We start from the raw sequence: 144179 nt of genomic DNA, 5'->3' as shown, positions 1-144179 counted from the left end.
CTAGCTAAACACATCATTCCTACATCACTTTTTCGATAGTTGACATCATCCCAATCATTCCTCTTGCTAATGTCATCATTCTGACTGTTGACATAATCATTCCATTTGTTGACATCATCTTTTCAATTGTTGACATCATCTTTTTGATAGCCAAATTTTTTCTCTGATGACAGCCTGGTGACAATCGTACGGGTGTTAATTTTAAGATAGTGTTTGTAATTTTCTAGAGAGCCTCTTTCTTGGTGCAGTAGTTAGAGCATATATATGCATTTTTGTGATTCAAAAGAAGCATTGAAAAGATGACTTAGAGACAGAGATAATGGTGTTGGTTTTATTTGATTGTAAGTTCATTTGAGCTTCCAATTTTGGTGTTGAAGTAGAGACTTCTTTTTTCCTCTTCTCTACATCCAAAATCTAGGTTCTTTTCTTAGTTTTTGTGTTTTTCAATAGTTGTTACTTTGGTTTTGGGGGATATATTTATTCATTGTGTGGGGTTGCATTTTCTTTTCTATAATTTACTTCAAAATAAGGTCCTTCTGCTTTCATCTTCTTCTCGTAATGTCAGATCCTTCTGTAATCTAGCTCATGCCACACAACTATCACACCTGGAAGACATAGATGACTAGGTTTCTCATGTCAAGAGGCTTATGGTCATGTCTAGATGCAAACCAACCTATTCTGATGTGCCCTTTTGAGGTTCTCCAACACAAAAACAAAATTGATGAAGCCATGGGACTAATTACACTAAACATCTTAGATAGTCTATAGTTTCACTTCGATGGTTTGATCACTTCAATAGCTATTTGGACCAAATTACACATGTTGTTTGGCATAGTGATTGACTTTTAGGCACTACAGCTTGATGCAGAGTTGACTTCTTTGACACCAGCCAAATTTCCCACTATTGAAGACTTCTTGATGAAGTTCAAATCTTTGCGTACAATCTTGCAAGGATGTGGTAAAAACAAAATAGATGATGAGTGTATTTCTTTGATACTCTCAAAGTTGTGAGGACAATATCAAATCTTTTCTTCCACTTTCTACTCCACTATCGATGCCTTGGGTAACAGACATCAAATGCCTTCTTTTGAGACATTTTTTGATTGGTTGACATGAGAATAGGCTAAGATCCAATAGGTGGGTGCCTCTGGCTCTTCCAAACAAGCATTGGTTGCTTAGACTTCTCAAGGGAAACCAAAACAAAAAGCCAAACTGAAGAAAGATACATCAAAAACTGATTCAAAACCTCCAACTAACCCTTCCAAGGGTAAATCTTTTTTGAAGTCTATTGAGTCTACCTCCAAGACTAAGAAGAAATCAATTGAGACCTGTAGTTTTTGTGGAAAGGATGGACATCTCATTTCTAGGTGTTGGAAATATTTGGAGGCTTTAGAGGAAGCCATGTAGGAGCTTCACATTTTAGCTCCTAAGTTTGCATCTCCCCTTGCAAGGAAAGGTCATGCTCTTATTGCATGAGCTATGCCTTCTGGGCCTACCTGGATTCTTGATTCTAGTACCTCTCACCATATGACAAACACTCAACAATTGGTCACCTCACTTGCCCCTTGTCCTACTTCAAAGATTGATGTTGGGAACTCGTCACATCTTTCCATCATGGGTTCTAGTTTTTTTGCATTAACTAGGGGCTCTCTTTAGGATGTTCTTCTTGTCCTTGATATATCGATGAATCTATTGTCTATTTATCAAATTTTCCACTCTTGCTCTAGTAAGACAATTGAGTTCTCACCACATGATGTGGTTATTGGGGACTTATAGGATTCTGAGATGATTGTGGCTACTAGGAGTGTTGACTCTGCATCTCACCTCTATAGATTTGATGGATATGAGTCTTATGATGACATAGGTTCATGTCTTGTTGCACATGTAGATTTAGTAAGTAGACTTTGGCATGAGCATTTGGGCCATGTCAATTACAGATATCTTCCACAAATGAGTACACAGGCACTTGTTCTTGGGCATACCTATATTTCCTGCACAAATGGTGATTTTTAGGGTTGTGCACTTGGCAAACAACATAGGGATCCTTTTCCACATGGATGAGCTACTCATGCTTTGGCACCACTAGAGTTGATTCATAGTCACCTCATATCATTTCCCACTCCTTTTTTTGGTCCAAGATATGTACTTACTTTCATTGATGACTTCTCCAGACATACATGGGTGTACTTTTTGAAGTACAAGTCTGATGTCTTTGATTCATTTTGAGTCTTTAAGACATTTTTTGAGAAGTAGTCTAGTCTTTCTATTCAATAGATATGCACAAATAATGGGGGGAGTATGTGAACCAAGCGTTTAGGAATTTTTTCTCTGAACATGGTATTCTCCATTAGTTTTCAGTACCCTACACCCCTCGATAGAATGGTGTGGCCAAGAGAAAGAATAGAACCCATTGGGAGATGGCTAATTATATGATTCAGTCCAAGTCCATGGATTCATGTTTTTGGGCAAAGACAGTCAATTGTGCCAACTATATTTAGAATTGGATGCCTCACAAGGCAATTTGACATATGACTCCTGAGGAGGCTTGGTCTCATGTCAAGCATGATGTATCTTCATTCTGAGTTTTTGGTAGTGAAGCATGGGTGTTTATACTAGATGCTCAGAGGAGAGCCATGGAGCGGAAGAGTCGAGACCTCATTTTTATTGGTTACTACAAGGATGTTAAGTTCTAAAAGTTTTTTGATCTTGATTCTAGAGAGGTCCTATTTTGACGAGATGTCCAATTTGATGAGCACCTTCCTGTAGTAGATACCCTACCTCCAGAGTCTACTTCACTTACCACCACTCACTCATCCTTTCCAATCTCTTTTCCAGATGATGAGAATGATGATCATGTTGATCCCCATTTACCTTCACCACAAGATCCTTCCCAAATGCCTAAATGGGCTCGAGCTATAGTTGAGGCTACATGATCTCTATTTGGTGACCCTACCACTTCCCGTCACACCTGTTCACATACTGCAGGTTCTAATCTTCTTAATCATGCTATTTGTGATGATCCTCAGACTTTTGTAGCAACAATAGGACATCCTAAGTGCGACAATGCAATGGAGGAGAATTATTCTTCTTTGATGAAGAATCATACTTGGGATCTTTGTTCTCTTCCTAAGGGAAGAAAGGTAGTGTGATGCAAATGGTTATATCATAGTAAGTTTGTTGTTGATGGTTCTATTGATAAGTACAAGGCACATCTTGTTGTGAAGCATTTTTCACAAGTTGAGGGTATTGATTACACTGAGACATTTTCCCTTGTTGCCAAGATGAACTCTATTCACCTTGTCTTATCCCTCATAGCTTCATAGGGATGGCCTATTTTTCAAATGGATGTGAAGAGTGCATTCTTTAATGGTGATCTTACTTAGGATATTTACATGGTGTAGCCTTTGGATATTTAAATGGGATTTTGTAGGATTCCACCCTAGTTTGCAGACTCTAATGCTCATTGTATGGTCTCAAACAGGCCCCTTGAGCTTGGTATGAGAAGATGGACTCTTTTCTAATTTCTACAGGCTTCACAGGCTGTTATTCCAATCCTATAGTCTACATTCAGCATCTTGAGGCTGAGGTTTTGATCCTTGTGCTATATGTTAATGATCTTCTTCTCACAGGTAGCTCGTCCTCTATGATTAAGGATGTTTAGAGAGCATTGATTGAATAGTTTGAGATGACTAATCTTGGACTACTGCACTATTTTCTTGGTCTCTAAATTGTTCAGTCCCTTACTAGAATCTTTCTTTACCAGCAAAAGTATGCTCTTGACATACGTTGATGCTTTGACATGCTTGATTGTAAGCCTACTCCTACACCTTTTCATTCAGGTGTTACTTTGTCTACCTCTTGCACTTTTCCTTCAGTGGATCTCACATTGTACTAGTAGTTGGTTGGTAGCTTGTTGTACCTAACACACACTCATCCTAATCTCTCCTTCGTAGTGGGTCTTGTCTCTCAATTTTCACATGAGCCTCATGAGAGTCATTGGAAAGTTGTCAAGCATATTTTGAGATACATTTAGGGCACACTAATGTATGGAATTCATTACACATTAGGGACACCTCACATTTTTGGCTACCCTAACTCAGATTGGGTTGGTGATATTGATGATCAAAAGTCTACTTCTAGCTTTGTTTTCTATCTTGGCTCTGGTCCTATCACATGGTCGTGCAAGATTCAGTAGGCTCATGCACTTTCATCAAAGAGGTTGAGTATCAAGCTGCAGTGCTTACTAGTCAGGAGATTTTATGGCTTCAACAGTTGATGACTAAGTTTGGTTTCCCTCCTAATTGTTCCACTATTCTATGGTGCAATAATTAGAGTGCTATTCATATTTCTTGCAACCCAATGGAGCATCAATGCACTAAACACATTGAGCTTCATATGCATTTCATTCATCATTTGATCTAGGATGGTTTTCTCTCTTTGGAGTACATTTCCAGTGACACATTGGTTGCTGACATCTTCACCAAGTCATTTGCATCACCATGCTATCTTCAGATGCGTTCTATGCTTGGGGTTCAAAAGTTGTCCTTGGGGGGTCTTCTTGAGGCCTTCCTTCCTTCATGGTTTTTCAGCATGTTTGTTCTATCTCTTTTTGGAGAGGGGTTTTTCCCACTAGGTTTTCTCCTTTGTCTCCAGTTTATAGAGATTTTGTTGTTTTGGGTACCTAATTAGGCCTTGTTACTGGGACCCATTTTCTTGCTTTCATAGCTTTACTAGGTTAGCTTCCTCCTAAGCTTCACTTAAGGGGGGTGTTAAAGTAAGTCATTTATTACTCTAGTTTCTTTAGCTCTCTCAGATGCATATAATTAATATTTTATGCAAACCTAGCTTCTTTTTCCCTTTAGGGATTTCTTCACCTTTAAGGTTGAACCTTTGTACTTTATGTTTTCATAACTTGGAATACATTTTTTCTCTCACTTCATTGAGAATTTTTAACCTCTGCTTTTTCTATTTTCTGATTTCTCTTCATTGTAGGATATTTGCATGTAGGTGTTCTTGGGGATCTCTGAAATTGGTTTTCTCAACTTCTACATGGTATCAGAGCACAGGTCACCAGTTCAAGTCCCTCGAGCCCTTTGACTCTTCATCTATGTAGCCTTGGATTATCAACATGGTATGTGGTGGGTGCAAATCCCACATGATAAATGGTTGTATTAGATTCCATCGTGTGGTAAGGTGTTGGCATAGCGACTATATCCTCGATGAGATCCCTCTCCACCATCAGTACGTGCTTTTGATGTGATGGAAAAATCTACAGGAAGAGTTGGCCAAGTGCTCCAAAAAATGGGAATGGAAGCATATGATGTCAAAGATGATAAATCAATTTCTCCTAAGTTATCTAAAAAGACAAAGAAAAACATGGGAGAGGCACTTAAAAACAACAAATATAATTTTTTAATGAAATGTTGTTGGATATTAATAAATACAACAATCTAGATGAAGTGTAATAAATGTAGTATTAAATATAATGGGTGAATGAAAATGATCTAAAACATTCATGTGAAAAAAAATCAACTTTAATATTATTTGATTTGATTTTCTCTTGCTTTGGCTTTCACTTTTGAATCAATTTAATCTTAATTTTGAGTTGTATCTAACAAATAAATTTTTATTATCTTTTTAGTAATTTTTATTCTTATCTAAGTCTATCCTTCTCCCTTAGACCCTCATTGGTCTCCTGTTGGACATTAATAAATTTATCTTATCTTATCTTATCTATCTATTAGTTTTTACAAAACTTATTTTCTTAGTAGTTATTTAATGTATACATCTATATCAAAAATATTTTTAAGCATTATAAAATTATGTGTGTGTACATATATGTACATGTATTTATGTGTGTGTGTGTGTATTCCCTTGATAGAAAAAATTGTAATATATATTTTACAATGAAAAATATAATTTTCATAAAATCGTGTGTGTACATACATACATACATACATACATATGTGAGTCTCTGTGTGTGTGTGTGTGTGTGTGTGTGTAAATGCATATATACATATATGTACATGATTTATATGTGTGTATATATATTCCCTTTATAGGAAAATTGTAGTATAAACTTTACAATGAAAAAAATATAATTTTCATAAAATCTTATATTGTGTGTGTGTGTATATACATATATATACATTGTAAAATGTATACTATATTTTTCTATAAAGACAACATATATATACATATATACACATATGTATATATATACATATATATATATATATATATGTCTATATATGTATATATAGATGTATATATATGTGTGTGTATATATAGATATATATACATATATATATATATATATGTATATATATGTATATATGTATGTATGTATGTGTGTATATATATACATATATATACACACATACATACATACATTATACATATACATATATATATATATATATATATATATATATATATATATATATATATATATACATATATATATACATATATATCTATATCTCTGTGTGTGTGTGTGTGTGTTCCTTTTATAGAAAAAATTGCAGTATACATTTAACAATGAAAAATATAGTTTTAATAAAATCTTATATTGTGAAAAATATTTTTTATATAGACTATATTTTATAAGAAATATATAAGTTTGAATTAAGTATTAAATTTTTTATTTCTTGTACTCTATCTTCCTATTAAAGTCTATGTTTTGCTTATAATTTAGTATTTACCACATGCCATGTGTTTTCTATTGTACATTAAGTTATATATGTTGATTTTACTCATAAAAAAAATTATGTTCTTTTTGGTTAAAATTATTATCAATTATAAATAGTTAATTTTTTAATTACAAGAATATCTTTTATCCTATTTGTTTCTTAAGATAATTATCATTTATATATTAAAAAAGTGTAGAAAAACCAATATCTTTTATGCAGAACATATAGTTCAAAATTGGATGTTTTACATCCTACATTGAAAAATCAATATAAGAAATTATAATTATAGTCAAGAAAGTGGTCGAGAAAAAATAATATAGGACACTCTCTCATCCCTTAAACAACAAAAGAAGGGGAAGAAGATGCAAAAAGAGAAGAATAAAAATATGGAGAAGAAGGCAAGGAAGAAAGAGAAGAAGGTGAAGGAGAAGAAGGAAAAGGTGAAGAATAATTAGACAAGGGATAACATAAGGAGAAGAAAAATTAGAAGGAGAAGAAGAGGAACAAAAAGGAGGAGGAGGAGGAGGGATGGAGAGGGAGAGGGAGAGGGAGAGAAAAGGAGGAGAGGAAGAAGGCTCAATGTTCAAGAAGCAAAAAAAAGGAGAAGGAGAAGGAGAAGACAATGGAGAAGAAGGAGAATGAGATGGAGATGTGGTAGAAGGAGAAAAGAGCAAATAGAAGGAGAAAAAGGAGGATAATACTCTTTATTTTCCCTCCTTTCAACCCCTTCATATGTTAAATAAGGTATATTTTAGAATAAGCACGTGTCGACTACCATTTATTTTAAGTGTTTACTAATTAGTGTAATGGTGATGTAGTACAAGGCAAGAGAATCTCCAAAGGAGATGTCTTAGCCCCCAGAAATAAACCACATAGCAAAAACACAAACAACAATGCAAGGTTTGAAGCCAATACACAATAGTTTATTCATAGATATAATTCATTGCATGCAATGTGTCTAGCTATAAGGCCTTCCCAGTTACAGCCAAATATAAAACAAGTAATAGTTCTACAAGATCCGTTAAGATCCAAATCAAACCCTAGCTTGTCTAGATCCACACTCTAGTAGAAACCCCTAAGGAAGATCTCAACTTGTGCTCACAAGCCCACCAAGCAATCTCCTTGTTTTCCAAGCCATAGCTACTAGCTATTTTCCAAATTTGCTCCTCTACCTCCACCTTCTTCTCTACCATGGATGAATAATGAAAAAAAATTCCCCACAACCCTTACTTATACCAATCTAACCCACAGGTCAGCCCAGAACATAAATTGAATACAAATAAATTAATTAAATGCCACAAGTCAGCCTACAACAGTAATTAAATGCCCAAAATTGATGTTTGAGTAAAATCATGATATCTCCTAGCTCTAATTGAATTAGAACTTGCACTTTCAATCATAGTTGGTATTATAGGCCCTCTTTAATCCCTAAAATTTTTATCCTCTAACTCATTTTTCCAAATTAGTTACACGGCCTGCAATAGGCACCAAATTCCTAAGCAAATTTGAGTTCCATAGACCATGTCGAGCTCCCCAGACCATGTCAAGCAACCAAAGTCCATGTCGAGTTCCCAGACCATGTCAAGCAACCAAAGACCATGCTAAGCAACCAAAGACCATGTCAAGTTCCCAGACCATGTTGAGCTCCCAATGTATGTCAAACACTAATATCTACCAAGTTCCACAACACTTAACCAAAATCCCTCCAAACCAGTAGAATTTCAAGAAAACCCAAGATGCTCCTACATTAGACACCCTAGGTTTGAAAAGATGTTCTAGTAACTAGAAGAACATCTTCTGGGATTGAACACATAAAATCCACACTGGTTCTTCACATACATGTCCTCCAAGTCTTCAACTTGTACATTCTTTCCCTTGTTTTTCTTCTTCTTCTTCACATCCACCACATGTGTTCCATAGGTATGCTTTCCATGATGATCTTTGACCTTCTCAAAATCTTCCAATTGAACTCAGCTACCAATACCCAAGTTCCTCGTATTGAACTCTTCATTTTGTAAAGGAATCAGGGAAAACTTCCTACCACCTTTCTCAATAGTAAACACATTTCTAACACAATCATGCATCACTTGCAATCATACTTCTTAGGTCTACCAATTAATAAATGACAACTATTCATATCTACAATATCACACAACACTTGATCCTTATACTGCCCAATCTAGATATCAACAAGGCATTGCTCCCTCACTTCCAAAGCATGCTCACCTTGCAACCAGCCAATCCTATAAGGATAAGGATGCCTCGCTCTCTCTCAAACCAAGTTTTTGAACCATCTCATTAGCAAAAAGGTTATCAGTACTACCACCATCCACAATCACTTTGCGGACTTTACCACTAGACTTACAATGAGTTTTGAACAAACTAGTCTTCTGACAAGAATCCAATGTCCTCCCACCAATCAGTACTCGCCAAGCTAGCAAGCTCTCTCCTTTCTCAAGCTGATTGTCTGGGATTGCATCCTCATTTACAACATTAGTTGTCCTTGAAATTAGACACTCAAAATATCTATGCCCTTCTTGGTCACACTTGAAACAATTACTTCAAAACCAACCTCCACCTATCATTCTTTTTTGTTCACCTTCTACATTTATTTTAACTTGTGTTGAGCTATCCTGCTTCTCCTTCCCTTGGGAACGACCTTGATTCTTCCTCGTTAGCTTCTCCTTTGTTCTCAAAGCATACTAAAAAGAATCCTCAACTGAAGAAATATTTAGCATACCAACCTCATCCTAAATATTGAATCTAAAACTATTAATATACCAAGTTACCTTTAACTTTGACAATTCTTTATGCCCATACCGAATAGTCAACTTGTAGAACTTGGTATAATCCTTCACAATCATATCCTTCTACTTCACATTTTGCAACCTCTTAAACTACTTAAGTTCATAATTAGCAAGAATGAACTTAGCCTTCAATTTAGTCACCATCAATTTCTATCTAATGATCTTCATTTCACCTTCCTCTTCTTTGTCCCTTTGCAGTTTCTTCCACCAAAGAGCAGCATGTCCCTTCAGCTTAGTTTGTGCCAACCTTACTCTGAGTGGATCTTTAATATCCTCAAGCTCAAAGTAGTCTTCTAATTCACTAGTCCAATCAATCAAGTGTATAGGGTTCAATGTACCTAAAAAATTAGAAACCTCCATCTTATGCTTTAGCTTCAACTGAGATCTAGGTTGAGCAAACTAACCAACCCTAATTCTAATAGGTCTCTCCACATAATCAATTCTATCCTCACTACTCAATCCAAAAACTTCAAAGTCTTCAAAAAATTCCTTATAACTACCTTTAGTACCCACATGCCTAGGTACACCACCTAAAGAACTTACAATTCTAGTAATCATGTCACTCTTCATCAATGCAATCTCAAATTTGAACTCTACTCTTATCTTCTCTGAGATCCTCTACTTCACAACATCACTAACATCCTCATTTTCCCTAGGGTCCAATCTTCTTGGATGTATCTTCCAAAATTTTAGCAAACCCTAAGCAATAGATCCTCAAATCCATAAGATCAATTAGCCACAATATCAACCTTCTCTATAAATCCTCATATAAATTGCCTCAGCTTCGGTGAATTGTCAACACATTTAGGAATAAACTTTTTCTCTGATACCATCTAATGTAGTGCAAGGTAGGAGAATCCCCAAAGGAGATTTACTAGCCCCCAGAAATAAACCACACAATGAAAACACAAACAACAATAAAATATTTGAAGCCAATTCACAATAGTTTATTCATAGATATAATTCATTGCATGCAATGTGTCAGGTTGTAAGGCCTTCCTAGTTACAGCAAAATGCAAAGCAAGTAATAGTTTTGCAAGATCCCTCAAGATCCAAATCAAACCCTAGCTTGTCCAGATCCAAGCTCTGGTAGAAACCCCCAAGGATGATCTCAACTTGTGCTCACAAGCCCACCAAGCAATCTCCTTGTTTTCCTAGCCATAGCTACTAGCTCTTCTCCAAATTCACTCCTCTACCACCTCCTTCTTCTCCACCATGGATGAATAATTACAAATAACTTCCCCACAACCCCTACTTATACCAATCTAAGCCACAAGTTGGCCTAGAACACAAATGAAATACAAATAAATAAATTAAATGTCACAAGTCGGCCTGCAATAGCAATTAAATGCCCAAAATTGATGTCTAAGTAAAATTGTGATATCTCCTAGCTCTGATTGAATTAGAACTTGTGCTTCAAACTATAGTTAATAATCTAGACCCTCTTTAGTCCTTGAAATTTTCATCCTCTATCTCATTCCAAAAAATTAGTTACATGGTCTGCAACAGGGCCCAAATTCCTAAGAAAGGTCAAGCTCCACAGACCATGACAAGCAACCAAAGACCTTGTTGAGCAACCAAAGACCATTCTAAGGTCCCAAACCATGCCAAGCAACCAAATTACATGTCTATTCCCTAGACCATGCCAAGCAACCAAAGACTGTGGTGAGTTCCCAGACCATGCCAAGCTCCTAGTGTATGTCAAACACCAATATCTGCTAAGCTCCACAACACTTGACCAAAATCCCTCCAAACATGCAAGATTGTGAGAAAACCCAAGATGCTCTTGCATCAAATGGAAAATGATTATTTGGTGAGTATCATTTTTTTATATGGTATTTTTGTTTTACATGTATTGGCTCTCAAAAAGTTAACTCACTAGTACATTAGAAGTCAAACTTTGACCTAAATTTTTGACAAACTCCTCAAGAGAGTTGTTCAATAATTTTTTTTGGTTTTTGTGCCCAAATTGGTGGAAATTTTGACCAACTTATAGGTTCCCAAGTTGGTCAAAATTTTGACCAGCTCAGGTTAATAATATCAAAAAATGAAAATCGTGATATTCATTGTTATGAACATGTTGTCTTGGCTTCTACAAACCCATGCTCTCAAGCCTTAGATCTAGCTCTTAACGGGGCTTCTTATTAGTGAGTGTATTGCATACTCTAGAAATTTTCAGAAGTGTTCTGCATTCTATGTCTTAGATTTGTAAGATAGGGTTTAAAGTCTAAATTTGCATTTCCTTTCCTATTTGCATCTTGTGCCTAACACACTAGATTCTAAATGTCTGAACCCCAATCAATGGAGAATATATTAAATTTGGTAGGTTACACATGGGTCTTTAACAGGTATAACATTCAATTATCCTTACTCTGGAGCCTAAGATCTAGCTCTTGAAAGAGCTTCTTATTATGATTATTAGCATTACCATTGCAGTAAAATTCATGCAGAAGAAAAATGAAGAGTGGAGATTGGGCAATTTAGGACTATAGTTGGGAATTTGAATTGCCACATGTGGAGGTTAGTTATTTGTTTCTGTATCTATTTTAACTTTTTTGTATGTTTTCATCAAATAGTCAAGATATGGTGCACATAGAGTATGTATTTGGTGCTAAAAAATTTGATCACATTCTTAAAATTATTAACAATATTCTAAGCTTTGGCATTTGGATTTTATTTTTTACCATAACCTTTTCAAGCCATAGGGAGCCTTAATATTCATCTTTGTGGGAAATAGTCCACTATTTAAAAGGCATTGAATGTTTCAATTTTTTAATGTGGTAAGATTTGTCAATAAAATGGTAGATTTGAGGTATTTCAATTTGAATATGTCACTGTGAAAGTTTAAACTACCCAAAAGACATGTTATGTGAGATATGTTCGATTCTATTTTCACAGGATCATAGTGGAGATCTTCAAATGTCAAATCCAATAAGTTCATATTCATTCTTATTCTGTGGAAATGGTAAACCTCTAACCTGCTTGAAATGTCTACAACTTTAGACTCTCTTTTTCCTTTCTTTTTTTCTTTGCTAAGACCAATGAACTTATGGCCTTCCCTCAATTTTTCATACAGAAGATATTTCTAGCGAAAGCTTGGAAAATTCCTCGAAGACTTGGATGGCTAGATGCATCAACGAAGGGAAAATGCCTAACATTGCAAATGATCCATAAGAAGATTTGTCTTTTGTGCAATACTTAGGAAAGAATTCCTATAAATGTTGTGAATGCTAATAATTGGTTTATATAATAGTAATGCTTCAAGAGGATTTGATGACTAGGTTAATTTATTAGGTAATATTCACATAATTTCTTTTTAATGTGTATCAAACCTCTATTTTAAATTTTGACCTATTTTTAAAGTAGGTTTCCCTAAATTTTTTATGAGTAGAAACTCTATTTTTCCCACATTTTCTTAGCACATTTCTTCAAAAACTTTAGCTCTACTACAATCAGTTGCAAAAGAAATTGGATTTCAATTAAACGTGCAAGAAAAATCTAACTATTTTGTTGCATTAGTTAAAATTTGCACTCTTACTAATTTAATCCAATTCTGCATAATTTTTAATGTTGATGCAGTAAGATGAAATCTTATTTAGGCTTCAAACTATATATAGAAAAAATTAAAAAAACTTGTAGTGCAATTTTTTGTTGCAAGATTTATTCTGCAATTTTTTGTTACCATGATAACCTTTTGGATACCACATCCAATACATACACCATGCATACAATGCATACCTTGAGAAATGAATTAATTAGAATGTTTTGATATGTATTTATTTTTCCATAATGTTTCACCTCAAAATATAGGACTCCTTTGCAATTTCATACCCACTAAAAAATCATAACCATAATGGCTGTCGAGAAACTACAAGTAAACCATGCCTCATTGAATTTTTTTATATATGCTCTAGTTAGAGTATTTATTCCATGATTTGGTCTTGGATTTTTCCTCTTAGTTTTTTCTATGTATGAGAACTTTTAGAATTGGTATTGTACATTTTGTATAGCGAGCATATGCGAACTGGATTTGTATTGAAGAATTTGAAACCAAGTTGATTTAATAAATTTACAATTGCTTCAAATATTGGGAGTGCAAAACGAGCTTCTTATATGTTTAAAGAATCAGATTGGATTTATAACATGGTTTTCCTATTGGTAGGGCACAAAAAATAGGGGCAACATAGAAGAAAGGAAAGTAGCTAACGAAGCCTATGTTGGGCTTTTCCAAGTCATAAGGAGTGTCATTGAAGAGAGAGTTGAAAGAGTTTTTTGTAACACATGATTCCCTTCTTCTTATTGGTACTCTCATTATTGCTCACCATTTTGTTTCCAACCAACATGTTGATGTGACTGGAATCACAAAAGGAAAAGATTTCCAGGTCTATATTTACCTTTAATTAAATGGTTCTTGTTGTTTGCAATAGAAGCACATTGAGATAATTTTTTTAAAGATATATCATCTATGCACACTCCATAATTGTACATCTATAACTGATAATTAGAATATAACTTGTTGGCTTGTTTCATCATGTGTAAGCACCTTCAATACATCTTTTTAACATGAACATCAGAAATTGTATGGCAAGATAAACAATTTTATAGTTGACCGCAAAGGTGTGTATGACCTCATCCATTTCTTCTAAATTTAAGTTCCCTTTTTTAAATTCCTTGAGAATATACATAGATTAGAGCTTTTAAAAATGTTTCCTTTTGGAAGGTAAATATATTTAGTGTTGATCCTGATGGTAGCTAGAATCTCTATTGTAGCACAATCGTGCCATGCTCCACTTGTCCTAGTTCAAAGATTATTGTGGCTTCAAATGTCTTTTTTTGTAGTAGATTAGGGAATCTAATTGTCTATTGTATAAAAGTCATTTCCCTTGTAGTCATTCTTTGAACTATTTTTGACAAGTGTTGTAACTCACATTTTTTTGACATAGATGTTTAGTCTTCTGAACTGAGTGAGATCTTGAAGCTCCATCTGCCCTTAAGTCCAAGTGATGGATAACTATGTTATAGTTTGATCTTTTTGAAAGTAAGTAATTTGTTGGATCTAGATTCTTCAAGCTTTGTTGGAGAAGTGATCATGGGTTTCTTTGTGGTTAAATTGCATCTGCTTTCACCTTTTAAGAAAATGTAAAATCATTGTTTTAATGAAGATTCATATTTTGAGTATTGAAGCCTCATTCAAGTAGTTTACAAATATCTTTATGAATTTGTTTCCTTGTCCAAGGATCTAGAAACTATTTCTCTTTTTTAAAATTAGAAAAGCTTTAAATTCATTTTTTTAATTAAATGAGAATCTTGTTTTCATTGATCCTTTGTTTCATACTTAAAGATAAATGTACTTAAAGGTAAATGATTGATTGATAATACTAGTGCAATTACAATTCTCCATGGCCAAAAAGGATGGTTGATCAGGAGATTAATGCCAACCTTATTTGGAATAGGGGATAATGAAAATGTGGGAATTTCCAACCCAGCATCTCATGGTTCATCAAAATTCCACCAAAAACCTTGGTGAACTAGTGGCAGACAAGATCTTGGAAAGGTATTGTTCACTCTTCTTAATGATACATTTCTCCTTTTGATGTTGCAAGTATCTATTCTCTATCTTTACTGTGGTATATGATATTATGTGATTTTACCATGCTAACTAATTGAAAGATTAAATAGTAGATAGAGTACTTATGCAATTAAATATTAAAATATCACTAGAGTTAAGACTTCAAGTAGGTAGATCACTATGCAATATTTTTGTAGTGTTTTTAATTCATACAACCATTTCTTAATGTGATTGTAAGTGATGTCAAACAAATTATAATTTCTCTCATGCAAATAAAAAAAATAAAAAATACACATCTAGTTTAGATTCCATTTTCATCTAGTTTTATGGTTTATTGAGTGGGCATATTACATTGCTTTATTCTAAATTTGATCTAATATACACATCCAACCCTAATTTGTTTGAGCCTTTGTCTTCCACATTTTCTATATAAAGATAGTATCTAATCATGCAATTTATTTTTGACCCATGCAGATGTTCTGATGCTAATTAGTGTATGCTTTTTTGGATCTCCATCTAAGGTAAAAAAAAATGTGTGGACCCTTTGGATCACTGATAACTCAACAATTAGTTTATTTCGAAGGGCTTGTAGTCAAGAATAGTAGAGTTTCAGCAAGAAGAGTTAAATGCACAAAACACAAAATAAATACCACTTCAACAACAAATTGAAACAAAATCTTACTCACTTCTATCAACTTCTACAACCAGCACAACTATGCTCTCTAAAATGGTGTAATCCTTCTCTGATACCAAATATGATGCAAGGATGAGGTGTTAACCTTGTTCTTATTACCAAACTCTTTCACTAAGGCTTCTTCCAAGCCTATCAAGCACCACATTTAGAGTCTTATCCAACTTTACTTTAAAGATTAGCTTTTTTATTGTAGTAAAAGTTAAGACTATAAATATTAATTGGAATCATGGCAAAACATATTAACATTGAATAGGATTCTAGACTATTTAGATTCCAAAGGAAATTGTGAGCCAGGGAATCAACATGATAATAAAATTAAATAAAGACACCAACCATTAAACCATAAGTTGTGGGTCTTTATAGTGAATGATTTGAGTTGCTATGTCATTAGGGTTCATGCTGAAAAAACCTTAAATTTATTTTGCAAAGAAGCTAGAGTATATGGGAGCAAGTAATTGCTACACAAACTCTTTTCTTCTTTGGGTGGATTTCATATGGAGATGGATTTTTAAGCTTAATGTTGTAGTTTTGAACATGTTTTATTAATAATTTTAAATTTTTTTGTTGGCTTGTTATCGCTTACATGTCCATTATACCTACAAGAACCAGTTCCCAATGTTTTAGCTCATCCTTCTTCCATTGATATTTTATAATGGTGTTAAGTATCACCTATGTTTTCAATTTTCTCTAGGACCATGCTTAGGTGTTTGGGGATAAATAGCTACAACTATGGAACTAACTGAATATCTGCTCATGCAAGTTTTGAAGTCCATTGATGTTACATTTTTATCTTATAATTCTCTTTTTCTTGTCTGGATTTGATTTTAAAAATTATTTTATTATGCTTTATCTTTGAAAATTTGAAGGCCTCTTTTTCTACAGATCAAGAAATCGCAGCTTGCAGGGAAAGAATTTACAAATATGATGTGTACTTGATCACAACTAGATATGAAGATCTGCAGAGGGCTTCCAAATTGGAGATGGAGTATCTCATTTTGACCTAACATATTGCCACAATAATCTGCGAGAGACATGAATATTGTCTTGATGGAACTCCCTCTTCTTGTGTAACCATTGCTCCTCCTAGTTTAGGCAGGTCTGATGACAGTGTTGTTTTTTCTCCTAGTGTTGCTCCTAATGTTGGTGCTCCTTCCCATGTATCCAAGGAGGACAAAAAGTTTATTCATTCAATGGCATGCTATCGAGATATTGTGCTTACCTAATTCTCTCACATCCCAATCTTCTAGCTCTCCACACAAACATTATGAAAATGGCTTACATAGAGCTCCATCATGAACTTGTTCCACTATTAAAGAGGGACAACATGAGTGGGACAGAATGGAGCATCCATTTATATTGCATAAATATCAAAAAAAATTAATATGGTAAGGAGGTGCAACCAATTTAGTTGTATTGTTAATCTGAGCAAGCATCCATTGATATTGCATAAATATCAACAAAATTTTGAATCATCAAAGCATAACAACTTTGAGTATCATGATCGGATTGGCTATAGTATTGAAAATAAAGCATTTGAATCAAACGAAAGAGGCATTATTTTGCTAGTCTCAATAGCACGAATAAAAAGAAGCTTAAGAATTCAAATTTAATAGTCAAAATCAAAACTTATCATCTATACTCCTTCACACCTCTATTGTCTTAAATGACATAAATCGATGATTACAGAGGACTTTGGAGTTGTCCACATTATTAGCAAGCACTTGTTGGAAAAACCTCTAGCCTTCCATAGTACACTCTCTGGGTAACAATTGCTTAGGTTCCCATCCATCATTATCTCTTACCACATTATATAAGGTAGTTGACATTGATATCTCATCCAATTACTTTGACAGTCTAGGTTTCAAACCATCCAGAGCCTTCAATCCTAGGTAAAACACATTCATTACACTGAAAGGCGTTCTACACAATGGTAGCACAAATGCCCAACACAGAAATATGCCAAGATTCCTTGTCAATAAAAAAGAAAAGGGAGTAATTACAAACTTCTAAATTAATTATTAAATTATTAAACCATAAAATAAAATAAAAATCTCAAAATAATAGTTGGCCAAAATAAAAGGAAGCCAAATGGAGGTCAAAATAATAGGCCCAAAAAAATAGGGACCAAAAAATATGCCCGAAAAAATAGGGCCAAAAATAGTTTAAATATGATTTTTTTTTTTTTGTGAAATATAATTATGCATGCACATTCATGCTTATTTTTTGTGGGGAGTGAGGGAATTTGAAATAAATTCGTGGAATGTGAAGAGACGTCCATTGGGAGGTATGAGGAGCCTCTCACAGGTCATTTTCATTTAATGTTTTTGCAAGAAGGAAGAGGTAAAGATTATTGGAGGATTAGATTGGAGTTTTTGAACAAGAGTAGATTGAAGTTTTGGAGTAATTTTTTTGCAAGTAAGATTTCTATTTTTTATTTATATTTAGATGTAGATGTAAATTGAGATTCAAAATTAGTTATAATATTCCACTTTGACTTAGATTTCAATTTTAATTAGTTTCATTTAGATTTAGAATTCTATTCAAAATTGTTTAGGCTTGCATTTAATAATTTAGTCTTGCATGTTTGATTTAGATGTAGATTTAGATTTGCATTCAAAACCTATTTGATTGATATATTTTATCATACTTTTCATTTGCATATTTTAAAAGTGCATTTTTCAAATTAGTTTTAGAATTGCATGTTTCATATTAGTTTAGATTTGCATATTTGAAAATAGTTTTGGTTTGCATGTTTTAGATTTGAATGTTTCATAAAAATTTTAGATTTGCATGTTTCAAAGTATTTATATTTTCATATTTCAAAGTACAATTTTATCATTAATGTGGATGACAACGCCACCATATCAATACAATTTGTATTTTATCAAAGGTAATGATTTATTTAAAGTAGATGAATCATATATTTAATATATATTTTATCATTATTGAATTATTAAAAAAAATTTAAAATTCTCAAAATAATAGTTGGCCAAAATATTATTAATCCAAATGGATGCCAAAATAATAGGGCCTGAAAATAGGGGCCAAAAAATAAGACCCAAAAAATAGGGCTAGAAATTAGGACCCAAAAAAATAATGCCAAAAAAATAGGGATAAAATAATTTCATTAAATTTTTAAATATAAAACATTTTCTTTTTGTTAAATATAATTTTGAATGCACATTCAATATTCTTATTTTTTGTGGTGGAGTGAGGGAATTTGAAATAAATTTGTGGAATGTCAAAAGACATCTAATGGGGGATATAAGGAGTCTCTCATATGTTATAAAACAAATGCTCCTCATTTCATTTTCATTTTGTGTTTATACAGGGAGGAAGAGGTGGAGATTATTGGAGTAGATTAGAGTTTTTGAAGAGTAGATTGAAGTTTTCAAGAATTTTTTTGCATGTGAGATTTCTATTTTAATTTTTAATTTTAATTTTAGTTTTGTAGTTAGATTTAGATTAAGTTATGTATTTAGATTTAAATGTAGATTTAATTTCAAAATTAGTTATAATATTCTTCTTTGATTTAGATTTCAATTTCAATAAGTTTCATATAGTTTAGCCTTGTATGTTTGATTTAGATTTAGAATTCAAATTCATTCAAAATCTATTTGATATACATATTTGATATTACATTTCATTTGTGGAATTTTTTAATGTGCATGTTTCAATTTAATTTTACATTTCCATGTTTCATATTAGTTTTAGATTTGCATATTTCAAAATGCTTTTGGTTAATAGTTCTATATTTGCATGTTTCAAAATATTTATATTTTGATGTTTCATAATTAAATTTTATCATTAATGTGGATGTTAAGGTCACCTTATCAATAAAATTTGTATTTTATTAAAGTTAATGATTAATTTAAAATAAATGAATCATATATTTAATTTATATTTTGTCATTATTTAATTAGATTATGTATGTGTTTTATTTAAATATTTTTCATAATATATATATATATATATATATATATATATATATATATATATATATATATATATATATATATATATATTTGTAATGTTTGAAAAGTGGAAGGTAATGTCACCATATTTCAAACATTACAATCTAACTATTTTATTTGAAATAGTTTTGATTTTTATTTATGTTATTTTGAACATTATTCATTTGAAAGAATTTATGTTAACTATTAATACTTTTTCATTCTGATTATTTCTATATGTTGATATTTTTTTATAAGTTTGGAAGTTACTATTTGAGTTATGGATGCCTCGAATAGAGAATCAAACAATATTTGATACTAGCCTGACTACTTCAATGACCTCAAATGATTTCTTTGAGACCAAGTTTGACAAATGCCTACAAATAATTAAAGAGAAGTGCACAACTATAATTAAAGTTGTGGAGAATGCAATATTTCCAATTGACTATGTTGAGAAAATGGAAGTAATGCATTTACAAGATGCGTAAAAATTCATGTGTGACACATCTACAAAAGTGGATTGGTTTCCCTCAATGATGAAAGAAGTTTTTCACAATCATTGTTCAAATAAAGGTTGCAAAAGAATCCTGATCATTGAAGAAAATGACATGTATTTACACCATTACAGAGATGTTTTTTTGTATATAGTTCATTATGGCCTCTGATTTCAAAATTTTACTTCTAATTAGTTGTATTGGCAGTTTTGTTTCCCTATTGTTCTATGTAACTTTCATGAAGAAGAGAACAAGACAAAACAAATTTATTGTTGTAGAAAACATTTCTTTAATGGATGTGGCTACTAAATATGTTAATTTAGAAAGAAAATCATAAGTCTAAATAGATGTCTTTAATCATATTTATTGATTACAATACTTAATCACTGCAATAGAAATTGCATTAGCATTATTAAAAATTCAACAATATATAACGTTCTCACATCATCATGGAGAAATAATTTCCATAAAATTGATTCTTATATATTATTTCACACTTTTTACATCATCTAAATTATCGTGTTGGGACTTATAATTTCCCTTTCATGAATTAAATTTTTTTCACAATTCAAGTCATTTGTATAACATATATCCCAAATTTGACCATAATTATACTCCAAATTCTCCAACACTACACCTAAATCTCATACTTCCCTTAACCATGTCCCTTATTTTAGTGTAACATTTAACCACTTATTAACCCTAATCATAACACCGAGTGTCATATATATGTAAACCTTGGATCCTAACTCTAACTCTTACTCTATATATGACTATACTACTCATTTAGTAAATTATATAACTTTACCTAACCCTATATGTACTAGTAACTAGAAATAATATTATATTTTTTATAAGTGAGAATATATATATATATATATATATATATATATATATATATATATATATAGAGAGAGAGAGAGAGAGAGAGAGCATATTTATAGACAAGAGGGAGCTCATATTATGTTTCTTATAGAGACATGTTTTTTGGATATATATATATATATATGAGATAAGAAAAGATGATGCAGGAGAATCTTGGGTTTTCTTGCAATCTTGTATGTTTGGAGAGATTTTGGTTGTGTTGCAGAGCTTGGCAGATACTGGTGCCCGGCATGGTCTGGGAACTCAACATGGATTTTGGTTGCTCAGCATAGTTTGGGAACTTGGGATGGTCTTTGGTTTCTTGGCATGGTCTAGGAACTTGGCATGGTCTGTGGTTGTTTGGCATGGTCTGGGAACTCGGCATGGTCTTTGGTTGCTCAGCATGGTCTATGGAGCTTGGCCTTGCTTAGGAATTTTGTGTCTGTTTCATGTCATGTAACTAATTTTCCACAATTATTTAGAGGATGAAATTTTCAAGGATTGAAGAGGGCCAAGATTACTAACTACATTTTGAAGCATGAGTTCTAATTCAATTGGATCTAGGAGATATCACAATTTTACTCAAATATCAATTTTGGGCATTTAATTATTGTTGCAGGTTGACTTGTGGCATTTAATTTGTGTATTTGTATTTAATTTGTGTTCTGAGCCAACTTTTGGCTTAGATTAGTCCTAACTCTAATCTAACCCCAATTCTAATCCTAACCCCAACCCTAATTCTAACCCTAATTCTAACTCTAACCCTAAATTTAACCCTAACTACAACCCTAACCCCAACTCTATCTCCAACTTTAACTTTAACTCTAACTTGATCTCTAACTCTAACTCTAATTCTAACCCTAACCCTAACCTAGCCTCAATTCTAGCCCCAATTCTAACTGTAACTCTAACCTAACTATTGTATATGAGCAATGTTAGTATGCTAATAGAAACCAAATTTAAATAAAGCTTCTACAAACTAAAAAAAATTCATAAACTTCAAGATAGACTAAGATGAGCTCTCAATTAAGAATATGAGCCATTAATGGGCTCTCTCAGTAAGAAGCTCTCTTCTTGAGTGGCTTTGTCTAAATAGATAGGATGTATGCTCAAGCTTATGCTTCAAATAGGGCTTCAAATGGAGTTGGAATTTGGGTGTGAGTGTATGGTTTTGATGTAAAATGGCTTCTTAAAATGGCATTATGACTTTACTTCATGGATTGTGTTTTTTTTTCAAAGGGGAAGGATCCAATTTATAGGCAAGAGGCTTGAGGGTTTGAGGGCTAAGATTTAAGGATGGGGAAAAGCTCATGGAGGGCTCAGATTGCATGAGAGGAGAGCACATGGATTGTGCTTCCTTACAGCCAATAAGGGAGTGACACATGTCACAGGGTGAGAGGATGGAGGAAAGGGGAAGGATGAGTCAACAAAGGAGGCTCAAGGGATAAAATCTTCATAAAGACCCTCATAATGGCTTGTAAGAGCAATAAAAGGGCTTGGAAGAGTCATTAATGGCCTAGTGGGCTTCATAAAGTTTTATGGTTGGGATATTTTGAAGGAGATGAGCGGAATTTCGACTTGGGCTTGATTAGGAAGGTTTTAAGCTTGCTTAGGATTGTGCAAATGATTAGAGGATGGATTAGGATGGTTTAGGATTAGCTTAGGGATAGGCAAGTGGATGGCATTTAATGAGGGTGGGTGAAGGAGGAGATATTTGTTAACTTTGGCTTGGGTTAGTATGTCTTAACCCATTTTTAGGGAATGTGACAAGGTTAGGAGGGGATTAGGATTAGGTTTAAAGACATCTTCTAGAAGAGTCTAGACTTTGGATGAGGATAAAGACTTTCTAGAATAGTCTAGAACTTTCTAGGATGAGGATGAAGACTTTCTAGAAGAGTCTAGAACTTCTTAGGATGAGGATAAATTAGATTTTTAGGAAATAAATAAAGTTTTATTTATTTCAAGGGTTTGGATTGAGGAGATATTTATTAAAACTTTTTAAATAAACATCAGGATTAATATTTAATCTTAATTAAATATTTTGAGTTGGGATTAGGGGTAGAAAATGATGGGATTAGCCTTTAATCAAAATTAAAGAAGGATTAAAAGATTTTGGAAGAGGTTAGTGGTATTAAGGAAATTGGCCAAGTTTTGGGCAAAAAATAAATTTTTTATTTATTTTGGGTTTTTTGGTCAATGTATTAATTAAATAATTAATAAATAAGGAAATAATGTTTAAATAAGATTTAAACATTTTTGGGAGGGATTCCTTAATTAAATATTTTTAATTAAGATAAAGGGATTTAATGGCATAAAAATAAATAAATTAATTAAATAAATAATTAATTAATAAATGATGATGTCATAAGGAATTTTTCAAAATATAAAAATACTTTATTTTCTAAAGGTTTTAAGGTAGCTACAACTATAATTCTAACACTAACACTAACACTAACATTAATTGTAACCCTAACTCTAATTCTAACCCTAACTCTAATTGTAACCCTTGTGCTAAACCTAACCCTAACCCTAACCCTAACCCTAATTCTAACCATAACTCTAACTCTAACCCTTGTTCTAACACTAATTCTAACTCTAACTCTAACTCTAACTCTAACTCTAACTCTAGCTCAAACCCTAATTCAAAATATAACCCTAATCCTAACCCTAACTATATTTATAACCCTAATTCTAGCCCCAACCCTTATTCTTACCCTTATCCTAACCCTAACTCTAGCTCAATCTATAACCATAATTATATTTGTAACCCTAATTCTAACCCTAACCCTAATCCTAACTCTAACTCTAATTGTAACTCAAATTCTACCCCTAACCCAAACCTATATAACCTTAACTCTATCCCTAATTCTAACCCTATCCCTAATTCTAGCCCTAATCCTAACCTAATTCTAACCCTAACTATAACTCTAATCCTAACTCTAACCCTAACTCTAACTCTAATTCTCACCCTAACCCTAGCACTATTTCTAACCCTAACTCTAACTCTAATGCTAATCCTAATTCTAACCCTAATCCTAACCTTAAATCTAACTATAACCCTAACTCTAACTCTAACTCTAACTTTATCTCTAATTCTAACCCTACCCTTAATTATAACCCTAACTATAACTCTAACTCTAACTCTAATTGTAACCCTAACTCTAACATTAACCGTAACCCTAGCTCTAACTATAAACCTACCCCTAATCCTAACCCTAACACTATATATAATTCTAACTCTAACCTTAACCTTAATTCTAATCTTAATCCCAACCCTAATCCTAAATCTAACCAAGTAACTTTAACCCTAACCCTAACCCCAACTCTATCTCTAACTTTAACTTGAACCCTAACCCTAACTCTAATTCTAACCCTAAGCCCAATCCTAACCCTAACCCTAATCCTATCCCTAATTCTAACCCTAACTCTAACTCTAATTCTAACTCTAACTCTTATAGTAACACTACCTCTAATTTTAACTCTAATGCTAATTGAAACCCTAACCCTAACCCTAACCCTAACCCTAACTCTAACCCTAACCTTAATTCTAACCCTAAATATAACCCTAACTCTAACTCTAACTCTAACCCTTATTCTAACTCTAATTCTAACTCTAACTCACCCTAACTATTATTCTAACCCTAACCGTAACCTTAACTATAATTGTAACCCTAATTCTAACCCTCACCCAAATTCTTACTCTTACCCTAACCCTAACCCTAACTCTAATCCTAGCTATATTTGTAACCCTAATTCTAACCCTAACCATAACCCTAACTCTAACTCTAATTCTAAACCCAATCCTAATCCTAATCCTAACTCTAACCCTAACTATAACTCTAACCCTGACCCTAACACTAGCTCTAATTATAAACCTAACCCTAAAAAATAACCCTAAATCTAACCCTAACTCTACTTCAAACTCAATCCCTCACGCTAATTTTAACCCTAATGCTAATACTAACTCTAACTCTAACCCTAACCCTAATCTTAACCCTAATTATAACCTTAACCTGACCTTAACTCTAAGTCTAATCCTAACCCTAACCTTAACACTAACCTTAACCATAAACATTAATCTATCCCTAAATCTAACTCTACCATAATTGGACTCTGACCATATCCCTAACTTTAATCCTAGTTGAAAACCTAACCCTAACCATAACTCTAACCTTAACCCTGACTCAAACCCTAACCCTGACCCTAAACCTAACTCTAGCCCTACCATAACTCTAACCCTAACGCTAACCCTAACTCTAACCCTAACCTTAACCATGAGCACAACTCTAACCATAACCTTAACCATGAACATAACTTTATCCCTAACTCTAACCCTAAATCTAACTCTACCATAATTAAACTCTAACACTAACCGTAACCTTAACTTTAATCCTGACTCAAACCCTAACCCTAATCCTAACTCTAACCTTAACCATGACTCAAGCTCTAGCCCTAACCCTAACCTTGACCCTAACCCTAGCCCTACAATAACCTTAACCCTAACCCTAACTATAACCATAACTCTAACCCTAACCTTAACCATAAGCATAACTCTAATCCTAACCTTAACCATAAACATAACTCTACCCCTAACTCTAACCCTAAATCTAACTCTACCATAATTGGCTCTAACCCTAACCCTAGCCCTATCTTTAAGCCTAACTCAAACCCTAACCCTGACTCAAACCCTAACCCTAACCTTAACCATGACCATAACTCTAACCCTAACCTTAACCATAAACATAACTCTAATTCGAACCTTAACAACAATAAACACAACCATAACTCTAACCCTAACCTTAACCATAGCTAAAACAATAACCCTAACTCCAACCCTAACCCTAATGGTAACCTTAACCCTAATTCTATCCCTAAGGTTAACATTAACTATAATGATAACTTTGTCCCTAACCATATATCTATATTTGACTCTAACATTTTACATTACAATATCCCAAAAATAAAATTAATTTTTTTATCTAAATTAAACTCCATATATTAAATTTTAAAAAAATATTTTAAAGCATAATTTTATAGTAACTTTATACAACTGTAATTATAAATTAATTAACAATTTTATAATAACCTTAACAAAATATAAATAAAAAGTAAATTTTTTTCCTATTGCACCGTGGCTACCAATAACTCTTATGAGAGATGGATTCATGTTGAATCACTAGTCATCAAACATGGGTCAATGAGTTTGACTCAAAATCACAGAGTTAAATCCTGATAGCAATATCACAATTTGACTTGCTGTGGAAATTTCTCCTACTTATGAATTTGAATATGTCAAAAGTGCTCTAATATCTATGATAAAACTTAGTTAATATTAGGGGGAAAGCCCCAATAGTCTATTGGGGGGGTCCAATAACCATGATAATTTTGTGATAGATTCCTCCCAAAAGTCACTAGTAAATTTTGACTCATTTTTCAACCAAAATTGGTCGAATTTTCAACTCATTTTGGTCGAAGTTTCGACTAATAGTTTTGTCACAATTTTTGTCATCAACATTTCAACCAATTTTTCTAATCGTCAAAATTTTGTTAATGTTTTATTAAAAATAAAAAGTCCTATTGGTCATCCGTCATCGACCAAGATGCCAAACCCACAATGACATCCTTGTCGATGACTTGGTCAAAATTTTGAATAAGTTTGGTCAAATTTTTGACCAAGCCATACCACCATTGGTCAAGTTTTTGACCAACCTGCTTTGGTTAAAAAAAATGAAAATTGGATTGAAGATGAGTCATGAAAAGTAAAATTTATCCTTGATATGGAGCACCCTACGGATGCCACTAGACTCAACTCTTTCTTGGACACATTGGGTACTTCCAAAAGTTCATTAAGAACTTTGCATAAAAGTCTTATTGGTTGGATAAGTTGACTCGAAACAACAAGCCATACGAGAAATTTGTGTCCCAATTCAACTATGCCATAATGGGCATACACACTAGCCTTGTTTGAGCTCCTTGAAGGCCTCTCCTTGTGCAATCTCCCATGTTTATGGCTTGTCATTTCGAGTCAACTTATCCAACCAATAGGATTTTTCTACAAAGTTCTTCTAGAAGTACCCAATGTGTCCAAGAAAGAGTTAAGTCCAGTGACATCTATAGGGGGCTCCATATCAAGGATAAATCTCACCTTTTTTGGAATAATCTTCAATCCAATAATCTTACACAAAATGATTTTCTCACTTGGGAAATTATTATGCCAACTTTGATTTCAGATGGTTAAGCCAAATTCACAATATTGTGGGAGTTGTTTAGTTTTCAATGGTTATATGTTTATTTTCTTTTCATATATTTTGTATTTGTTCTGCACATACTTTCATGATATTTGGTCGAGTATATCTTCTTTAGATTTACAATAGAAAGATTGATTTCTAGGTGAATATGGAAGACTCATAGGTTTATACCTAGCCATACAAATCCATCACCTACTAGAAGGCCTTTCTAGTAGGACATAGATTTTAAGAAGCAAGTAGTTCATACTTAAACTATTTGAATGAAGCTGCAACATATTAACAAATGCAATTGAATAAGGTATTGTATGTTTGGCATGGTTCAATTCAATGTTGATCATTTTGATAGGAATTTATGGAGTTTGGTAATTGCATCAAATACATTTTTTGTAAACCAAAAGTTGACCTTTTTCTCGTCATTTCACTACCTAAGCAATTTTATTGCATTCTAACATTTTTGTAGTCACAAGGAGTTTAAATGTCAAAAGTTATCTCTCATATTTAATTTGCATGACAATTGTTTTTATTAATGTCTACCTGTATATTTACATAGTGTGGATCATCTATATGCATTCTATTATAAAAAACAATTGCATTTGCATTATGGTTCTTTACATAGACATCTTAGTAACAATTTGAGTGCATTTAAAACACATTTGACATTATTTTAAGAAATCATTAGCAACTGTAACATTGAAACAATATGTACAAAGATTGTTTGCAATGTATTTAACAAAGTTCCTTGAGTCCCTAATTTTGAGGCTGAATTTGGCAAAGGATCTTTCAATGGTATAAGCGCATGATCTTGTTAGTTTGTAGGCTAAAGAGATGTTATTATCATTTCAATTTAATTTTAGTTTTAGTTATGGGTAGTAGAATTGCACATCATGGAATGATTTTTTGTAAATAAATAGGGATGGAAAGAAAGAACTCAGAAGAGTCCTTGTGTCTCAGCGACAAATAAAGTCATAATGACCAGCTATGACAAGTATTGCTCTCTTCCTCAAGAGATATGGGATATACTCCCTTTCACACAATTCTTTGTATATCGAACAAGGGTGAATCACTTGTTTCTAGCTTGTAGCCTAGAATTGATCACAATGAATGCAAAAATATGTCATCAGGTGGGTCTTCTAATGAAGATATAACTTTGTATGCAATGATTCATATCATGTCATTGAGTCATCATGTTGATCACAAAGTGGAAATGGTTACAACCATGGATCAGCCCATTGGACAAGATGAAAACAAGATAACAAGGTGTGACACCTATTCAAATTATTGCAATAGCAAATCTAATCATGTGGTTGGACTCATTTCACATTAAGGTAATCATGATAATGTAAACACACATGGCTTTATAGTAATCTTATCAAGGTTGATAGTGTATGAGAATTCAATTAGAATTATACAAATATTAAAGCAGGAATGACATCTAGAAGTTTATATTTTGAAATATTGACTTCTATTTTATCACACAACATGCTTAGAACATGAAAAATTTAAACATTAATCATACAGGATTAAATGAAATTGTATGTAGAAATTATGCTTTGGAAATTATATATAAAATAAAGAACAAAACCATTTTTGCAAGAGTATAGAAAACTGAACTAAAACGAATAAATTTTTATTAACTAGTCACAATAATATGCAAAGATTGCATGAACTGCTCATGAATAGCCCCAGAGAAAATTACTAAGTTTGCATGTAAAAGTTACATCAGCTTTTCTACTAGTTTCCTAGTCTTAAGCATGACTTAAAATCATCCTTCATCAATGCAAATCATACTAAAATCAAACATAGTCTCTCATTTGCAAATCACAAATCCAAGTTATTAAGTCTAATAGAATGTCATCCGTAAATCAGAGATCTAAACTAAGGCCTAATATGAATTCATCTATAAATCAACATAAAAATTGAAAGTGAAGGCTTGATTGGAATTAAAATATGCTTAACAACTTGTAATCAACTTGTGCATACCATATAATACAAACAACAGAATCTTGATGTCTTTGTGAAAGCTATGCACATTGACCACCACCTGGCTTAAACTGGCATTGTTGCCATATGTTAAAGCTATGGATTCTCCTACATAGAAAGATATGATTTCTACTCTTTAAGAGCCAAATGTAATGAAATGGATTTGCAATAAACTTTTCGAGCATATAATAGAATGCACAATAGTTTGACTATTCTATTAAAGAATGTAAGAATGGAATAATTTTATTTATGATTCAATGCAATAATACTACTATGAATATGATTTCATCATGACTAAAAATTCAAACCAAAAACTTCTCCAATGTGATATAAAAGGTCCATAAACCCATATATATGTTTTCCTCTTTATTTTATGTCAAATTTTTACACTACAATAATTTTAATGTTAAATGATATTGCATTCCTAACATACACTAAAACTATTGTTGTCAGTTGTGTAAGCATTGATAACCTTACTAAAAAATAAATTAATTAGTGATTCAAAGGGAGAGAAAGGCATTGCTACCAACTTAATAAAATGTCCAAAGGAGAAATTTATCCTGAACTATGAAATATACTTTTTAAAAGATTTCCCACATTTTCTCATTTTGTAGTTTTAGACTTTTGATTGCCAATTTCAAAGGAAAATAATGAATTTTTGTTAATTTGTATGTTAAAGTTGGGTGGATTCTCATTCTATTGCAATCTACTACTATAATGAATCAGGTGAATGTCTTATAATCAATTGCAATGTGAATTTTACTATGTTTTTACATTTTCTGTATGGCTCTCTATCTTGTGAGGCCTCGCCCCGACCCATCGTAGCATAGTGATACATTACTATTATTTTGATATTCACGACTCGAGATGTTGAGACATTATCTGATTCTTAGAACATACTTTATTATTTCATGTTGTGTGATGTTACTTTTAGATGTGTTTCCTTCAGAGCTTCCTGGTATGCCTAAACCTCGAGCAGTGGATTTTCACATAGACCTAGTGCCAAGAGCTGAGCCAATTTTGAGAGCACCATATAGGATGAATACTCATGAGCTTAGTGAGCTAAAGGCTCAGTTGGAGGAACTCTTGGAGAAGGGGCATATTTTGACCTAGTGTGTTACCTTGGGGTGCACCAGTGATTTTCATCAAGAAGAAGGATGGATCACTTAGGTTGTGTATTGATTATCAGCAATTGAACAAAGTGACGATCAAGAACCGATATCCTATTCCCATAATCAATGATCTCTTTGATCAATTGCAGGGTGCTCGAGTATTTTCTAAGATTGCTCTGAAGTCAGGTTGCCATCAATTGAGGATTGTGGATAGTGATATCCCCAAAATATCTTTTCGTACTAGGTATGGCCACTACGAGTTCATTGTGGTACCTTTTGGCCTTACGAATTCTCTAGCTATATTCATGAGCCTCATGAATGGAGTATTTCATACATTTTTGGATAAGTTTGTAGTTATGTTTCTTGATGACATTCTAATTTATTCTCATGATGAGAGAGAACATGAAGATCACCAGAGACAGGTATTGCAGAAGCTGAGAGAGAATCAGTTGTTTGGTAGCTTGTCAAAGTGTGCATTCTTTAGACCTGAGATACATTATTTGGGTCATTTCATATTGGATGATGGTGTCTCAGTAGACCCATCAAAGATTTGGGCTATCATGGATTGGCCAGCACTCACCAGTGTTACTGAAGTGAGGAGCTTTATGGGGCTAGCAAGATATTACCGATGCTTCATTTCAGGATTCTCTAGATTGGCACACCCCATCACTTCTCTTCAGAAAAAGGGGAAGAAGTATGAGTGGATAGAGAAGTGTGGTAGAGCTTTTGAAGAGCTCAAGAAAGCCCTCACGAGTGCACCGATTCTTTCCATACCAGATCCTGTTGCAAATTTTGTGGTGTGCACCGATGCATCTTTAGATGGTTTAGGGGCAGTCCTTATGCAAGAAGGATGACCTATTTCCTTTGAGTATAGAAAGTTGAAGACTCATGAACTCAATTATCCTACTCACAACCTAGAACTAGTGGCAGTGGTTCATGCCTTGGTGAGATGGTGACATTTCCTTCTGGGTCATAGATTTGAGCTTCATTCTGATCACCAGAGCTTGCAGTACATATTTTCTCAGCCAAACCTTAATGCTAGGCAAAGAAGGTGGATGGAGTTCCTATGTGAGTATGATTTTGATGTAGATTACATCAAGGGAAAGGAGAATGTGGTTGCAGATGCATTAAGTAGAAGGCACCATGAGCTTTCATCTATGACTACTTGCACTGACTTAAGAGAGAGGATTTTGCAGCACTTACCAGCTGATAAGCCTTATGTAGAAGTTAGTCAGTTAGTGCATTCTCAAAGACCCTTGGAAGGGATGTTTGCAGAGTATTCTTTGGAGTTCGATGGACTTTTGTGTCATAGGGGACATATGTATGTACCTTTCATTAGGGGTTTGCGCAAGCTCATTATACTTGAGGCTCACAGAGCACCTTATGCAGCGCACCTCTGTGTTAAGAAGTTACATGCAGATTTGAGGCAGTTGTATCATTGTCCAGGCATGAGAGTACAGATTGCTAGCATAGTTGCGAGATGCCTTGAGTGCCAGAGGGTGAAGGCGGAGCACCGTCATCCTAGCGAGCTTCTCCAACTGCATGAGATTGCAGTGTGGAAATGGGACACTATATCTATGGATTTTATTATTGGTCTTCCTATGTTGTCTCGTCACCATGATGCCATTTTGGTGATAGTTGACACATTGACCAAGGTTTCCCATTTCTCACCCGTGCATACTACATTCACAGCACGAGACATAGCTTAGGTGTTCTTGCGGGACACTATTAGACTTCATGGTGTTCCCCGTAAGATCATCTTTGATAGAGACTCATTGTTCACTTCTTCATTTTGGAGAGACTTGTAGTCAGCTTTGGGCACTAGGCTCAATTTTAGTACAGCGTACCATCCTAAAATTGATGGCCAGACCGAGCGAGTGAACCAAGTTTTGGAGGACATGTTACGTATGTACATGATGGATCATCAGGTCAAATGGGAGAAATACCTACATCTTGTTGAGTTTGCCTATAACAATGGGCATCATTCTTCCATAGGTATGCCACCTTATGAGGCCTTGTACGGAAGACCATGCAGGACAGCCTTGAGTTGGGATAGGATCGAGGATCGAGTATCTATTGGTCCCCAGTTAGTAAAGGAGATGGAGCAGTAGTTAACACTGATTAGACAACGCCTGAGGGAGGCACAAGATAGGGAGAAGAAGTATGCTGATGCGAAGAGGATAGATCGAGAGTATCAGGTTGGTGATAGAGTGTTCTTGAGGGTGCGACCACACAAGAGTTCGATTCAGTTCGAAAAGGGCTCTAAGTTGGCACCCCATTTTGTTGGGCCATTCGAGATCCTTGAGAGGGTAGGACCTATTACATACCATTTAGCTTTGCCACCTAGCCTATCATGCATCCTAGATGTGTTTCATATTTCAGTACTTAGAGGATACATTTATGATGAGTCTCATATTATAGATTGGGATGCTTTAAAGGTGGAGTCAGACTGACAGCTAGCACTGGAGTCTATCTACATTTTTGCCCGACAGACCCTAGCACTTCGAGGCCGAGAGCTGGACCGAGTTAGGGTCTAATGAGATTGTTACGATGAGGTCACAACTTCATGGGAGGATTCAGTGTAGACGCAATCTCAGTACCCATATCTTTTTTATGAACTCTAGGAGGAAGTTCATTCATAGTTGGGGAGGATGTGAGGCCTCGCCCTGACCCATCATAGCATAGTGATACATTACTATTATTTTGATATTCATGACTCGAGATGTCGAGACATTATCTGATGCTTAGAACATACTTTATTATTTCATGTTGTGTGATGTTACTTTCAGATATATTTGATGATTTTCATTTAATGTTTCATGTATATGTATATTGATGAAGTCACTAAATGTAGGATTGAGACTTTGATTTAAGAGATTTTAAATGTTTAAGAATTAAGCAGGATGAAGAAACCCTTATTGATGTATGTTTTAATTTATGTGAATTTATGATACGTATACATTTATGTACATGTGATTTTATGAGACTACTGATGTGTGCAATGAGTGTGCAGATATTTAGCTGAGAAACCCTACGAAGGAATAGAACTAATCTCCTTGTGCTAATTTTTGGAAAACCTTGTTGTTCATAATTCACGTATTGTCTTCTGAGTTATGTTTATGCATCTTCTTTGTTCAATGAATGTTAATGTTCGTAATTATGTTCTTTTAGTGTCACTTGACACTCATAAAGTGTTTATGTGCTTCAGTGTGCTGTTTAGGGTTAGTTGTTTAACCTTTGGACCCAAGTTGGTTTAGTTGGTGTCAATTTTCTTTTGGGTTCTTAATCGAGGTTAGTCATCCCTTAATTCGGATTAGTGTTTAATCTGCAAGTTAGAGCAGTTAGATGGTCCTACTTTATTCCTAGATTTTTTTTTAGCTCTAAACCTCTTTTCTAAGGCTTAAAACTTGATATAAGTATACCCAAATGGATAAGTATGGGTTAGGGGTCTTTTCCAACCCCTAAGCCCCTTTTATTGACTTTTGAGGTCACTCAAAAAGTTTCTTTTTGCCTTTGTGCGAAAATTGACCATGGTTCCATGAGATGCCTCACCCCACCTCCTTTTTAGTGTCTAACCATAGTGAGGGTAGAGTTAGGAGTTTCTAGAATTGCAAGTGGGTGGGAGAAGTTATGGATCCTTTTGGGTGGTTGAGTTGGAGGCTTATTTAGAGGCCCTTCTTGGACTTGTGGAGGTTGTTACCCAATCTCTACATTTAGAGAAGAGTTCTTGAAGATTGAAGGAAGGAAGTGGAAACTGTACTCAAACTTTTTCTTTGACATTACCTCTTTGTGAAGGTAGGAAATTCTCAACTCCCTTATTTAGTTTTTATGTTTTCTTTTATGCTCATGCTACTTTGTTGTTCTTTCAATGTTTGTATGGTTGTGGGTATGTTGGGAAGATTTGAAAAAAACATGTTATTTTGGTTGTTTTCCTTTCTTGTTTATATTTGCAATTTTGAGATTTTCCTTGCATGGGTGTTTTGGTATTACTCACCCTTGGAGAGGGCAGAAGTGACCAATTTTGGGAAAGGTCTGTTTAGTTGGACTCCAACCAGTGTAGAGTCTCTTCTTAGGATGAGAAGTGGGAGAAAGGATAGCGTGTTATGGGTCGTTACCCATCAGCACAAACTTGGTATGAGTATGGCATGTTTAAATGATAGAATGGAAGTTCTTGGTTAATAGCCCTGATTGGGCATCTGATTTGGTGTTGTTCTTGACTTCTCCTATTGGAAGAATCCCCCTTTCCCTAGTGTTGATTCATTGTGGATCTCTTTGTTAAAACCTTGTATGAACATGCATGTGTTTGAAGTGTTCTTGGTCATGCTTTTGGGTCACCTGATCAGATTTTGCTTCCTCCTTGGTTCTAGAAATGAGTTCCAGAAAACATTATAAATTCCTTGATTATGATCATGAAGAAAATTTGATTAAATTGTTGAAATTTGGGATTGAGATCCTATTGTAAAATTGTATTTTTTAAACCTTTTTGTAATTGGCAACGAAGCTGAGTTTTCTTCTTGATTCTTTCCCAGCTGAGCCTTGAATCAGGTTTGCCAATAAAATTGGTTTTTTGAGCATAATTGCTTGTCATGTGATTAAGTTTTGTAAACTTTATTTTGGATGGATGCACATAAAAATAAGATGGAAATGGTGTTGATTTAATTAGGTAAATTTCAAGTTTACTTCTATGTTGGAAACAAAAATTATATCAATGATGTAGATTTAGTTGAATTGAGTAAATATTCAAGTTCCTTTTTATGTTCCTTATATGTTCAAAATGATAATTGTGTTAAGGAAAGAAAATAACACTTATGGTTGATATATTGCAAATTTAAGTTGTATAGGAGATCACATTAAATATGGTATTAATATGCTTCAAACTATTGTACCCATGTTTCAATTCTATTTAAAAATATAGACAAAAAAAAATAATGCATGCATTGCTTGTAAGTCTTTACTTAAATAAATTTTCAAAAAAAAAAAAGTTGTATCCAAGAGCCAAATAGTCTCTAGAATTTGTATGAGGAAACTAATTAAATGCCCTTTCATAACAGAGAATATTCTTTTAAATATCCTCTTTTAAATCATTTGTAAAATCTTGGAAATTAAAATAATAATAATAATGATAATAGAATTTGTGTAGAATATATTTAAAACTAATATCCTTAATATCCTATCTCCATCTATAAAACTTTAGCAATAACTATCCTAAAATATCCTAACCGAACAACAAAAGTTTTTCATTAACTTAGGCTAAGAGGCAAGGTTTTTGAAAAAATAAAATTTTAAAGCAATCCCCAACCACCTGTCAGCAAGTACAGAGGTCGAATCATGGTGAGGGGAGAGCTGAGGTCAGCAAGTATTGTCTTTGTTAATAAAGCATGTAATTTCCTTTCCCCACCTTTATCCTACCTGTCTCCTCCATTTTGACCTTCATGCATGAGATAGGGGGAAGGGGGTAGGTCTACGTGCGCAGGCCTTTTGGCAGTGCACGCGGCCTTTGGTAAGAGGGCCCCCCTGACATGCCACTTGGCATAGGGTGTAGGGGTGTAGGGGGGGGGTGTGTAGGGAAGTTAGGATAGGGTTAGATTAGTTAGGATGTTAGTTTTAGTGTTTAGTTAGTTTTCAAATTAAGTTAATTTAGTTTTTTTTTATTTGTATATTGTTTTAATTTAGTTAAGTATAGAGTTGTGATATTTTTATAATGCTAGTTGTATAGTTAATAAAGTTTTCCTTCTTGTTAAGTTTTAGAACTAAGTTAGTTTAACATTAAAAATGTAATTAAGTTTAGAATTATGACTAGTCAATTATATTAGATTTAGTTAGTTTTTTTTTTATTAATTTAGTTGTTTTTATATTAATGTTAATTTATTTAGTTTTGTAATATTTTTAGTTTCGATTTAGATATATGTAAAATTGAATATGGTATTTTATTTAAGTTAAATTTTGTTTAGATTTAAGTTAAATCTTAGATTTTAGAGATGTTAGTATTAAATAGAATCTTGTTAATTTGGTTTTAATAAATTGAATTATTAAATTAACTTTGTAAAAGAGAGTTAGTATTAGATGTAAATATTAATGGGTTTAATTAAGATGATTAGTCCCATGTATCATATTTTAATAGACTAATTAACAATCTGTTTATATAAATGATCGATATCAATCTTATCACAAAAGTTTTAATATCTTAACGATGTAATTGTCCTCATGTTATAATATTAAGATATCTTGTAGAGAACCTGTACGTAAAATGTTATCTCAATCATTTAATCTTTAAGCACTTTATTTAATAACTATACTTAGTAAGAAAAAAAAATATAAATGTGTGTTTTTGCCCTCGTAGTTTGGGCATGACATTTTGGTATCAGAGCCCCTGTTTCTACACTAGGAACCTTAAACCATTGTGCTTCCTAAACTTAACTCAAGCTTTTAATTGTGTAGATGCCGCCTGTTACTCGTAATCGGCGAGGCAGAGGTCATAGGGCTAGGGGTGGTAGAGCAGGACAGGAGGATGGACCACCTCCACCTCCACCTCCACCTCCACCACCACCGAACCCAAACCAGGATATTATAGATGCACTTCATACTTTGATCGGTGTAGTTCAGTAGAGAGTAGTACCTATAGTTCAGCCAGTTCAACAGATTCCAGTAGTGGAAGTAGAGGGACCCAGAGGAGGCGGGCCCAGAGTCAGAGAGAGGACTAGGAGTCTGCCACCGAGGCAGTTAGAGGGTCAGGGTGAACACAAGGAAGAGTCCATACACCAGAGAGGGCCCCCTTTTGACAGACCTCCTAGACATGTAGGAGATGATATCAGGGAATTGATTCAACTTGGGCCACCATTGTTTACCAGTACCACTGAGGGTTCAGTAGCAGAGGCATGGTTGCAAAGCCTACAACGGTGCTTCAGGTTATGCCCTTATGGGAGTAATCTAAAAGCATACCTAGTAGTCCATCAATTGAGAGGGGATGCCTTCAATTGGTGGCATCAGGAGGAGATTATTGGTGGAGTAAGGATGGACACCCTCACATGGGAATCTTTCCTAGAAAGATTTTGGGAGAGGTACTTGTCAGAGTATTTTTGACAAAAATAGATTGAGGAGTTCCATTCTCTTTATTAGAAAGGCCTTACAGTGGCATAGTACGAGAGTAGGTTTCTTAAGCTCCTTCCTTATGTGGAATACATGAAGGATGAGAAACTTTAGGTGCATCACTTTACCATGGGTCTAAATTTCTCTCTTCAGGGCCCAGTTAGGATGGCATTCCCTACCACCTTTAGACAGGCAGTGGAGATAGCACTAGTTGCTAAGGATACTCGAGGTAGGCAGGAGTCATGGGATTGGTCTCAGAACCAAAACTCCTCCCAGTAGAAACCCCCTTGGAAAGGGAATCAGAACTATACAATAGGGTCCTCTAAGGGCTAGCAGTCTCAGCAGCCAAAACCCCAGCAGCAGTAGTAGAAACCTTCTTAGTGTTTTCAAGGCTCCAAGCCCAAGCAGTGGTAGTCATAGGGACCTAGGCAGGATCAAAAAGTGCAAGCCCCACAGTCACAGTCAGTGAAGACTCAACAGTCTTCTAGGGGTGGATACAATAGATCTAGTAGGTCAGGAGGCCCACAGTAGTCTAGGTCATAGGGTGCACGATCTTATACTCATGGACCATGCTACACTTGTGGTGGCATGGGTCATATAGCTAGGGAGTGCCCACAGGGATAGGCATCCAGTGGTCAGAGCAGGGCTTTTTCAGAGCCGAGAGTTGGTGACATGGGTAGATCCCATAGAGTTTTTGCAGTGGTTGACAACCGCCAGGCTGAGCATCAGGCCACAGTTATCAAGGCTACAGGTATTATACAGGGCCATATGGTTGTAGTTTTATTTGATTCTAGGGCTACTGACTCTTTTATATCTCCATTTGTGGTGGAGCGTTGTAGGCTAGTGGTAGTTAGATAGGGTGTTAGTTGGGAGGTAGATTTAGCCTCAGGAGCCAGAGTGTCAGTTAGTTCCATGGTGCGGAGTTGTCAGATGCAGATTGGAAACATTTCCACTAGGACTGATCTACACATTACCCATCTAGGTTCTTATGATGTTGTTCTTGGCATGGATTGGCTTTATGCCCACAGCGCCAGGGTGGATTGTCGACAGAAGAGGGTGGAATGTGTGGATGATGATGGTATCTCTAGGGAGATCTTCGGAGTGAAGAGGCCAGTGTCCCTTCGTATAATTTCCACTATGCAACTTAAACGGTGCATGCGAAAGGGTTGTCAATTTTTTGCTATCACTATTAGTGACAGAGGGGAAGATTCACAGAGGGAGCCATCCCTTGATGATTTTCCAATCCTTCAGGAGTTTGCAGATGTGTTTCCTTCAGAGCTTCCTGGTATGCCTCCACCTTGAGCAGTGGATTTTCACATAGACCTAGTGCCAGGAGCTGAGCCAGTTTTGAGAGCACCATACAGGATGACTACTCATGAGCTTAGTGAGCTAAAGGCTTAGTTGGAGGAACTCTTGGTGAAGGGGCATATTCAACCTAGAGTGTCACCTTGGGGTGCACCAGTGATCTTTGTCAAGAAGAAGGATGGATCACTTAGGTTGTGTATTGATTATCGGCAATTGAACAAAGTGACCATCAAGAACAGATATCCTCTTCCCAAAATTGATGATCTCTTTGATCAATTGTAGGGTGCTCGAGTATTTTTTAAGATTCATCTGAATTTGAGTTACCATCAGTTGAGGATTGTGGATAGTGATATCCCCAAAACAACTTTTCGTACTAGGTATGGCCACTACGAGTTCACTGTGGTACCTTTTGGCCTTACGAATGCTCCAGCTGTATTCATGAGCCTCATGAATGGAGTATTTTGTACATTTTTGGATAAGTTTGTAGTTGTGTTTCTTGATGACATTCTGATTTATTCTCATGATAAGAGAGAACATGAAGAGCACCTGAGATAGGTATTGCAGACGCTGAGAGAGAATCAATTTTTTGTTAGCTTGTCGAAGTGTGCATTCTTCAGACCTGAGATACATTATTTGGGTCATGTCATATCGGGTGATGGTGTCTTAGTAGACCCATCAAAGATTAGGGCTATCATGGATTGGCCAGCACCCACCAGTGTTACTGAAGTGAGGAGGTTTATGTGGCTAGCAGGATATTACCGACGCTTCATTTTAGGATTCTCTAGATTGGCACACCCCATCAATTCTCTTTAGAAAAAGGGGAAGAAGTACGAGTGGAAAAAGAAGTGTGGTATAGCTTTTGAAGAGCTCAAGAGAGCTCTCACGAGTGCACCGATTCTTTCTGTACCAGATCCTATTGTAGATTTTGTGGTGTGCACCGATGCATCTTTAGATGGTTTAGGGGCAGTCCTTATGTAGCAAGGATGACCTATTTCCTTTGAGTCTAGAAAGTTGAAGACTCATGAACTCAATTATCCTACTCATGACCTAGAACTAGCGGCAGTGGTTCATGCCTTGGTGACATGGTGACATTTCCTTCTGGGTCATAGATTTGAGCTTTATTCTGATCACCAGAGCTTGCAGTACATATTTTCTCAGCCAAACCTTTATGCTAGGCAAAGAAGGTGGATGGAGTTCCTGTGTGAGTATGATTTTGATGTACATTACATCAAGGGAAAGGAAAATGTGGTTGCAGATGCTTTAAGTAGAAGGCGCCATGAGCTTTCATTTGTGACTACTTGCACTGACTTGAGAGAGCGGATTTTGTAGCACTTACCAGCTAATAAGCTTTATGTAGAAGTTAGTCAGTTAGTGCATTCTCAAAGACCCTTAGAAGGGGTGTTTGTAGAGTATTCTTTGGAGTTTGATGGACTTTTTCGTCATAGGGGACATATGTATGTACCTTCCATTGGGGGTTTGCACGAGCTCATTGTACTTGAGGCTCACAAAGCACCTTATGCAGTGCACCCCAGTGTTAAGAAGTTACATGCAAATTTGAGGCAGTTGTATCATTAGCCAGGCATGAGAGTGTATATTGCTAGCATAGTTGCGAGATGCCTTGAGTGCCAGAGGGTGAAAGAAGAGCACCATCATCATGGCAGGCTTCTCCAGCAGCATGAGATTACAGTGTGGAAATGGGACACTATATCTATGGATTTGATTGTTGGTCTTCCTATGTCATCTCGTCACCATGATGCCATTTTGGTGATAGTTGAAACATTGACCAAGGTTGCCCATTTCACACCTGTGTGTACTACATTCACAGCATGAGACATAGCTTAGGTGTTCTTGCGAGTCATTGTTAGACTTCATGGTGCTCCCCATAAGATCATCTCTGATAGAGACTCATTGTTCACTTCTTCATTTTGGAGAGAGTTGCAGTTGGCTTTGGGCACTAGGCTCAATTTTAGTACAACGTACCATCCTCAAACCAATGGCCAGACCGAGTGAGTGAACCAAGTTTTGGAGGACATGCTACATATGTACGTGATGGATCATTAGGTCAAATGGGAGGAATACCTGCATCTTGTCGAGTTTGCCTATGACAATGAGCATCATTCTTCCATAGGTATGCTGCCTTATGAAGCCTTGTATGAAAGATCATGTAGGACACCCTTGAGTTGGGATAGGATCGAGGATCGAGTATCTATTGGTCCCCAGTTAGTAAAGGAGATGGAGCAGTAGGTGACCCTAATTAGACAACACTTGAGGGAGGCACAAGATAGGCAGAAGAAGTATGTTGATGCGAAGAGGACAGATCGAGAGTATCAGGTTGGTGATAGAGTGTTCTTGAGGGTGCGACCACACAAGATTTTGATTTGGTTTAGAAAGGCCTCTAAGTTGGCACCCCATTTTTTTGGGCCATTCAAGATCCTTGAGAGGATAGGACCTGTTGCATACCATTTAGCTTTTCCACCTAGCCTGTCCCGCATCCACGATGTGTTTCATATTTCAGTACTTAGAGGACACATTTATGACGAGTCTCATATTATAGATTGGGATGCTTTATAGGTGGAGTCGAACGGACAGCTAGCACTGGAGCCTATCTGAATTATTGCCCAACGAACCCTAGCACTTTGAGGTCGAGAGCTAGACTGGGTTAGGGTTCAATGGGATTGTTATGATGAGGTCACAACTTCGTGGGAGGATGCAGCGTAGATGTGATCTCAGTACCCGTATCTTTTTGATGAACTCTAGGAGGAAGTTCATGCCTAGTGGGGGAGGATGTGAGGCCTCGCCCTGACCTATCATAGCATAGTGATACATTACTTTTATTTTGATATTCATGACTCGAGATGTCGAGACATTATCTGATGCTTAGAACATACTTTATTATTTCATGTTGTGTGATGTTACTTTTAGATATATTTGATGATTGTCATTTAATGTTTCATGTATATGTATATTGATGAAATTAGTAAATGTAGGATTGAGACTTTGATTTAAGAGATTTTAAATGTTTAAGAATTAAGCAGGATGAAGAAACCCTTATTGATGTATGTTTTAATTTATGTGAATTTCTGATATGTATACATTTATGTACATGTGATTTTACGAGACTATTGATGTGTGCAATGAGTGTGCAGATATTTAGTCAAGAAACCATGCGGAGGAATAGAACTAATCTCCTTGTGCTAATTTTTGGAAAACCTTGTTGTTCATAATTCACGTATTGTCTTGTGAGTTATGTGTATGCATCTCTTTGTTCAATGAATGGTAATGTTCGTAATTATGTTCTTTTAGTGTCGCTTGACACTCATAAAGTGTTTATGTGCTTCAGTGTGCTGTTTAGGGTTAGTTGTTTAACCTTTGGACCCAAGTTGGTTTAGTTGGTGTCAGTTTGCTTTTGGGTTCTTAATCGAGGTTAGTCATCCCTTAATCCAGATTAGTGTTTAATCTGCAAGTTAGAGTAGTTAGATGGTCCTACTTTATTCCTAGATTTTGTTTGGCTCTAAATCTCTTTCCTAAGGCTTAAAACTTAATATAATTATACCCAAATGGTATGGGTATGGGTTAGGGGTCTTTTCCAACCCCTAAGCCCCTTTTATTGACTTTTGAGGTCACTCAAAAAGTCTCTTTTTGCCTTTGTGCGAAAATTGACCATGGTTCAATGAGATGCCTCACCCTACCTCCTTTTTAGTGTCTAACCATAGTGAGGGTAGAGTTAGGAGTTTCTAGAATTGCAAGTGGGTGGGAGAAGTTATGGATCCTTTTGGGTGGTTGAGTTGGAGGCTTATTTAGAGGCCCTTCTTGGACTTGTGGAGGTTGTTACCCAATCTCTACATTTAGAGAAGAGTTCTTGAAGATTGAAGGAAGGAAGTGGAAACTCTACTCAAACTTGTTCTTTGCCATTACCTCTTTGTGAAGGTAGGAAATTCTCATCTCCCTTATTTAGTTTTTATATTTTTTTTAATGCTCATGCTACTTTTTTGTTGTTTCAATGTTTGTATGGTTGTGGGTATGCTGGGAAGACTTGAAAAAAACATGTTATTTTGGTTGTTTTCCTTTCTTGTTTATATTTGCAATTTTGAGATTTTCCTTGCATGGGTGTTTTGGTATTACTCACCCTTGGAGAGGGCAGGAGTGACCAATTTTGGGAAAGGTCTGTTTAGTTGGACTCCAACTAGTGTAGAGTCTCTTCTCAGGATGGGAAGAGGGAGAAAGGGTAGGGTGTTATGGGCCCTTACCCATCAGCACAAACCTGGTATGAGTATGGCATGTTTAAATGACAGAATGGAAGTTCTTGGTTAATAGCCCCGATTGGGCATCTGATTCGGTGTTGTGCTTGACTTCTCCTATTGGAAGAATCCCCCTTTCCCTAGTGTTGATTCATTGTGGATCTCTTTTTGAAAACCTTGTATGAACATGCATGTGTTTGAAGTGTTCTTGGTCATGCTTTTGGGTTACCTGATCAAATTTTGCTTCCTCCTTGGTTCTAGAAATGAGTTCTAGAAAAAATTATAAATTCCTTGATTATGATCATGAAGAAAATTTGATTAAATTGTTGAAATTTGGGATTGAGATCCTATTGTAAAATTGTATTTTTTAAACCTTTTTGTAATTGGCAATGAAGCCGGGTTTTCTTCTTGATTCTTTCTCGGCTGAGCCTTGAATAAGGTTTGCCAATAAAATTGGTGTTGTGACCATAATTGCTTGTCATGTGATTAAATTTTGTAAACTTTATTTTGGATGGATGCACATCAAAATAAGATGGAAATGGTATTGATTTAATTAGGTAAATTTCAAGTTTACTTCTATGTTGGAAACAAAAATTATATCAAGGATGTAGATTTAGTTGAATTGAGTAAATATTCAAGTTCCTTTTTATGTTCCTTATATGTTCAAAATGATAATTATGTTAAGGAAAGAAAATAAAACCTATGGTTGATATATTGCAAATTTAAGTTGTATAGGAGATCACATTAAAAATGGTATTAATATGCTTCAAACTATTGTACCCATGTTTTAATTCTATTTAAAAATATAGACAAAAAAAATAATACATGCATTGCTTGTAAGTCTTTACTTAAATAAATTTTCAAAAAGAAAAGGTTGTATCCAAGAGCCAAATAGTCTCTGGAATTTGTATGAGGAAACTAATTAAATGCCCTTTCATAACAGAGAATATTCTTTTAAATATCCTCTTTTAAATCATTTGTAAAATCTTGTAAATTAAAATAATAATAATAATGATAATAGAATTTGTGTAGAATATATTTAAAACTAATATCCTTAATATCCTATCTCCATCTCTAAAACTTTAGCAATAACTATCCTAAAATATCCTAACCCAACAACAAAACTTTTTCACTAACTCAGGCTAAGAGGCAAGGTTTTTAAAAAAATAAAATTTTTAAGCAATCCCTAGCCACTTATCAGCGAGTACAGGGGTCGAATCATGGTGAGGGGAGAGCTAAGGTCAGCAAGTATTGTCTTTGTTAATAAAGCATCTAATTTCCTTTCCCCACCTTTATCCTACATGTCTCCTCCATTTTGACCTTCGTGCATGAGATAGAGGGAAGGGGGTAGGTCTGCGTGTGTAGGCCTTTGGTAAGAGGCCCCCCCTCTCACGCCACTTGGCATAGGGTGTAGGGGTGTAGGGGGGGGGGGGGGGGGGGGGGGGGGGTGGGGGGGGTGGTGTGGGGTGTGGTGTAGGGAAGTTAGGATAGGGTTAGATTAGTTAGGATATTAGTTTTAGTGTTTAGTTAGTTTTTAAATTAAGTTAGTTTAGTTTTTTTTTATTTGTATATTGTTTTAAATTAGTTAAGTATAGAGTTGTGATATTTTTATAATGCTAGTTGTATAGTTAATAAAGTTTTCCTTCTTGTTAAGTTTTAGAACTAAGTTAGTTTAACATTAAAAATGTAATTAAGTTTAGAATTATGACTAGTCAATTATAGTAGATTTAGTTAGTTTTTTTTTTATTAATTTAGTTGTTTTTATATTAATGTTAATTTATTAAGTTTTGTAATATTTTTAGTTTCGATTTAGATATATGTAAAATTGAATATGGTATTTAATTTAAGTTAAATTTTGTTTAGATTTAAGTTAAATCTTAGATTTTAGAGATGTTAGTATTAAATAGAATTTTGTTAATTTGGTCTTAGTAAATTGAATTATTAAATTAACTTTGTAAAAGAGAGTTAGTATTAGATGTAAATATTAATGAGTTTAATTAAGATGATTAGTCCCATGTATCATATTTTAGTAGACTAATTAACAATCTGTTTAAATAAATGATCGATATCAATCTTATCACAAAAGTTTTAATATCTTAACGATGTAATCGTCCTCATGTTGTAATCTTAAGACATCTTGTAGAGAACCTGTACATAAAATGTTATCTCAATCATTTCATCTTTAAGCACTTTATTTAATAACTATACTTAGTAAAAAAAATAGAAAAAATTGTGTGTTTTTTCCCTTGTAGTTTGGGCATGACATATCCCTTGTTGTTTCGAATTATGTGTTTACATTTTGATGAAGGGCTACACCACCCGTACCAACTCACAACCAAAAATGCAATAATATGGAGACAAGAGAGATGACAAAATGCTTCATAAAACTTCCATTAATACTTGAAATTCATTAGAATATTCTTGAAATGTAAAAACTCCAAAATCTTACAATATAAGAGAGATTGCTCGCTAAGAGCTTCTACAAGAAATTACATCTGAAGAGCTTCTACTTGAAGAGCTTGTCTTGAAGAGCTTCACTTGAAGAGCTTCTATTTCTCCAACTTGATTACAAATGATAGTAAGCCTTGCTTAAATAGGCACTTCTAACCCAAGACATTACAAACACAACCAATGTGGGATAAAAGGTAAATACAACTACCTTTATATAAATATTAAATTCCCACCCAAATACAACTAAGCACCCAAAAAATATTAAATACATGATTTAAGGATCTTTCCACAAACTTCTAAATTGCCACCTATACACCTCGATTAATGGAATGACAACTATTTCTATTATTTTTCTTTTTATGCCACCTATGCACCTTGAAAATAGAAATTTCTCTTTTCTTCTTTTTCCCTTATTTTATTTTTAAATTATTTTTCCTTCTATTTTCATCACTTTCTCTCTGCTCCACAATTTTTTTTTTTTTCCCATGCAAGATGCTCCTGCATCAGACTCCCTTGGTAGATAGAAAAGTGTGTCCCACACTTTGATGCCAAAAGAAAGATATAGAACCATCTTCATCTTCACCACAAGCTTCCAACTCAATAGGGACAAGAAAACCAACACGCAAATCTTCCACATTTTTTTTGCTGATGCATCATGCTCCTGCATCTGACTCCCATGGTAGGAAAATTTTTGTGAATATGGATTCACAAAATGAAGTAGCCACTATTGACAAATTTTTTTCCTCTTCCTCCAACACATAGCTGGAACAACTATCCGATGCTGAAATTTCTCCTTTGCAATGAACTCTATCCAAGTATAACTCTCATCCTCATCCAATCTTGTTGAATTACTCACACCTGTAATAAACCCAGCAACGCCATACCAATCTTCCTTTGCATACCACACATGACTAACAAGATTCTCATGCAAACCATCTTTAATATCTTTCAAACTCATCTCAAATTCAGCATCATATAATTCATAGAAATTTACCTTTTTGACATAGTCATCTTTGCTTGCCTCTTTCATGTCGTCAACAATGCATGTAACTACTCCACTTGCTTGATCTCCAATGAAGGCACTATACTTTTCCTCCATTGCTATAATCTTTGAATCATCTTGATCTATTTCAGGTTCATAAATCTTGCCATCTTCATGCTCTTCCTCTTTTCGTTCATCTTCTTCAACTTTAGGTTCGCAAATGATTTTCTCTTCATCCTCTTGCTCTTCCACTGGATCATCTTCCTTTTCTGCATCCAAATAATTATCAATATCTCTTTTCTGGTAATGTGCTCTTTTTTTTTGCAACTCTGCTTCTAATCAATTCACTTACTTCTGCAAATCAACTAGCAATGCCTCTTGATTTCTTGCCCCACTAATACATTTGGTACCAAATTGCAACGGCAGTGCTATTGTAGTTTTTTCGTCACAACCTTGTTGTCGTCGCAATTGCGATGGTAGACCATCGCAATTGTGACAAAAACAAGGTTGTGATAGAAAAATTGCAACGCCACTACCATTACAATTTGGTACCAAATGTATTAGTGCCCTAATTTTCTCAAGTCGAGGAATCCTCAGAATCCATCCAATCAAAAAAATCATCTTCTTCTTTCTCTTCTACATAATCAAGTCTTTAGAAGATAAATCTCGTGCAACACAAGAACCTTGTGCAAACTACCTCACAGTTAGTGATTTGTTTACACAATCAAGAACTTCTTGACAAACTTCACCCAACTCAAGGTCCTGGTGCAAATTGCCTCACTTTCGGCTACACCACCCGTACCAACTCACAACCAAAAATGCAATAATATGGAGACAAGAGAGATGACAAAATGCTTCATAAATGATAAGTCATGCAACTAGGAAAATGTCCACTAGGTGTGGGTTATCCTCCATTAAGCACAGGAGTAAATGCGATGATAAGAGGATAAGCCTACAAAGGTGTAGCACACAAAATAATGTTGTAGACACCATGTGCTAAATTAGAGTTGCTTACTTCTATGTTGTCAACATCACAACTCATAAAAGTATGCAGACTCCTAAGTGTCTCACCTAAGAAAAAGTAAAATAATGCATAATAATAAAATAATGCATTAACCTAAGTAAACTCAAGTAAAGTGTAAATAGTAAATACGTATTTACACCAACATATATATTATTTCGAGAGTAATAGTTCTCGAGGCGCCTATATTTATTTAATTCAATTTTATTTTAATCAGAGTTAGGATTTATGAAAATAAAAATAGGCGCCTTGAGAATGATTACTCTTGGCATAATATATATATATATATATATATATATATATATATATATAAGCTAGTGGAAATTGTGGTGCAATAGGAAAAACATTTACTTTTTATTTATATTTTGATAAGGATATTATAAAATTGTAAATTAAATTTTTAATTAGAATTGTATAAAGTTACTATAAAATTATGCTTTAAAACATTTTTTAAAAATTTAATATATGGAGTTTAATTTAGATTAAAAAATCATTTTATTTTTGAGATATTGTAGTGTAAAATGTTATACTCAAACATAGATGTATGGTTAGGGACAAAGTTACCATTATAGTTAATGTTAACCATAAGGATAGAATTAGGGTTAGGGTTACCATTAGGGTTAGGGTTGGAGTCAGGGTTAGGGTTTGAATATAATTTTTGCTTCTGGATTTGATTGTGTCAATTTTTTTAGAATCCCTCTCCTTCTGTACCCCTCTTTTTCCCTTTAATAACTCGTGAACTGGCTTGATCTACTCACTTTTTCATTCTTGCATTCTCTCATCCTGATGATGGATCACAGAGTGTGATCTGAAACGTGTTTTATTTTATTTTAATGATGCTAAATAAATTGACACAATCAAATCCAGAAACAAAAATTATCTTCTAATGGATTGTGGAAATCTAATAAGATTGGTAGGGTTTGAGTTATGGTTAAGGTTATGGTTAGAGTTATGGTTATGGTTATTGTTGTTAAGGTTTGGATTAGAGTTATGTTTGTGGTTAAGGTTAGGGTAAGAGTTATGGTCATGGTTAAGGTTAGGGTTAGAGCTATGGTATGGTTAGGGTTGGGGTTATAGTATAGCTAAGGTTAGGGCTTGAGTCAAGTTAAGGTTAGAATCAGGGTTGGCATTTGAGTTAGGATTATAGATAGGGTTAGGGTTAGGGTTTGACGCCAATTATGGTAGAGTTAGATTGAGGATTAGAGTTAGAGGTAGAGTTATGTTTATGGTTAAGGTTAGGATTAGAGTTATGCTCATGGTTAAGGTTAGGGTTAGAGTTATGGTTATAGTTAGGGTTAGGTTTAGGGTTATTGTAGGGCTAGGGTCAGGGTTACGGTTAGGGTTTGAGTTAGGGTTAATGTTAGATTTAGGATTAGGGTTATGGTTTGAGTTAGGGTTAATGTTAGAGTTAGGGTAAGGGTTAGAGTACAATTATGGTAGAGTTAGATTTAGGGTTAGAGTTAGGGATAAAGTTATGTTTATGGTTAAGGTTAGGGTTAGAGTTGTGCTCATGGTGAAGGTTAGGGTTAGAGTAAGGGTTAGGGTTAGGGTTAGGGTAAGGGATATAGTAGGGCTAGAGTTAGGGTTAGGGTTAGGGTCATGGTTAGAGTCCAATTGTGGTAGAGTTAGATTTAGGGTTAGAGATAGGGATAGATTAATGATTATGGTTAAGGTTAGTGTTAAGGTTAGGGTTAGGGTTAGAGTTAGAGCTAAGGTCATGGTTAAGGTTAGAATTAGGGCTAGGGTTAGGGTCAGGGTTAGGGTTAGGGTTAGCATTAGAGTTAGAGTTAGGGTTGGCATTAGGATTAAAATTAGGGTGAGGGATAGGGTTTGAATTGGAGTTAGGGTTAGATTTAGGGTTATTGTTAGGGTTAGGTTTATAATTAGAGCTAGTGCTAGGATCAAGGTTAGAGTTACAGTTAGGGTTAGAGTTAGGGTTAGGGTTAGATTTATAATTAAAGTTAGAGTTAGGGTTAGGATTAGTTTTAGAATTAGGGTTACAAATATAGTTAGGATTAGAGTTAAAGTTAGGGTTAGGGTAAGGGTAATAATTAGGGTGAGGGTTAGAATTAGGGTTACAAATATAGTTAGGGTTAGGGTTAGGGTTAGAATAAGAGTTAGGATTAGAGTTAGAGTTAGCATTTGAGTTAGAATAAGGGTTAGAGATAGAGTTAGAGTTAGGGTTATATTAAGGCTTAGAATTAATGTTAGGGTTAGAATTAGGGTGAGAGTTAAGGTTAGGGTTAGTGTAGGGTTAGGGTTACAATTAGAGTTAGAGTTAAATTTAGAGGTAGTGTTAGTGCTAGTGTTAGTATAAGAGTTAGAGTTGGAATTAGAGTTATTGTTAGGGTTAGAATTAGGGTTAGGGTTAGGGTTAGAATAAGAGTTAGGGTTAGGGTTCAAGTTAGAGTTAGAGATAGAGTTGGGGTTAGGGTTAGGGTTAAAGTTACCTTGTTAGATTTAGGTTTAGGGTTAGAGTTAGGGTTGGGATTAAGATTAGAATGAGTTAGGGTTAGAGTTAGAGTTATATATAGTGTTAGGGTTAGGATGAAGGGTAGGTTTATAGTCAAAGTTAGGGTTAGGGTTAATGTTAGGGTTATGGTTACAATTAGAGATAGAGTTAGAGTTAGAGTTATAGTTAGGGTTAGCATTAGGGGTAGGGTTAGAATTAGAGATAGAGTTAGAGTTAGAGTTAGAGTTAGAGTTAGAGTTAGAGTTAGAGTTAGAGTTAGAGTTAGAGTTAGAGTTAGGGTTAGAAATAGTGCTAGGGTTAGGGTTAGGGTTAGGGTGAGAATTAGAGTTAGAGTTAGAGTTAGAGTTAGAATAAGGGTTAGAGTTAGGATTAGAGTTATAGTTAGGGTTAGAATTAGGTTAGGATTAGGGCTAGAATTGGGGATAGGGTTACAATTATGGTTAGAGTTAGGGTTATATAGGTTAGGCTTAGGGTTAGTGTTAGGGTTAGGGGTAGAATTTGAGTTACAATTAGAGTTAGTTAGGATTAGGGTTAGGGTTAAAATTAGGGTTAAAAATATAATTAGGGTTATAGATTGAGTTAGATTTAGGGTTAGGGTAAGGGTAAGAATAAGGGTTAGGGCTAGAATTAGGGTTACAAATATAGTTAGGGATAGAAATAGGGTTAGGGTTAGGGTTAAATTTTGAGTTAGGGTTTGAGCTACAATTAGAGTTACAATTAGAATTAGAGTTAGAACAAGGGTTAGAGTTAGAGTTAGGGTTATAATTAGGGTTACGGTTAGGGTTAGCATAAGGGTTATGATTAGAGTTAGCATTACCATTAGAGTTAGGGTTACAATTAGTGTTAGTGTTAGTGTTAGTGTTAGTGTTAGGGTTAGAATTGGGGCTAGAATTGAGGCTAGGTTAGGTCTAGGGTTAGAATTAGAGTTAGAGTTAGAGATCAAGTTATAGTTAGAGTTAAAGTTGGAGATAGAGTTGGGGTTAGGGTTAGATTTAGGGTTAGGGCTAGAGTTAGGACTATATTTAGGGTTAGAGTTAAAGTTAGGGTTAGAATTAGTGTTGGGGTTAGGATTAGAATTAGGGTTAGTGTTAGAGTTAGAGTTACATATAATGTCAAGGTTAGGATAAGCATTATATATAGTGTTAGGGTTAGGATTAGGGGTAGGAGTAAGGTTACGGTTAGTTTTAATGTTAGGGTTAGGGTTACAATTAGAGTTAAAGTTAATAGTTATAGTTAGGGTTAGAGTTAGGGTTAGGGTTAGAATTAGGGTTAGGGTTAGAATTAGGGGTAGGGTTAGAGATGGAGTTAGAGTTAGGGTTGGAGTTAGAATATGGGTTAAAATTAGGGTTAGGTTTAAGGTTAGATTTAGCATTTGAGTTAGAATTAGAGTTAGGATTAGATTTATAGTAAGGCTTAGAGTTAGGGCTAGAATTAGGGTTAAGGTTAGGATTAGGATTAGAATTAGGGTTAAGGTTAGGGTTAGGGGTAGAATTAGAGTTGGAATTAGAGTCAGAGTCAGAGTTAGAGTTAGGGTTAGGGTTAGGGTTAGGTTTAGAATTAGAATTAGGACTAGGGTTATAATTAGAATTAGAGTTTGAGTTTGAGTTCAATTTAGAATTAAAGTTAGAGTTAGAGTTTGTGTTATTAGTGTGATTATGGTTATTTTTGGGTTACTAATTATATTATAACTAATGTTAGTGCTATTATTACACATTACCTTAGTGTTAGGATAACTGATAGGTTAAATTTTAATGTGGGTTAGTTCTATTATAGTGCTATTGTGATACAAGTTATTAACCTTTTTAATAATGTATTACCTCCCTCTCCCATCCTCTCTCTCTCTCTCTCTCTCTCTCTCTCTCTCTCTCTCTCTCTCTCTCTCTCTCTCTCTCTCTCTCTCTCTCTCTCTCTCTAGTCTCTAGATATGCCCCTTAATCCCTCTCTAATCTCTAGATACACCCCCTTATCTCTATCACCCTTATCCCTAGATACTCTTCCTAGTCTCTCTCTCCCTCTATGCTCTCTAGATATAGCCCTAATCTCTCTCTCTCTCTCTCCCTCTCTCTCCCTGCTCTCTCTCTATCTCTCTATCTCTCTCTCAATAACCCCCTAATCTATCTCTCTCTAGATAAATCATCATATGACTATCTCTTTCCTTATCTCTAATATCTATCCCTCTCTCTCCATGAAACATGTCTCGATAAGAAACATAATATGAGCTCCCTCTTGTCTATAGATGTGCTCTCTCTCTCTCTCTCTCTCTCTCTCTCTCTCTCTCTCTCTCTCTCTCTCTCTCTCTCTCTCTCTCTCTCTCTCTCCACACACACACACACACACACACACATACATTCTCACTTATAAAAAATATAATATTATTTCTAGTTATACAAATGATTAGTACAGTCATATACAGAGTAAGAGTTAAAGAGTTAGGATCCAAGGTTTACATTTATATGACACTCAATGTTATGATTAGAGTTAATAAGTGGTTAAATGTTACACTAAAATAAGGGACATGGTTAAGGGAAGTATGAGATTTAAGTGTAGTGTTGGAGTATTTGGAGTACAACTATGGTCAAATTTGGGATACATGTTATACAAATGACTCGAATTGTGGAAAAAAATTAATTCATGAAAGGGAAATTATACGTCCCAACACAATAATTTAGATGATGTAAAAAGTGTTAAATAATATATAAAAATCAATTTTATGGAAATTATTTCTCCATGACGATGTGAGAACATTATATATTGTTGAATTTTGAATAATGCTAATGCAATTTTTATTGCAATGATTAAGAATAGTAATCAATAAATATGCCTATGATTAAAGACATCTATTTAAACTTATGATTTTCTTTCTTAATTAACATATTTAGTAGCCACATCCATTAAAGAAATGTTTTGTATGACAATAAATTTGTTTTGTCTTGTTCTTTTCTTCATGAAAGTTATATAGAACAATGGGGAAACAGAACTGTCAATATAACTAATTAGAAGTAAAATTTTGAAACTAGAGACCAAAATGAACTATATGCACACAAAAAAATCTGTAATGGTGTAAATACATGTCATGTTCTTCAATGATTAATAATCTTTTGTGACCTTTATTTGAACAATGATTGTGAAATACTTCTTTCATCATTGAGGGAAACCCATCCACTTTTGTAGATGTATCACACATGAATTTTTATGCATATTTTATATGCATTACTTCCATTTCCTCAACATAGTCTGCTGGAAATATTGTGTTCTCCACAACTTTAATTATAGTTGTGCACGTCTCTTTAATTATTTGTAGGCATTTGTCAAACTCATTCTCAAAGAAATCATGTGAGGTCATTGAAGCAGTCAGGCTAGTATCAAATAATGTATGATTCTCTGTTCAAGGCATCCATAACTCAAATAGTAACTTGCAAACTTATAAAAAAAATCAACATATAGAAATAATCAGAATGAAAAAGTATTAATAGTTAACATAAATTCTTTCAAATGAACAATGTTCAAAATAACTTAAATAAAAATCAAAACTATTTCAAATAAAATAGTTAGATTGTAATGTTTGAAATATGGTGGCATTGCCTTCCTCTTTTCAAACATTACAAATATAAATATTAATAAGAAACTATATATATTATGAAAAATATTTAAATAAAACACATACATAATCTAATTAAATACTGACAAAATATAAACTAAATATATGATTCGTTTATTTTAAATTAATCATTAACTTTAATAAAATACAAATTTTATTGATAAAGTGACTGTGCCATCCACATTAATGATAAAATTTAATTATGAAACATAAAAAATATTAATATTTTGAAACACGCAAATATAAAACTATTATGAAACATGCAAACCAAAAGCATTTTGAAATATGCAAATCTAAAACTAATATGAAACATGGAAATGTAAAATTAAATTGAAACATGCACATTAAATAAATCTACAAATGAAATGTATTATCAAATATCTATATCAAATAGATTTTGAATCAATATGAATTATAAATCTAAATCAAACATACAAGGCTAAACTATATGAAACTTATTGAAATTGAAATCCAAATCATTTTTATAATTAATTTTGAAACTAAATCTACATTTAAATCTAAATACATAACTAAATCTAAATCTAAATGCAAAACTAAAATTTACTATGGATCATGTTTTTACACTGTGGGCTATCATTGAGGATGCTAGACACCACTCTCAAAAGGTCTATTGTTGTTTTGTGGACTTTCGTAAGGCTTTTGATTATGTTCCTAGGTTGGCTTTATTTCAATGAGTTTAGGAGATTGGGATTTCAGATATGTTACAGACTACTATTTTGAGACTTTATGAGAAGGTTACTGGTAGGTTCATAACTTCGGAGGGCTTTTCTGATCTGATTCAGAGCACCATTGGTGTGAAGCAGGGTTGTCCTCTTTCCCCTACACTTTTTGGCTTGTATATTTATGATTTGGAGGATTTCCTTATGAAATCCTCTCAACCAGGAGATGGGTGTTATTTACATCAAGTTTTGATCTCTATTCTCTTCTTTTCTAATGATGTCGTTCTCTTGGCCTCTTCTCCCGATAGCTTCCAGAGACTCCCTTATAGTCTTGCTTCTTTCTGTACTGAGCAACAGCTTGTGGTCAATTTATCTAAGACACGGGTTATGGTCTTTAATTGCTTAAAGACCTCTCATCTCCATTTCTTCTTCTAAGGGAAGTAATTTGAGATTACTCCCTCTTACATGTATCTTAGTGTGAAGTTCTCAGGACCACATTTCAGTTTGAGATCTGCTATGCAGTCCAGATTCAGTAAGGGTATGGGCTCCCTGGATTTTTTGGAGAGACAATGCTTCAAGCATCATTTTTAGGATATTTCATCCAAGTTGTCCCTTTTTGACTCCTTGGTTTGTCTAACAATCCTCTATGGTTCTGTAGTTTGGGGACTTTCTCTTATTGCTTCTGATTAGGCCTCTATTGAGTGGGTCCAGACACTGTTGTTGTGTCGTATCATTAGGTGTCACAAATCCACCTCTCACAACATTTTTTTAGTAGAGTTTGGTGCTCATCCTCTCAAACTTTTCATTATTTTTTACTTGAGTTGGTCTCATCATCGGCTTCATGGTTTTATGGAGATAGGTGTTGACCGACATCTTTTTTGGCATATTGTTCTTCGGTGGAGATTATGAGATTTGACACTTTTGCTAGATCAAGATGTTAGTACGCTCAGGCCACCTCTTTGTTGGGTTCAATCAAGATTGAGATTGATCATCTTCCTCCCTATCAGTTTTTGCTGGATGCCCCGGCTCATCTTCTCCCCTCTTGTTAGGAGTTGAATGAGCATGTTAGATAGGATATCTATAGGCAGTATATTACCACTACTTGGTGTCATCCCTTGGGTGGTTTGTGACCTAAGATGGCCTTCTATGCTAAGAATTTTCTTGTTATTCAGGATGGTATTGTTGTTCACCTTGTGTATCTTTACCGACATTGGAATCATGCATTACAATTCTCTTTGGGCTCTTTTAGGGTTGGTTCTCATCGTCTCAAGGCTCGAACTAATCACCATATGGATCAAGTTGATCAATTATGCTAGTTATGCACTCTGATGGAGGTTGAGACTAAGACTCACTTCATATTTCATTGTCCTCATTACTATGAGATCAACGGGAGATACTATTGCCTTTTCAGAGGCTATTCTTCTCTCTTGATGTTCTTCAGTTATATTGATTAGCAGTGTTTAGCACTTTATCTTCAGGAGGCCACCCATCTTCGAGAGAATACCCTACAGTCCTTTCATCAAAGATGAACTTCTGATCAATTCATTACCACCTTTTTCTCTCCCTTGTCTCCTCCACGGGGTTTGAAAAGGCCTTCCATTACTTCACATTCTAGATCTGTCAAACATTGTACCAGTCTCTACAGGTAGCATCAGTCCTATAGGGGTTCTTCATGGCATTTGAAGACTATGGATTGTCCATGGATGTACCTCTCTATTACGGATTTCTTTGTGATAATGAAACACCCTTAGTCCTTACCTTGTCTTTCTTTATTCTTGTTGCTTTGTTCCTTTTCAATCACCATTTGGTTCCTTTGCTTGGTTGGCTCTTCTGTTTGTATGCTCAGTCCCATAAACCATTTTTTTTTTTTGTGGACATTAATAATTTTATCTTATCTTATCTTATTTTGTCATCGTGGTGAATATGCACATTCATTTTCATGATTCCATTACACCTCTTTGTTGGAAGCTTAATTATTGGCATATTGGATATAGCCATATTTTAATTTGTTTTCTTTGTCCTTTGTTGTTCCCTTGGACATCACCAAATTTTTGGTGATCTTCAAATTTCATTCTTTAGTTTGTAAGTATTATGCACTTATCATTTTTACCTTGTTCTTTTATTGGTATCATGTTGAAGTGTTGGATTAGACCTTTGAAAGGAGAGTTTCATTACTCATCTTTGAATTTACCATGGCATCTCTCTTACAAATAAACTCATTTCTAAAGCACGAGATTGCATTCAATCACCAAAACCATACTATTATTAGCTAAGAAATTACTGATGAAAATATCAAATCATTTGCCTTGCAGGGCTGAGTTGAATTGCAAAAAGCAATAAGAGTAACAGTCTTCTTGTTTGTTTCCTTAAATTGGTGGGATTGTTTCAATTAAATTTTGACTATGATAGCTTTACTTTTTTGCAAATCAATTTCACACAATCCACTTTCTCCAATAAGCTCTCACTCTTTGGCTATCATATTCTTCTTCTCCCCTAGATGTTTATTCCTCACAATCAAGGCTCCAAAGTTTACATCTTTAAATGTGTCGCACTATAGGGATCAAACCAACACCAAAAGGATTATCATGGTCATTCTTCTAGGCCTCCATTATTCTCTTTCCCTAGTATCTCATCCATCTAACACATATTTTATTTGCTAGTCCCTTTCATGCCATTTACCTAACCTAACAAAAGAGTTTAGCCTTTCAAATATTTCTTCTTATAAGCAAAGGCCTTCTTAAGTAAGAAAAAGTGTTCTAAGAAAGGAGAGTGATCATTGCAAAGAAAAAAACAAAATAAACTATAACATTAATAAGTCATAAGGAAAAAAAAATCAAAGGATTGTAAACTTGAGTCTCTTTCAGTTATTCAATCAACAACAAATTGACATATATAGTGATCAGGTAGAGTGGTCTAGGATTCCTCATTATCAATGTATTGTTGCATGATGAAATAGATTCCAACTTCTATTTATCTAGGATTGGATTTCCAATAAAAGGGTAAATTTCTTAAATGTTGACAAGAAAAACTTGCAATGAATGTCATAAATTTGCAAACCAAGAGACCACTTCCATGGAAAGAGAATTTTTGTATTGTTGTCTTATTGTTACATCCCAATTTTTGACCTAATTTAAAACATAGGCATTAAAATTCACATGAAGTCAGTTGATAGTCAAATTTGGTATAATCCTACAAAATGGTAAGATGATTAGTCGTTATAATGCGAAGATAACATGTTAGCTAATTATTTATCACAAATTCATAAAATTGAAAAGGTGGTTAACCATTATGATTATTTAAGATTAAATAACTTGATTGGTAATATGATTTAACTACAGAGAATTTCCTTATAGGAAGCACATCGAAGAGGTGGAAGCATTGTAGGAAAAGAATTAGACACAGGAGCATCACCATCATTGGGCAAAAAAGTTGAGGACCTAGCGATCTGAACATGAGGATACAATCGATGAAATCAGATGCACTATTAAATAAATAATTTAAAACCAACTAATTTAACTTAATTTAATACATACCTCAAAGGATTTTAAATTATTTTTTATATTATTATATAATATATCTATGTACGTACACATAGATATAAAAATGAAGTAACACCATCATATTATTTTATTAAAATAAAATGATGTCACCTCACCAATATATTTACATGTATGTATATAAATATAAATCATAATAATATTCAAATTATAATGTTCAATCTTCTTCCATCTTTTATTTATTTTTCTTGTTTGAAAATTGATTTAACACTTGGCATTTTTAATTGGTGTTCAAAGAGCCAAGATATTCTTTATGTTGCAAAAGCCAAGGAGTCACGTTATTTCTTTTTAATAAAAGTTGAGAATGAGAGGTAGATATATATCTATTCTTTCATTCACCTAACTTCCATATATTTCAAGCATACCCGACTTCCTTTTATTATTCACAATTTTCCTTGTTCAATTCTGGCTACCATCTAAACCTGATACTCTGCAAAAATCATCCAAAATTCTGCATATTCCATTCAAAAATCTCTACAATTTATAGCAATTCTTTTCTTGTTACAAATATGTCATATATTGTTCATCCTTGTTGAAGCCAAGGGAGGTGGAAGACCTTTCCATCTCACAGCAATGCCACCTAATACAGTTAGTCGTATATGTTCTTTTCCTTGTTGAGGATTCAAGTAGTATTCAAACACTATGGTTATGTCTACAAATATCTGAAGAAGAGCTGATACAAATCGTCTAGTAAGACTCCAGACAATTCTAATTTTATTTCAGGTCATGTGATAATCATTTCCAATTAATGTTATTCCAATGTCTCTACAATTTGATTTCCATAGCTGCAAGCTAGAGATTATCCTCATTCAAAGCTAAATAACTCTAGGGAGTTGCTTACTAATACGCAATGTAAAGTGTCTATAACAAGGAATCATATGGTTTTTTTTCCAATAGTCATTGGAATTAGATGATAGTTATTTCTACATTTATTCTTTTAAATAATTTAATCATGTAAATCACATATTGTGAAATGTTGGATGTTCATAATCTTAATGAAACAATAAGAGTTGATTGCTCTGAAATTCTGAACACCTAGGACTCACTAGTTGTTTAGCCATGCAAAAGAGTGAAGAGGTAAGAGAAAGGACTCTACAATAACATGAAACATAATTAGTTATGACATAACAATATTTATCATTTTTTTAAAAGAATCATTTAATAACTCATGCATGATCATGTTTATTGTATTCTCCTATTGTCAAGTCAAGTGGTGTGATTAGATACTAAGATGCTCAGTAGATGACAAGGTGTTCAATGTCTCTTCCATGTAAGGAGGGCCTTTCTCATTAGAGATTGTATGGGAATAAGTTATGTTTCAAGGTTGGGTGGTTAAGCCCCTGACAATGTTTCCCCTTTCCACAAGATATCGAACATGCATTAGATAAAGATACGCTCTGCATTCAAATGTTTGTCAAAAAAAAAGTATTTTTACTTTTATGATGTATATTCAAGTAGAAGGTAAGCTTAATTGAGTTGTATCATTGTTACACTTATTTCTTTAAATGAAAGCAACTCTTATCGTCACTATAATTGGCAACCAATTAGATCGGTTGATCTTCTAACTGAGCATGGAATATATTTATTTTAGAGAGATAGATTTATTTGATTCATTTTTATTTCAATCTTTCATTTATAAGAGTAATGATTATGAGCATATCATCTAATCTTATTACCATAGTTAAGCAATCAGAAGGAAAGGAGTGATACAGTGGTATCTAATTCCCTAAATGATATAGTGGTATCTGAAGCCCTCAATGATACAGTGGTATCTGAAGCCCTAAATGATCCAATGGTAATTGATGCCCTAATTGATACAACGGTATGTGATGCCCTAACTATTATTGTGGTATTTGTGGACTAACTTCAGTGTTTACAATAAGTTATGGTCCAAAGTTGGGTGGTTAAGCCCCTAATAATGTTTCCCCTCTCCATAGGATGTTAGGCGTGCATTAGATAAAGATATGCTATGCATTTTAGCATTTGTCAGAAGGAAATGAGTGATATAGTGGTATTTGATGCCCTAAATGATATAGTGGTATCTGAAGCCCTAAATGATACAATGGCATCTGAAGCCCTAAACAATCAAATCGTAATTGATGCCCTAATTGATATAGTAGTATGTGATGCCCTAATTGATATAGTGGTATTTCTGGACTAACCTAAGTGTTTGCAGAAGCAATGCTAAATTGATTTTGGTTTCAAATTCCATGGTATGTAGATTTTAATTTCCATAGTAAATTTATTGATGTTGTTTTCAAATGTTAGCTATGAGTTTTCCATTTAAGTAATTGTAATTGTTAAATCTCATTCACATGAACGTAACTTAATTACTTGTCTTCCTATGAAAATGAAGTAATAACTATATTTCTTTGAATATGTCAATTGTTAATTAAGACCCAAAAAAATTGGTCATTACACTTATTAACTCTTAGGACCTATTGTTTTGATGTTGCAATACATGGCCATCCTCTACATGTTTATAATCTTATGTTTCCAAAGATTCTTGTATAGCTTCAAAGATAACATTGATGTTGGAGGTACAAATCATTTAAAAGCATTATGAAAGAAGATGGATGACATCTAGGTGATTGCAAACAACCTTGATTTCTTCATTATCTTAAATTTCATGGATTTTCATATAGACACACTAGAAGAAAATTGGATTTAAGTACTCTCTAGAGGGAACAAAATTCATTGCATACTACAGTAATCACCTCCAAGGAAGTTTGATGATACCAACTATTATGTACAATTTGAGAAATTAAATTAAACAAGTATCCTTTTAATGTGACAAATAAGTTATACATATCACTCTAGCAAAAAATGATAAAAAATGGTTAGTAATTTTGTAAGTGATGTGTAAGTATTTAGAAGAATTACAAATTAAATTATGATGGTATGTAAATCATCCACCAACAACAATACAATGAAATGGTAAAAGACTCCAAAGCACTCTATTGATTTTTGTGTATAAAATGCCGTACATATATAGTCCAAAAAATAGAACAGAATAGAAATTTGAAATCTACAACTACTAAATAACTAGTCATTAAAAATAACCATAAATGTGCATCATCCTACAAGATCCATGATGAGCATTGAAAAAATTGGTCATTATTCTATTGTTCTCCCCCATTGCAAAAATTTGGAAGAATTATATACAAAGCTTAGAATGTATTACTTGAACTCATGTTAGGGGCTTTGTGAAGATATCAACAAGTTGTGTCATGATAGGACAATAGAAAAGCTTAACCAAAACTTGTTTAACTCACTCACTAATGTAGTGGTGTTGAATCAATATGCATAGTCCTACTATAAAACACTGGGATCTTTTTCATCTAAATAGTGCTCTAATTATCACAATACAAAACAATGGGACTATTTTAAGATTTTTTGCATATCTTATAACTATCTCCTCGACCAAATTGCCTAGCAAGAAATAGAGGAGATGATCAATATCTTATGATCATCTCCTTGACCAAATTGCCTAGCAAGCAACAAAGGATTTGTTGCATATTTTATAGCCATCTCCTCAATTGAACTGCCTAACCAGCAACAAAAATAGCAACTTTGTAATTCAAATTTTACAATAAGAAGAGGTGCAATGGATTGTTTCTTGGACTTTCAAGAAATTATTTCAAATCCAAGATTAAAAGTATAACTAAAAGTAGACTTTTAATCATCTATAGAACCTTCCTAATTTGAATTAAAAATTTCAACCAGCGTACTCTTATATGAATGCTAAAATTGAAGTTCATAATGCAATGTCCCTTGAAGATATGTATGAAACCTTTTTTAGTTCTTCAATGTGTCTCCTTAGATTTTGAAACCTGGCATAAATGGAGACACCAAGCATTGATATGAGTATTCTGACCACTCAAACTTGTAGAATAAAATACTAAGTATTCTATCTTGTCTTGAACAAGGAAACCTCAAATGCTAAACATTGTGACAAATGAATGATCAAATGAAGCAACCCCAAGGTTTACGATATGAATATGTGACTTTACGTTGGATAAAACTTAGTTTAATAATGTGATATGCTCATCATCGTGTAGGGACTTGCACTATTCTTCCTAGACTTTAACAACTCCTCTCCTCAAAATGGATAGAACTTGGAACACTAACTCAACTTCAACAACAAAAAAATGGATTTCATTTTGAAGGGTTTAGAGAAATCTACTCTATTCCTAAGAACAATCGTGACAATGGATGATGCTTAGGTGAGTGAATTCCTTTAACCAAACTTTTCTTTGCCAAATGAAACAACTACACAAAGATGATGAAAACTCCAAAGGGAACACCAAAAGTTTTCATATTTTTAATCATTCATTCAAATATCCAATGTTGGCACAATCCAAAGGAACATCCACAATTGAACTTAGTATTTAAGCAAGGTAGACTCACCTTACATTGCACCTTGCAATCAATAAGAAACAAAAGGTATGGACATTGGATTCATCGTTCATCTTCACATTTCTTCATTTTAACCAATAAACTTTTACTAAACTATGAGAAGTTGAAACCATGCAAAATGTAGAAACTTGTACACAAATTCACAACACCTTCAAAGAAAAATGTATATTAACTTCACCATAATCTTGGCAACAATTTCTTGTCTCTTACTTTACTTCTACAGCTATATCTAATCTTCTAATCCCTTCTAATGATCTAATCCTTTACAAATGAGAAAGCCAACCTTTATATAGACCTCTCAACTATAATGAAGCCCCTAGATTGATTTGAATAAATGACCAAGATATTCTATGAAAACCCCAATCAGGATTATGTTGTGAGGTTTTCACACCATCATCCCACTAGAAATAGGGACCCCCATCTTTTTGCTTCTCATTTGTAGGTTTAGGTGGGGGAAAAGATAGGAAAAACTTTGAAATTTTGCAAGTCTCTCAAGCCAAAATGTTAAAAATTAAACATTTGAAAAAATTGGCTAAAGAAGTTAAGAGTCAAATGTACAGTTGAGCTAGTCATTGGCATTAAAAAAAGGGGAGCAAGGCTTTGCTTAAAATCACTTGGTTAGATAGGAAGGTTGTTCCACCTTGCTAGATAAGAAGATGGAAACCACCAACCTAAGTGGCAACCTACTAGATAAAAAGTGGAATCCACTTCCTTAAGTGGCAACTTGCAAATACGAAACTAGTGCATAGTTTGGCCCTGTAATATTGCATAAGTTAAATTGCCATAAGAGAAAACAAATGCCAAATGCTACTTCTTTAGGTTTGCTAAATAAGAAGGTGAATCCACTTCCTTAAGTGGCAGAAAAATTAATAGATGGAATCCACTTTTTAAAGTGGCAACTTGATAGATAAATAGGTGGAATCCACTTCCTTAAGTGACAACTTGACAGATAAACAACTAGAATCACTTCCTTAAGTGGCAAGCAGATAAACTGGTGGAAGTAGCAACTTGATAGATAAAAAGGTGGAATTCACTTCCTTAAGTGGCAACTTGACAAATAAAAGGGTGGAATCCACTTCCTTAAGTGGCAATTTGATAGATAAAATGGTGGAATCCACTTCCTTAAATGGAAATGTAGTGAATTACATGTTTTGGGTAATGGAATAAAGAAGATCAGTCTAAGGGAGAGATTTGTATTCAATAAGGTGAGAAACAATGTAAGAGAAAGGAATGAAGGATTTGCAACCAACCATACGACCCCTTCCTATGGCTCGACTAGCTTCAACAAGCAATGTGTGGCCTCATTTTGCAAGATATGTCCTCAACATTCAACTTGCAGCCCCCTATAGCTAAATGCATGGACTAATTGTAAATATCTAGGTCCCAAACTCCAAATGTATGGACTCTAAAATCTAGGGTAGAGCCTACGCTCAATGCAAATCAGCTTGAATATGAAACATGTGAGCCTGGTCTGATTAATATCGGGCCTTAATTCAATTAGGATAGGGATAAATCTTTCCTCCAATAGAAAATATGTGAACCCAAAGACATAGGCCTCACCCCAAATCAGAATTGTAAATGAAATGTGTAGACCTAGTCAGATTAAATCAGGCCTAAATTCAATGCAAATCTAGCCCTATAGCTCAAATGTATGGGCTGAAAACTCCAAATAAGGTCCTAAACTAGTAATATGTGGCCTTGAAACCATAAGACGGCCCCAAATCAATTAGTGCAACCCCAAATCTGGACCTTATAAAGCTAACATATGAAACATATGAGCTCAAGTTTTAAGCATTTGACCCTAAAATGAGGCATGGGTTTGAATTCAAACAAAATAGGTTTTAGGCCTCAAATCTCAAATGGGAAATGTGTGGTCTATATTCAATGAATGCAGCCCATAAGGTAATGTATGAGCCTTGGTAGCAAATAGGTGAGCTCAAAATCAATGGCCATGGCCTCGACACTCAAATTTAATACAAGGCCTCATCGAATTCAATAATGAACCTTTATTAGGCCTTTATGTGCCTCAAATTCAACCAAGGGAGACCCAAGTTTTATGAAGGATTGTATTTATATGACATAGAGAGTAATTCAATCCAATTAGAGGGCCTAATTTTTTATTTTGAAATGGCGAGAGGATTAAATTTAATGAAAGGCCATACAATGAATGAAAATGGAATCTATCATCAATATTGCCATCTAACATTTGATGGTAGACATTCAATCTTTTTTAGTCTTGAAAGATGTCATGTCCCCAATTTTCTGGTGACAGTTCGATTTAATTAATTTAATTAATGGTTGTCCAAGGACGACTAATTAGTTATTTTAATTAAATAAATAAATATTAAAAAATTACCTTGTATTTAATAAAGTGACTTGGAAAATATTTAATAAAGTCACTAGAGGGATAAGATCAAAAAGGTTCTAGAAGTCTCTGGAGAGGATGGAGGAAAAAGAATAAATAGGCACCCCGAGGCTCCATTCGAATCAAGCAGTTGGTTTATCTCTTTGTTTCAAGTTGTGATTCAATCACGGGTGCATTGTGGAAACCTAGGGTTTCGGCAATTGTCACAGTTGGCCATTGAAAATGAAAACTCTCAATTGGTACGCAATTTTGAGGGTGTGAAATATCATTCGAATTATTGCAGATTGGAGGTGACATTCAGTCATTTCATCAAGGTGATTATTGGTGGCCTAAAGCCAACTTTAGGGTTTATGCATCACTGTTCATGTAGGAAGCAACAAGGATAGAGTTCGTCATCGGTCCACGAATTGTTGCAGAGATTGGATAAAATTCGGGAGGAATTAACTTCAAATCAGGAATTCGATCTAGAACAACAGGGAGCAATTTGTAGAAGATATTATAAGCATAGATTTATTTCACTTTGCATGAAAATTCGAGTGGCCGGATCAAATTTGATTTACGAATTTTGGGCTAGGCTAGGGTGACCAGTTAATGAAAGGTTTTTGTATTGTAGACGAGCTCCAGTCATCAACGGAGACTGCCGCACTGGAAGTATACATATAATATGGTCGATCCACATTAATTAAGATGCGTTGCAAGGAGTAGAGAAAACAAAGAGTAAACACCGGTCAGAATATATGACTCAGTGCAGCGCAAGCAGAGGTGGTGGACATTTCTCAAGGTTAAGCCGAAGGCGTAAAGAATTAATCGGGTGCCGTTTTACATTAAATCTCACCAGATCTGACAGCACTCTCATCCGCTCGATCCAAGGAAGTGAGGTTTAATTCACTCAAGCTGGAATAACATTGTTGGGCCAAGTGTTAGCAGGCAATCGCACTCAAGGGACCTCCCACCATAATCAGGATCGAAAATCATCCATCTTCTCTAGACTGGACAAGCATATAACAGGCATCGCGCGTCAAACCCGGATTGAAGGCTGTTAATCATAGCAAGGCGATTAATTGGAAGTCGCATGCAAAACTTAGATCGGGCGTTACACAGGCATCTCGAGATCAAGAAAATGAGAACAATATTTTCTGTGTCGACTGCAGCAAAGAGGTATCCGTCAACATTGTTCGCCCACCCGTCAGTCGCATCGTCTTCAACAGGTGCGAAGGTATGTGTACCACGACATCATCAGACCACTGGACACACAGAAGTTGCTCGACTGTTCCCAAGTGCAGGCTTACATAATTAAGAACACAAGGTGGTATTCTAGAATCAGCGACCCCAGTCCAGACCAGCCAAAGGACTGGAAAACTCTTGCCAATTTTGTGACAGGAGTCTGGCAGAGTCATAACGATATTGCTCTATTTCCTGCAAGACACTACATTGAATAAGGATAAGTAACTTGCCACTTTACAAGTGCTACTGGTCGGGCATTTCAGGCACCCGTTGGATTATCATTTTCTCTCGGTCACGGAGTCAAGAAATTTCAGGTTGTATTACCATTACATCTGGCAAATCGATTGAGTCATTATTTCCTTAATCATTCAATAATTGAAGTTTGGTAAAAATTGTAGAGCATTGTCTTATAGTGCGGTTTCAGATTCCAAATAAGTGTTTTTACGGATTGTCTCAGTTTAGGCATTTGGTTCTTTAGTGATTACTTGCAAACTATTTTACAAATTGCCACAGTACAATGTTGGAATTCAGTGACCTTTATAGCTAGGGTCATTTCAGTGGTATCAGAGCGGTTTTCTTACCATCCTGTGGGGTGAGAACAAATTACATGGGTGATCAGCGCTTTACTTCAAACAAGATGGACAGGTATAGCACAAAGTCTCCAAGGACACAATCTCGGACAAGTAATAGACAGAGTATTCAAAGTCAGAAATGTGGAAAGGAGGACTATTCAGGTATTCAGGATGAGCTCAGAAAGATCAAACATAACATGTCTGAACTGTTGGTTAAACACCACCGTATGCTTGACAGGTTGTCCGTCCCAGCTAAGGTAAGTAAATCAACTGGATTTCGTTTTGGAAAATCTTCTCACGAAGAGTTGACAGATACAATGAGAGATGTTATGAGGAACCTTAATGAGGAGTTCGAGAAACAAGTGTGCAACCAGTCAGAGGCTTCAGTTCGGTCACAGGAAGAAGCGATGAAGGACATTACTCTGATGGATAGTAACTGTCAACCTGACACTCAAGTTGAGACAATTGAATACGAGCTTTCCAAAGGTGATGTCTCATGTACTCTTCCGACAAGCAATGATTTCAGTGAAGTGAGTCCAGATGATGATGAAGATGTCATTGCGCATGGTGATGAGATACTTGGTGAAAATGAGCAGACATCGAGCATTTCAGGCACCCGTTGGATTATCATTTTCTCTCGGTCACGGAGTCAAGAAATTTCAGGTTGTATTACCATTACATCTGGCAAATCGATTGAGTCATTATTTCCTTAATCATTCAATAATTGAAGTTTGGTAAAAATTGTAGAGCATTGTCTTATAGTGCGGTTTCAGATTCCAAATAAGTGTTTTTACGAATTGTCTCAGTTTAGGCATTTGGTTCTTTAGTGATTACTTGCAAACTATTTTACGAATTGCCACAGTACAATGTTGGAATTCAGTGACCTTTATAGCTAGGGTCATTTCAAAATATGAAATCAATTTAAGTGATCAACTCTATAAACAATGTCATTACACCATTTAAAAGAAAATCTTTTCAAATATGATTGCAGGCATACCAAGAGAAACTCGAACCAGCAAAGAGAAATTTGAGGAAGATTTTTAATCAATTTTGATGCAAGGTTGTATATAGGTGCTGATAAAAAATTTACCTACTTCAATTTTTCATGTCGAAGGATGACTGATAATAGCATTTAACTGCAAATAAATTTCTGATTTCAGTAATCTCTAGTGAATTCAAGGCCTGAAATCTATAGAGATTGGCACAAAACTTGAATTTTTGCCTTTCCATAATGTTGCTGTTGTTAGAGGAAAATATCAAAAATTGTTTATCAAAACTATATAGTTATGTGCCACTATATAGTTATGTTCCAGGCATTATTTCACAGATCTGAGTCACTTTTTCTCATAAACAGCGAAGTGAAAGTGAGTAAGCAAAATTAGTGTGATGTGTAGGTCTGAGAATTGATTGAAATTGCAAGTAATTCAAGCTATTATAGACCTAAATTTTCTATTTCAAAATTTTGATTTAAATTTTTATAAGTCTAATTTCAACATGCTAGCACCTAGCAACTTCAAGATTTAATTTACTATCTTGCATATTTGATACTAAAAGAAAGTTAAAACATGATTAAGATCTTGTATGGCAAGTCAGGCATCATGGATAAAGATGGCAAAAACATCGAGTCCAGGACCAAAGCTAAGGAAGGAAAAGATCCAACAATGAAGACTAAAGGAACCAAAAACAATGAAATTGCTAAAGCACAAAGGTCAGCACAGATGAAGGATGATATTCAGGAAAAGGCACCAGAGACAAGTTTCACTCCCACATGGGAACAAATGCTCTAAGAAATTCTTTTAACATCCCTGAGCATAAGTTTTATGCTCACAAGACAAATATGGAAGGCATGAGGAATATGAGAGAAAATTTGGCCACTATATCGAGCTTGTCAACAAGGAGTGGCTAGATGTACCTAAGAGAAACCATTCTCAGTTACTCAAGCGAATGAAGAAAAATCTCAGAGAAGATGTTGGGGACCTCATTGTAAGATTCCTAACCAGTTCTGCCCCAAAATTTCAGTTTTGAAACTTTGACCTTTTGTCAAACAGTTTGTAAACAAAGTTGGTTTTGAGTTTTTTGAGCTCTTATGTATGATTGCAGTTGAGTTTTTATGTTGCTAAATATCATAAGAAGCACTTAATCATGAAAATTGGGATGCGAGGCAAGAAGCAACCAAAACACAAGGGAAAATCACTGGTATTGCTTCTAATCAAACTTAAGCACAAAAAAGAACAACTTTGATACGACTATAAGAAATTTGTGATATCTCAACTATTAACACATGATAATTTTGGGCATACCACATACTCAAATCTAAGATACACTCAACATTGAATGTTACAGATTCTAGTAAATGACATTTTTAACCTATTTGTAATTGCAGATATAAAGCATTTGCCTCCAACAATGGTGATCTTCAAGAATGAAGTAGATAGAATGCCACCAATGCTTTGCATCTAATGTGGAATCAAAAACCCCAGAGATAAGCACCACTAACAGGAAGAACTCACAGCAGACCAGAATGGAAATAGGAAAGATAAAACAACCATACATAATTCAACGCATGCCATCACAATATACTAAATTTTTGTCTACGAAGAGCTTTAGTAATTAACATACCTCACTTCCCAACCATCCATGAAGTATGCAGAAAACAATATATTCAAACCAAGTGCTACAAATATTACTCAACACAACAAAACATTAATATTCAACTAATAATACATAGCCATTGATCAGCAAATCCTGCCATCTATGTTGTATACATTGGATATTATATTTGGGCCACTTGGTAGATGAATCATTTGCAATGGCAATTCTTGATAGTCAAACAAGTCTCAAAATTCCATGATTTATTTTATTTAAGGGAAAGGATTATAATTTTAATGTCCTTCCAAGCATATAATGACATTCAGCTTCAAAAATACACAATCTTTGGCCCTATTGTGATTGAAGGAAATAATGATGCCGCTAATTCTAATAGCATTGGCTTCTTATCACCTTCGTTGAATACATAATGCATGCCATATATATATATATATATATATATATATATATACACACACACATATATACATATATATACATACATATATATATATATGTATATATATGTATATATATGTACATATATATATATATGTATGTATATGTATGTACATATATATACATACATACACATATATATATATATATATATATATATATATATATATATATATATATATATATATATATATATATATATATATATATATATATATATATATATATATATATATATATATATATATATATACACACACACATATATACATATATATACATACATATATATATATATGTATATATATGTATATATATGTACATATATATATATATGTATGTATATGTATGTACATATATATACATACATACACATATATATATATATATATATATATATATATATATATATATATATATATATATATATATATATATATATATATATATATATATATATCGGTTCACATCAATATTACCATCCACAGATCATAACCTTGCTGTCCAGTATCAATTCCCATGCAGATGAAAGCCTATGATAGACCACAAATTATGTCCTACATTTGAAATCTTAATGTTTTCCAGCACCAATAGAAAGCCAATACACCAACTTTTAATACTCTTCAGGAATATTGGACCTTACGCATATTATAAGAGAGGTGTCGGCCTAATTTTTCACCCAACCAAAAAAAATTGAAATGCCTTGTGACAATCAAGAAAAAGGTATTTTTGATGTTTAGGATTTTTGAAAATTTGTCATTCCTCATAAGAAATCCCTAATTATTGTTGCCATAATGTCCTTTGTGCCTTAGGTTCCTAAAAATGGGTTTTCATTATTCACATTTTCAAAATGCACACAAGGCTTTGTAAAGCCCTAAGTACTTTTGAAAAAACCTTTGTATCATATGTTTTTCGTGGTCTTTTAAATGTTTCCTATGAAAATCCTTAACCTAGCACATATTTTCTTTTTTACCCTAGGTCTACCTTGGGTCAATTCACAAAGTGTCCTTTTGAAAATCTTAATGCTTGGAGAGTTATTTGTATTGATCGTTGATCATGTTATGATCGGCGATCAACATATCCCCGCATTCTAAAGTTGTGTGAAGTTTAAACAAAGTGGGATAGGAGGTAATGACACATGTATCAATGGACCTGAAGTAAAAGAGACCATGCAATTAAGTTTTAAGGATGTCGTACCATCGCAGGGTTAAATGTTAACTCAAATCTTCAAGTTGCAAAGCAATGATGATGAAGGAGACAGTCAAGTTAACAGTTATTATAGCATCGCACGAGTAAGTTGGAAGCTGAGATTGTAAGTTTTGACACCACGAAAAGTATCTAACAATCAAAAGAATTCTCATCACAATGTCCCAAGGTTTTCAAATGGAATGAAAATTTAAGTTGCTATAGAGCGATTAAGTAATCAAGCACTTAAGTTTTAGACCATCACAACATTGCAAAAGTTTATGATTGACTCAAGTTTATAATGGTGAAGTTGCGAAAGCTTGAGATCACACTATCGCAAGGTCAAATCTGTAGTTTACATTTAAAGTTGTGAAGCTGTGAATGAAGAAAAATGTTAATTCCTAGACTGCAATGAAGCCACGAAGAGTTAGGGATAAGTCTTTTCGCATGGTCGCAGGTAGTGATGAAGAAAAGGGATAAACTGCGATGAAGGCACGATAATGGAAAATATGAAGAGTCACAACATCGCAAGGGTGACCTCGTAATTAAGGCTAACTGCTCCAATAATGCGAAGAGGGTTAGTTAACCATTGGTCGCATGGTCACAACATCTAATGCAAGGTTAAGAAAATCAGCTTCAAGAGTGCGAAAGCTTATTTCATGCAATCACTCTAGTTAACCCACAGTCAAAGAAATGAGCTCGGACAACACAAAAAAGGGTCAGGCACATGGTCGCTTGAGTTAAAGTGTAGTCCAGGGTAAAGGCCCTGATGGTATGATAAGCTGACATGTGCCAAGAACTTGATGATGTAGTAAGAAAGGTAGTGGATCCAACCAATCAATGGGTGCCACATGCCATGCTTTGAGAGGCCAGTCATAAGTTTGAAAGGACTTGGAGTCCAGACTTGCAATGTTACGCATGTTCATGAGATTGTAAGATAAAGATGGAGGAGCTCTGATGCTATGAGATGTCGTATAGTCAAGATGCAAAAAGGATGAAGTTGAGATGCTATGCTAGATCGTAAGCTCGTGTCTTCATAAGATCGCAAGGATATAAAGTGCCAAGGATATAAAGGGTTATGATTTTACAAAGAGTGGACCAGCATGAGATCGTAAGAGCAAGTAGCTTTTTGAAGCTACGATGCAATGCTAGGCATAAGATTGTAAAGGTAAAAGCTAGAGCCTCCAAAGCTGTGATAAAGAAAGGTAATAGTCGGCATGTTGTCAGGAGGTGGAGGCAGTAATTAAAGAGGTAGCTTCCAAAGTTACAATATAGAATTAGTTAATTGTGCTCGTAAGATCATAGAAGACTCAAAAGGCATCCTTGATCATGCAATAAAGAAAGTGATTGTAGGATCATAAATACCATTTTCCAAGCTTACAAGAATACGAGGGTTTCAATGTTAAAGCACATCAATAGAACTAGGCACAGGTCAACAATGAACAGAGGGATGAGTTGATGCTCAAGCTGCATAGTTTTGATGGTGCTCAAATTTTTAGGTGGAGTATGACAGTAAGGAAAATTAGATAAAATCAGATTCATTGAACAACCATCAAGAAAGAATTAAATGGTTTGAAAGCAGTTACAAATATCAAGGCTTTGCCGGCAAGAGGTAGTTAGAGATTTACATGATTAAGGGAAATAAAAGACAAACAAAATTAAGATGAAGGCTCCTACAATAATTACTTGCTGCCAGCTTTGCAACTACTTCCCCAAATTTTGTTCAAATGTAGAGAATGTTTGTAATGTAACAATATAGAAATATCTCTGTATTTGTAAAATTTTGATAGGTGATCTCCCATTTGAAACTTGTTGCAATCCTTCTCTTTATAAGGATTTCCAGGATGTGGAGGAAGGGGTTCCAGTGCTTGGATATTTTTCACTACTGTAGCCTATGATACCACAAGGATAGTTCCAATTTGGTTAAAATTTCTTTCATGACTGTAATACCACCAAATTTAGCATTTTTCTTTGTTATCAACAACATTGTAATTTCTATTGAGCAATTCAATAATACAATCATTTTTTGTGTATTTTTCAGTATAACTCGAGTGCGCACACCCGAGTCAAAACCTCGACACACCCAGTGCAAGTGCGTCATGCACCTGAATACCCCCACTAGGCAATTTTTCACTGCCCCATCGGTCGAGCACCTAGGTGGGACATGGTGATCAGGTGGGTCACGGGTGTGTGGGTGCTCCCAGGGTGCTCTGGTGGGTGGCCCGTGCACAAGTGCTCCTGGGTGCTCACGGGGTGCTCCTAGGTAGATGGCCGAAAAAGTAAAAAAAAAAGTGTTTTTGCATTTTTTTTCCATTTTCTAGGCATGCTAACCCTAATTGGGTGTAGGTCCCATGTGGTCTATTTGAAGGTCTAATAAGACCAATAGACCTCATTTTCATTTCACAATTTCATTTCATTGTTTTGGAGCAGCAAGGAGCTAAGTGAGCAAAAGAGTTTGGAGGAGTTTGTGAAAGCTTAGTGGGTGATTTTGGAAGGGATTGAAAGATCCAGAGGAGCAAGAGGAGCAAGAAGATTTGATTTGGCAAGTGTCTCCTCAAGTTCAAGGTAGGTTTTTTTTATTTTACAACTTTTTTTGGTTTTAGAAATCAATTTATAATTTTTATATTTAGTATTTAGTTTTACTTTCAAGTTTCAACTTAAATTTTTGAATGTTTCATTCTTGAATCTTGTTGATAGTTGATAGTTCTATGATTTTTATTAACTATATTAATTTTTAATTTTTTTCATTGTTCTTAAAATAAAAATATGGCAATATGGCATATGCTGAAATGTATAAAGTTTTAAGTTTTAAGTAGGCTGAAACTAGTTTGTATAACTTATTTTTACTTGGGCTGAAATGTATCATGATCATTTTTATAATTTTATTTTTATTTTGTAAAATGCAATTTTATACATGGCATCTAGATCCGGCCAAAGTGTAAAAGACATAGAAATTAATGAGGCAACTGCATATGATTATGAGCCTGAGCTTGAGCCTGAAGGAAGTGATCATGGGGATGATGTAGGTGGCCAATCTAAGCCTAAGGAAGAGTCTCCTTATGTTGCACAAGGGGTGCCTTCTATTGATTGCCCTTCCAAAATTTTGACAAAGTATGCTAGAGGTCCTTATGATCCAAAGTCCCCTCTAAAATAGTTTGCTACAAAAATTACATGCCCTACACCTTCAGGTGGTGGTACACGTAAATGTAAGTGCAATATATGTGGTGCAAAATGGTTTGGCAACATTACAAGAGTTAATTCACACCTTTTTTAGAGTGGCTATGGCATGAACCCATGCATATTCTTGTAAAATCCTAAGAATATCAAATACAGAATTGAAGTGAACAAACTATGGGGCATTCTTGATGATAGTGATGTTGCAATGCCTAGATCTTTATCGGCTAGGCAACAAGTATAGAATATATAGCAGTTATAGGGGCAGCGAGATACATCTACTCGTATCTTGTATCAGAGAGCAGGGACTATGTCACCTACACCATCATTATCCTCACCTACGTATAGGTTAGCAAGGGATAGCGGTAAGGAGAAACAGAAAGCAACTACAAGTCATAGTGGTAGTAACTCCATTGCTCATTTATTTAACATGCATACAAGGGACCGGTTAGATGATGTTGTTGGTGATTTCTTCTTTGCCAATGGCATCTCTACACATGTGGCTCGATCTCCCTATTTCGTTAGGATGATGTCCATGGTAGTGAACAAGGGAGAGCCATCATATGTGCCACCAAGTGACCACAAGTTGAGGGCCACAGTGTTGCATAGAGCCTATGACAAGATTGGGATCTTGATGGAGCAAATGAAAGCATGTTGGATGGATTCAGGCTGCAACATTATCATGGATGGGTAGACAAACATTAGTCATCATCCACTCATCAACATTATGGTTACATGCACCAAGGGCCCATACTTTTTGAAGGCAGTTGATTGTTCAGGGTATCATAAAAATGGTGATATTAAATTTCATGTGCTTAGGGAAGCCATTGAGGAGGTTGGGCCACACAATGTGGTCCAAGTTGTGACGGATGTAGAACATGTGTGCAAAGCTATAGGGAGGCTTCTTGAGGCAGCCTATAGGAATATTTGGTGGACTCCATGTTGTGTGCATGACATGAATAATGCATTCAAAGACACGGGGAAAATAGACTATATTAGAAAGGTGGTTACTGATGGAAGAGAGATGCAGATGTTTATTTGCAATCACCACACATCACATGTACTTTTCAAGAGCTTCACAAAGAAGCAATTCCTGAAACCAGTTGAGACTAGGTATGCATCACATTATATTATCTTGGAGAAAATTATTGAGTTGCAAGAGCCATTGCAACTCATGGTTATAACACAAGAATGGAATCGATGGCCTAAGTCCAGAACAAAACAGGGGAAGAGGGTAAAGGAGACAGTGAAGAGCGATCAGTTTTGGAGTGATGCAAAATACATAATCTTCATCATTACTCCAATGTCTCAGGTGATCAGATATGGAGATGCAAATTCACCTAGCCTTGGAGAGGCTTATAAGTGCATTGATTCCATGCTTGGGCAAATGAGGGTTTTGCATGAGAGAGAACCCACTCTATATGGAGCACATTGAGCCTATCATTCACAACAGAGGGCAGAAGTTGAACACTCATTTGCACATGGTTTCCTTTGCATTGAACCTAAAGTGGTACAGATCTAGGCCTAGTAGAGTAAAACCACTTTGGGATGATGAGGTGAAGAATGGGTTCTTTCGATGCATTGCCAAGATGTATGATATTGAGACGGCTAGTGACATTCACACCAAGTGGTTTGAATTTGCTAGTCTTTCAAGTAATCCTTAAATCTTGATTCAGTGCTCTAAACTCTTTATAATTATAAGTTCTCTTAATAATTAATTGTTACTTTACTTAAAAGTTATAACTTTATCTAAGTTATTTTAATATTATGTTGTAAACTTTAAAACTTGTAACTTGTAGTATACTCAAATATTGTAAAGGTGGATTTCAAAACCATGGCACAAAAGAATCCAATTTTGTGGTGGAAATGTCATAGGTCATAGAACTCAAAGATCACCTCGCTAGCCATTCGACTACTTTCTCAGGTTTGTAATACTAATTACCAATTCCAACCCTTTATAATCTTAACTTTAAGAGTTTTACTTTACTGATTTTAATTTATGATTCATTGATTCAATAATTATTAATCATTGATTTACCATTTATCATTTGTTACAAATTGTATGAACATTTTTTTGTAACTTGTAAGTTGCAACTTTCAACTATTTTATCTCAGGTGTCTAGCTTCTCGGCTGCAGAGAGGAATTGGTCCACCTATAGCTTTATTCACTCTATTAAGAGGAACACACTTACCTCTAAGAGAGTAGAGAAGTTGGTTGTTGTACATGGTTACCTGTGGCTCAAAGATCGCAAGACACACAAGTACAAGGAGAGCCCTGCAGTAGATGGGATGTGGAGCCAAAGGATCTAGATCAGATTGATGAGGATGACAATGTAGCAGAAGCCAATGTAGGGCTAGTTGGTGTTCCTTTAGAGGCTAGTAGTTCCAATGATGAGGAATTCGGTATAGGGGATGATTAGAGAGCACTTGAGATGGTTCCATTCTCATTATTGACATTTTGTCATTTTTTTGATTGTACTCACATTGATATGGCTATGATACATTATTATTATTTCACTGTTTCATGCTATTTGGCTCATTGTCATCATGAGCATCTTTATGATATATGATATTCATAGAATCATATTTTAACAATGAATTTTGAATCTTGCATCTTCAACTAAGTTAATTTGTTAGATGGTCATTAGTAATAGTTATGAAGTTTCAAGTTTCAAGTTTCAAGATTGAACTTATGGTTTGTGAATCGCATTTCAATTTTCTCTATTCATTGTATTCAACTATGTTTGGTATGTTAATGTTATATAATATAAATATATTAAAGTATCATTTCATAATTATTATTTTCAGTCATATATATTATATATATACTATGCAAGCCCCTCTTCGAGTATTGTCGTAACCATGCCCTAGTGCCAAAAGGGGGCCCTAAGGTAGTGAATGACCAAAGAGGTAAGGCCTTGTGCGTTAAAATAGACATGGACATGTGAACCCTTGCTCTTCTTTCTTGGGCCGGAATGAACTATAGTTCCCCCACCACAACACCCCAAGCATCCCCTTGATGTCACCAAATTGAGGCCATTTTTTTCCCACACTCGAACCTCGTATCGCCGCACCCCTACATCAGGGTAACACTGGTATTTTTTGAGTTTTTGAATACATTTGATGTATTGGTTTCAAGGAAATGAATACAAAACTTTGTTTAAAATTATAATTTGAACCTTGTCTCCTCTTTATGGGTTTGTAATTTTCTGTGATATATGTACAAGGTGCATATTGTCCGATTGCAACTTGGCTTTGAAGTTATATGTCATTGTGTATTTTTTTGTTGGGTCAAGGACTTGAGTAAATTGTTTGATATGCATTAATATAATTGTAGGGATCATGGGAGGATTTGATAAGTTTCATTTTGAAGATAGATGTCCATTTGCAAGGTGAATGGATAGATCTAATATCTAGATATATGAGAATATCTTAGGTATCCTTAGGTATGTTCTGACTTATTTAATGTCCAATGGATAAGGGACTGATCAACTTGGAGATTGCATATTTTTTTTGTTCATACCTTGGTTTTGCTAATAATCAACATCATTAATTAAAGTCTTTTCCCTTTTATGTTGAAGAGCTGAAAAGAGTTTCCCTCACTTAACTTATCAAGTTCATAGGTCATGGTATTAGCTATTTCATGTTTATGTTGTTTGCATAAGCATAGAAGATTTAGGGTTTTATCTGCTATATAGATTCAGTTGTATGCTTTTGAAACTAGTACCATATGAATGAATCTGGAGTTCACCTACCTAGGTTTTGTAGAGCCTAAAGTAGGAGAATAGCCTTATAGTTGGCCCCAATGTCTAAATGGATATGTTGAACATGGGAGTTAGCTGCCCCTAAATGTATTTTGTTCTCATCATTGGGTTTTTGAAACCTGACATTTTAAAACACCAACAAGAGGCACTTCATTAAGTCAGATAATATAATTGCCACTGAGTTTATAATAGTTTAGCAATACATATATTTGTTTGAAATATTAAAAATCAAAACTAAAGTGTCTGCTATACCAAATCAATTTAGGTCCCCACAAATAGAAAATAAATCTTCAACAAGCCCACATCCAATCATAAAATACTTTATAGATAGAATATTCAAAAAATAACAACCTGGCCTCAACTAAGATACAAATTCTGAATATTTGACTTATTCCTAAAATAAGAAAACCCCTAAAAAAAATTCTTTCGAAGATGGCTTCACAATTTTAGTCCACATGCAGTCTCCATCACGAATCTACCACATTGAAGAAGAACCATATTTATGTCCAAATCTCCTATCAAACCTTGGAAGGTTTTATCTCCAAAAATTTATGTTAATGTCAAAAAATTAATTATTTGATCAAATTGAACAAAATCTATGAACATCAACTGAGGAATCTTCTCCATAAACTTTAGCATCTTTCTCCAAGAAACTCTTGACCTTCCATCAACCTTTTTGTAAGTTGCACAAATGATGCCTGCTGATACTAAGTTTATGGCTATACTAATTAACTCTACAGCTACTAAATAACCAACAACCATAACTCTGAACTTCATTTTGCATCATCCTTTCCTCTGCTTCTTTAGAACTTTTTGCACTATTGTAGCCAAGACCAGTCATACTACCTTTAGGCTTCTGTTGTTGCAACTTCTCATCAAGTTTATCACTACTTGAGTAAAGTTTTCCAATGTGTTTCTTAGCCTAAGCAAGCTCACCCTTGATAATATTGGTATAACTTTCAAGTTCTTGATAGTTAGATCTTGAATCTTCAAGTTCCATCTTCATCTATCCGAGCTAAATATTCAGATCGTGGCATTCGTTAGATCTAGTCTTCAAAGTTGCTTCAAGTTTCTATCTTCTTTTCCTTTCTCAATTTCTTTGGTCGTATGAAGTGTAGTGATCTCATATTCATGTTGAAGAGATTCCTTTTCCTTCTAAAAATTATGAACTGGGTCTAAGGATTGTTCAATCTCAACTGCTTTTGGTTCATTTTTCATCACATATCAATAAAGCATACAAAACAAGAGAATTTATAACACCATCATCTGTTCTCAACAAAAATCATGACCAAGGGAAAGCCTTGGTGGGTGTTAAACCTACAAAATAATGCACTAGTATAAAAGTTTTCTTGGTAGAAGACTTGACCTTGTTAGGAGTTGATACAATACATCTAGTACATAAGTCCCTATTAGTAGACTAGACCTTGTTAAAGATCTTTAATCCTATCAGGAGTTGTGAGAACAAAAAGGGAGCTCACTACTCAAGGATGAAGGTTAAATCTAGCCACCTTCAAGGACTCACTGTCCAATACATGAAAGATTACATAGAGTTTGGATCATATACAATGAGCCATATGTAGCACCACTATGTCTAATTACTGATAACCAGCATCGAGGCTTGCACATCAAAACAACACAACTACTAATCCTTGTATACCATAATTGGCTCCTATATACCTCTTTAATTCTTTACCTCAGTCATCTCTAATGGGACCTAATCAAACGTGTCCATACACATATCAAAATACAAAATAAGACCATGTTATCAAAGACTTAAGACCTTGGATTTCGTCCCTTTAATTCTAAGTAATTGAAAAGGTAAACCAATTCAATTCACTGTGCCAAATAATCTGATTACCAAAACTACCCTATGTCCCTACCTTAGTGGACCTGTACTACTTCATGATGCCATAACATATGCCATATCACATAATAAAACTGTGGAATATAATATTAAACCATATATATCCCATATATCATATCCCTGAAGTCATAAATCCATCTAATCATTCGTCTGCATTCACTAACCAAAACTGTCCAGCTGTACTCTATAAAGCCTTTCTGGACTTTGGCATTTTTCACTTATCTGGCCAACCAAAACTTGTTATCATGATTAGGTTCCATACTAGAGAGATATGTTTCCATTGATGACAATGCCTGTATGGTCATCTGGCATGCACTTGTTAATAGTTGTAGGCTTCATGACAAGGTTGTTTGATGCTTGCTAGAGCAAAGAAATAAAAAAGCACATTTGTAAAACCATTTTGATTCATGTTCCAAGATTACATGTTATAAGTGATGTGGAATAGGGGTGATAAACTACAAAAAATCCTCAAACAAGAAAATTCTCAATTGCTAAACAATTTTAAAATTGGGTTTTCACTCATTAGGCCTCATTCTTGCTTGTAGCCTTTCAAAAGGGCATTTTGGACATAACTTTTTAATCCTAGCTTCTCCAAAAAAAAAAAAAAACTTATTTCAGATACCTATTTGGCCATCATTGAACATCCCAAAATCAAATTTGTGTTCTTTGTGTGAAATGCTTCAAAAATGGACTGTCTCACTTCTTGGCTACACCTTATTAGACAAATATGCATGCAGATGAAAAGAATAGTCACCCATAACATTCACAACTCAAAGAATTAGGCCAATCACTCTGATGAAACTGAAAAGGACCTTATTACATATATTTCCTCTATTTTTTGTCAAAATCAAATGGTAGAAATAAGAGTCATGTCATTTCCCCAAAACTGATGGGCAGATTCAGACCTACACTTAAAAAAATGATCATAACTTCTACAAATCTTCATGAAATTGAACCAAACCAAAAGAAAATGAAACTAGATTCATCCATCAATCTTTTCCCATTGGTTTTAGGCCTGTTTTACTTGGTCATACCAAAGGAAACAATCGGACTATAATAGAGGAAAAGCATAGAAAATGCAACATACAACTTGCCAAAACATGAAGCTTCTTCTTACTTCATTCTCCAACCTTTTCCAACCCCTAGATTTGAATTGATAATACATATTTTTCATATTACAAATACTCCCAACTTCCCAACTAGCCAGTAACTCCTTTGTTAACACTAAAGACAAGATTTCCAAATTTTGATAGCATTTTGACAACATTGGCAAAAAAGTTATGACAACTTTTGCAACATCTTACATCTTGTTAACAATTTATCATGAAAACATTTTAGATTGGATCAAAATGATCCCAAATGGTCTTAATAACCTTAAAAGACCCAAACACATCCAAAACAAGCTAAAAATGAAAAAGTAACAATAACATTTAACATCTTGTTAGAAACTTATCCTGAAAGGATTTCAGAATGGATCAAAATGATCCCAAATGGTCTTAAATGACCTTACTAGACCCAAACACATCCAGAACAACCTAAAAATCAAAAAGTGACAATGATGCTTGTGATGAGACTCCTGATGCCCCTACATCATAATCCTCATGAAAAAGAAATTTTAGTTCCAACCAAATATGAATCTTCTTCCTTGTCTTCCAATTCCTTGCATTTGTTGGATCTCAACTACATTCATTTCAACTTGTTCACTTGTACTTTTTGTTCCAAAAAAATGCTTCTTGAGACAAGGCCAACATGGTGCTATATATCCACGGTTTACTGTTGGTCTCCTCATTGTACTTTTTTTCTTTATACAATTATCCATCTTCACTTGCATCTGCTGCAATTACAGACATACTCACAAATATTTTGTTAGAAATAACATTTTTAGTCTCACCGAGCCCATTTTCTTCATATTTTTCCTCTTCCTAGATGGCTTAGGCTCTTCCATCATCAATAAAGATTCTTCAATGTCTAGTTCTACTATCCTCTTTTGAATCCTTCTCTTCTAAGTGATCTTCTTGATGAGCCATTTTATCTTCTTCCTTATCGGTAAATGTCAACCACTTTCTTGGTTTGCTTCCTCAAGAAGCTATTGCATCTCAAGCTCCATTCTTCTTTCCATTTGTTCTATATCTTTTCTTTTTTTTTCTGAGGCTTGCTTCAACTCTACTACCTCTTGTTGAGTATCAATTTGCTTCCCCTTCTCATCCTTCTTTGTCTCACTTCTCTCTTTCATTTTCTCTTGTTTCTTGCTTGGTGCCTCCTTACTCTGCAAGTCTTTGCGGACTAATCTTCTCAACAAGTCCATTCTTATTCTCAAGAAATTCTCTTTCATCTTTCTTACTCTTGCCTTTTTGATACCTCACCTAGGTTTCCTCCCTTCTTCACTACCTAGTCTTTTAGCATCCAAGTTCTTGCTTCACCCTGCAAAAGGAAATACACAAACTCCCAAAAACTTGTCTTGCCCAGACCTTCGGGCTTTGGTGCCAACTGATGCAAAGAAAGGGTGGTAAACTCTAAATAATCCTTGAAAAAGAAAACTTTCTATCACTAAATATTCAAAAAAGTGGATTTTCACTCAGTACACCTCATTCTTGTTTTTATCATTTCGAAAAGGCATTTTTGGACATTACTTTCTAATCCCAATTGATCTCTAGAAAAGAAAGCTTCTTACAGATACCCATTTGGCCATTATTGAACATATCCCAAAATTAGGGTATAGTTCTTGGTAAGGAATGCTTCAAAAATGGATTGTCTCGCTTCTTCACTAGGTTTGATTAGACAAACATGCATGCAAATGAAAATAACTAGCACCTATAATGTTTACAAATCAATAAATTAGACCAATCACTTCACTGAGACTACAAGGGATTGTATCATAGACACTTCCTCCAGTTTTGTCAAAATCCAACTATGGAAATAAGAATTAATTAATTTTCACTAAAACTGATAACCCTAGGAAGATTTAATGCTGCACTCACAAAAATGATCATAACTTCTGCAAATCTTCAATAAATTGAACCAAATCAAAAGCAAATGAAACTAGATTCATCTATCAATCATTTCCCATAAAATTAAGGCTTGTACTGTAGTATACTTGGTTGTATCGAAGGAAACAATTAGACTATAATAGAGGAAAAAATAGAAAATGCAACATATAACTTGCCAAAAACTGAAGTTTCTTCTTATTCTATCATTCTCCAAACTTTTTTGACCCCCAAATTCAAGTTGGTATTACATATTTATCATATTACAACTACTCCCACCTTCCCAACTAACTAGTAACTCATTTGTTAACATTAGTGAGAACATTTGGAAATTCTGACAACACTGACAATTTTTGCATGACAAGTTTTGCAAAATTTTGTATCTTGTAACACCTTACCATGAGAACATTTCCAAATGAATCAAAATGATCCCAAATGGTCTTAAATGGCCCTTATTAGACCCAAACATGGTGCAAGAACACCTAATCACCAGGAGATCTAAGGTCACAAAGGCACAGTTTGATCGTATTTCAATGCATTATGGCCATTGGATATGTTGCAAGTCATAGTAAGTCATTAAAACAAGTTATGGAACACAAGCCGTAAAAAGATGCACAAGTTGGCAAATTGTCCTAGTTTAAGGACCCAGTTGGTCATATGGTCAAATTTTGCAAAAATGGCCATGCAAGGGTACACAAGTTGTCAAAGGTCATAAAATTTCTATCAAGTTGTGTTTGGATTGTTCAAAATGAGTTTTGTGTCATCAAGTGTCAAGAAGTGCAATATTGTCAAAAAGTTGCAAATATTGCATCAGAAGTTGCTGATTGGTCTACAAGGTAGTTAGTTGGTTAAAACTACCAAAAAATGTTAGAAATATCATGTTCAAGTCGAGTTTGGTATGGTGATCAGTCTAAATGAGGAATTTGGAAGGTATGTTTATTCATAACTCTGTCACCCACATTGCAGTGTAATGGGGGTAGTCAACAACTTTCATGATTCCATGGCAATAGATCTTCATAGAACATTAATTGAGATCTGATAAGGTATGAGAGATAAACACCATCAAGACAAAAATTGTAATGTATTTCATTAAACAGGAATAAAGCTCCTTTTTTGTTAAGTGCAGAAGTATTTGATAGTTAATGACTCCAGAGGTAACTTGATTGTTTCATGGCATTTATCTACACACAATGGATTGGTTTTTATCTGTACTTGATTTGGAAGAGTGTAATGATGAATTAAGATTCATTTGGATCAAATCTTATGTTTGGTCATGAGTTATAACAGAAGATAGAATGGATTTTGCATGAACTGCCAGAAAACCCTCCTAAACTAACCTATTTATAAGGGTTTTGTCATATTTAAAAAATATAGCATCAAAAAATTGTAAAACTCTGGAATTATGTAGTTAAATCAATGGAATTTAAAATGTGTTTGATTTGAGTTCAAAAGGATAGGGCACATGTGAGAATATTGATGCCCTAGCAAGCAGAACACAAAGAAATTGTTGATCTTGAATGTGTTTGCACTGATTGATGGATTAAAAGTTCTTCAAATGTTCTTAAATGTTGTTGATGATTGGGTAATGGTTAAGGACATCCAATATAATTCCATAGTTATAGAACCAGGGGTTTGAAACAAGAAATCAACTCTGATCACAAACAAAATGTATCTACAATAAAACTGTTATCATGCAGATTTAGTGTGATGAGTTCGTCAGTACTCAAAGGTTATGTATGTTCAAGTGGGTTGGGAAATAAGTAACACACAAGTTATGATTTAAGAAAGAGTTTAAGCAACCATCTTTTAAAGCAATTATGCAGCTATACCAAAAAATTTACTACGATTTAAGCTACAATTTAAGCGATGATTTAAGAAGTTTATTAGCATGCAATTAATGTTTCTTCAGCAATTTATTTCCTTAAAAAATAGTACTTGGGATGCATTCTAGGCACATATCAATTCTTCGAGCGCCGATTGTATTACAGCTCTGATTGTTTCAATCTGATGCATTACCTTAACACATTAGCAATGGTACTAAAAGCCATGCCGAAGCCTTCCCCTACAAAGACAAAGATGAGAGTAGAAATGAACTCCACTAAAGTGGCTTTGAGGGTCGTGGGATGTGTGGCCTCTTGTGCCCCTCCGATTGCAATTTCTCTAAAAGGCATATTATCAGCAACCAAAGAATTTTCCTTTTCCCTAATCTTCCTCTAGCCAAATCCTATTCTCCATTCCAATAAATGATATTTTTGGGAATGGACTTATGCTCATTTTGGCCTAAAATGGGAATATGTAATCCTATTCCCCATTCCCATTCCGCACACCAAACAAAGAATTCAAAAATATATTCTAATTCTTAATGACCATTCCCATCATATTCCAGCAACCAAATAGGCCCTTGAGGAAGAGAATTGGTAGAATGTGGAGACAAACATTTGGAAATTCATTAGAGTGGAGAGCTACAAGCCATTGTTCCACAAGAAGATAATCACAAATATGAAGAAGAGGGAATTTTTAGTGAGCTTTCATTCATGCTGCAAGAGGAGATTCTTAAGAATGAATTGCAAGAAATTCCAAACATCCTTGGAGGAGAAAACCAAGTGGGCAAGTTGAATAGAGAACTTCAAGATATCATGGAAAAATCCAAATATGAAGAACAATTTGACAAGGCACTACATGGCATCATCATCACAAAGATTTATGGGTAGGTGTTGAAAGTTCTGATGAAGGAAATGCAATGAAGCCATTTCCAATGACATCTCAAGATAGACAAATTGTTGCAAGAGGTATGATTCATCATCAACTTTGACCTCTAGATTCATTTCTACTTGAGATTGAATTTGGTACACAACTCAAGAAAGTGTTTGAGGATCCACTTATTTTTTTCAAAGACACCGTGCTTGATGAATTCACAAATAGACAACTACAAGATTAGATTTCATGCACACAAGGAAACAATATGTTAGATGTTTAAGCTTCAAGTGTTTAAGATTCATTTATGGGTAGGTGTTGAAAGTTCTAATGAAGGAAATGCAATGAAGCCATTTCCAATGACATCTCAAGATAGAAATTTTTTTGCAAGAGGTATGATTCATCATCAACTTTGACCTCTAGATTCATTTCTACTTGAGACTGAATTTGGTACACAACTCAAGAAAGTTTTTGAGGATCCACTTATTGTTTTCGAAGACACCGTGCTTGATGAATTCACAAATGGACAACTACAAGATTAGATTTCATGCACACAAGGAAACAATATGTTAGATGTTTAAGCTTCAAGTGTATTAGGTGAGAATATGCAATATATGTTAAGTGAAGACCACACTACCCCCATGGAAGAAAAAAATGAAAGACAATTCAAGGGGATGCTATCCAATATTGTATTTAAAGAACTCGAGGAAATATTTGAGACCCAATCATGAAAGAATTAATGATTTTTGAGGATATGCTTGAAGAGATTCCCAAGGATGCTTGGTTCATGCTACATAAGGACAAGCTACTGGAAGTAATATTCTATGAACCCAAGTTCATGATTGATCCTACAATCTACACTCACGAGTTCAATGTCGGTGCCAGTGGGATGATTAACCACCAACTTTAGCCTCCTAAAGTTATTAATGATTAACAAGGTGCATTGAAAAATAATACAGACCGAGTTCTTTCTTTTCCTGATCTTATGTTTGAAACTTATCATTTTGATTATAGTGATGTAGGAAGGACAACCTATATTTGGACAGACCATGATCCCATCTAACTACCTCAACTATTGAGTTTGAATGATAAAATTCCTGAATTTGAAAATGGGGTAGCAAAAAAAATTCTTTGAGTACAAGGATAAGTTTTCCATAGTGAGAACCATCACCAATCCTTGTTTCTCTTAAACATCCTAAGAAACAATGTTAGAAAAAAGTATATACTAAGTTGCTGGTTCATATTCTGGTACAGATGCTGGTTTGAGAATCAAGTTCGAAATTCATCTAATTTTTTTGGTGTTCGAGTTCGGATTCATTTTAGGTTCATCCGTACAAAAACATATTTTAAAAAAAATATGTATATGTGTATATATATATATATATATATATGCAACAAAAAATAAATCCATACTTGAATCTGCTAATAGTAAAGGAACATAGCAAAATATACCACCAAATCTACGTTTAAGTTCAATAGGACATTAATTGCATCATTTAGCAATACATACAACTTGATACACTTGCTTGGTCACATGCATGGAACATATTTCCATATCATGGGGGTAGTTTGAGAATGAAAGGAATTGTCAAAAGATAAGTGCAGTTATCTTAATTTTTATTTTGTATTGGTTAGAGCATTTCTAACCAGGCTATATCAAAAGGTGAGATACAAATTTAGTCACCTATTGTCAATTTGGATTTCCTATCTAAGAAAGTTTTCATTTTCATACACAAATGCATAAATGACATGTAAACATCTTTTTGGTCTTTTTAGTGGTCACAATAGGGCTGAGAGGTCAGAAAACACTTTAAAAAGTCTAAAAAAATGTTCTAAGACCAAATTCAGCCTAGTTCCGTACAGGAAATTCTTCAAAATTCGTTGCAAATTCTGCCCGGGTTCCTCTAATAGAATTTGCAGCAAATTCATAGCTCTGCAAGAGAATTTGGAGAGAATTTGGTAAGGACCAGAATTTGTACAGAATTGAACAAGACTTTGAGGGTTGTTGGAGAGAATCTAGTACTTAGGAGCATAAATAATGGCCTTCCAAGTGTTGTTCCTTTAAGTGCCTTATATATAGTTAAAGTAGGTATGTCTTGATTCTTGAACTATTTGGTTCAAGAAGTTAGGGTAGGTTGTCATTCTGTCTATTTAGTTGTCTTAGGATCCTAGTGGTTTAAGCAGCCTTGAGTTAGTTGACTTAAGATTCTTTAGTGGCCGAAGTTTAGTTGTTTTAGTTTAGTTTTCCTTCATGCGTCAATTGATAGATCTACCTTAAGTCATTTAACCCAAGTCATTTAATTGTTTAGTTGGCTTTAGCTTAGGTATTCCCGCTTTGATTAGTTTCATTTAAAGGGATCTCATTTGTTAGATAGGTAATGTTTCATACAACATGCCTCTAGTGTTTTCCTAATTAGATCTGTTCAATTTATTTATTGAATATCCCTTTGTGAGGTTCTCGTGAACTGGAGATTTCTTCTATCAACCTTATCTTTTGAGAAGGATTTGTCCTAAATTTTGAATGGAGTCATACATTATGTTTAGAGAACTGAAGTCTTTTGATTACAACATTTTACTCAAACTTAATTTCTCTAAGTCATTGGAGTCTTCAAAAAGTTGGAGTTAGTGAAAAGATCTTATGCCTACTTCATCGCCACTATGGTTTTTCCAAACCTATTATGAGCTTCATTGCTTATGGGAAAAAATTGAAAAGGAAAAGGAAAAATTAGTGTTTGTAAATGAGAAGAAGGTGAGTTTGTTTGGGCAGCAAGTATGCTCCTCCATTAATCTTGGATTAGGCTTTCCAACCTTATTATTTGAAAGTTGGTAAAATGAAAAAATATATTTGAAGCATCTTGGCTTTGGGTGTGTGCATATCTCTTTTGGTACTATTCAATGAAAATTTACCAAAAGTAGAAAAATACCTATGGAAATCAAAGCAATAACCTTGTTGGGGCTATGGACACTTGACTAGCAGCAAGGTTCCATCTTAGATGCTTTTGACATATGGATGTCTTATGTAACTAACTACATTGGATCTTAGGGCCTTTCAATGGTCTTAACGAGTGGGTAATAAATACACTTGCACACACATGAGTAATCAAGGATGAGGGCCCTCTGCTCAATTATAGTTTCTTCCATTTGGAGCATATTTCCTAGCTATTTGATAAGTGAAAGAGAATTGATCAAAGGTTCTAAATTCCAAACAAATTAAATCCTTGAAATGTTCCAAGAACATTTCTTTGGGGGGGTGCTAGATGTTGTGAGCTTTTCACACCATCAACCCATAGCAAATTGGGACCCTGCTTTTCACTTGGTAGTAAGTTATTTGTCCTAGGTAATCTTAGTTTAGTGGAAATTTTCAAACCTTTGAGTCTAAGAGATAAGTTTGAGCAACTCTAGTTCACCATGGAGTCAAGTCACTCAAGGATATGAGCAAGAGTCGAGATCATTTCTTTGGCGGGGTGCAAGATTTTGTGAGCTTTTCACACCATCAGCCCATAGCAAATTGGGACCCCCCTTTTTCACTTGGTACTAAGTTAGTTGTCCTAGGTAGTCTTAGTTTAGTGGCAATTTTCAAACCTTTGAATCTAAGAGATAAGTTTGAGAAACTCTAACTCACCATGTAGTCAAGTCAGTCAAGGACATGAGCAAGAGTTGGGCCAAGCTAGTAAAGGATGCATAATTGAAGTCAAGAGATTTGTGATCAAATGAATTAGAATTCTAAGAAAATCCTTGTTCTAATATCAAATTTATTTTAGAAGCTCAGGAAAAGTTATTGAGTCTACAAACGAGCTAATTTCTAAAATTTGGTCGAGTCTAAATTTTTTTAGAATAACCCAAAATCTAGATTCTTCGTTATAACTCCTATGAATCTAAAACCAGTCTCAAACATCATAATAGAATATACATAAAATATAGATTCGACCATTTTGGTTGTTGGAACTAGTGATGCCAAAATTGTCCAAACCCTGATTTTGAATAATTCTAGAATTTGCTATCTGGATTTCGGCTTTTGAAATATGGTTTGGGACCATTTAGTTCACCAAGATTTCATAATGAGAATAGAGATTGAATGTGTTTGAATGCACATTTCTAGAATTAGAATACCACTAAAATACCATAGGTTAAGTTTGTAATATACCTTTGTTGTGCTCTCTTTCTGAATGAATACGAAAGATAATTACAATGTTGTTCCTATTTCTACATTTGCTAGTGCCAGTGCAGGCACAATGGCATTGCCTTTTTCTCTCTTTGGAAGTAGCATAACAAACAATGTGTTGTCCAAGTCATTCAAGACAGATGCCCAAACTATTGAGATACTCAAGGCTGCACTCAAGCCTAAACCCTAATCACAACTTCATTTCTTTACAAGATCTTAGTAGTTTCCAATAATGTCTGGTTTATTTCCTGGCCATTGAAGAGGATTTGATAGAATAGTAACAATAAATTAAAATTCTATTGACATCAATAATGTTTTGAATCTCTTTTACTTTCTATTTCCTTTCATTACTTATTCTAGTTGATTTGTCTATTTGTTCATTTCATCAACTATCTACACGAATCGCCTTTACTTGTGCATCAATGTATTTATTTTTAACTCAATTATTATTATTTTAGTTTGTGTTTGTACCTACAAGAACAAAACCAACAAGAAAATAGGTTAGGCAGACTTGAAAAAAAATAACTTCAGTTTACTCTCCAAAGCTCATTTTTGTCAAGTTGGAATTAGAATGGGAATTTAATCAATTCCACACATTTAGATGGAAGATAAAATTCTAGTTTTGGGGGGTAACTAGGGATACCAAATTCTAATTTATCCACATTCTAATTCCAATTATCCAAACACCGGATTAGAAATATTCCAAAATTACTAATGCCAATTCTTGTCCAATTCTGACAACAAAATAGTTATCATAATGCCGTAAATTTTAGACCCTCATGTAAAATGTCATTTTCATATTTGTCCACTTCAACCTAGATGCAAAATCCTAATACCCTAGTCATCCTTATCATTGGCTCGCTCATAACCTAACTCAAAGATTCTTGCTGCATCCACAAAGACATCTACACGACATGCTCTCATCCACAAGTGTGCAAACATCCAAGTTATCATTGGAGCATTATGAATCTACCAACTTGCATCCGTAACTTCACAGAATGATGGTTCATTTACATAGATTCCTTCTAAGTCCATCATATACAATCTTGCAAACTCATGGGGTCTTCTTGGCTATCATTCTCAAGTTGATGGTCATTCTCACAAGCTCTCGTACTCATTCTTGCAACTCCTAGACTATATTTTTTATTATCATCCTTGGCATACTCCATATAATTGATTTTGCAAGTTTCTCCATTGTTGGGTCAATCAAGCTTTCCATAATCGATCTCGTATCACACATTTGTGCTCTCATTTACTTTCAATCTTGTGTCTTTTAGCATATTATCTATCTTATTGTATTTCTATTTTACTTTATTATTGTCAATCAGTCTTAATTGGTTATCTATCACCAAATCTATCATGCCTAAAGGTTGTTTGTGGAGGGAAACAAAAAAGATTTGGTTTGACTAAGGCAAGCCTCTTTACAACCACAACAATTTCTTCTATTCATTTGTATGCAAGTTTCTATCAAGGATTTGTGGTTTCGAAATCCAATTGGATTGCATTATCAACCATCAAACTAGGTTTATCCCTTTCTCTCTCTCCCTTTGCTTAATCAATTTTTTATATTAAATATTGAGAAGATTAATACAAATCTATATTAGATATCCAAAAAGATCCTTATGAAACTAAATTGTATGTCTTTTGTTATCAATCAACAATCAAAGTTTAGAGTAGTTGTCTTTCACAAATTTTCAATATGCAACTTTAGACTACAAAATATGCTTCAAAGATATCCAAAAGGAAGCATGTGAGAGCAATTATTCAGATTTCAACTAATCCCAAGTACCAATGATATTCTTACTGCATTCAGCTTCATTAGCATTGACTGGTGGATCAAGTGGGGGTATCTTAGCTATTGCTCCCCAATTAGGTTCATCTGGAGCTTGGATCATTTGGATCTCCTTGTTCTTTTCAGCCACATTAATGTTCTTCTCAGCCATGAACTGGGCCACTACCTCGTGTTCCTTATCACCAAGCATCTCATTATAAGTGTTGAAGTAATAAGCAGACTTGATATCCACCTTATAGATTAGCATTGCTCTTTTCTACAAAAGAATTGTAACATCCCATTTTCCCGAGTCTTAATTATCAAAAAACATACTCATAGAAATAAAGTTATTACTTCAATTTCATAAGACGATAGTTATATTAATCATGTTTGTAATGCTCCACCAAGGGATCCAAAGAATTAACCTAGAATTTTCACTAGGTTTTAGAAACAAATTTTTTTTTTTTCCATAGAAGTAAACATCACATATAACTTATGCACATTAACGAAAGCAATAGTAATGTCCATCTGAAAGTAAACATAACATAAATAATAGATTACATTCTTTAAGATCCCTTAACGTTGAATTACATACATGAATCCATCTAGTACAACATCCATATGAAATAATAATGATAAATCCAATGTTTATACATTACATTTCAAATGCTCATTCATCCACTGTACATGTCATAGGGTATGACAAGCTCAAAAGAATATACATACATAGAATAAGGTACATCATCCTATTCTAATCCATGATACATCAAGTAAAGATAATCACATGATACACCATCATAGAAGATATAAACATCCATCATAAAGATCAAACATAATAAACTAAGTGCACGGTTCCTCCCAACCATTAATAGCATCATTAAACCATCGTGGATCCTAGCCATCCCTTTGTGCGTAACCTTCCAAATCATCGAAGAGATCATCGGTACCAACATAGTAGGAATGTCACTCCTAATATACACAACATCATATGTAGAAAGTAATATAACATGCAAATAAAAGCATAAGATAACATCATCTAACATATGCTAATCATCAATGAAAAATGATACACATCCACCATCATGAAGGACACATTAGCCACGATGTCTCAATGAATCTCAAAATGATAAGAGTGGAAAATGCACTACCACCCGACCGCGTGGTACCAAAGTGGTCCACTCCCACCATGCTAAGGAGATAATCTCAAGTCCCAAATAGGCTATCAAAATCACATAGTACATATCTCTATAAGTCCATGAATCCTAAAAGTATACTAACTCAAAGGTTCCAAACACAAAATCTGATATCTAATCCCAGAGGCACACAATGACATGTAGGAACCTACTATGCAAGCGAGAAAGTGTCATCACAATTATCATGTACAAGTTACCCTGGCAGTTAGCTAAAATCCACAGGTCCATACTAGTTTCATGCGGCCACTAGTATCCTCTCATACTGATGAGGCATACTACGGAATGCAAGGTTGCAACCATGCATCTCACTACTCCCATCCTAGCCTATATAACCACTCAAGGCATGGGCGAGAATAAAACACTTATCTTTTTAGGTTCATTCTGTTAGTATTAGGTGTGAATGTTATCACTTATTAATCAGACTTACAATGAGTTACCCTGGCAGCCTCTTAGGGCTCCGGCCCCCATTGCAAGCCACTTCCCGTCACTACATGCAGATATCCTACCCTAATGCTCATGGACTCATAAATCTCAAAATCACAAAAGATAATCCATAATAAAATCATCAAATATGCATAAAAGAATCAAATCTCCATGAGCAAACATCCATAGAAAATCATGAACACAACAGCTCTCTATTGGCAACTGAAGTATCACTGATAATCAAATATCCAATGGTTCTCAATAACCAAAATATATATCTCAATCATACTGATCAAAGACTCAAAAAATGGTTGAGTCAAACATGTCACAACATGACATCATCAAGAATCAATCCACATCTCAGTCCCATCATGGCAACTAGAAAATAATCAAGGATAACTAATCAATGACCAAAAATAATGGTTAGGTGAAGAGTCTCATACACAAGAATGTCAACTATAACAATCAGTAATCACATCCAATACATAGAGCATTCCATCACAAACCATGGTTGGGTTTATAAATATCAAGATTAAAACATCATCATGACATCACAATCAAATAACCCCCAAGCCTCTGGTAGATGTCCTATACTAGTCAACACTAGTCAACCCAAAACCCAAAACAATAGCATAAAGAATACACAATGTAAACACATGTTTTGGTTTTGCTAAGTTTTCAAATTTGAATTTAAAAGTCTCAGTTTACATTTTTCCAAATTATATTAAGTGGATAAATTTTACATTTTTTCCTAACCCATGTATTTGTGTGATAGATAAAAGTTTCTCCCCAAAACTATTAGACTCAATTTCCTAATTGATCTAATAATATTTTGTTTTGAAAATTGACACTCTCAATGAATCAAAACTTTGATTATATATTCTAATAACTAATCTTAATTAAATTGAGTTTAATTACATTAATTATTAATATCTCTTCATAATTGACAAGCTCAATATCAATATTTTAAATCATTAAAAGAGTGATCCATTAATTTAGAACTTTATAATATTCATTTATAATTAATTATATATACATATATACTTATATATATATATATATATATATATATGCATACATGAATATATATATATATAATAACATTTAATAATTAATGATATTGCAACAAAATCAAGATTCATATCCAAATCTCATATGAAATAACATTGCAAATAAAACTTTATATAATTTAAAACCAAACTCAAATCGCAATGTGATTTTAAAATTGCGCGACCCAATACATCTGCACCGCAAGGACACTGCGGTCGCAGGTACCCTGCGATCTCGCAGGCCTGCGGTGGGTGGGGTATATAATACCCGCCCAACATCATATATATATTTTTTAACACAATTTTCAATAACATTTTTTATAGAAACGTTACCATGCGATATGAAATACTATTAACATGAAACTCTATCGCGATTTGACATTCAATTATTATATAAATAAATATATATATTTATATATATACATATGTGTGTATATATATAGGTATATATATGTATATATATATATGTGTGTGTGTATATATATATATATACATGCAATGTTTATCACCATCGCAGTACATACATATATATGTATATAATGATATATACATATATGTGTATGCAGATTTAAGAATATACATAATTTACTTAGAAATTATAATTTTCAGAATTTTCCTTTAAATCTTTGATCTTAAAATTTATCCAATAAATAACCTAATGGGTTTGGCTATGAATTTAAACCCTAGCCCTATTTTCTTTCAGATCTATGCATATAAAGATTTCCACATAAATTCAATTGCCCATATTGAGAATGCATTCAAAAAATATGAAATTCCTCAGAAGACATATGGAAGACATGAAGAAGATAGGGAATGCATGATGCGAAAATAGCATAAGTAAAATCACAAGAATCTACCCGGATTTTGATGCTAATTCACTCTTTCTCAGAAAACCTGCAGAGCAAGCTCCCTTCTTTAGAATTCTCGAATCCTCCAATGCTCCAATTGCACTCCAAACGCTATGTCTAAGCTTCTAGGGATGCATGAATATAAAGAGCTTTCAGGAAACATCTAGAATGCTTCTAGAAATAGTTGGAAGGTGTCACCAACTAAGCATGGGTCTTTTCCATCCTTCAAGATAAGCCATAGGGTTGTAGACACCATGTGCTTAATTGATGCACTAATCGTCGTGTTGTTGACACTTGAGAAATAGAGAAGTGCGTTAATTCCCATGCAAGCTTATAACTCCAATTTACTTTTTATATAATTTCTATTTAAATTTTTATAAGTTTTATTTTAATTTTTATAACTTTTATTATTATTATTTATTTATTACTTTATTATTATTTTATTATTATTATTAATTTTAATTTCTAATTTTCTTTTATTTACTGCATTTTTCCTCAATAATTCACATTTAATTAATTACAATCAAAATATCAAATAACATGATATTTTATATTAATCTTCTCAAATAATTAATTTATTAATTAAATCCATTTATTAAGACTTAATTAGTAGAAAATTCACCATACACCTCCAAGATAAAATATGAAAACCCATCATAGAGCAAATCACTCAAAATCAGTCTTTAAGGGTTAAAAATCATGAATCATGTCATCCAACACATTCGGTGGGTAAAATATCCAGATACTTGTCCTACCTCACTAGGACAATTAGCTTAAGGGTTTGGGATTTGGACTTGAGAATTTATCTTCCTTCTCTTATCATTGAGATAGGATAATAGGGTACGCTCATCCTGGCAATTCAGGGAAGTCGATACCCGGTACCTACAACCTACAAAAAAACCATGCATGTACATACAATATATATATAATGCTAAGCTAAACAGACAATGGCAAGAAGTGGTGCATCGTGTAGATCTCAACTAAGTAGGTGACTACGACTCCCTTCCTTAACCACATAAAAAATGCCATACAATAAGAAAACACGCACACCATACACATGCAAGTATGGGGTAAGTATCCATAATAAAACACATAAGATAATAAACCATCCAACTAATCATCATTAATAACTGAAAACAATGTAATGATCATCATACATACATGAAATGTAAAGTCTAAATGATCTCATCATATATCAACTAAATCCATATCATAATATCTGATAGTGTCAAAACAATACCACTAAACCATCAACATAAAACTAGTCCATCAAAGTCTGATGATAATAATAGCATCAATGTCCAGAAAAGATGTGAATGAGGGTAGGCACTACATCCACCCCCCTTGGGTTAGGCTTACTCTTGGAAGCCTACAAATAAATAGGGATATAACTCCCTCACTCTAGCTGCATCCTCCCATGTAGCTGAAGAATCATCAGTAGGGTCCCATTGGACCCTTACCTGCTCGATGGTTCGACCCCTAAGGGTCAACCCTCGCTGCTCCAAAATATGAACCGGCTCCAAAGCTAGCTGCCCGTCCTCTACCTACAATGCATTCCAATCAAGAACATGCACAATATCAGGAATATACTGCCTAAGCACTTAAACATGGAAAACATCATGAATGCGAGCTAGGCTAGGTGGTAGAGCAAGACGATAAGCAATCAGACCAATCCTCTCTAGAATGTTGAATGGTCCCACAAAGCAAGGTGCTAGCTTAGAACCCTTTCCATATCGGATCAGACTCTTTCATGGTCGGACTCTCAAGAAAACTTTATCTCCCACAACAAACTGCTTATCAATCCTATGAGCATCGGCATATTTCTTCTACCTATCCTGTGTTGTAGTCAAGTGCTCATGGATACGCACTACCTATTGCTCCATATCATGAAGCATCTCAGGATCCAACAGGATGCGATCCTCAAGACTGTCCCAACTCAATGGTGTACAACAAGGATGTCCATATAATGCCTAAAATGGTGCCATACCAATAGAACTATGATACCCATTTTTGTAAGCAAACTCCACTAGATAGAGATAATCCTCCCAATGTGTCTGTATATCCATCACATACATCTGTAACATATCCTCCAAAACTTGATTCACCCTCTCTGTCTGACCATCAGTCTCTGGATGATATGCTGAACTGAAGTTTAACTGCACTCCAAGCTCATGCTGCAGCGATGTCCAGAATATAGATGTGAATATAGGATCCCTGTCAAAAATGATCTTTCTAGGAATACCATGTAGTCTCACAATGTCATGCATGAAGACATTAGCTATAGAAGCTACTGTGTAGGAAGACCTGATCGATGAGAAATGTGCCACCTTAGTCAACTGATCAATGGTGACCATGATAGCATCATGACGTCGAACTGTCATAGGTAATCCTACTATAAAATCCATGCAGATGATATCCCACTTCCAAGAAGGAATGAGATTTGGCTACAAAAGTCTAGCCAGGTGCTGGTGTTCTGCCTTGACTCTCTGAAACTCAAGGCACCTAGCCACAAAATCAGCAATATCTCACTTCATCCCAGACCAAAGAACAAATGTCTCAAATCACATGCATCTTCTTGACACCTGCATGTGCTGAGTAAGGTGTACGATGGGCTTCTGCTAGTATCAAGGTGCGAAGCTCATCTGAAAATGGCACATAAATCCTCCCCAAATGTCTCAAAAGACCATCTGACTCTCGCACGTAACTTGCAAACTTACCTTCCAAAGGCCTTCTTGAATCTATCTCTTTACACACTTCCTGATACCAAGAATCTATAGGAAGTGCCTGAAGAATCCGACTCCTCAAATCCACACTAAGAGTCATCAATGTTATCACATGTCTCCTACGACTCAAAGCATCCACCACCACATTCTCCTTACCCTGAATGTACTTAACCTCAAAATCATACTCGCATAGAAATTCCATCCATCGCCTCTGGCGAGCATTCAAATTAGGCTGAGTAAAAATGTACAGAAGACTACGATGATTGCTCTGTAGCTCAAATCTATGCCCCAACAAGAAATGTCTTCACCTTGTCAAAGCATGAACTACTACTGTTAACTCAAGATCATGCATAGGATAATTTAACTCATGATCCTTGAGCTTATGTGATTCATAAACAATCACCTGTCCATTCTGCATCAACATTGCCCCAATCCCTTCAAGAGAAGCATCTGTACATACCATGAAATCACCTTCTAGATCAGGTACAGCTAGAATCGGTACACTGGTCAAAAGTTCCTTGAGCTTCTGAAAAGCTTCCTCACATTTCTCTGTCCACACAAACTTCTTTCCTTTCCTTTGAATAGAAATGATAGGATGTGCTATCCTAGAGAAGTTCTGGACAAATCTGTGATAATAACCAGCTACACCCATGAAACTATGAATCTCTGACACATTAGTTGGTGTCGGCCAATCTATTATTGCCTAAATCTTTGAAAGATCCACTAAAGTACCATCACCTGAAATAACATGCCCTAAATACTAAAAGAGATATACCTCTAATAGCACCTATGGTCTCAACCACTATTCCTTGATGATCTGCTTGACGCTGATCAACTACAGCAAAAACTCTATGAGCTCTACCTGCATCACCAACTATAGGCTATGAAACTATAGGTCTAGGTCCTAAAAATTGAGGTGCTCGCTGAGGACACTGAGCTGCATAATGTTCAATCTAACCACATGAAAAACATTTTGTATTTCTATTGAAACCTCTTCCCATAGGTGGTACATTAGATTGCTGACGACTGTTCCTACTTACAAAAGACTGGCTACTCTGAGCTAGCTGATTGGTCTAATTTTTTTTATTGCATTGAGCATTGTGATTGTTTTTGGTGTTAGAACATTTGCCACCACCTTGAGCTTGAGAATTTGGGCCCTTCTACTGCTGTGTCTATTGAGACTGTTGTTGATACTGTTTCCCCTTAGACAAAGAAAACTTCTTGTTACCACCTGAATTGTAGTTGCTTTTAGATCTTGATGCTGCTAGCGCTCCTACAAAACCACCTTTACCAAGGTTGACACTTTGCTCAACAAGGATTGTTTGATGCACCACATCCTTGAGGGTTTTTGGCTCAAATACCTTAACTCCCCCAATAATATGGTTATTCAAACCCCTAATAAAATGTTGTGTCAAATGAGTTGAATTCTCACTGAACCCTGAAAAAAGACATGAGCTCATAAAACTTATGCTCATACTCAGTCACTGAAAAAGTGTACTATCTAAGATCATGAAATTAATCAGCCCTTTGTTGTTTCCATTCCTCTGGTAGGAATTGTTCATGGAAACTCTCTAGGAGTAACTCCCAAGTAACACTACTCTTATCGATTCCCAACTTCTTCTCCTCAATTGTCCACCAAGTGGCCCCAAAATTCTCTAGATTAGTGATCGCAAACCTTTCCTTAACATTGCAGTCGAACTCCTGCATGGAAAAAATCTTGTCGAGGGAAATAAGCCACTACTTAGCCACATAACCAGAACCTTGCCCATTGAAAGGCTTAAGCTTGGATCTTGAAAGATCCTTCATTTGAGTGGACACAATGGACCTCTGACAATCCTTCTGAGGACTTCTAGATCTGGGTCTATTCTCTTGTTCTATCTAATGCACTTTAGGCTATTCTTGAACAGGAGGTAGAAATTCTAGAATAGTCTGCATCATCTATCTCAAACCAACCTCTTTAGACTCAACTTGGTCCTCTCTATGGCTCTCTTCCTACTGCCTACTAGAGTGCTATTCCCTGCTCTCTACACAAGCCAATCCCTCACGGGAAAACTCATGGACACTAAAAACTCTACCATGACCACGGCCTCTTCCATAGCCTCTACCATGGCCTCTAACAGAAGACCTAGTCCCAGATACCATCCTATAACAGTACAAAGTACTATTAAAATGACATGTTGCCATAGACTATGTTCAGTTCTATGTTTTAGGTTTAACTAAAATTTCCAGTTTTGAAAACTAAGTGTTGAAGTATGAGAAATATACAAGTAACAGTTCAAGTTTTGTTTCAGTTCACCTAGTTTCAAATTGAACCGATACACTCGATAGTTCAAAGTTCTAGTTGTTCCAAAATACCCAGAGCTCCCAATGTAGAAACTTGGGCTCTGATACCAAATGTAATGCCCTGCCAAGGGATCCAAAGAATTAACCTAGAATTTTCACTATGTTTTAGAAACAATTTTTTATTTTTCCATAGAAGTAAACATCACATATAACTTATGCACATTAACAGAAGCAATAGTAATGTCCATTTGAAAGTAAACATAACATAAATAACATATTACATTCTTTAAGATCCCTTAACATTGAATTACATACATGAATCCATCTAGTACAACATCCATATGAAATAATAATGATAAATCCAATGTTTATACATTACATTTAAAATTCTCATTCATCCACTGTACATGTCACAGGGTATGACAAGCTCAAAAGAATATACATACATAGAATAAGGTACATCATCCTATTCTAATCCATGATACATCAAGTAAAGATAATCACATGATACACCATCATAGAAGATATAAACATCCATCATAAAGATCAAACATAATAAACTAATTGCACAGTTCCTCCCAACCGTTAATAACATCATTAGACCATCATGAATCCTAGCCATCCCTCCGTGCGTAACATTCCAAATCACCAAAGAGATCATCGGTACTAACATAGTAGGAATGTCACTCCTAATATATACAACATCATACGTAGAAAGTAATCTAACATTCAAATAAAAGCATAAGATAACATCATCTAACATATGCTAATCATCAATGAAAAAGGATACACATCCACCATCATTAAGGATGCATCAGCCACGATGTCTCAATGAATCTCAAAATGATAAGAGTGGAAAATACACTACCACCCAACTGTGTGGTACCAAAGTGGTCCACTCCCACCGCGCTAAGGAGATAATCTCAAGTCCCAAATAGGCTATCAAAATCACATAGCACATATCTCTATAAGTCCAAGAATCCTAAAAGTATACTAACTCAAAGGTTCCAAACACAAAATCTGACATCTAATCCCAGAGGCACACAATGACATGTAGGAACCTACTATGCAGGTGGGAAAGTTTCATCGCAATTATCATGTAAAAGTTACCCTGGTAGTTAGCTAAACTCCACGGGTCCATACTGATTTCATGCAGCCACTAGTATCCTCTCATACTGACGAGGCATACTACAGAATGCAAGGTCACAACCCTGCGTCTCACTACTCCCATCCTAGCCTATACAAGTGCTCAAGGCATGGGCAAGAAAAAAACACTTATCTTTTTAGGTTCATTCTATTAGTATTAGGTGTGAATTTTGTCACTTATTAATCCAACTTACAATGAGTTACCCTGGCAGCATCTTAGGGCCCTGACCCCCATTGCAAGCCACTTCCCGTCACTACATGCATATATCCTACCCTAATGCTCATGGACTCATAAATCTAAAAATCACAAAAGATAATCCATAATAAAATCATCAAATATGCATAAAAGCATCAAATCTCCATGAGAAAACATCCATAAAAAATCATGAACACAACAGCTCTCTATTGGCAACTGAAGTATCACTGATAATCAAATATCCAATGGGTCTCAATAACCAAAATATATATCTCAATCATACTGATCGAAGACTTCAAAAATTGTTGAGTCAAACATGTCACAACATGACATCATCAAGAATAAATTCACATCTCAGTCCCATCGTGGCGACTAGAAAATAATCAAGGATAACTGATCGATGACCAAAAATAATGGTTAGGTCAAGAGTCTCATACACAAGAATCTCAACTATAGCAATCAGTAATCACATCCAATACATAGAGCATTCCATCACAAACCATGGTTGGGTTTATAAAGATCAAGATTAAAACATCATCATGACATCACAATCACATAACCCCCAAGCCTTTGGTAGACGTCCTATACTGGTCAACACTAGTCAACCCAAAACCCAAAACAATAGCATAAAGAATACACAATGTAAACACATGTTTTGGTTTTTCTAAGTTTTCAAATTTAAATTTAAAAGTCTCAGTTTAGGTTTTTCCAAATTATATTAAGTGGAGAAATTTCACGTTTTTTCCTAACCCATGCATTTGTTTGATAGATAAAAGTTTCTCCCCAAAAATATTAGACTCAATTTCCTAATTGACCTAATAATATTTTGTTTTGAAAATTGACACTCTCAATGAATCAAAACTTTGATTATATATTCTAATAACTAATCTTAATTAAACTAAGTTTAATTACATTAATTATTAATACCTCTTCATAATTGACAAGCTCAATATCAATATTTTAAATCATTAAATGAGTGATCCATTAATTTAGAACTTTATAATATTCATTTATAATTAATTATACATACATATATACTTATATACATATACATACATACATATATATATATATATATATATATATATACATACATAAATATATATATATATATATAATAACATTGAATAATTAATGATATTGCAACAAAATCGAGATTCATATCCAAATCTCATATGAAATAACATTGCAAATAAAACTTTATATAATTAAAAACCAAACTCAAATCGCAATGCTATTTTAAAATTGTGCGGCCCAATATATCTCCACCGCAGGTACATTGTGGATTGCAGGTACACTGCAGTCGCAGGTACCCTGCGATCACCCAGGCCTGTGGTCGGTGGGGTATTTAATACCCGCCCAACATCATATATATTTTTTTAACGTGATTTTCAATAAATTTTTTTATAAAAATGTTCCCATGCGATATGAAATACTATTAACATGAAACTCTATTGCGATTTGACATTCGATTATTATATAAATAAATAAATATATGTATGTATATATATATGGGTATATATATGTATATATATACACGTAGAGTTTATCACCATCACAGCACATACATATATATATGTATATAATGATATATACGTATATGTGTATGCAGATTTAAGAATATACACAGTTTACTTAGAAATTCTAATTTTCAAAATTTTCCTTTAGATCTTTGATCTTCAAATTTATCCAATAAATAACCTAATGGGTTTGGCTATGAATTTAAACCCTAGCCCAGTTTTCTTTCAGATCTATGCATATAAATATTTCCACATAAATTCGATTGCCCATATTGAGAATGCATTCAAAAAATATGAAATTCCTCAAAAGACATATGGAAGACACGAAGAAGATAGGGAATGCATGATGCAAAAATAGCATAAGTAAAATCACAAGAATCTTCTGATGCTAATTCACGCTTCCTCAGAAAACCCACAGAGCAAGCTCCCTTCTTTAGAATTCTCGAATCCTCCAATGCTCCAATTGCACTCCAAACGCTATGTCTAAGCTTCTAGGTATGCTTGAATATAAAGAGCTTTCAGGAAACATCTAGAATGCTTCTAGAAATAGTTGGAAGGTGTCACCAACTAAGCATGGGTCTTTTCCATCCTTCAATATAAGCCATAGGGTTGTAGACACCACGTGCTTAATTGATGCACTAACCCCCATGTTGTTGACACTTGAGAAATAGAGAACTGTGTTAATTCCCATGCAAGCTTATAACTCCAATTTAATTTTTATATAATTTCTATTTAAATTAATTCATTTTTCCTCAATAATTCACATTTAATTAATTACAATCAAAATATCAAATAACATGATATTTTATATTAATCTTCTCAAATAAATAATTTATTAATTAAATCCATTTATTAAGACTTAATTAATAGAAAATTCACCATACACCTCCAAGATAAAATATGAAAACCCATCATAGAGAAAATCACTCAAAATTACTCTAAAGGGTTAAAAATCATGAATCATGTCATCCGACACATTCGATGGGTAAAATATCCAGATACTTGTCCTACCTCACTAGGACAATTGGCTTAAGGGTTTGGGATTTGGACTTGAGAATTTATCTCCCTTCTCTTATCATTGAGATAGTATAATAGGGTACGCTCATCCTGGCAATTCAAGGAAGTCGATACCCGGTACCTGCAACCTATAGAAAAACCATGCATGTAAATACAATATATATAATGCTAAGCTAAACAGACAATGGCAGGAAGTGGTGCATCGTGTAGATCTTGACTAAGCAGGTGACTATGACTCCCTTCCTTAATCACATCAGAAATGCCATACAATAAGAAAACACACACACCATACACATGCAAGTATGGCGTAAGTATCCATAATAAAACACATAAGATAATAAACCATCCAACTAATCATCATTAATAACTGAAAACAATGTAATGATCATCATACATACATGAAATGTAAAGTCTAAATGATCTCATCATATATCAACTGAATCCATATCATAATATCTGATAGTGTCAAAACAATACCACTAAACCATCAACATAAAACTAGTCCATCAAAGTCTGATGATAATAATAGCATCAATGTCTAGAAAAGATGTGAACAAGGGTAGGCACTACAATGTTCATGTGAATGAGACTTACTATTAAAATCGGTTAGACAAAATTTCTTAACTAAGAACTTAAAACCCCATCAATAAATTTAACTATAGAAATTAAAATCCACATACCTCAAAATTTGAACTGAGAAACATTGTAGGGATGCTTCTGCATTCACCCAGATTAGTCCACAAATACCATTATAATAATATCATATAATGACTTCCATCCAATACTAATAATCAAAATCAAATGACGATTATCATTAAATACCACTATATTTAAAGTTAGGGCATCACATACCACTGTATCAATTAGGGCATCGTTTACCATTAGTTAATTTATGGCTTCTAATCTCGCTATATCACCTAGGGCTTCTAATACCATTGATTCAAATAGGGTTTCCAATACCATGGATTCAATGAGGGCTTCCAATACCTATGGATTCAATTAGGGCTTCCGATATCATTGTATCATTTAGAGTTCTAGCTATTACTCAATCAATTAAGCCTTTATATTCCTTTCCTTTTGATTACTTAACTGTGACAGTAACTCAAGATTATAAATATACTTATATTTGATATTCATATAAATGAAAAGCAATCCATGAATCTATCTCTTGCATCTAGGTGTAAAATAATGGTAACAATGAAATAACTCAATTTAATCTTACCTCCTCATAAATAAAAGTGATAAAACATATTTTCATTAAACAATTCAATGCATAGCTTATCTTTGTCTGATGCACATCTGATAACTTATGGAGAGGTGAAACATTGTCAAGGGCTTAACCACCCAACCTCGGACCAAATCTTATCCCCACACAATCTCTAACGAGAAAGGCCCTCCCTACCCAGAATAGACAGGGGTCATCTTGCCATCCACTAAGCATCTTGGTATTTAAGACACCGTAAAAGTTGGCAGCAGGAGATTACATTAACAGGATTATGCATGAGCTATTAGTTAATTCATATTAAAATGATAAGCATTGTTTTGTCATAACTAGTACTAATTCATGTTATTGAAGATTCCTTTCTCTCACCTCATCACCCATCTTGGCTACACAACCGGGTGAGTCCCAAGTGTTTGGAATTCTCAGAACCACCGATGCTGTCAATTATACAAAAGGATCACATGCATCTAGCATTTCACAATTTGTGATCACATGATTATGTTCTTAAAGATTTCTGAATTGATGTTTAATTAATTAATTAATCATAATTGATTTCTCTTTAACTCCACCTCTTCACCATTGATGGCATCATTGCCAGTGAATTCCTTGGTGTTTGGTCTTCATGATAATATTTACATTTCAATATGATGAATAAAAGAAAGATTAGAAATAAATTTGGGTAGAATCTTTAATTAATGGCTATCATTATTATTCCATCTTCCTTATCCATGGCTATGAAAAGTTTTTAATTAATGATCAATAGGTGACATGATTATCAGACCCTATGGATTCCATCTAAGAAGCTATGTTAAATATCTATTTGCATACTAAGAAGCTGTGTTAAAATATCTATCAACATATTCTATTCAAACTGTATATAACATGCAATGATGTTAATCTTTAACATGGAAAGATGAATAAAATTGAGCACCAGCTGGCATATCATTATGGATAAAAGGAAGTAATGGATTCAATACGTTCCTGTTGGTCTTAGCACATGTTACGTGACTTGAGATTCGACTGTTCCTTCCTTCCATGGCCAGAAATACTTGACACCACACTTCCCTAGCTGTGAACTCATGGATGGAGGTTGACATGAAGATGAAAGGAAACCGGATGATAAGCCTTTGAAGCCAATATAAATCTCAGAATTCTCTTTCTCACCTTAAATGCATAAGCAAAATATACAAGCATGTGATTGGAATTGTTACGGGTTTGCAGAGAGGAAGAAGTTATAGTGAATACAATCAATGAGACTCTATTAAAAAGAAATAGCTTGGCTCTTCAGCTACCATCAGTTACAAGAAGCCATTCATATACCTCATGAATTCAAATTGAAAAAGGAGAAAAATAAAGAGAGAAAATAAAAAGGTTGGAAGAGAAGTTGGAAAGACAATAAGATCATTTGAATTTCAAGAAGTCTATACGAATTCAAAAACATAAATTTGATTAAACATGCCAAATATTAATTGGTTAAAAGCAAGAAAAATAAAAGGAAGAGAATAGAATTGGAATATTATAATTCAAAAACTATAATAATTCAATGATTATAATTCGAACATTATTATACTCTTATATTTATATTTACATGAATACGTCACTTTATTATTAAATTATAATGATGCCAAATCATTTTTATATTATATGCACATATTTAAATTATTATTAAAATAATATGATGAAAGATAAATTAGAATCCTTTTAGATATGTTTTATATTTTAATTAAATTAATTATTTAAATAATTCATGTGGTTCCACAGATGTATCATGTTTCAAATCGCCAGGTACTCTACCCATCTGCCCAGTGATGGTGATGCCCTGCCTAATTCTTTTCAGACAATGCTTCCACCCCTTCGACATGCTTCTTGCAAGGAATTTCTCCATAATTAAATTATAAATTATTTAATCATAAATAATCATAAAAATTAACCTTCATCTCAATTCCATGAATTCATGATTAACGATCAACTAACATGTCATCTTCACTTGAAATCATAACGACTATCTTACCATTTTGCCAGATTATAACAAATTAAACAACCAACTGACTTCATGCAAACCTCAACGGCTATATTTCAAGTTAGGTAAAAATTTGGTATGTAACAAGAATCATAAATCTTTTTTTTTGGAAATTCCAAGACAGCAGATACCTAAGACATGATAAGTAGATAGGTGAGTTTTATAGAAAACCCACTAAGGTCCCTCTTATATACTTAGAAAATCTCTTCATTTCTCTTTTTTCTAGATTAAACATAAGACTTCATTAGAAAAGATAGACCAAAATTTGTTAAGTTTGAGATCAAAGGAATTGACCAAACCAGCAAGAATCTCAATCCATGAAAAATTTTAAAATTTGTTTCAATCAATAGGTCTACCAAAAAAAGAGGACCAAATCAACATAGTATACTTACACTCAAAGAAAATATGTTCAAAGGTTTCAAGCACAACATAGAGTATAAAAAAGGGGAGGAAGACCATAAATACAAAGGTTATTAGCAACAACAATTTTTTTTATTTTAATAGAACTGATCTGAGATAGACTTGTTTAAGTTCTATGGCTTGATGCCACGTCAAACCTAATATAAAATGGCATTTGGAGTCCGAACAGTTTAGGAACCAGTTTCTATTTAATGTTTCAAGGATAGAAGAATCCTCTTTGACCATGTTTAAAGCTTTTTAGTGTTGATATATGTAATGTTAAATAATTGAGAGAGGGGGTGAATCAGTTATCCACATTTCCTTTAAACAAAATCAGTACCAAACAACATTCATACTCATCATAAACTTTCACTCAGTATATTCCTTCAACTTCACAATTAACTCATTCACTCACTTTACTCAAACTCTTCATTCACTATTCTGTTTTCACCAAAGTTACGAGAATCAAAATTGTATCAGAATTAGCATGGCCAAATCAAATCGTGAATCGGTGATGAATCGCCCATGAATCGGTGATGAATCGACAAATTTAAAAAACCCTTTAAATGTAGAGATTTTAACAATTTAATGTTAGTGTAGTTTTTTATTTTTCCTATTTTGCTAGGTTTTTCCTACACTTTTAATAATATCGCTTAGGTTAATAAAGCATGTCTTATTAGGTGAACGGTTGTGAGGTGTCACCTTCCTACATGTGAGCATCCATTAGCTATCTTGGGAAGATACTTTTCTATCTTTAGTTTGATAGATGGTTGCTCCTCATTGGTTGGTGTTGCCACCTCCTCCCTCTTCCTAGCCTATATAAGCATGCTACCTGGCTTGTATTTGCATCTCTTGTTTTTTGCATCCTCTTAATGCTATTTTGCTTCCAGCATTTGCATTACTCTCTTGGAGACTAACTCTATGATGCTATTTTGATTTTGTATCATTTGCATTCATAGCTTACATATTTATTCTTTGCACTAGTTTTTTGGGTTATTAATCTTATCAGATTCTAACATGGTATTAGAGCTTTTCTATGTGCAAGAGTAGATTTTAGTTTCCTTATTTGAGAGATTTAGGGGGGGCTAATAAACTCTATTGTAGTTTTTTGAAAAATGAAGTATGCTCTTCTCTTGCATCTTTGGATGATCCTGAGAATCAAAATTTTTTTGACAAAAATAATTTTTTTATGGGTTTCAATCTCAAATATGACAACCAACTTGCATATTTGGAGTTTTCAATCAGTATTGCAGGTTCCAGCATGCCATTGATGGACTTAGGAAGCTGATCTAGCATTTGCATGTCATATTCTATTGCTAGGGTCATTTTTTGATTTTTGGAGCCATTTTTTACTATTAAAGGTGTCTAATTTACACTATAGAAGCATCTTCTATACATCAACAAGGAAAACACTTTTTGAGTTTTGTTTGCAGCACCGAAAAACCATCTGGGTATCTTTTAGATTTTGCATGCAATCTATATATTTTGCAGGATCTAGCGTGGAAAGCTACAACAATACCCCTCTCTGTTGGCAGTTGCAAATTTGAACACAGTTTTCAAATGTCTCATTCTTGCTCATATGGACTCCGATTTTGATGATTCTTGTTATGAACTTGACTATTTTTTTGTGCTTGATCCACAAGTGGAGTTTTTTTTTTGATTGTCATACATGAATTCTTCAAAAATTACAGATTCTCAGTCGTGATTGTGCATAGTTCTTATTTTGAAAACTTTGAAGGATCATAACTTTCTCATCCAACCTCGTATCGAGGTGATTCTTTTTTTGAAAGTGCATGATTTTTTGAGTAGATCGCAGTGGGGCTATTTTTTTCCTTGATTATTGTGCCCAAGTTTCACTTTTAGCATATGCTCTTCATGATGGTATGTAATGCAATCAAATCAAGACCACTAAGTATTTCTTTCTAGTGGTAGTTGTAAATGCACTAAAATAAAGTGCCAAATCATATTTCTTTGGGGCGGGGAGTTCTTTGATTGAGTAAAGAGGGGGGGGGGGGGGGGGGGGCATTATCGTGGCTGGGTTCTCTTCTTTCTTGCATTTCTTCATCATGGATCAAACAAATATGCCCATCCTAACTCCATACAATTACTTTGAGTGAAAATCACGCATGACAATTCACTTAAGGAAAGCTGGATTAAATAGGATAACTATGGGACTTGAAACTGAACCTGCTAAAGATGAAGATAAGCCTAAGTGGTTAACAAATGTGATGAGGCATTTGGAACATTGTGTTTGTCTGTTTCTCCTAACTTTCTATTTCACATTGAGTCTTTAGATACACCAAATGAAGTATGGACAAAGCTAGAAACACTATTTGGCACACAAGATTCAATGAGGGGTCATATGTTGGAAAATGAATTAATTAGTTTGAGTCCAGGCAATTTCAACACAATCCAAGATTTCTTCACCAAATTGAAATCACTAAGGCTATAGTTAAAACAATGTGGAATTGAAAAGAAAGATGAACAACTGATTCTTAGTATTCTCTCTAAGCTAGGTTCAGAATATTCTATATTTGTCTCTACCTTCTATGCTATTAAGGGTGCACTTGGTACTCAATTCACCATGCCATCTTTAGATGATTTTTCTATCAATCTCACTCGAGAACAAGACAAGCTAATCCAGATGGGCATTCTTAAGTCCTCTAAGTCACATGCCTTGGCTACCAACCAAGGCACAAAAGAACAACAAGGAAAAAGTATTAACAGCAATAGTAAGGATAAGAAACAAAAGAATAGCAAGGAGAAGAAGGATTAGATATTGATTTCTTCAAAAGAAACTATTGATACACCATCTTCCAAGGGTGATAAGCCTAAGAAAGAAAAGGTCAAATGTGCCTATTGTGAAAGACCTGGTCATGATGAACATAAATGTTTGCAGAAACAACTTGATCACTTAACATACATTCTTGAGAAGAATAATATTAGTGTTCCTGAGTCTATCAAACAAAGTTCTAATGAAGGGTCTAACAAAGAAAAAGAAAATAGAAAGGGGAAAGGAAAGGGCAAGGCCCTTTTTGTAGTTACTTCCTCACCATCCACTTGGGTTCTTGATTCGGGTGCTTCACACCACATGGCTTCATCTAAGGAAGAACTTGCATCCTTGGAGCCATGTACTATGCCTTCTATGTTGATGGGTGATAACACTCCTATTGAGGTGTGTGGGAGAGGGTCTGTTGATGTGGGGGATGGCACATTCCATGATGTTCCTTATGTACCCTCATTATCAACTAATCTCCTATCGGTACACCAGATCACTCACACAAATTTAGGCAAGCGGGTTGAGTTCACTCCTGATTCAGTGGAGATACATGATTTTCACAATGATTCTATAGTTGCAGTTGGGAGAGCAGATCATCAATCGCGATTCTATATGTTTTCTCACTTTGTTTGTGATCCTCCTTTGGCTGTTTTGCTCACTCACTTTAATGATCTGAGCATATTATGGCATGAGAAATTTGGCCATCTTAACTTTCACTACTTGCATCAACTTAACCAATAGAGCATTGTCACAGGGTTGCCTTCTACTTTGACATTGGAGTCACTTGGAATACATGATAGATCTTTTGATGGATCAGATTCACTTGAGCAGTCTTCTACCTCCACTTTTGATGCAGAGAGTGATTTAGAGGACTCACCTCCTTCCTCTCCTAGTCATCATTCATAGGTTGATGATTCTCCTCTAGATTCTCCATCTTTTGGTCCAGTTTGGGCTATACAAACCTTGCACTTTGTAGGTGATTGGGTTGGGGATCCATCAGACACCAAGCAGACTCGTTCACAATTCCAAGATGCTCTACATACCTTCATTGCTATTGCCTTAAATCCATAGTCCTTTCATGAGGCTTCTAGTATTTCTGACTGGGATACAGCTATGCAGGAAGAGTATAGTTCCTTGATGAGGAACCACACTTGGGATCTTGTCCCTTTTCCTAAGGGAAGAAAACTTGTTCGATGTAAGTGGATCTATCGAACAAAATTTTCAAGCTTTGTTGGAGGTGCGGGATGCTTCATCTTTTGGGGGGGCCTCTTCCTCTCACTTGGAGTCCTAATTTTCTTTAGGGAGTCTCTTTTCTCTCTCTTTTGGGGGAATTTTATGTACATGGGTACCTCATCAGGCTTGACTTGTTGGGACCCATTTCTGCATCCACCTAAGCTTTGCTTATGGGGGGTGTTAGTGTAGTTTTTTATTTTTCCTATTTTGCTAGGTTTTTCCTACACTTTTAATAATCTCGCTTAGGTTAATAAAGCATGTCTTATTAGGTGAATGGTTGTGAGGTGTCACCTTCCTACATGTGAGCATCCATTAGCTATCTTGGGAAGATACTTTGCTATCTTTAGTCTGATAGATGGTTGCTCCTCATTGGTTGGTGTTGCCACCTCCTCCCTCTTCCTAGCCTATATAAGCATGCTACCTAGCTTGTATTTGCATCTCTAATTTTTTTGCATCCTCTTAATGCTATTTTGCTTCCAGCATTTGCATTACTCTCTTGGAGACTAACTCTATGATGCTATTTTGATTTTCTATCATTTACATTCATAGTTTAGATATTTATTCTTTGCACTAGTTTTCTAGGTTATTAATGTTATCAGATTCTAACATTTAAGACTTATTTCATGCACCCTTTATTGAACATAACTTAAACACACTATAACATCATCAAATAGAAGTTAAAACTTAACATACATAAACATGGAGGTTTGTGTTTACTGCATGGGGTAAAGAGTTTTTATAAGGCAGTTACCTTAGTTATTATAAGATAGCTTCACATCCAACACCTACTCCAAGTGTTTCAAAGTGTATCACCACTCTTGAAAGGCTTGCTCTATTGTTCTCTCCACCACAAACACTCCATGCCTGCAGCAACTTCAAGTCTCATCAACTGGTCAAACTTCCCATGAATGATAACCACAACAACTGGGGGTCTAGGGGGCAATGCCCCTAGCAGGGTCGAGGGGTAGTGCCCCCGCAGGGTCCTGGGGTAGCGCCCCAAGTACGTTCCCTATTGCAATACAAGGCAGAGTCAAGGGTCAACATCGCCGCCGCCAAGGCCAAATTAGCACTCTGAAACCCACACAAATCTACATGGAACACAATATTTTTGTGATTTTCTTCTGATCCCACACTCTTTCTAAGAACCACTGATGTTTTACTACCTAATTATGTCTTTCCCTTCCCTTGGGCATCGTCTATTATGCATTCTAAACATTTTTTATTAGTCATCATTTTTTTAATTTTTAATTTTTTTAAACCTATTGTTCTTCTTTTTTCTTCTACTCTCTCACTTTTCCTCTCTTCTACTCATGCTTAACAATTAGAAGGCCCTTTAGGGTTATAACAAAGAGGAAAGGTAAAAAAGAAAGAAAAAAAAAAAGTGATTTTATTATTATTTCCAACTAAACATGCTTGCTGCTGCCAGCCGAATCATGTGGCCGATTTTGGCAATTTTTGGAGTGAACGTCAATATTGGCGATTCAGGTGATTCAGCTGATGAAATTACCGACCACGATTTTTGACATCAAAAAAATTGGGGTGCATGAATTTGATTGCTGAATCAAAGATTCACATGATTTCAACACTATTCTCAGAACTATGGTTTTCACCAACTGAAAGTAATCTTACTTAGTTATTGCTGACAATAAATTTAGTTGTTTCCGAGTTGTGGTAAAATGAAAATAGCATGAAAAATAACTTGCAACATAACAACATTCACCCATTTGACACCAATATTTTAATGTGGAAAACTTGTTAAGAGAAAAAACACCTAGGACTAGCAACCTAAAATTTTCACTTTTTTGAAGTGAGCTCTATTAGCAGTCAACCTTGTTAAAGGTTTACATAGACATTGTTAATGTGACCTTGTTAGAGGATTTTAACCAAAAGATCATCTAGACCTTATCACTCCTTGATCTTGTTTAAAGAGTGGCTTCTCTAAAGGACTTACAAACACCACTAATTGATGTTACCATGTAGGATTTCAGAGACTTGTTAGGTCCGCTTGATCTACGAAATTTTTTGCTACAATGATTAGAAAGTAACACTGTAAAAATGATAAGTTTAGGTTTAGCACTACCTTGCTTGTTCAGATCTCTTTTTTTGTTCTCTTCTTTGTAAAATCTTCCACTTTTATCTCTTTCCTCTATTCTCTTGACTGGCAGATTCACTCCTTCAACTCTTTCTTCTTCCTTCAACTCTGCTCAGTTCACTTGGCTCAACTATCTCCTTTTAGCTCCTTCTATAGTTCACACAATCACCACCTTAACAATCAAAACTAGCAACCTAAAACTATCTTGAACATCTCCTTTGATAGTTATCTCTGGGCTTCTAGATTCTTCCATTTATTTCCACTTAATCACCATCGTTGATCTCAGATTTGTTAAGGAATAATACGGATCAGTGATAGAGAATAATGATAGAATTTGAATTTCAATGTATATCAAATATGAACTTTACTACTATATCAATTTCTCTCCCTTAAGAATATAGTGTACTAGGACTAAGCAATGATCTCAGTTTTGATCTAAGAATTCAATGAGAAAAAGATTACATTTAGAAAAGATTCCTGTGGTTCCTTGATCACTATATACTAATATTTTGTTGATAGATAAACAATAAATACACATGAACTGCCGAATACTTAATGTAGTAATTATACTGCCACTATGACTCATATTATTCCCATGAAAGCATCAACGATTTACTATATATACTGGTATGAAGAGTTATAGCCACGTAGGGGCAGGACTCTATGTGACTTATGCCATGTAGGGTCATAACCTTACGTGGTTATAATTAATCACAACTTTAGACTGGCATCGATAACTAATACACTGTTTCATATGTGTGCGAGTGAATATGCTATTCGATAATAATACTATTGAAAATGACTTTGTTCCAAGTCACGATATGTAAGAGAAACATGGTACCCGATCATAGAGTGAGACTATGAAGATAAACTTTCCTTGACCAGATAGGTACATCAAACCATAAATTGATTTGCTCTCATAATATGAGAAGCCAAATTTGGGCATAATCACAAGTACTAGAATAGCTTCTGATATTAGTATGTGAATGAAATCAGATGTATACATACATATATATGTATGTATGTATGTATATGTGCATAGATATGTATGTATGTATGTATATACAAATGTGTGTGTGTGTGTATACATATATATGTGTGTGTGTAAATATGTTTCACATACTGATATCAGATCCAACTAAAGCTATTACTTTTAACACTCCCTCTTAGGGAGAGAGGATATGATCAATATCTCAATCTCAATAATTTATATTAGCATCAAAAGTATTTATCCACAATGATATCCTTTAATGATATAGTCTATTTGATTTTCGGCACATTTTGGGACAAAAAATTGTCTATCAAATATATCATCTTGATCTTGAGTGACAAGAATCATGATCTCCAGCTCACTCTAGGACTTAATTAGTCTATCATGATTTACTCATTGTCATGACTTCCAGCACAAACTGGGACAGATAATGTAGTCTATCATGACAATGGATCAAGAACTCGAAATAAACAACACAAGTAGTATCATGATTTGTGGCTCATTTTTGGACAACTTAATGAAGTCAATCATGATGCTTTTGTCATCATAATAATCAACACATTCCAAGACAACAAATTAAAGAAGTCATATGATAATAGGTCAATCTATTGTTAAGGTCACCACCTTACCATAGAGACCTTACATCCAAAAGAAGGATCGTCATCTTCCATACAACAATACACATGTCCACAAGAGTAATAATTAACAAAAGAAATATATATATTAAACAAAACTAAGATTGAATCTTAGGAATTACATTTACATCTTAACCATACCATGTTTACTTTTGAAATATTCCACTTATAATTTCACAAGAGGTTTGGTAATTATGTTAGTTGTCTGCTCTTTGGTGCTGATATACATCAACTTGATAACATTTATGTCCATCACATCTCTAATATAGTGATAGGGAATTTCTATGTTCTTGGACCTATTATGGAAGACTGAATTTATAGAGAGTTTAATGCAGCTTTGATTATCACAATGGATGTTTGTGTGATTTAGAGGTTTCCCGAATAGTCCAACCAACAACTGTAACCACACTACTTCTTGAGCTCCCAAAGATGTCACTATATATTCTTCTTTAGTAGAACTCTAAGAAATAGAGATTGCTTCCTACCAAACCAAGATACCATCATAGATCCAAGACTAAAATAACATCCATTAGTGCTCTTCCGATCTGTAGAACTGCCACACCAGTTGAAATTTGAATATCCAAGAAGTTGTAGCTTAACATGGTCATATTTTGGACCAAGTCCAATAGTGCCTCGTAAGTATCTCAAAATGTTCTTGGCTGCCATGAGATGAATCTTGTAAGGTATACACATAAATTGACTTAGCATGTTTGTAGCATCACAAATATCAGGTCAAGTATTCATTGAGTACATTAGAGATCCAATTATCTGCCTATATTTGAGTTTATGAAGGCTTTTTTCCATTGGTGTGGACAGGGGATTGTAGTCCATCATGCCAAATTTTTTTGATATGTCAATAGTACACTTTCCTTGGTTTAGGAAGACAGTGTCTTCTTTTTGCCATACTTCTAACCCCAAAAAGTAGTGCAGGAGTCCTAAGTCTTTCATTTCAAATTCTAATGTAAGATCTTGTTTACATCTTGCAATAAGGTGATCTTCACCTATTATTAGAAGATCATCAACATAGAGAACAAGAATTATCATATCACCCTTTGATTCTTTGAAGTATATATTAGGATCAACTTCATTTCTTGAGTACCCAAATTTGATAAGATAATGATCAATTCTCTCATACCATGCCCTAGGGGCTTATTTAGGACCATAAAGAGAATTTTTTAGTTTACATACATGTGTGTTCCTTTCATGAATAAAAAACCCTTTTGGTTGCTCCAGGTATAATTCTTCAATGACACCATTTAGGAATGTTGTCTTTACATCCATCTGATGTATCTTCTACCCTTTGGAAGCAAAAATTGCAATGATGGTTCTGACATATATATATCAAGCAACAGGAGTAAATGTCTCCTCGTAATCAATTCTAGCCTTCTGAGAGAATCTTCTAGCCACAAATCTAGCTTTGTATTTTTCAATACTACCATTAGGTGCCTACTTAATTTTAAATAGCCACTTTGAGGAAACAACAGATTTGTCTTTAGGGTCTTAGTGAATCTATCAACTTATTGAAGAAGCTGCTACCTGGTGGGAAAATAGAAAAATGGAATTGAATATTAAGACCACTAACACCACATGGGATAATTTTGTAACTATCTTTGAGAAGTAATGGTTACCTCAATCCTTCTGCAATCAGAGGGTGTTAGATTTACAAAACCTTAAACAGGGGGACCTGACGATGAACGGATACTAAGATAGATTCACTCGATTGCTGAAGTATGTTCCTACCTATCAGCAAGATGGGAATTTCAAGGTCAAAAAATTTATCATGGGATTGAATAATAGGATAGGAGGAACCATACATGTGCTAGCACCCAAAACCATGGAGGAGGCCCTTGAGAAGGCCATTCAACAAGAACAGGAGGTAAAGAAGGATGATTCCATTCGTGATAATAAGAGAAAGGCCAACTAGAGTTCATCTAGTTCTGAAGCAAAGTCTCATAAAAAGAGTTTCAAGAACCTCAAGGCAAGCAAACTAGATTTCAACGGGAATAATAGTAGGAATTTCAAAACCAACATCAACATTGGCAATGCTAGCAAGGGGAATGAAAAGAAGGGACCAAAAAAAGGTTGTTTCATTTATGGTGGAGACCACTATGCTAACCAGTGTCCTAGTAAGGGTGAATCCAATCAACAAATGTGACCTCCCTTACCACCACAGCAAACCATTTTCTAGTAGAGGATTCATGTAGCCTTAGACAACATGCAAGTAGAGCAGCAATTGGGCCCCATAGAAACCCTGGGTACTAGACCCAAGGGTGGTGGAAACAAAACCACTCAAAATACTTGAGGTGTGTAAGCTTCACTTACAAAATCAGGATGTCACCCAGTGCAAGGTCCAATGGGACCAATATACTAAATAGAATGCTATTTATGATGAAATCTTCCAAAATTTTCCCCATCTTTTTCCCAAAAACATGAACTATAGGTTGATACTATTGTGATTTAATTTCAGACATTGTGGCATAATGCTATTAAGATTATATGACAATTTTATAGAAGATATTAAGGATATTTTTGTGTATTTTGCAATATTCATTGAGGAATGTGAAACATAGGGGGGGGGGGACTGGGGGAGGGGGGTATGTTACATTGCCTATTTTTTAATTTGAAAAATTCATCTACATGTTGATGTTTCAAGCTAAACTGAAATGGTTGGTTAAAATTTGTAACTCATTTTGATTTTATATGAATGGGAATATTGGTTATTTGTTATGTTCATGTGAAATGGAATATGTTGGTTAGTCGCTATGCTATTACATGATTTGGAAATGGTTAATCAAATTGGTTATTAACTATGATAACTAGATCTTCTTTGAACAATGTATGCTTTCACCATGTTAAATTATTCTTGTAGGAGTACGGGGAAGGGGTAAGCATTGCCAGAGAGGGAATAGGGCACAAGGGTAGCAACCTACCACTAAGCCAATAGGCATGAGTTTAAACCACCATGGTCATGGGAAAGCAAGCTAGGCAAGCAAGGTATACCAAGTGTCCACCATGAGCTAAGTAAGTTGTCCAAGTTAATAAAACAAATACATATTCACTTGAACATTAAAGCAGAGTAAAAACAATTATTACCTTGATTGTGAATTGGAAGACTCTACAATTCTTCTTACTACATGGACATGATTTGTTATAATGATACCCATAATTATTTATGCACATTTGTATGTGTTACATGTATGTATATTTATGTGTGTGTATATGTAATTATAACATATGTGCAAAATATGCATATTTAAGATATAGCATGTATGTATGTATATAAAAAATTAACATGCACAAACATGTGTAAATTATGTAAGCATTATTATAATGAAGCATGGGTAGGACTTCATATTCTTTTTCCTTGTGTTAAAAATGAATTATTACATAGGGTCCATCGACCTCTCATTTTTTACCCTGGCATTTATAAATCAAGATTGTAACTCATAATGCCACCTTTCAGGTCGCCCATGCACGTAACTCCTCTTGGAAAGGATTATAACTTTAAAACAAACATTGCTCGAAAAATGAAACTTATATAGCAGCTCAAGAATCTACATTTTTTTCCTATGCTTGATAGACATAATTAGTGACAGTAAATATTCTACAACTTACTTTGAGAGGTGCCATCCAAGGCTAGCAACCGGCAATTGTAGCCTACAATTTGGAGATTTAAACACACCTACTTACACCAACACCTTGCCAAGACGTATTCTATAATGCATTTCCCATTTCAATCTCATGATCATACAACTTTGTAATTGAGCCGATTATGAATGATATTACTTAAATATATTTGAAATCTCTCCTAGTAGGAAAAATCCATCAATGTTTGATTTCCAATTGTTTTCATAAGCATTTTGGCCTGATGAATTTTAAAGCCAAACTCGAATGATTGAGAATGCATGTGATCTGTCTAGTATAGAGTTGAAATATATGTTTTCTATCGATCTTTAATACAAATATCTCTTTTTAGATTTTAAACAATTCGAGAACGACACAAGTTCTATGCCCTTGTACAAAGGAGTAACATTATACACCTCTGAGACAAGATGAAGTACCAATATAATACAATAATTATATACTTGTAAGTCTTGTTATTTCCTTAATATCAATCTAAGACCCAAGTTGGGTAGAGAAATTATTATTGTGAAGAATTATTCATGAAAAATGGATGGTCACACAAAAGATCATCAAGGATGACCAAGCAAGGTCAAGAGGAAAGGTGTTGGCCGAGAACAATGAAATGTGTAATATCCTTGCAAATCAAGAAGTGAAATAAGTGATCACTTAAGAATTAAAGAAAACTTAAGAACTAAATTTGTAAACCAAGTTAGCTCATGGTGATCGTGCACATAGTGTCCATGTAAATCTTGGTTGCACATAGTGTCCATGTAAATCCTGGTCAAGGTAGGTTTAGCAACAATGTTGTTGCTATGATCACTAGAAGATTGGATAGCTTATAGTTGGATGGATGGGTTGATGCAAGGATTCCATAGTCTAGTCAATTGAATAGTTGACACTCTAACACTAGGATGCTCTGGTGGCAGGACAAGATGGTGTTCTTGTTCCTTATCTCATGTAGGTTAGGTCCATTCTCACCTGAGAGTGAAAGGGGATACACTAGGTTCATGGTTGGGAGGTTAAGCCTCTGACAATGCTTCTCCTCTCTTCCAAAGCCAAGACTTGCACAAGATAGTTCAGGTTGTATTTTCTTAGTCTGATATGATTCAGACTTAGCTAGTATTTACTTTTCCTTTATACTTCATTTAAGATCAGCTAGATATATGTAAATACAAATATGTGGTTTCATTTACTCCTTCCAGCTATATGAAGTGATAGTTAATGTTCAATTAGTTAATGATGTCTCTTTCACACTATTTATTTGTATTTTTAATCAAATAAAGTAAGTAATCTACAATTTTTAGCTAAGGCATTTCACAGGAATCAGTTAATCTATTATAACTATTAATCCCATGCATGTGAACATGATTTATAGCCTATTTGATTGTTAAAATATAAGGGAACTTAGGGTTGGGAAAATTTTGATGTTACATTTGAATTCTGTTATTCATGCTATTATTCTTAGGGATTGAGTTCTTATCAAACATTTCCCTTTGTTTCCTTCTTTTTGACTCCAACCATGGTGAACCCTTCATAATTTGAGGTGGCAATGTTCATGGTTAAAGCATTATCCTTAATTTTATCATTTTCAATTTCATACTCGTTATTGGATACTAGCACCTCCTCTTTGTTGTTGATGTCCTCAACCAATGGAGCCTCTACCATCCCAATAATTGCCTCATTTCTTTGTGGGCTGATTTGTTTACAAGCATTATATGGTTCCTTCAATATAATGTCTCCCTTCCCTATGCTCAAACAGTCAATTCTTTGGTTAGATTGCTATATTTCAAGGATGTAGTAGATGATTTACTACTCCACTTATTAAATCTTCTTGCTCTGTCATTGATAGAATCAAGGGCCAACTTTTGGGCACTTTTCTTACCATGTAGCTCATTATTATGCTTAGTATTAGAGTTTTGAATATGGGGAGCCGACTTCTGCACTTCTTTAGATCATTCATTTTTGGGAATGACTTCGTAGTTCTCTTCAAAAAAGGGATTAGAGAGGGAGAAAAAGAATTATTGGTACGAATGTCAAGTTCCACATGAGAAATATGAGGGCTATGAGATTGATCTGCAGTGTTCTTGTTTTCAGTGGAATCAACAATCAAGGTATTAGGCCCAGAAGGAAGGGTTTTAACTATGGTGCTTTGAACTATAGGTCTCAATCTAGGGATAGTCAAGTTGATACTAGGGCAATTTGTTTTGTTATGGTCATTCTTCTTGCAATAAAAGAAAGCATCTTGATTAACTAGTAAGTTAACCTACTATTCAAAGAGGCATTTGTCTAATTTCAAAGATAACCTCTTAGGAACATCCACTTTGATAGACAAGGCTACAAGTCCTCTAGCATTAAGATGTAGGAGAGTAATTTTAGAATCCTCTACTTGCAACACCAAACCCAATTTATTTAGCATCTAAGGCAAAAAGGGTCAAAACATAGGTTGGAGATTAATTATCTCTAACCATTGAGGTAAGGATATTCAAATCTTCCTTCAACCAACCAAGGGAAGGGCCTAGAAAATATTTTTCCTACATTCCAAAAAGACTTTCTAAGCACTTTCTCCTGCATGGTGTGGTTTTTTAAAAAATAACAAAAAACCCTCTTTGAAGCATTCTATAAAAACTAATCTGAATTACTAGCTTGGCTCCCTGTACAGTATTTAGTCATTCATCAAAAACCCTTCTTGAAGGTAAAAATTCTGAATCAATAGCAGCAAAAAAGATAGCAACATTTCTTAACCTTGTTCTCTCATTTCTAATATCAGTCTTCATATCATCATTGGGAGAGACATGAAGGGTCTTACTAAAATCCGGTGGGACCTTACCATCTCCTCCTCCAATGTTTGCAAGGATGATTCTACCACAACCTATAGTTCCATTGGAGGTGTCCCCCAAAACTCTTCTGGTTTCTATTGCTGCCACCATGAACTATCCATCGAACTCCCTCGTAGGGGGACAAATAGTTTCAAAATCCTCTAAAAGAACTGCTTTGTATGAGTGTTTTTCTCCTTTGGTCATTTTGTCTGACTCATGTTTATCAATTTCAACTCCACTATCTGTTAGAAAGTAAAGTCCACCAAGATAACTGAGAGGGAGGGAGGGAATCAGTTATCCAATTAAAACAACTTTCATTAACCTTGTTAACTCTGAAACAAGTAACCAATAAGTGCAACAACCATAGCAAGATCACCATACACAATAACACCAAATTTTTTAACAAGGTAAACCCTTGATTAGAGGGAAAACCCAGGTGGGGATGGTACCCACAAAATGATGTAACAATATATAAGTTCCTTGCAATAGGACGGAACCTGTTAGGAGTCAATGAAATACATTTAGAACATATCAGTCCATGTTAGGAGACTTTGAATCCCTATGAGGAGATTCCAAACTTATTAGGAGTTGTGAAAGGCAAAAGGACCCACTGTCCAAATAGCTTCATAGGCAAGACCACCTAACTCACTATCCAATTGGCCTTAGTACTATCCTTTGCAGAGTAATAGAAATAAACAACAATCCACAATAACCTTTTTTCCAAATACAGTCTCTCTATCAGCTTGTCATGTCTTAGCCACATCAAACACTTCTTTGATCTCAAGATATTCATTTTCAGTTTCACTGGATCTCAAATCCAAGTTTGCATACTCACATTACATAAATCTCATCACTTAATCACTCTTCAATACACATATTCCACAACGAAAACAATTTTCTTTTATACCAAGTCCTAAAACTAATTATTCAATCAGCCTTGAGACTTTCTCAATTTACAATTTATAAAGGACAAAATTAAAATAATAAAATACATGTTACATTTCATATTTTTGCAATTTCATAATACTATCAGCTCACAGTCTTTACAATCCTTCACATGTGCAACATTAGGATGTGTGTGTTTGTCTACTGCATCTTCATCATGTCTTCTACCTCTGTATAACTATGCTTAACCAGATTTTATCTCTGTTATGAGATATAATCAAAAAAACAATAATTTCTTCTCAGGAACTCTGTCTAAACGTTGTCTTCAATAAATCCCAAATAATTGTCAATTATCTTCAAATTTCTGCATGTGCGCTTAACCATATAATCAAGATACTCAGTATAACACATCCTCAACTAAACATAGCCTCATCTTAACTCCTCAAACTCCATGACCTCAATCTCTGTTTGTTTTTCTGTCAATCTTCATAGAATCACTAGTATATTAACATCAATGACAAACAAAATCATGAATGTAACACACAATCATGCTAACAATCATCCCCTTTGGCATTGATGGAAACATGGATGATAAACATCTAAGTTCTACACATACCAAATGTATCTCTACTACAACTGCTCCACTATAGTCTAACCATATTCTTCCTTTTCAAATCCTCTTCATCAATCAAATTTGGATCTCACAAATAGCTCTCCATCAATATGCTACTCCCCCATTGACTATCTTTCCTCATTTCATGTACACTTCTCCCAATGTACCATGAGATTTTTTTCATGTACATCCCCCCATTGACATCAATGACAAAGGCATCATTATGTCAATTCTACTTCATAAGATCTTCAACAAGCTCAAGTTTCCAAACACACCATTAAATACCAGTTACCAAGAGTCCTTCATGGTCACCTCAATTACTGATACTCCCCCATAGAGGAAGCATCAAGAACTCAATCTAGATAAAGAATAGTGTTCTATACCACTAGACTGATGCAATCTCTACATCAACTACTCAAAAGTAGGCAGGGGCATAACCTCAAGCATACCTCTCAAGTACTCAAACGTATCCTTTGGCAAAGGCTTTGTAAATATATCTGTTATCTACTACTTTATACTAATATACTCTAATCTAATCTCTTTCTTTGCAACTTTCTTCTTAAAACATGATACTTAATAGATATGTGTTTCATCCTTGAATGTAACAAGGGATTCTTAGATATACTCATTGGATTTTTGTTATCACAATGTATGATAACAAGCTCTATAAACTCAACTCCAATGTCCTTCAACATTTTCTTCATCCACATGATTTGATTAGAATCATTTGTTGTTGCTACATACTTTGCTACTATTGTGATCTATGAACAGTCTTGTTTCTTTCTTAGCCAAGAAACCAATCATCCTCCTAAGAAAAATGCTCCACCACTTGTACTCTTTATGTCATCCATCTCGCCTGCCAAATCTACATCAGTATATGCACATAACGTAAATTCATTTGACCTATCATACCATAACCAAAAATCAAGTGTACCCTTCAAATATCTGAAAATCATTTTTACTATTGCATAATGTGATTCTTTAGGATTAGCTTGAAATCTCACCACAATGCTAACTGCATTAGCTATATTATGTCTTGTGTGAGCCAAATATTGCAAACCTCCTATCATAGATCTATACTTCTTCATTTCACCAACAACTACTTCACTTGCTTCATCATCACCTCCAAAGATTATATCATCCAAAAACACTTCAACAATTAGTAAACCATTCTCAATCTCCTTCAAATACAAATTTATGTTTGTAGTACCTTTAGCAAATCTCAATTTTGCCAAATACTTGTCCAATCTCACATACCATGCTCCAGGTGCTTGTTTCAATTGATACAATACTTTCTTCAACTTGCAAACCATATCTCCTTCTTTTGTCAAAGGAAAACCTTCAAGTTGCTCAATGTAAACTTCTTCCTCAAGTTCTCCATTCAGAAATGTTGATTTGACATTCATCTGATACATTTTGAATTTCTTGTTAGCCGAATATGCGAAAAACATTCTAACTACCTCTATCCTAGCAACAAGTGTAAATGTTTCCTCATAATCTATACCTTCTTGCTGTGAATAACCTTTACATATCAATCTTGCTTTGTCTCTCACAACCTCACCTTGTTATTCATCTTATTTCTAAAAACCCACTAAGTTCCAATAACATTCCTATCTTTAGGTCTAGTAACCAATTCTCATGTATCATTCTTTTCAATCTGATCTAATTCTTCTTTCATAGCCTTAATCCATAAATCATCTTTACTCATTTCATCAACACTTTTAGGTTATACTTGTAAAATCAAACATATTTCTTCTCTTTGTACCTTGTTCCTTTTCATCACTCCTTTGTCCTTGCTACCAATACTCTAATCAGCATGATGATTCTTTGTCAGATTCTTATTAGGAGTCACTATCTCAACTCTAACTTCAGCTCTAGGTTCACTCCTTTGTTCTTCTCTTTGTTCCATAATCTGTATGTCATTCTACAAATCTATGTCGATCTCATAAAAAAACTCAAAATTCTCTTGGTTAGCCTTTGGATTAATCTCTTCATCAAAATTATAATCAAGCATTCTTTCTTGAATTTCAAACTTCTCATCAACTTTAACATTTGCACTCTCAACAATAGTCTTAGTTCTGTGATAAAAACATATGTAAGCTTTTTTTTTTAATGAATAACCAAGAAACATACCTTCACCATTTCTTTCATCAAACTTACTAATATCATCTTCTCTCTTAATGTAACACTTACTTCCAAAGATTTTGAAACACTTAACTAAGGGTGTATGACCAAACCAAAGCTCATTAGGGGTCTTACCAGTACTTTGTCTAATTTGTACTCTGTTCATGGTATATATTGTTGTATTAACTGCTTCTCTCAAGAATATCTTTGAAACAATGTTCTCAAACATCATAGCTCTTGCTACCTCTGTTATCGATATGTTTTTCATCTTTGCTATACCATTCTACTCAAGAATTCTAGGGGTTGAAAGTTTTCTTTTAATACCATTCACTTCACAGAAACTATTAAACTCATTCGAAGTAAACTCTCCACTTCTATTAGATCTCAGACATATAATATTCAAGCCATATTCATTTTCAACTATATTCTTAAATACCTTAAACTTCTCAAATGCTTCAAATTTCTCTCTAAGAAATGCTACCCATGTCATCCTAGAAAAATCATCAACAAGAATCACGAAATACCTTTCACCATAGAATGCTTGTCTTTGTAGAATCAATCAAATCTATTTTTACTATCTCCAACTTTGCTGATGTAGTAAACTTCTTGCTCAAAAAAGAACTTTTCTTTTGCTTCGCCATAACACATTCTTTGCATACCATGTTAGTAGGCTTCTCAATTTTTAGGCAAATCTCTAATAGCAAGTGTGACAAAGCCTCTTGTGCCATAACCAATAGTTATCAACTTTAGCAACTAAACATGTTGTCTCAGTAGGATTTAATTGAAAAACATTACCTCTTATTCTTGTGTCAGTACCAATCATCTTACCATCTTTATCCTTGATAATACATGTATTCTCTATGAATTGTAACTGATATCCCTTGTCAACTAACTTTCCAACACTCAAAAGATTATGTTTCAAACCATCAACAAAATAAACATCATCAGTATTAATTTTTGCATCAAAAGTAATAGATCCTATTCCTTTTATATGATAGGCCACATTGTTTCCAACTCTAACAATTCCTCCATCACAACAATTGAATTCAATGAGCTTGTTCATATCTTCAGTCATACAATGAGAACAACCACTATCTATAATCCAATCAAATTTCTTCCTTTCGACTTGTGATTCTAATGGTTTTTCTTCTCTAACTTCCTCTCTTTCAGGACTTTCCTCCTTCATTGGAACAAATCCTATTTCATCAATTCCACACTAGCGTCTAGATCTTCATCATATTCATAAAGACATTCTCAAGGCTTCCTAGACTTGAAATTCTTTCAATACTTCTTTAATCTTTTAGGGCACTTAGAAGCATAATGACTTTATTCATTACAAATCCAACATTTAAAGATTTTCTTACCTTCAGGTTCTCTTCTCACAAGCAGGGCACTTCTTTCTTCAATCTTCCTGTCTTCTTCAGATCTTCCTCTACTGCTGCTAGCATAATCTCCATTACTATTTTCACTTCTTGTCTACTTAGGTTGAACACTCAATACGATAAAGGCAGTCTCAACTCTAGGCAAATATCCCCTTTGTCTCAAACTTATCTTTGCTGATTCCAATCTTCCAAGAAGAGTTTCTCTTGTAAACTTATCTATGCAAGGTATAACGTGTTCAATCATCTGCACTATCTTCTTATATGCAGATGTTGATGTTTTCAAGATCTTCCATACAATTTCATCTTCATCCTTCTTCCCATCATGAGCCTTAATTCCTGCAACAATGTTTGATATTCTACCAAAATAACTTCTTACAGATTCATCTCCCATCATTTTAGCTTTCTTAAATAAACAAATCCAAATCTACAATCTAACCTTTCTAGCACGCCTACCACCTTCAAAAATAGATTCTAAGGCTTTCCAAATTTTATGTGCCAAATTTAGAGATTTTACTTGATTGTACTCATTTTTAGGAAGAATTGTCAAAAGTGCTTCCCTAGTAAGCATATTACAAATAAACAGATCTCTTTAACCTTTTGTACAAGATTCAAGCTTGTATTTCCTTCTCATTCTTGGTGATCATCCAATATCTTGGACCCATGCATAGCAAATGTGTCTTCATCTTCTCTTTCCAACTATCATAGTTAACTCCATCAAACTTTGGACTTTCTTTTCTAAAATGACTCGCCATAGATCTCCTTAAGCCATTAAGCTTTTCCTTCAAGGACTTGATGCTCTAATACCAATTGTTAGAAAGTAAAGTCCACCAAGATAACTGAGAGACGGGGATGAATTAGTTATCCAATTAAAAAAACTTTTATCAATCTTATTAAATCTGAAACAAGTAACCAAAAAGGGCAACAACCATAGCAAGATCACCATACACAATAACACCAAATTTGTTAAATAGGGAAACCCTTGATCAGAGGGAAAAACTAGGAGGGGATGGTGCCCACAAAATGATGTACTAATATATAACTTCCTTGCAAGAGGATGGACCCTGTTAGGAGTTAATGAAATACATTTAGTACATATCAATCCCTATTAGGAGACTTTGAATCCCTATGAGGAGATTCCAACCCTGTTAGGAGTTGTCGAAGGCAAAAGGACCCACTGTCCAAAAAGATTCAAGGGAAAGACCATCAAACTCATAGTCTAACGGGCTTTAATACTATCCTTTGCAAAATAGTATAAATAAAAAATTGTCCACAGCAACCTCTTTGCCAAATATAGTCTCTCTATCAACTCATTGTGCCTTAGCCACACCAAACGCTTCTCTAATATCAAGATATTCAATATCAAGTTCATTGGATCTCACATCCAAGTTTGCATACTCGCATTACACAAATCTCATCACTTAATCACTCTTCAATACACATATTCCACAAGGAAAACTACTTTCCTTTATACCAAGTCCTAAGACTAATTATTGAGTCGGCCTTGAGGCTTTCTCAATTTACAATTTATATAGGACCACATTAAGATAATACAATGCATGTTACATTACATCTTTTCACAATTTCATTACAATCCTTCACACGTGCAACATCGAGATGTGCATGTTTGACTACTACATCTTCATCATGTCTTCTACCTCTATACAATTGTGCTTAACTAAATTCTACTTCTATAACAAAGATATATTCAAAACAATAGTAATTGCTTCTCAAGAATTCTTTCTAAATGTTGTCTTCAATAAATCTGGAATAACTATTAACTGTCTTCATATTTTTGCATGCATGCTTAACCACATAATCAGGACACTTGTACAACACGTCCTCAACTGTGCATATCCTCATCTTAACTCCTCAAACTGCATGACCTCAATCTTTGTTTGTTGCTTTGTCATTCTTCATAGAATCATTAGTATGTTAACATCAATGGTAAACACAATCGTGAATGCAACACACAATCATACTAACAATCTCCCCAATGCTCCAGCAATGCTAGGATAGTCCCCCATAGGAATATCATCAGCATTCATGCTAACACTATCATCATTTTTATTTCCATCTTTGATATTGCTTTCTTGTAATGTCGTCCCATCACCCATATAGCCAAGGTCATCTAAGACCATCATTACCAATCTGCATTAAATGAAGCCAGATCCAATAGCCGAACTCCAAGGGCAAGGCACAAGAATGATACAAGGGAAGGGAAGGACGCAAGGGAAGGAAGGCCATAGATTAATAGTGAGAAACAAACACACGAGAAAGAAAAAAAGAAAGAAAACTAAAAAATGGGTCAAAACTTAGAGAAAAGATAGAAATGGTATAGAGCCTCAAGATGGTCAATTCGAGGTCACACCAGAAACCCATACACGTGGTCAAAGGCAAGTTGCAGAGCATCCTATTATGCCCCTAAAATATTATTTTTGATAAAATTATTCCTTTTGCTCCATCAATTAAAATGCACATAATATAGTTAGTCTTTTGTTCATTTTCATCTTGGAGTTGTAATTTGATTATCTTTTCTTTTACATCATATATTTAGACTAGTTTCACTTTATTCATTGAAGTTATGTTTGTTTCTTTTTTTCGTACATTCATAGTTTAGTTCTCTATTATTTATCTTTTTACTTGGTTATTTTTGGTTCCTACTATGTCCATATGAGACCTTAGTGCAGCTAGTTGGTGTCCCACAGTCTCGTTGCAGTCCACTAGTTATGCTTCTATCTGAGATTGAAAGCTCAAGGTTTGATTGTCTAAGTTCACTCTTTCATTTCTAGTAATGAGTACATTTTAGTCTATCTATTTGTTATAGTGAATTTGCATTTGATCAACTAGACTAGATTTAGAAAACTTAATCAATTATATTAAACCTCAACCAATGACCAATTCCTTCGTCTAATATCGGTCTCCCTAGTACTTCTAGCTAGCAACATGAGGTGGTGTGAGAAAATCATGTATCCCTTGAGGTTTCAACAGGCCTTTCGGTAGGTACATTATTTTCTTCACCGTAATTACATTAAAATATGTACCTTAAAGGTTATATTTTATGTATTCTCCTCTCCCACTTGACCCTCTTAGTTTTCCTTTGCTAAAACACCTTGTACTTGACAAGTATGAAATCCGCACTTACCTTGTACAAGGTTGTACTTGACTTCTATGAAATCCACACTTGTCAAGTACAAGAGAGACTCCCTCGCCCCTCTCATTTCACACCTTCAAATGCAATAATTTCAAGTAAAAATTCAACGAAAATGACAACAAATAGAGGAGAAAAGTTATTAATTTTCCTAGCAATTGGTAAAGCCAACACCTTGTACTTAACAAGTCTCGAATCTGTACTTGCCATGTACAAGCTTGTACTTGACTAATGTGGATACTACACTTGCCAAGTACAACCTTGTACATTGCAAGTGTGGATTCAACACTTGTCAAGTACCCATTTTCACCTTCCAAAACCATGAATCTATATGGAGTTAATAAAAGTCAACCATGATGCAATCTTGCCCCACTCTTAAATTCAATTTTCTTAAATTACATTATGAAATAGTTTAAATATGCTAGAATCAAGAATTTTCAACTCTTTGATTTTATAATTTCAGGAGAAAATGCAAAATTTACAAAGAACTTCATATCTAATTCTTGGATTTAATACAATTACATCTTTTGTTTTGTAAGGTGGCTATGGAAGGAGATACTTGTAGGACAAAGGAGCTATGACAAGATCAAGCTCAAGGCTTTAAACAAGGCGAAGGTGCAAGTTCAAAGTATCATGTTGAAATGCAGGTATCTTTCCCATTCTAAATAGAAACTATGAGGAAGTGGAATCCAAATGTAGGAAGATGATCTCTCTGAAATCTGCATATAAATCTCCTTGTTTATAAAATATGATAATGCTACAGTCCATCAAGCAAACAAGAAGGTGACAAACTGGAACTATGCAGAAACTTATATGGAGCAAGATCTGACGATGAAGATGACATGACAGCAAAAACATGATAACTGTCATGAAAGAGGAGAGAAATCCCTTCAAGTGTATCCTTCAAATCTGAAATGTGAAACTCCACAAAAAATGAACCAATGTCTAGCAACCCCAATTAGGAAGAAAAATAGATACCTCACACAATGAAGCACTAATAATGTGTCCTTCATCCAAGTTTGAAAGACAATGATGTTTTTGTTGATCAAGAACAATATAAATGATAGTGGAGGAATCAATGGAAGTGAAGGCAGATCAACTATCTCTGAAGAAGAATTAGGAACCTCAAAAAGCAACCTCATTTTAAGTCTCAAAATCCTCAAAAGTATCACAAACATGGGTTATCTTCTATGAATAATGAAAAGGCACATTAGAATCAGAAAGAGGAATATCATGATCTCCATATAACTCCTGAATGCGAGTCCAAATAGCATTAGAGTTCTCAAGATGAATAAGTGACTCCAAAAGATCATTATCTACATGATCAAAAATAACTCTAAAGACTCAAGACTTATAGCCTTTTTCAAATAATATTCTTACGAGGCATTCCATGAAGAGGAACAAGTATATATACAAGTGTGCAATAAATGAAGCTCACTAAGATGAGCAATTATGAAATCACTTCATTACCTATAGTTCCCCCTCAAATGACAATGTACATAGGAAATATACAAATAGCACTTGCACCCAAAGGAGGTACAAGGGATACACCGATAGGTGTTTGATTTAAGAGCTTAAATAGAGCTTATAGTCTTGTACATTGTAGCATTCATATTAGATAAAATAAGAGACAGAGAAAGCACCATATTTCTTATGAAGACCACACACCAAAGTAACAAGAATCAAAATCGGATCGAAATCAACAAGGTCAAATCAAATCATGAATCAGCCATGAATTGGAATAGAATCAGCTATGAATCGGAAAATTTAAAAAACCCCTTTAAATTTATAGATTTTAACAATTTAAAACTCATTTCATGCACCCTTTATTGAATATAACTTGTATTACTAATATATTAGTCCTAGGCCCAATTTTTGTGATTGGATTTATCAAATGTATTATATTTTCTAAGAATGGGAGAGTGTTATTTGATTGAATATCCAATGTTCTAGTGGTCCATATATATGAATTCAGAACTATGTTGCTTCACTGTTCTTCTATATGACACCTCTAATATAATAATCCCAATTGTATTTGTTGCACATGTATAAGAGTACGTATTATTTGGATGTTTCTCTTTCTGAGTTGTCAAATCCTGACATTGTGGGGAGATTTTGAATCCTTTCCTTGGTGGGTGGAAAATTGATAGACCTATTCCTTACTGGAGATGAATGATTTACTTTTTTAGTCAAATGTGTGAGAGGTGTGACTTCTGTAGCTATTGCAGAGATACGATGATGTAAATTCTAATTATGTTTTTTAAAATAAATTGCTACTGATTCATGGAGCCGATTCAGGCAATTTTTTCCATGAATCGGCAATTCAGGCAATTCATGGGAAAAAATTGGCTGAACCAATTCACAACTCATAAAAAACTACCCATAGCCTGAATCGAATCACCAAACCGGCAATTCAAGCGATTTCCAGGCAATTCTCAAAACTATGGCACATACTACCATCTCCATATGTTAAACCATTGCTTAGTAAAGATATTAGATTTCTATAGTGCTCAAAAAATTATAGACCACCATTATGATAACACCTTCCCAAGCATCTGCACTCAAAATTTTCAAGGAATTCAAAGAACTACCTTCGAAACAAAAATATCATCCTACTCTCAATCGTGAATTATAACAAACCAATTATAAATAAATAAAAGTGCTCCTAATTCATATTACCATAGCACAACATAAAAGGTTTACAAATAGCAAAAAGCACTAAACAATTTCATTAGAAAATCTTATATAGTTCTTGATATCAAAGCTCTCAATTTATTTTTACACATTTTGATACATCTTAGCCCTCCTCAAGATGTATATTATCAACTCATTCCTAACCCATGAAAACCAATAATTTCTCCGATTGCATTTCTCAACGTTCAAAGTGAGAAAAATAATAAAAATGAGATAAAAATAAATAATGTCATAAAATAGTGAACAATATCAGATACGTAGGATTATATGATATATTTGGAAAATTTCGATTACAACAAAGGTTAAAAAATATTGTCTTCTATTAGTGCTAAACAATTTCTATTATTTTTAGTATTGCAAAAATTTTATGAAAATATCAGTCTGAAGTCTGTAATCCAATATTTTCCAAGATATAGAGAATTTATTCCTATGTTTGAGATCCATACTAGGGGACACGAGCCAGTTTCATCCATGCTTAAATAACTGTCATGTCTATCATTACCTATCTCCTGAATCACTATTCATAAAAAGGCCCAAAAAAATGATAGCACATGTACTAAGAATCGATCACACATGTACTAATAGTTGATATTATTTAGCTTACTTGGTTGCTGATTGACCCATTTATGCAAAAAGTACTATTTTTTTGGTGAGCGACCATTGGGGGTGAACATAGTTCAGATTCTGGGTAAATGTTTCAAAATGGCACTTTTAGACCACCTCAAACTCTACGAGTTCTATAGAGAGCTTCGTAAATGTGGAAAAGCTGAAAGGTTCACTTTAAGCTCTTCACTCACCTACAAAGGTTCACCAGAAAAATCGGCAAATTTTGACCTATGAATTAGGATTTCTAGATGCTCGAAGTTAGCCTAGGTGGATACTAGATCATCTACCTATCATACACCCTACATTTCATATGTCATACTAAAAGTGACCATCTATTCTTTATCTAAGAACAAGTCAATTTCATGTTTCACATACCTTACCTTGTTGACCTTATCTTACAGTGTAATACAAAAGACAACCTAAACTTTATATTCATTTGTCATACCTAAAATAACAATCAAAAGTTTTCTTCTCAATCACTGAACCAACCTTTTTTAAAGAATGGATGGAATTTAGCACATAAAGTATTTCAAGCAAAGATTGGCCAAATTTCCACCAAAACTAGCAATCAAGAAGATGTCGATATGAATTTTCTATGAATAAATCAGTCAAATTTTGAGAGCTTGTCCTATAAGTGTAGATAGTGTCCGAGCATTTTTTATTTTTACTGACTTAAGCATCCCGTTCTAGCTTATATCTTAAATTGTTTGGTACAAAATAGAAACTATATAGAAATTGGCACAGTAAAAACCACAAGAATGAACCCAAGGGAAAATTAGAGAAGTCAAAATGAAGGCAAGCTCTCATACAAATAATCATCATTTTTATTAGACATCTAAATAGTGATATAGTTGTCAAAAGCCTAAAATCACAAAGCAATAACTAAGACCTATAGGTACACGCACGAAGATATTTGTAATCACAACTAAAGAATAGTAAAACTTAGAAGTAGTCAAGTATGAGATCAATTGATTGTATTTTACAATTGATAATTTATTTTTGGGTCTATAGATAGCTTGACGTATATGGGACTTTTTATATTTTTAATAAGTAGAAGCATTGTTTCACATGCAAGGTATACATTATCCACTTTCTTGCAATATTCCAATCAATAACTTTTTTCCAAGAATATAAGATCTCTACCATTAAATAACCTCAAATATGTATCCATAAGAATAATCATAATCATATTGGTATTTTTGTATATTGTATAAATTGACATTTAATCTTCCACCAAATAAACAAATTGTTAGAATATGACACCAAGTGAACAAATTGTTAGAACATGGCGTCAATTCTAGTAATATTTAGAAGTGACAAATAGTGAGGAGTGGGCTGGTTAATAGTACTACTTCAGCTTGATGAATAATCAAGAAGGGCACCATATCAGTGTCCTGGCATAGTTTTCTTAAGGACTAAACTTTAGGTTAGGGTTTGAAAGCTGGGACTTACAGGGGCTGGTTGTAGTTCCCTGACCATGGCTTGTTTATTAGGATTTTCCACATAATTTGTGTGTATCATGTCTCGTTTCTTAGGATTTTCAAAATAATTTGTGTGTATCATGTATTGTTCCATTGCATAATTCTACAATGTAAATTTTCTTCACAAGACTCACTAGTACATTTGAGGCCATTTTTTGACCAAAATTTTTGACCATTAACTAAATAAGTTTAAGTTGGTCAGAATATTAAGGCAAAAAAATTCTTTTTCTTACATGTAAGCCTCGTGTTGGTCAAAATTTTTACCAACACCCATGTGTTGGTCAAAATTTTGACCAACAAAGGGCTTATACATCAAAAAAACAAAAAAACATTTCTCACTTTCACTTTGTCTTTCGTGGGTGCGGGTTTTCTGTGTTATCGCAGATCGATTCACATTGATGGATGCCATGAGATAGAAAGAAAGCCCGTCAAGATAGGAATTTCACTTGATAAAATGCTCTTCAAACTTTCCACAGCACTAGGCTTGAGCTCTTGAATCCATCTGGTTCATGCCCATTTCATTTCCACTTTTTTCCAAGCTCTTGAATCGCTTTGGAGTAACCCATTTTCATTTGCTTAAGTTTTTGAATCCATTTTCTGAAAACCTATTTCATATCTTTAGGCTTCTAAATCCTTTGGGACCATGCTGTTATCATAATATTCAAACTTCTAAATCCTTTGTGATTTTGAGTGATACCCATTTCAATTTTAAGCCTTTCGAATTCTGTTGGCACAATTTCCTCCAACTTTGTAGTCGATCTCGAGAAAGCCCATTTTGTTTTTCAAGAATCGATTTGAAAAATTGATCAACTAAAATCAAAGGATCAAGTATTCATGGTGTGAGCAATTAGGGTTTGAATCATACGCTATGATTTAGGGGTTCTATTTTGGCAACATGTGAATTCTTTTGAGGCCCAAAACATGATGTTTGGAGGGTTTAATATTAGTTTTGTTGTGTTTTTAGTATACTTTCTAGTCTGGGTTGATGCAATAGGAAGTGTTTCTAGAGTTTTAGTGAAGGATAGGTGCAATGGAATTTATTTGAATTACCAGGGGCAGACTCCAAGGATAACTTATCCCCTTACAACAAATGCAAAAGATCAACCTTATGTCTTTAATTCAATGGAATCTGTGCTTAACACTAGAAAAGAAGAAGTTAAAGGGTGGCAGATTTATGTTGGGTTTTAGCACGGGGAGATGTTGGTGGGCATGAGCAATGTTGTGCTTGAAGATGGCTCCAATTTTCCTACCAATGTTAGCAATGGCACCATTTTGTCAGGATTCACACAGATAGATCTCAAGACTGCTATTGAGACTGTTGGGGATTTGAACTAGATTCTAGTGCAGATTCAAATGAGTGGTGTTGAGTTTGGGGTTGATGAAATGGAAATCCCTATGCCCTTATAGTTCAACTTGACTAATGAAGGCTACAAATGCAGTACCCCCAATTTTATTGGTAACTAATTGTTTTGGTCCTCTCATAGTTCTTTCGTGGCAAATGGGGAGATTGTTAAGGCATGGCCTTTTATGTGTCCTATTGTAGAATACTTTTTCCCTAGCTTTACATTCTAAAAATCTATAACTAAGGCATATGATATGATCAAATGTTTGATGACATTTTCTTAAGTAGTCTTTAATTTTTGTGTACATTTTATATAAAAATTGAGAAAGCATCTGCTAATTTACCATTCTATATTTGTGAAACTTTATTTCAATTTTGATCTGGCTATTTGTTATATAATTTATGTAGAAAATGAACCCAATTAGTAGTCTTAAAGGTTCATAGGATGTAATAGTAGTGTTAGTAAGAGTGAAAATTCCATATATATTAACAATATCATATTTCCACAATCCATGATAGTTATGGTTCTTAGCTTCTAGATTAGTTTGTGTAGAGGATTTTACCATCAACATTTCGAATCACACTATGTGATCCATCATTAGGATAAAATCACACTACTTTTACCGTTACACCTCTTGCTCTCTCATCTTGATGATGGATCATGTAGTGTTATTTGAAATGTTGACGGTAAAAATCTCTACACAATATAATCCAGAAGCTAAGCACCATAATCCTCTTTTTAATACTCGTGTTACAGTGTATCGGTAAATGTTGATTGTCTTTGGTAGTGTTGCCTACAGACAACAAACCCAATTATTTTTTGTTTTTTATTAATTGTCATAGCAAGTTCGTGGTTAATAATAATACTAAAAATAAGATCAAGGAGTTAAAAATTGGCTGCTCAATTTTATTGTTGTGGAGGAGAATTTTCGTCCCTAGTCGAGGCTGCTAAGTTAATGATATGTTGATAGTAAATTACTTCAATAGTATCATCATAAGTGGTAGCATTGCTGACAAGAAAGGGTAAGAGATTTTAATCTTGATTGTCAGGCTTTACATTTATGCTGGAAGAGATTTAAAACTCTAACTCAGGTCCTTTTAGAAACTTGAGTTTAAAATTCAAATTGTCTAGTAAGTGATAGCATGCAACAAAAAACAAGGAGTTTGGAAGGTTGCCTTTTCCTTTTGCAGACTTAAGTTGTGACAACATTTTTTATCTTGATCTGGTAGTTCGTAGCAAACAGTAGGTGGAAAAAATAGTCACCACTAAATGTGATTATTTATTCAATAGTGTCTAATGATTTCAACTAGCACTGCTTGGGCCCTTTCACACTTTCTACATTTATTTAGAGGCTATAGTTTTCCTAATTTAGTCTCTTTAATTAGTTAACTTTAGTAGGGTCATAATAAGCACCAACTCTGCAAATAACAACAAGGAGTACAAAAACTGATTGCACTTTTTAGCATGTATGTTTTGGGACATATTTTATCCTAATATGGTCCCATGTAGTAAGAAATTTTTTAACTAATCCTAATTCATTTTTAGTTAGTTCTTAGTTTAATAGTATTGCATTGGATTCCCAACAGGCAAATCAGAACAATGAATTTGATGATCAAATTCTCTTTTTGACATTTATGCTAGAGAAGAATTTTTCTATTTGAAACACTTAAATGAGCTTTATATTTGAAGCATTATATAAAAAAACGTACACAAAACAAGTCATAGAATAAAAAGTGACTGTTTGGCATTCACAACGCATATATCCAAGTGAGAAACTAGAAATGATAAACACATCAATCAAAATCACCAAGAACACATAGCCACCCCAAGAGGAGGGGAAACAGTCATCTTGTTAGGGAATCAACCAAGGGGAAGGCTTTAGGAGGGAGGATCAGGGAACCGTCAGCCATCTTGAATCTTGGATTTCAGGCTGGATTGACACTCCCTAGCAATGCATGTTGGTCAACATAGTTGAAAAACTTAAATCAAGATTCATGTTGATAACTATGTTACATTCCTTATTTCAATCATATTTTTGGTTAAAAGGCAATTAAAAAGGGGACATTGTAGTTGGTAGGAGAAAATTGTTCTTGTTAGCTTGAGGGATGAATGATTGTGGATGCAACCTAGCCAAAGAGTTCAAAGGGCCTTGGGAGAGAAAAGAAGAAACTTGTATCCTTTCATAACACCATTCAAAATAATACATGCCTTGGAAAGATAAAAGAAGAAAATTGTATTTGTCCATAACACCATTTAAAACAATACAATGGGCAGAAAAATGACAAATAGATTGAGGGTTCTCGTGGAGTGCCATTAAAAAAAACTCAAGCTCTCATGAATCAAAATATAAGAATGAAAACTAGTTCTCCAAGCCATCCAAAATATGAACAACAGTAATCCTAGATCCAACCAAATCAATGGAAGGGTTTCCAACTCTAATCATTTTGAAAACATTAGTTCACCACTGAGGTCAACTCAAGGATGTGTAGACCCTCCTTTATAACATTAAATGGGCTAGATAGAGAAGAAGAAGAAAATAATGAATGAAATCATTAATTAGAAGAATCTTTGAATTGTATTCAAGATTTGACCTTGAAATGAGGAGAAACATTCCATTTAGAGAGTTTTGTTAGGCCGGATCAAGAATTAACCATTGAAGGAAATGGGTCAACTTAGTAAAATCCTAGATCATAAAGTAAGAAAAATAACTCTTCGTGATTTTGATGGGCTAGGGAATGTCACTACTCATTCATGGGTCCAAAAATTGGATACTACCCCACAATGGAAGAAGATCCATACATTTGGAGGGGGTTACTCGCAACTGGTGGCACCATGGTTTGCTTATGCAAGGGCATTAAAATATAGAATCGTTTGATGACTTTACCTACAAAATCATTGACATATTTGATCAAAAGCATTTGGAGAGTCATTCCAAAAATTAATCTAATTAAGGCAAGAATAGACCACGGAGGACTGTGTGATAGAATCACAAAGGTTTTTTGTCTTGGTTACCAGAATAAGTGAAAAAGAGACTCACATACCTACTGTGGAGGGACTATTGGAATTGATCAAGGGCCTTGTATTTTCCTTTGATCTTACCACTCTCCAAGGTGAAATCCTAAGAGCCCTACAACTTGATACTGTTGAAGCAAGGGCTAAAGGTTACTCTAAAAATATATCATCAAGAGATAAACCCTTCTATAAGGAAGACAAGCACCTAAAGACAACCATGAAAGTTTTTGGATAGAAAATTTATGTTACAAGTGCAAGGAAAATTGGGAGAATGGATATGCTTTCAAGTGAGAAGAACATAAAAAGAAAGGCTTTTGCTTCAAGGAAAAACAAAAATTTAAGTTGGAACATATATGAGAAAAAAGAAGACAAGTACACAAGCTAGAGATGAAGAAAAAGAAAAAAAAGAGAAAATCCAAGAAAAAGAAAAATGTGTGATGAAGAAGATATTGAAAGCATCCTATCAAAGAAAAAAGGATAGTAAACAAATGGTGACAATCATTTGGAAATACAAATTGAGGTGGGTTAATAAGGAACTTTTGTGTGGAGCAAATCTAGTAGTGGCAATGCCCTTAATCCTCAAGATGTAGAAGCAAATTCCAACCATTCTTAGCAAGTAATTTTTTTTTCAATATCTCAACAATCATATGTGGGTGAGAATGGAGATGTATTTGGGAGAACCAATATAGGTCTCTCCTCTAAGAACATTTCCGAGTTGGATGGAATTGTCTTGGTTGGATATTCCTACCATTTGTGGCCCAAGGGTTCAAGTTGTCTTTGTTGGATGTTTTGCATCCTTTGGCTTATTGGTGTACAACCTTTGGTACCCTTGTGCTATCCTCTCCAATATCCATGATGGTTGGTTTTGGGAAGTGAATAAACAATCAAAGGAATGGAAAGAAATATGTTAGTGAGAGGTGGTATAGATAAGTTCCCTGGAATTATTTAGGCTATCCCAAGGGATGAAATCATCATGGTGGATGTTCTTGTAACTTGTGGGCTAAGAGGTGAGTTGTCTTGGTCAAGTGCGGGCTGAATATTCTTTCTGTATGACTTGGATTGCCTTGAATTAAGTAGACCACCCTAAGGGATGGAATCATCATGCAATGTTCCTAGTGCTTGTGGGCCAAGGGACAAGTTGTCTTTGTTAGGAACTGCATTCTTTTCGGCTTAATTAGAGTGAATAATAACTTAGCACACTTTGTGGATTTCCTCTACAAATCCAAAATATGATTAATTGTGGGAATTGAATGATTGGTTATTGCATAACTTATCTAGAATAAGATGATTATTGTTAGGTATGTATAGGTTAAGATAATTATGGACATATATGTATACATATCTATATTTGTTGATTAGATCCTAACCCTAAATATAAATAATTTGTCTTATGAAATATACTTCAAATATAATCTAACATCATTGCTAGACCTAAACTAGGATTTATCTTTATAAATATGTTACATTCCTCATTTCAATTAAATTTGTGATTTTAGGGCAATTTCAAAAAGGGGATATTACAATTACTATTTTAGTAGATGCTTTCTAACTTTACCCATTTAGAGGCTTGTTTAGTACAATTCCTTCCTAGGGTATGTGCTCTATCTGCTTTGAATTATGGCCTAAGGAAGTTTTGCAAGCTATTGTAAAGTCTCTTCAAGATATCATATTTGTTGATTTAAGTGCATCTTTTTGTACGAGACTTTTTGTTCGTAGCTTAAACTTTGAGGAAAAATGTTCAGTAAGATGTATCTAAAATTTAGGAAAAGATAGGAAAATATTTTTTAGAAGTGTCGGCCTTTAATCAAAATGAAGATAATGTCACCAATTTTTTCCTTAGGAAGCATAAGTTTGCGAGGGCCGTTTAGTATTGTGAACTTGACTAAGAAATTTAGCAACTTTTCTAAAATATCTACAGATAGGGGTTATGCAAGGAGATGAATCTAAGATATATGTATCCATAGTAAAAGTCTGTGCACTATCTTTGCTTATAAATTTGGTCAAAATAAAAAGTTTCATTCATTATATCTACAAGCCTCTCTTAAAGCTAGTGTTATATTATGTCGAGATTTTGCATGTGTATATCAAAGTGTGTTACAACTGACATTTTTGTAAATTTTAGGGAACATAGGAATTTTAGAAAGAAAAAAATAAATTATATTAACATCTGCAAATGACCAAGAATAGGTCAATGAGAATCATGAGATGACAGGATACTATAGCGAGTTCTTGGAAGAGAAGAAAGGTACCACCAAGGGGAAGAACACAGGTAGGGAAGCAAAAAACTTCAAAATACAAAACCACAGAGAACTCCTAAAGCAAGTGAGGTCAAGATCAGGGAACAAAAATCTGAAGATCATTGATTATCACTATTTGGACTAGAAATGGCAAAGTTGTTTGTGCCACTATTGATCAGTGTGAAGGGACCAGTACAAGATCTGATAATTTTTTGAGGACTAAAATAGGCACCTTGTAGTGAAAGCTCATAGCATACATCTAGCCATGAATTGAGATGTGGCCAAAGGGGAGATGATCTAAGGCAACAAGAGGAAGCAGTGCTCTACTGTTGAGAAGAAATAGGAGCAATATGCTCTTGAGAATTCTTATAGTTTATTATAAGTTAATACTAGTGTTTATGACTTTTAACATGAGGGAGTTAATAGTTATGATTTGATTTTCTCTGAGTATTTTAAAAAGTTAAATGTAGCTTTTCTAAGAAAAATATTAAGAAAGAGTAATGAATAAATTAACAATGTTAGCTATTTACCATGCAGTTATAATATGATTTTTGATTGGAATTTTTTTTCCACTATAGGTGAAAACTTTCGTGGACATCACAACAGTCCTATATATTGTTTGTAATAGATTGAACATATCACATGGCACAATAATTAATATAAGCAATTTTATTAGTGACAATCATCTAGATAATTTTTAGTTAAACAATGAAAAAAGTTCAAATTGTTTCATTTAATTGCACCTTTTAATAGATTGAATTAAATACATATTAAACATTTGCATGTGTTTAAGAATGAAGTCTTTAGGTGTTTTGATATTTGTAGCTAAGATTTGAGATATCATAACTATATTTTCCCTCTTCTCTCTGATGATTGGTGATGGAGCTTATCTAAAGTATGATTCAAAAATTGTAATCAGTGCTTTCAAAATCTTAGCTACAAAATTTTCAATACATTTGCAAGGATAATGAGTTCATGTTTGTAGCTTATGCATGAACATGATAATTATTCTACCCAAGGTTTTAGGGGCCAAAGACTTTTTGTTCTCTTCTATTGTCATTGTTTTTGTAACAGATTCACTCTTGTTTACAGGCAACTGTAGGACCTTGTAATATTTCTAAACCTCGTAGATGGAATCTAATTGAGAATAGAAAATGGACAAGGTGAATACTTTTCTTTCTTATTTGATTTCAAATTTTAGTAAATTTGCAAATTGCAATTACTATGTACGTTGTCAAGTTATGAACACATTGCATCCTAGTTATCAAGATGTAATGCTTTTGAATTTCCCCTTGTGAGATAAATATATTAAATTGATATTATTGATATGGCTTTGGCTAATGAGTTTCATTTGGAAAGATTCGGTTTACTACAAAACTTTTTACAAGGGTATTTTCAAGAATAAAAGTTTTGAATAGTAAATAAGTTGAATGACAAGAAGTCACTTCATTTGAATATTCTTTTGTAAGATAAATATATTAAAATGATATTATTGATATGACTTTGGTTAATAAGTTTCATCTGCAAAGATTTGATTTACTTCCAAACTTTTCATAGAGTTTGGAATCAAGATTAGAAGTTTTGAATAATGTATAAGTTAAATGGAAAGAATTGTCTTTGCAAGCTTCCAAAGGGGAATTTCATTCCAAATTGATGTGATGTGGCTGTGAATATTTTCAACTAATTGACCTTTTTACAAGCAACTAAACTATCAAATAGTTCATTTATGCAGATACACTCCTGTCCTACTAGAATCACACCATTTTGTCATGTAAAGAATATAATCGTCTCTTGGTTTATTATTGTGTGGGAAAAAGTAAAGTCTTACCAAATAATATAGTGTTAATTGTAACTAAAAGGTATATTAATAAGAATGAATGTGTTTTAGCATACACTTGCTTTCTACATTCAAGTTGGAATTTTAACTTCAAGTTTTTTCTGTTCACCAAAAAAGATCTCCATGCTTATATCCTCTCAGAATTCCAAGAATGACTTCTGGAATGACTTTCCTTAGTATCACATTGATATGAGCATGACACAATTTAAAGTTTGGGTAAAATGGGTGCTTCTCTTATTCTTGTTTTCATGACAAATATTTGACCATGCAGCATTTATAAATATATAAAAAAAGGAGCAGTGACTTTAATTGTGTTGTATTTAAATATCTCCCTTTTGTCATGTTAAGAATCTAGTTGTCTCTATGTCAATCATGGTACATTTATTGAATATAGTCCCTCTTTGGCTTTTTAAAATCTTGCCACTTCTTTTGTAGTGTGTTGGGGAGGACATTGAAGACTTGGAATACACACCAAAGCCAAAATTCAAAGGGATTTTCAAAGTGACCAATGTACCAAATGAGGTAGTTTAGGCTATTTCCTTTTCTATCATAAACTCTGTGCCTCTAAAACTTATTCTGATTCCTTTGAAATTTGATATATATGCAGAGAGAGCTTATTAAGCGGTGGTTTGATCATATGCATGAAGTCAAACTTGGGATTTATGTGTCATACAATGGTGACTTTTTTTACTGGCTTTTCCTAGAGCAACGGGCTAATCATTATGGAATGAGAATGAGTGATGTAAGTGATTTTCCGTATCAAGTATGAAAATTGCTTAAATTAGCAAACTATTGGGGATTTTGAATTACTTTCTATTTAGGAGAAAGTTCACAATTCATGATGGTTCAATGAATTTGCATTGCCATTTAAAGTCTTAATGTGTAGAGTACTTGTTCCAGATGCCTAAGTAATTTATTCTGATCTTGTCTTAGTTATATTGAATCAAACCATTATTTTATTTTGTCTTTTCTAATAAGTAATACATTTTGATTGTGTTCTCTGGGCATTATATCTAGCATGGAAGACTGATTTTTACCTTGACATAAGCGTGTATTTCACAGATAGAAAGTATATGACTAGAATGTTTCATTCGTGATGCTGTGAATTTAAAGTGTTCTTCACTCTCGCTTTATATATTAGTTTTGTCTTTTTATTGATGAAAGCCCTTGCTAGTTTATGTTTAATTTAGATTGGATGGTGATGGATATTTTACATTAAAGTCACTTGGGATTTGTACATGGGTGTGCCCAATTGGATATGTTGCACCAGGGACCAAAGTTGGTTGCAATATATTTCTGATTTTAGCACTTTAACATGTCTCTTGGTGATTTGAACTGATGGCTCTGTCATGTGTCCTAGATCATTTTTGACTCATACTTATCCCATTTGACCTTAGGACAAGCATGTGACAAAATATTATTCATACTTTTTTTGATAATAAAACCCTTTTTTGCTGACATACTGAAATATAAAATATGAAATGCACGGCCAAGATAACTTAAATTAATAAATGAAGTAAAATATGAAAGATTAATTACACTAAGTTGCCAATTGTGTTTGGAAATGAAGTGAAAAATAGT

This window comes from Cupressus sempervirens, chromosome 3 (genome assembly GCF_028749045.1).
Source record: "Cupressus sempervirens isolate cs-2001-9-10 chromosome 3, ASM2874904v1, whole genome shotgun sequence".
Taxonomy (NCBI): Eukaryota; Viridiplantae; Streptophyta; class Pinopsida; order Cupressales; family Cupressaceae; genus Cupressus; species Cupressus sempervirens.
The sequence above is the reverse complement of the archived record's forward strand: the minus strand, read 5'-3'. Positions refer to the sequence as shown.